Here is a 142,005-nt window from a genome sequence, read left to right as displayed (position 1 = left end):
AATGGACAACTTTTAAGGATTGTTTTTCTATATAGAGAAAAGAGAACTGGTGGGACAACTGGAAAGAATGGTTAAGAAGGAATATTTTTTTTAAGGATTGGTAATGCTACAGCCTGTTTGTAGGCCGATGAGAATGACCTGCACACTGGGAGAAACAACTGCTATGTGTGTTGTGGGTGGGAGGTGGGGATAAGGGTGGGAGTGGGAAAGGAATGTTGATTGCAGAAACCAAATCCCTGTGTAGGGAAGAACAAATGAGAGTTATCTGATGAGAAACTGAGGGAGTTGTCCTTAAAAATGAAAAGTGAAAGATGGGGCCTTGAAACAGAAGACATGGAATATGAGCATTGTTGTGGGTAAGTTGGCCCCTCTGCTGCCAGCAAGGGGATATAGTTTACTTCTAATGGAGTCATTCTATTCTGTGATAGTTATTTACGCAATAAAGTTGCTAAGGGTCCACAAAACAGACATTCTTTTTAAATTTATCATTTTAAAATTTGCCTTTGGGAATTTACGTTTCCTTATCACTCTATTGCTCTCCTGGTGTTAACAGAATTCATTGCTTACCTCACAGGGTTGTGGTTAGGAAAAAAAAAAAGGAAAAGAACAGCAAAGAGTTGTGATGGAAAAAAGAAAGAAAGAAAAAGAAAGAAGGGAGGGAAGAAAGAAAGAAAAAGAGAAGAAAAGACATTATGTGATAACACATAAAAGGATAAGACATGACACACTTCCAGATCGTGATGTTAGTGTGCATTCGCTTCCAATTCCTTACCAGGAAAGACAACATCCTCCTTATACTTACCTAGGGCTAGTTAAATTTTCCAAGCAGTTTTCCATACACTATTTTCTTTTACTGAACAGGAATCCTCGAGGTAGGCGGGGAAAGGGAGGTGTGTTACTATTTCCATTTTACAACAGATACACTGAGAGGCCAACTTCCGTGCTCCCCGACCAGCCACTGGAGGGAGGAACGCTTTGTCAGAAATCCTGGCGTTGTTCTCTGTTTGGCTATTTCACGTTTTCGGAAGCCTCCGGTTGCAATTTTTCAAAGCAGAATATATAGACAGAGAACACAGTGCAAAGAGGTTTTCAAACAGTGTGGGTAAGATAAAACAGGGCTCGTCCGGGATTTGAACCCGGGACCTCTCGCACCCTAAGCGAGAATCATACCCCTAGACCAACGAGCCACAGTAACAAGATGTTTTAATTCCGCCCCAAGGCTTATTCATGTCGCTAGGCGTTTTCCGATGAACTGTGTCTTTGAGCGCCTTCTATTGGCAGGCATACCAGAATTGTGTTTGTTTGCACAACGGGCTAAGCCTCACGCCGCAAGTCATTTATTGATTGCTGTTATGGATACAGACCAGAATGGCAGTTTTTGCCGGCAGAGGTGAATACACATAACCTGAACGACTCCTGGAGCAGCGCCGAGGGCACGGAGATCCGTTCAGTATAGCCGCATAGGCACCCTCGTCTGGCCCTGCCCGCCGGATCTCCTGAGATGGAATTGACATACGGAAGGGGTAGGGGGGAAAGAAAAAAAAAAAAAAGGAGAACCTCAGGCCCCAGCGAGATTTGAACTCGCGACCCCTGGTTTACAAGACCAGTGCTCTAACCCCTGAGCTATGGAGCCCTCACCTACCAAGTGCTTCTTTACTAACTGTCTTATAGATGCGTGTTATAAATCTGGCATTCAGAAATATTACTATCAAACAGGATTTTAGTCACAGTAAAAATCCAGGATATTCTCCTACAAAATTAGAACATTTTCGTGTCCTGTAAACCCCTCGAAAAGACTCCACTTTGAACAGAGCCATTACCAGCCACTATCTTCTCGTCCCTCACCCTGATACTCTGCTGAGATGTTGCCTCCCTTGCCTCTGCCGTGCACCGAAAGGATACAGATATAAGAATTTCAGGTATCTGGGTACATGAGAGACCCCCTGAGATATGAGGTGCGTATGGAGGGTGTCTGATGGGCAAGGAAATTATAGTGCACTCCTTCCACTTAATATGGTGCTAATTCCAGAGAAGGAGGTGAGAAGACATTTAATACGGTTTTGCCTTTTCTGAATCTAGAGCCCCAAATCTGAGTTTGCTTTTTTGGAGTTAATGCCTCTCTCTTAAAGGTCCAGGCGTAGGAACACACAGGGGAATGGGGTGTTGGGGAAGAAGAGTTTAATCTTTCCCTAAAAACATACACAGATTTATACACATCGTTGGTATGAAGATAATACGATTTTTAAGAATGAATTGTGTTTTCAATTTTTGGAAACCTGGTTTATATAATCTAGTAAACAGGAGCTAAAATTTCATTTAACTAAGAAAAGTCTTGTACATATTTCTTGCTGCAAATACAGCCCTGGATGAGAGCATTGGAAAAAAAAGCACTGATTCATGCAACTCCAAGAAGTGAACCAACACAGCTTGGTAGGATTTAGACCCTCTGCCCACAGGTCTGCTCTTGTACCCAGTATTCTATAAGGCTTTCATTTGTTCAAGATCACAAAGTTTGTAAGAAATCTGTAAGCTTATGATTCAATGTCTCCTTTAATTTTCATTATGTAAATATAAAACATAGTGCCACTGACCCTACAAATTTTTAAGGCTGAAAAGTGTTCTATTTGCCTTTAGGTAGGCAAAAGAAGGCAATTGTAACAGATATTGTTGGTTCAGTGTTGAGTAACTGAGAGAACTCACAATGTTGTCATAAGGTGAATATGTACACTGTACAGTGGGGAAAAGGTAGCAGGATCTTGTGTGGCCTGATAAGGCCTGCTCCTCCAATACTCCCAGGTGTTTAAACCTCAGTCTTTCTACACCAGCCTCAATGCCCCCAAGAGAACTACAAGACTTTGTTTTACTGACTGAATCAAGAACTGAGCCTCTATACCCCATTTGCTAACACAAGGCACTTCACTGGAGAAAACATGATCTCTTTGGGCCTAAAGACAGGCCTCATAACGTAAGGAGATGGCAGGTTGCCTGCCTTTTTTCTAGAACAGGAAAATCAAATTAAAACAAACTTTGGATCATAGATGATGTGTGAATGTTGGAGAGTGTAGACACTGAGTAGGTGGTGCAGTGGTGAGAAAAAACCCGGGTCCGATGTTTAACTCTGCCAAGTCTCAGTGTCTGTGTTTTGGAAATGAGTGTTCATTATTATTACTGTCATTATGATCTTCATTATTATTTTTGGAGAGACTGACAATAGGCAAAATCAATAAACAGTCAAAACTGTCTCTCATAAACAGCCTTCTTACCCCTTCCATCCTTGCTATTCTCCTCCTCTCTTGACTTGTCTTTTTCTGATCATAGTCTTGGCACCTCTTACCTTTTCTCCAGCCCTTCCAAGCCTACAATTCACTGGGGTTGGCCTGTCTGACTCCAGGAGATTCCAAAAGCCCCTTCCACTAGTTTTTTAAACTTACAGAGCAACATAAAATATGGTTGTATTCCAGCCCATCCTTAGTGCTTCTCCTAAGCAGCTTGAACCCCTAGTTGGGATCTTACAAATATTTCAAAATTACTTTTAAAAACTTTATCCGTAATTCTTCCATTTCCCCTCAACTTTTTATTTTGAAAATCTTTAATCCTAGTGTGGAAATAGATGAACACTAACTAAATGAGAACAAACAAAGGCTATTCAGAACTTGCTATAGCAAGGAAGTAAGCCACCACCACTCGTGTTTTGGCAGAGATTCAAAGTCAGGCAGGGGAGAAGGAAGCTTCATAGTGGACATAGGCAAGCCTTCAGGATGCCCTGATGGGAGGCTGTAGACAGATTAACTAGAAGTGGGGCATCCTGTGTTATTTGTTAGAGGTACATTATTTGGCTTTCTCTAGTTGGTCCTAAGTTGGAAGCAGAGACAAATATTAGGGAAGCTGTTAGTTATTAATCAATTCCTAGCCATTTGGGACTGATTTTTATAGAGGTTATTCTTTGGCATCTTGGGCTGGTTGCTAGAGACATTAGTCTGACTTCCTAGAAGTCTAACTTATCAATGTCAGCTGGCTTTCTGGGCTGGTCACTGTGGATTGATTTCCTGGGTTGGCTACAGAAGATTACAGGTCAGAGTTTTATTTTTATATATGGTCTGTCTATTGTCCATTTGTACATTCACACACTAAAGAAAAGTTGAAAAAACAGTACAATGAAACCTGAATACCCTTTACCTAAAACACCATTTATTAACATTTGCCGAATTTGCTTTCTCCCTACCTCCCCAAACCTCTCTTCATATATCCATCTCCCTTCACACACAAATATTTCAACATGGATCTCCTAAAAATAAGAAGAATAAGAGTAGGCCGGGCGCAGTGGCTCATGCCTGTAATCCTAGCACTCTGGGAAGCTGAGGCAGGAGGATCGCTTGAGCCCAGGAATTTGGGGTTGCTGTGAGCTAGGCTGACACCACGGCACTCTAGCCCAGGCAACAGAGTGAGACTCTGTCTCAAAAAAAAAAAAAAAAAAAAAAGATACAAAAAAAAAATGAATAAGAGCATAGTTTTAGTACCATATTACACCTAAAACAATTTATAATAATTGCATATAATCTAATGGACATATAGCCCATATTCAAATTTCCCCAATTGCTCCTCCCCCCATTTAAAAAATTTTGGACTTGAACTAAGTTTCTTTTTTCTCGTTGTATTTAGTTGTACTGTCTCTTTGGTCTTTTTTAATCTAGAAACTTCCACTCTTCTCAGTCTTTCTTTTCATGGCAATTGTCTTTTATGAAGTCTCACATTCTGAATTTGTCTAATTATTTCCTTATATTAGATTCAGTTTAACTTTTGGTTATTTCCTCATAATTAGATTCAGCTTAAATACTTTTTGTCAAGAACACTACTACAGAGACTTAATAGTCTGAAGAACTTGGCCAGGTGTGATGGCTCATGTCTGTAATCCCAGCACTCTGGGAGGCCCAGGTGGGAGGATTGCTTGAGCTCAGGAGTTTGAGGTTGCTGTGAGCTACAATGATGCCGCTGCATTCTACCTGGGGTGACAGAGGAGTGAGACTCTGTCTCAAAAAAAAAAAAAAAAAAATAAGGAAATTGAACCCTCCCCCTACTCCCCCCTTCAAAAAAAAAATAGTATGAAGAACTCAGTAATTTTCCAGGATAGATTATCTAGGTTCTAAGTAGGACTGAATTCTTAGCAACCCAAGCAGGAAGAATGAATCTAATAAGATTCTTTTATTTATTTTCATGAAAGCACACTGTTTACTATTCAGGGAGCTTTTGTTCACAAAAGGAGACCCTCGTGTCATCCTTGGGTGGAGACCTTGTAATTTTCAGCTTCATAGACTATAGAGTAACTTTAAAGTCAGAAATCTAAATCTCAGAAAAGTAGACACAATTGCCAGGGTCCAACCAATTATTCACAGTGACGACATCCAGGACCACCTGTGGTAGGCATACTGATTTCCGAGATAAATAGATTCTTTATCTTGAATATGAAAGAACACAGATTTGCAAAGCTTAAGCCAAAAAAAATGTACTTGCCTCAATTTGTGCTTTCTCAAAGTAATTTTCTTCAGATTTCCACAGACCTCTTGTCCCAAAGGACCAAAGGACCTCCTTGGCTTTCCTTTCCTGTTGACCAGGCCCTAGTTCAAGATTGCTTTTCTTCTCACCTGAAGCTTGCAGAGGTGATTGGTTCTGTAAGATTGCTCCATGAAGTCCCTGTTGTCCCATCTCTCCAGTGAAGTCCAGTGAACATTGTAAAGATAAATGCAAATTAAAAATAAGAGGCTTAAATCTCCCTGCTGAAAATAAGGAAAAAGATTTCCCTTCCCTCCTTTATCTTTGAGCATGTACTTTAGAAAACTTGAAAGTATATCACAGTACTTTGCATTGCTATGATGATCAGTGTGATAAATGTGCGATCACATAAGAGCTAAATATTTAAGTAGGGGTTCAATAAATGCTAAAAGGACTATCTTATACATTCATCAAAAAATATATTATTTACTAGTATTTAATCTTTAGCAAGATTTTATAGCACCTGCCGAAGGGTTCCTCAGTCCAATAGCTGGATGACTCTGTTGGAGCTAGGGACAGAGCTTTACATTCCAATGTTGTGTGTGTCTTCTGTGAGACTGATCTAGAAAGATTCTGGTGGGAACTTTCAAATGTTTTTAATGAGCATAGAGCACTTGATACATAGAATGGTATGTAGAGTACTTCTTAAAATTTAATTTGTACTCTAATTTTGGGGGAGCTTGTTAAGATTCTGATTCAATAGGCCTGAGAGTCTGCATTTCTAATACACTACTAGGAGATGCTGATCTGCCGATCTCTGGTCACACTTTGAGTATTAAGGCCTTAAAGTAAATATCTTGCTTGTCTATCGATTTTCATCATCTGGACTATTAACAAGGTACGGATAGCAGAAAATTCAAGGTTAAACTCTCCAGCAATATTGCAGAATGCTAGAGCCTAGAATACTAGCATTCTGAACTGAAGATTGAAGGAATAGCCATGTGCCAGACAAACACTTTGCATGTATCTGTAGCTGGCATTTTTCCAAAGGAGTGGTTACCCATTTGCTTCAGATACTGGGCAGTTATATATGCGGCAAAGTTGGCATTCTGCTGGGAAAGCTGAGACACCTGGCTTGTGGGTCTCAGGGCACTTCCTGTTTGACCTGCACAATCCAACCTGTGATCAACTTCTTGAGAGGAACAGACCAAGGCTCCTCCCTCCACTGAAGGATCCAGTGAGTGCAAGGCAGGCAATGGGTGCTCAAGCAATATGGATGATTGAATAGGAGAAGTCATTCCCACTTGTTAATAAAGAAACTTCAGCCAGGAGCATGAGAGTGTGGTACTTTCTCTCTTGATAAGAACGCGCTTTGAAATGTGTCAGTTTGGGGAACTTGAACATGCGTTATTCCAGGATCAAAAGTGAGCTCTGCTGTAATGACCAGGTTCTTTCTTGTTGACTGGTTCCTGTTATTGCCTGATTTGGCACTAAAAAAGATTAAGAAGGGCTCAGTTCACTTCTGTCTCATAAGAATCTCCATATTAAAAAAAAGTTAACACATAGTTAACAGAAACTGTGGGTTATTTAGATGAGTGTTGTCTTAGTCCATTTTGTCTTGTTAGAATACCTGATGTGGAGTGATTTATAAAGAAAAGAGGTTTATTTAGCTCACATTCTGTAGACTGGGAAGTAGGAGAAGCATGGCACCAGGATCTGCTAGGCTTCTGGTGAGGGCCACTGTACTAGATCAAAACATGGCCGAGAAGGTCAAAGGAGAAGCCAAGGGTCACCCTGGCTTCATAACAACATGCTCTCCAGGAAAGAATCCATTCCCAGAAGGACTAATGCAGTCTCCCCAGAACCAGAACTCACTCACTACCATGAGAAAAGCACCAAGCCATCCATGAAGGATCCACCCCGCAGAGCCAAACTCCTCCCTGTAGGCCCTACCTCCCAACACCGCTACATTGGAAATCAAATTTCAACTTGAGTTTTGGTGGGGACAAACTAACCATATGCAAACCATAGCAGATATGTTTATCAGATTAGCACTTACAACACAGAGAGACATAAATGTGACTAAAATCTCATTTCGAGAGCTCCTCAAGTCTGAATATGCAGCTTCTCAGGCCTTAGGCTCTGAGTCTTGTCTGGCTCAGTACTCTGCATAATACTACAGTAGATATTTTAAATATTTGCTCTCTCTCCTCCCATCCCCTCGACATGCCCTTTCAAGTAATAGAGTCTCAGTCTTTTTTTTCTCTTTCAAACTGATGCTTCCTCAACCTACACACTGAAATGGTTCGCATTTGATTTCTACGATCTTCTCCAACTTCAGAATCACACGAGTCATTCCACTTCTGGCCCTGCGAAGACGTGCATGTACTGATGGAGGCAGCAAGCTCACATCTCTTTTCTTCTCGGGATTCCTCCAAAGCGTGAAAACGCAAAGTGAAATTTCTTAGAAGTCCTACCTTCAGCCAAAAGGGCTGGCAACAGATATTTCAATTCCTCACCCTAAAGTGAGGTAGGAAGCCACATCGTTGACCGTCCGGCTAGACTCGAAACCTGCAAGGGGCTACCCACTGGCCTTGGGTGCGCTTCCCTCCTGACTCCCGTAGCTTCTAGGGAGAGGGAGAACTGGTCAGGGCGTACGGTGGACGTCCTGTGAGCTGGCAGCAGAGAGGGGATCCCAGAGGGTGAAGAGGAGCGCAGAGGAGGCGCGTCGCACGTGCTGTGTTGGGGAGGTGGGGGAAGAAGGGCACAGCCAGGATGGGGACTGGCGGCCATGGGGGCAGGGGAGGAGAGCCTGCCTCCGACCCTTGACCCCAGACCATTCCGGCCCCTTCCTGCGCTGCCCCCGCTTCCCTGCCTGGGTTCTAGAATACATTTCTATTGTATTGTATTCTGTGTTGCTCTCCGCCCCATACTCCTGGCAGCGGTGACGGTGAACTAGCAGGACCTTCGCCCAGGGGAAGATCCGGGGAAGAACACTCCGTCCCTGTCCTCCCACCCCGACCCCCTTCTCCCAATCCCTCAAGCCACTGGGGACTGGGGAGAGATTTCAGAGAGGCTTTGGCAAGGAGAGGCGAGAGAGGGTTGTGGTTTTTGGAGTGATCGAGGTGGGGGACGGAAGGAGCACTTAAAATTAGGAAACTTTAGACTCTTAGAAAAAAGTTCTGGATCCAGAGACCAAGAAACAGCCAAGCGGAAACCGCAAAGAAGAATGTAAATGTTAATAATACATAATCCAGGGCTTTGCGCCGAGTGAGGTTCGTTGGAAGGTCAGTGATTCCCACTTTGGGTGCGGGAGACCCCGGATATCACCTCCGAAACTCCTTTCTCTGTGCTCTTTTCGAAAGAAACAGTAAAAGGGAAAAGTCGATCAGGTGCTACAGCAAAGGGCGCGGGCGCGGGTCTACCCGAGTGTGCAGAGCCGCCAGAGAGCCCCGACTGCACCATTCTCCAGCGGCAGGAGGAAGCGACCAGGGACTTTCCTTTGAACGCGGTGCCAGGCTTTCCAGATCTGGAAACGAAAGGGCTCCTAATACCAGTGATCTGAACTTCGACCTCACAGCACTGTAAGCGATATTCGAATCCACAGACCAACGACCCAACAGTTCTTTATTCTTCAACCTCCTCTAGTAACTTGCAAGTCACTCATGGGATTTTTTTTCTTTCTGTGTCTTATCGTGTAGGTTAAAGAAAAGATAGAAGTCTTCCAAGGACATTCACGCTAATAATCGTCGATTAACTTATTATAGCCCACTTCTCAGGGCGTGTGAAAATGTGGATTCCCCCTTTGTCCGAATTTGCTCAGATCCCTAGGAAAGAAAAGAAATGGAATAGGTGAACCCTGCTTCAAGCAAAGAAAATTCAGAATTTTGTCCTGGTACACCGAGGCAAAATGCTCAGAAACGAAGGAATTAATCGCAAACCATCCCCATGCGTGTGGTAGTGTGGCCGAGCGGTCTAAGGCGCTGGATTTAGGCTCCAGTCTCTTCGGGGGCGTGGGTTCGAATCCCATCACTGCCAGTGGTACGTTTTAGTCCAGCCATGACTCCAAATACCAAAGATCCTGGTTAAAAGGAAATTTAAATCCTCTTTCCCTAGGATTCTTTCCAGATCGTCCAGCATCAGATTCTCTCTGAACTCTGCAGGTTACTTGTAACTCAAATTATCTCAGTTTCTACTTAAACTATTCGGATTCTGCACGGTAGTCTCATTTCTACTCTGACTTGCAATTGTACCTGACCTTCCTTGTGTACAAACTTTTGCATCATCACCCTGTGTTTCTGCAATAGGGAATGCTTTCGGTCCTCTTCTAAAACCTACGCTCACATTGAATCATTCTCATTACCCGGTTTAAGCACCTTCTTGTCAAGAAGGGGTGGAGAACCTGCGGCCTTAAGGTCACACGTGTCCCTCCAGATCCCCGAGTGCGGTCCCTCGCCGAATCCAAACTTCACAGAACAATTAAAAGGATTTGTTGTGTAAAATTTGGATTCAGTCAAAAAGCCGCACTCAAGTATCCAGAAGGCCTCATGTGGCCCCACGTAGGTTCCCCACCCCGCAGGGCGTCGCCCCCATCAACCTGCCGCCGGCATTGGTTTAGGAGCTGCAGCTCTGTGCTCGCGAAATACTCAGGGCAGATCCTATTTTGGTTCTAATCACATTACTTTTATCATTGAATGTGGTGAATGAATGAATAAACGAAAGTAGAAAGCCCAAATTTAGCAGGGTTCAAGCTCTCACTCAAGCATCAATACTTCATGGGGAGCTGGGAGAGGACAAGTAAGCAGTTACATTGATTTTGACTTTGCAGGTGGGTTTGTGATTCCAAAGCACTTCAAAAGCTGGTTGTTGCCTAACTCTGTACTTTTCTGCCCTGGGGGCAGTGATGTGAATGCTGTGGACTTACCCCCCTCCTGCCCCTTCCTGGTGAATTTAGTTACCTTGGAGACTGTCCAGGTCTCTGAGCCACCCATCTGCAATGCTTGCATAGAACCTAACCCACCGAGGGAAAGAGGGGGATGCACTCAGGGCCTATTTGATGCTGTCATCTCTGAATGGTTGTCCTACTGCATTTTTCAGCCATTACAGCCCTTGTTACCAACCTACAGTAGTTCTCATGGATTTATTCAGGTTTTATTCAGGCAATCCTCAAGGAAGTAGAGGATTTCTTTATAGTGTCAGGAGGAATGAATGAAAACCAAACCAAACCAAACCAAGAACGGAGCAGAGAACTAGGACTCTGTGCAAGAACCAAGGTCTTAAATTTTCTCATGTCACTTTTTCATTCTGGCCTTTTTTTTTTTTTTTTGAGACACAGTCTCGCTCTGTTGCCCAGGCTACAGTGAGTGCCATGGGATCATGCCTAGCTCACAGCAACCTCAGACTCCTGGGCTCAAGTGATCCTACTGCCTCAGGCTCCCGAATAGCTGGGACCCGGCTATATATATTTTTAGTTGGCCATAATTTCTTTCTATGTTTAGTAGAGACGGGGTCTCGCTCTTGCTCAGGCTGGCCTCGAACTCCTGATCTCGAGCGATCCACCCGCCTCGGTCTAGGATTACAGGCGTGAGCCACAGCGCCGGCCCTGACCTCCTTTTTATATCTTTCCTTCTCCTCATTCAAAATCCTCTTCCATGTCCTCCCAGGACACCTCCTATTTCACTTTGGTGACTCCTCCTCAGACCAGTTCCCCTCCTTTCACCCACCTCTCATCAAGAAATATCTTGGGCTCCCAAGTTCTTCACAAAAGAAGCCCTGAGAGACCAAGCTTACCTTGCTTCCAATGCCTAGTGGGACAAAAAAAAAAAGAAGAAGAAGAAGAAGAAGACCTTTGTATCTGTGGACATTTCCATAAAATTCCCTGTTTACATAATTTCCATATCACTGTCTTTTCCTTCTTCACAGGCAATTTTTCTATCTTCCAATTGTTTATTTTTCCTTCTTCCTGAAATTTAATTCTGTGTATTATCCTTAGACAGATTTAATTTTTGTTTTTCTGTTCACCTGCCTCTAATAACTCCCAGAAACCTTATCTCCCTAGTTCGATGTTTTCAGTTGCCTAGAGAATGGCTCCTATTAGGCCATCATCTCCATCACCCTTCCCTCCCCCACTCTCCCCTCCCCAGTCAGGTCCTTTTCCAGCTCCACATTAACTAATGACACTCTCAAGGGCACCACCTTGGAGTGCTTTTGTTTGGATTGTCCCTTAGTTCTAGTCAATTCCATCTCCTTGTTGATGGAAGGATGCTTGCTTGCTTGTATATCCACTCACTCTTGCCACTGATCAGCCCTGCCTTTTCCCTGCCCACATCATCTCTGCCACCACCAAAATGAACCCTAACTCCTGTCCTTCTTTCTTTCCCCTCCTCCTATTCCTCTTGACATCCCTTGCTACTCCTTCAGCTCCACTCTGCCACCTCTGTCACACCCACTACCCCTACTTCTCCCTGGCACTCTTTCAGCTACTTTTCCCACCACATATACATACCAAAAAGCTCCCTCACTCATGTAAGCATGCATCAATATTCCTGTCAAATTCTAGCTCAAAATTCAACTTTAGGAAGCTCTCTTCAGGTTAGTCCCTCCTCACCATTCTGATCACTTCATTGCCCTGAATGTGCTCCCATATCTATATTGTTTTGTAAATGCTCACTAGTGGTATCAATATATCAACACAGCATTATCTATTTTGTTCCTTCAACTAAACTGTGAATTACTTAAGTCATCTTTTCTAAAAAAAAATAGTGCACTTTACATCGAAGAGAAGTTTTATGTTTACAGAAAAATTGATTGGAAAATACAGAGAGTTCACACACACCCTCCCTCCCTACACACACACACACACACACACACACACACACACACACACACACACACTAACACACACACCTCCCTCACCATGACACTCTGCACCAGTGTGGTACATTTGTTACAACCAACATTGATACGTCATTATTAACCAAAGGACATTAGGGTTCTCCCTTCCTGTTGTACATTCTTCTGGTTTGGACAAATAAATCATGACACGTATCCATCATTATAGTACCTATACAGCGTAGTTTCATTGCCCTAAAATTTTTCTATGCTTTGCATATGCATCCCTCCCTTCCCCCTAACTCCTGGAAACTACTTCATAGTTTTGTCCTTCCCATAATATCATAAAGTTGGAATCATGCACTATGAAGCCTTGTCAGATTGGCTTCTTTCTCTTAGTAATATGCATTTAAGTTTACCTCCATGTCTTTTTATATCTTGATAGCTATAAACATTAATGTGCAGGTTATTGGGTGGACATAAGTTTTAGCTTGTTTGGGTAAGTACCCAGGAGTGTGATTGCTGGATTGTATGGGAAACATATATTTAGCTTTGTAAGAAACTGTAAAACTGTTTTTAAACTTCATTTTTATAAAATAGAAACCTGTTTTTTAATGTAATGTATACAAGTGGCACATTTTGAAAAATACATGAAAGTATAAAGAATAACAATCACCCACAGATAAACATATATTAGTATATTTCCATTTTTCGTTTTTGAATGATAAATTTCTAAAAGGGAAATAGAATACTTGATCAAATAAAATGTCTTTTTAAGGTTCTTTATAATGCCCAATTGCCCTCCAGAAAGCAGTGACATTGTATTCTTATCGCTGAATTCTTGTCCAATTTGATGATGAAATAATATCCCTGGTTTTAATTAGTATTTCTTTTTTATTAAGGAAGGAACATTTTCAATATGCATACTTGACCTTTTGCATTGCTTATTCTTTCAGCATTGTTTGTTTACATCCGTTTGAAGGGCAGTTCTTTCTAAAGTATTTCTCCTTAGGCTCTGAATTGCCTAGTATGAATTATCTAGGGTAATGAGAAAGTGAAGGGATGCGGGTGAGGTTAAGGGATGTTACCCAATATTCAGTCAGTGCTAGCTAGTCTTACAGATTAAGAGATAACAGATTCAGATCTAAAAAGAATGTCCTTAATTCATGTCTCGTGAGAAAGCAGAATCACATCTACTGCAGGATCACAAAAGAGGACACACAAAAGTAAGGTCCATGGCAAGCGAAATGTAGTTCTTTTGTTGCCTGAAAATCGAATGAAAATAAATGCTTCTCAGTCATTGGGATTAAGAGGATATAAAACCCTCTGAGCATTGAGTGGAGGACTGGAGAAAGAAGCCAGAATCGAACCTAAGGACATCAGCAGTTACAACCCCCACAGTTCCGCACCTTACCACCTGAGCTATTGAAGGGCGAGCGCTATGTGCGTTAGTGTAGGTTTTTGTGCATTTGGTAGCAGCCGGTGAGTAGCTTGACCCCTTTTGTAATCGAGCTTTGGACTCAGATTAGAGTTCAAGAAGTCTCCAGAAAGCCGAGTCCATAGCAGAGCGAATCCCGGGAGCAGTCTGGAGGCAGTAGGACGAGAGGTCTGCATCCGAGGAAGTGAGGCTAGAAGCAGGGCAGAAGCCACCTGGATTGGGGTGTGTCCGCGCAGCTTCAGGACCAGGCTGCCCCAGGTAAATCTGTGAACCGGTTCTCGTTCCCGGAGCACAGGAGCGGGCTGCCAGGGCAGGCTTGCAAGTGGGGAAGTGCTCGGGACTCCAGGGGTCACGGCTGTCACCAGGCTAAGGCTAATCTCTTCCACAAACACAGAGGTATGGACCAGCTCCGGAACTTTTCTCCCGGAGACGTGAGCGTCTGGCTCCTTCCCCCTTACTGAAGGGTACAAACACTTGTTTTCTCTGGACCAATCACAGGAGCCCCGACGCTGTGCTATTTCGTCCCAAATTTCCAGGATCTGACTTTCACAGAGAGATCATGAAGTGTTTCCTATCTTCAAAATCGGTGTGTTTCAACAGTGGATAAAAATGAAGAGAACCTCCCCTCTGTAACCTGGAAAAGAAATTTGTCACTAGGCCCCAGCGAGATTTGAACTCGCGACCCCTGGTTTACAAGACCAGTGCTCTAACCCCTGAGCTATGGAGCCGCTGTGCGGCCCATTTCTTTACATTGAATCTGTTAAATTCATAAAAATCACAGGTAAATGACATTTATGTCTAAATAAAATTTAACATATAATTAAAATTAAAAGAAATTTCTTTGGAAGGAAGTATCTCTTTACATATAAGAGAGAAATATTTTCTTCACTAAGTCCAAACTGGAGTGCAAGTCACTGGAAGGGTAGTGCCCACAGTACATCCTCCTCAGCCTCAGACCTCATAAGTCATGGAGCTCAATGACACCAGGGCCAGGGTGCATGCACAAGAGAAGTATGTAAGACATGGCATCAGCCACAGTCTCCCTAACCTGCTTGGATTCTTATGGAAGTATTATAATTGCTCCAGATCTCTTAGACTAAGATTGGGGTTGTTTGTAAAATGGAAGCACAGGACGTACTACTCAGATCTTCAGAGTTTGGGGCCAAGACAATGAGGATGTGCAGGTATCCGGTCCTCATCCCACCTTTCAGTGGAGTCAGGCTCCGTCACAGATTCCTCTAGGTTACCTGAAGCAGAAGCTGGCTAGAAGGGGACCAGCCCTAACTTTGGTCCTTTAATGCTTCTCTTCCTAACAACTTGGAGTCAGGGCCACAGCTTCTCTCTTGGCCTCCAGGCTCTTCTAAGCTGCCAACCTGAAGTCCAGAGCAAATAGAAAATGGCATTGCACAGGAAGGTTGAAGAGGGAGAGCTTCTCCTCTCCCTTTCGCTCCTTGGGACTCAGCCTCCCCAGGAGTCTGGCGCCCAGTCCAGGAGGTCCAGTCATTCATTCACATTCATTCCGGGCTCCTCCCATGTGCCAGTAACGTGCTGAGTGCAAGGTAAGCAATGTGACCAAGGCCGACACTTTTCCGCCCTGGGGAAGTTAAAACTAGAGCCCCAGAACTTCGTTCCCCAAGTAGAAGAGACTGTAGAGTAAGGACAACCCCCTCCCTTTCCGGCACACCCACCGCCTTTTGGATGATAGAGAAGTGGGCTGCTTTCTATAGAAGAGACTAATCGGAAGCGAGCGACCTTTCGCCAGCGACATCTCCTGCGCGCCCTTGAAAGACGCCTTAAATCTAGCTTATAATACATGGTTAATCAAATTAAGCTGAAAGGAAATGGCAAAAGCACACGTGTGAAGTGTGAGGTGCTGTAGCCAAGTGATCTAAGATAGTGGCTTTTAGAATTTAGCTTCTTTGGGAACATTGGTTCGAGTTCTTCCCTCTCTCAATCAGTCATCCTGGTTTTTCCTGTGTCCTCTAACCCCAGGCCACCTGAAATGATTGTGGTCCTAACCCTGCAAGTACTCAGACCTTCTGGTCCACAGACCGACTCAGCTTAGTCTGAATCCTGCAATGAACATTTCTACCTTAGGATCGCTGTTGCTCAGGTCCTGTTGAACCTGCCTCTCGACTCTCCTGTGGTCTGCAGAAAATCACTGGGCTTTTCAAAGGAATCAAAAGTGAATGCCGTACTACAACTAAAAAGATAAATGAATATTCTTAGAGAAAAACCGCATCTTGTCTTCGGCTCGTTGGTCTAGTGGTATGATTCTCGCTTTGGGTGCGAGAGGTCCCGGGTTCAAATCCCGGACGAGCCCTGCGTTAGTCCTTTTCCTCCTCCCTTGGAGCCAACAGTCGCCGCCCAAGGCTAGGTCCGCCGAAGCACCTTTCAACCTCGACCTGTTTCGAGATGAGATTGTTGAGCAAATTGGCCGCTTCTTTGGAAAGATTCAGGAGCAACGAAGACGCTACCAGGGGCCAAGGGCTTCGTCGCAATCGGGGCTCCCAGTCTGGCTCTGACAGGCTCTCTTGTTAGGAGCGGCATGCTCTGGCAGTTCTTCCCCAGGCACTTAGTGTGAAACAAATGGACGCACTTCTCAGTAGGGCACCTTGCATGGAAAAGATTGGTGCCTGGAGGTATGTTGGGGCCACCATGCCAGGACAGAACCCGCTTCCTGAGGCCCTGGTCTCCGTGGTGACCCAGCGTCTGGATGCCCCTGGCGCCTGGTCAGCAGCGCTCTCGGTTCTCCGAGACTGTCTATCCCACGGTTGCAAGCGCTGTTGCAGTCACTGGAATGCCAAGTCGCGGCCCGGGGAACCCTAGGGCTTCGAGGGCGCAGACATCCATTCCATTCAAAAGGAGCACAACGTCATTATTTCCAGGTGTTATTTTCCAGAACGCATTAAAACATAGTGATAGTCATTTTTGCCATTTCTGGCAAGAATCCACCCAGACCGTTTAGTATTCTTTGATTGCTCACCCTAAAAACCAGCGGGCTCTACTGTTTAGCCTTTACCTGTAATCCTTGAGCGTGGTTCCATTCTGGTTTGTAGGAGTTGCCCACACTATGAACTGCTGGAATGATAGGCCCTTCAAACTTGCTTGTCTTTCTAAACTGCTTGTACACAGGAATCTTTAACAAGATTTCTGTCTGACCTGATGATGTTTGTCCTTTCCAAGGTTCCTCTTTTCTTTTTTTTCCAAAATTGATACCATTGTAAAATAAAACAAATTTTGAAAATAGATGATTTAACATGCTTTATTGGCACAATATGGGGGTGATTACTTCCAGAAATGCTATAAACTGTTACATAAATTCCTCTCTTTGGCCAGTGGCTGAGATGGACTTTAGGTTTTTGTGTTCCATAAAACGAGATAGTTTTTAAGGCAATTCTTCCTCTCCTCTTTGGGCAACACCTCTAGATCACTCCAGAAGATTTTTTTTTTTTTTTTTTTTGAGACAGGGTCTTCCTCTGTCAGCTGGGCTAGAGTGCAGTGGCATCATCATTGCTCACTGCAACCTCCAACTCCTGGGCTCAAGTGATCCAGAAGGCTGTCTCAGCTTCCTGAGCAGCTGGGACTACAGGCACACACCACCATGCCTGGCTAATTTTTCTTTTTCTTTTTCTTTTTTCTTTTTTATGTAGAGATGAGGTCTCACTTTCATTCAGGCTGGTCCCCAACTCCTGACCTCAAGCAATCCTCCCTCCTCCTTGGCCTCCCCAGGTGCTAGGATTACAGGCAGCAGCCACCGCGCCCAGCCAGAAAAATTCTTTTTGCCTCTCAAATCACTGATCATCCTTGCCATTCCTTTAGTACTCAGAAATCTTTTAAAATAAAAATTTTTAGTGTGTTTGTGTGCATCACTAATAGAACTAGATGAAAGCATTACTATTTCCCATGCCCACTGAAGGTTATGGCCATCTCTTTCGATGCTAATGCTTAGTTTGCCAATTTTGCAGCACTTTTTTGAGTTTAGTATGCTGTCCATACCTTGATATTTATTTATGATTTTTTGATACATTGTCCCGATGTACATAAACACACTTCAACATGGCATTAATTCCTGTTTAGTGAATGATGGTCTCTGTGAAAACTTCTCTAACAAGAGAATACACTAGGAAGGGTAAATCAATTTTTGTATGATCTCCAATGTCCAATGTCCTCTTATCACCTCTATTCCCTTGAATTATTATTTGTCACTTAGTTTTCCCCTCTGAAGTCCAAGGTGCTTGAGGTTAGGAACCATTTCTTGTTCATCTAGCACATATTAGTATGTTACAGTATCCAACAAAGATGCTTAATAGAGTTTTGTTGAATGAATGAATAAATAAATGAATATCTGTTCCCAACATTCCCAAGGGCACTCTAAATAGGAATCCCCATTCTCTTTTCATATATCCAATGAAGTAGATAAAATTTATACGTCTGGTTCTTGGTAGGTACAACAATAGTTGGCATTCTTAACTCTGATATTAAAGCTCCTCATCCCAATCACAATTTTACTAAAAACAAAAGATTTAAGATAATAGATATAAAAATGCAAAAAGAACAAATGAAAGGAACATAATCCAATGACAAAACAAGTGATGTCTTCAACTCATTTTTGTATAATAAAGTATGAATTACATGCTATTGTTAATGAAATCGCTCATTAATTTGCTTTCCCAAAGGCAACTGGGATTGCCATACAGAAGTGATTAAGTCCCTTTATTAAATTTGTTTTAGGTTTTTTCCATCTAGTGATAAATGTAATTTTTTTTCAGGAAAATATATACAAAAACATCGGGTAATCTATTTGTTTTTATTTCTTTTTATGGTTATGAGGAAATTTTTCTTAAAATTCTTGATTTGCATAAACAATTGGAAGGTTCCACTGAGATGTTTTATCAGTTTTAACTTTTGAGGAGAGGGCATATACAGATCCAAATATTGGATTAAAGCTGTGGATCTTCCTCCCAGACAAAATGCATATGTGTTCAAACACATAAAATTAGATACCTATGGGGCTTATAAATTTTCTGAAACCCATCCTAAGATTTCCCAGGTGACCATGGACCCTAAGGTTAAGATCTCACAGGTTGGAAGGTCTTATGAAGTGATGATGATGTTTACCATGATGTATGAATAATATTAATAATATGGATTATTATTAGATATAATGTGGAATCAAGGATTTTGCCTGAAAGAGAAGAAGAGTGGATTTGATGACTTTGGAGTCCATTAGTGGTTCCAGAATTCAGTTCTTTGGTGATGTCCATGGTGACGATGGGAAGGAGAGTAACGATGGAGACTGTCTAGATGTAAGACGAGCTACTGAGTCTCTTCACTTTCATCTTACTGTGTTCTTATTGAGACTCTTATCAAGGAAAAGATTCCCTAAAAAGTCTCCTACCACTTTCCTAAACATGTCCTTCAAAGCTTCCTTGACTCGCTCGTTACGCAAGGCATAGATGAATGGATTCAGCAGTGGTGTCACAAATGTGGTTATCACTGTCACTGCCCAGTTAGTATCCACTGACCCACTCTGTGATGGCCGCACATAGAGAAAAATGGCACTTCCATAGAAGAGGGTCACCACCATCAAGTGGGAGGTACAGGTAGAGAAGGCCTTCTGACGGCCTGAAGCGGAGGGGATGTGCAGGACAGCCAGGACTATGTGGCCGTAGGATGCAGCAGTAATCATCAGTGAGGATACAATGACAAGGGAGGCCAGGACAAAGTCAGTCTCCTCCAGCTTCTTGGTGTTGGTGCATGCCAGGCGGAGCAGTGGGCCACTATCACAGAAGAAGTGCTGCACCACAGCACCCTGCTTACAGAAAGGAAGCAAGGCCACAGCCACTGTGGGACCAAGCACAGGGAAGAGTCCCCCTACCCAGCAGGCCAAAGCCACGCGAAAGCACACAGCCCCACTCATGAGCAAGGGGTAGCGCAGAGGATGACAGATGGCCAGGTAGCGATCCACAGACATGGCAGCCAACAGTAGGAACTCAGAGGCCCCAAGAAAGAAGTAGAAATAGAATTGGGCAATACATGCAGCAAAGGAAATAGTGTGCTGCCTTGAGAGGAAATTGCTCAGCATTTTAGGAATGATGACAGAAGTGAGCAGAATCTCCAGGCAGGACAGGTTACCCAGAAAGAAGTACATGGGGGTCTGTAGACGAGTATCAGCTCTTACCACACCCACAATCAACACATTGCCTGTCAGAGTCAGCAGATAGACAAGGAGGAACACAGAAAACAGTTCCATTCCGGTGCTGTTGAGATTTGGGAACCCTGCCAGGATGAACTCTGTGGCACTACTCTGGTTCCCATCAGGAGCCATTATCTTTTCCACCTGTGAAGCAATAGGAACATGATCCTGGTGACAGCAGGTCCTCTTCTTAACACTCCTGAAACTTATTTTATTGTGGTATAGCACACATATCCCTACTTTCTCCAATCACAGATCCTGTTAAGATTTGAAGCACCTGAAGTTATCATTGAATGGATTTTAGAGCTTGAGAAGATTTTCTATAAAGGGTACCTGAAACTTAGGTATGAAAATGCCAGGAGCCTCCATCTTCACATCTCCTATTCTCACATCTAAATTATGATAGCTCATTATTGTAATAACAATATCACTGAGCATCTGAAGTAGGCAAAAATACCAGAAAAATGATTTTGTGAAGAATATGATTACCATTCAACCAGGATCAGAACTTGAGCCAGACTGCCTAGCTTTGAATTCCTGCATCTCCACTTACTGGCTGAATAACTGTGGCAAGGTTATTTAACCTCTGTGCTCCTCAATTGTAAATGCTGTAAAGAGCTAATGGAATAATAGCGCAAAGGACTTAAAAGAGTTTCCAGCACTTAACTGACAAATAAGGTGGCAGAGAAAGCCCTTGGCTATAAGTTAGGACACCAGAGTCTGGTCTTGGCTTGCCATCACCGTTGGAAGACTATCAGTGAATCTAGCCCTTGTTTGTACTTTAACTACCCAGCTGTACAATGAGCCATAAGAATCTAGGCCATTAGTGTGCCTATTATATGAAATTACGCTTTTCATGGAGAATTTTCCCAGTAACCCAAAGGCCTAACTGAACTCACATTGCCACACAAAGTGCTTTCTAAAGCAAGTTATGCCATGTGAAAAATGGAGAATAGGAATAAACTACATTAATTCATTCAATCAGTCAGTCTGTCAGTTAGTTATCCACACCTACTTATTTTGTGTCAGCTTCAAGGTAAGTATTTTGGGGAATGAGTTCCTCAAGCTTTTTCAGTCCATGATGTTTACCTTATTGAATTACCGATCCAAGGCCCTTTCACAAACTTGGGCTCCATTAGATAATTTGTCAGAGACAGAATTATTAGTTTCTGGTTGTAATTATTAACGAAATAAAAAATTAAGTTCTTATTCTTTTAGTCAAGTTATTTCAGTTCTGAGGGCCACCACCAGTTAGAAAAATCAAATCAATGACATTTGGAAACCTTGTTTTAAAAATGCCTCAGGTATCAGGAAAATACTGCTTCCCTTCAGCCATGCAATGCGGAAGAATTAATCTTAAGACCCTTGGTTCTCTGTCAGCCCTATTGTTTTCTAGCATACTCCAACAGTCTTTGCTCCCAGCAAACATTAGGCTCTTTACTTACAATTTCTTACCTGTGGGTCCCACAGGTGTAAACAGGAAAAATTTTGTGCCTTTTGTCGAAGATAAAGCAGTTCTGTGGTTTCTCCCTAAGGAGTCATTCAGAGTCTCTCTCTCCAGTTTCTATAGAAATTGCTTTATTGTCAGCAAAGTCATTCAACTTTTGCTCTGTGTTTATTATATACCAGATGCTGCTTTACCTGGTTATTTAGAGATAAGGGAGACTTTGTCACTCCCCTCATGTAGCTCACTGCCTAATGAGAATGACAGAAAAATTTAAGATGTGTGACAGATGGAATGCTGCAGGTAAGAATAAGTTACCAAGGGTGGCCACAGAAAGGGAACCAAACTGAGACTTAGAGAGACAGATAGTATTCTGGAGAAAGGTGATGCCTAAAATAAATACTAGAAAATGAGTATGCCTTTGATAGGAGAGAAGACACAGAACATCGAGGGTGGAGTGCAATGAGATGGAACTGGTCACCTCAGAGGAGACTTTCTGGCACTCTGTTGCTCCCTGTGAAAACACTCTATTGAACTGAATTTAAACTATATCTTAAGTGACAGAAAAATGAGTCCCAACCCTAAATATGGAAGGAATTCCTCCTACCTACCCCTGAATGCCCCTGATGTCTCCATGAGGGTGGGGATCACCCTGAAAAAATTCTCTTTTCCTTTTTATGATTCAAGGTCCTGCTCCATCCTGGAGTCCTTCCCACACCCTGTACCATGAGGCAGACTATAGCCTTGGAGTTGCATAGGATGTGCAAAGCACTTGAGAAAACCAGGAAAAATTGGATTATCTGCTTTTTCTCTTGGGCTTTCCTCCCTGGTATATTTCCTCAGATGTTGTTGTTCTACCTTGGGAACAGGAGGCTTGGTGATCCTAAGGAGGCTGTATCATGCTGCCCCTTCATACGGTCATGAGCAAGTCAGCCATCAGGGCCCACATTTCCCTCCCTGTAGAAAGAATGTTTTGTACAATGTGATCACTGTCTTAGGCCTCAGCAGGCACACTTCAAGTGAAAGAATTATCTCAACAATGCTCCAAGATATGTTACTACAAGAACAATACATGGCTGGAAGGCAAGTGGTGAATATGGAGGGATTACACCATTCATCTCCCACCTTTGAAAAGACTTAGCACACTTACCTATTATTACCATGTCTTCACTTTTTTGCTAATAGGTTTTTTTTCTTTGCATAAAGTGTCAGTTTTCTTCTTTTAGACCCCATCCTCCCTGACTCCTGGCATTAGTCCGAGTGCAGAGTAGGAGAAGGCTGAAGAAGTCATTGGTTCTAATCAATCCCTCTATTGAAGGGTAGGATCCTTCATGTATAACTTTAATTTCCAGTGGAGATGCCTCCAGGTGGATTGATCCAGACATCAGGAGCCCAGCTAGCAGTAGCGCTTTCTGGAGACAGGTTACCTAGATGTTGAGAAAATAAGACCATAGAGACAGAAAAAATAATGATAATTCCTAAAAGACCCTGGGGAAATTTGCAACTCAATGGAAATTTCCAAGACTCTGAACCTAATAAATCTGGTTGCGGGGGGGAAGCTGACCTTTCATTCAACAAAGAGTGACTGGGAATATTTCTGCATTTGTCTGTCAATCACCTAAATCCAGGCTGCTGCAAAAGTTCAGAGGCATTAACAGTGGGAATGAGGGAAAGGATGGAGTTTGGCCAACCATGGAAGGCTGTGGCCATCATCCACCTTTCTCCTGCATGGCACTCGGGGGAAATGATTATATCCCAAGTAACACAGACATTGTATCTTCTCCTTGAGGACTTAAAATGATATTGGGAATCCTTCTCCTGGCTTCTAGGTTAGGAAAGGATGGAATCCCCAAGGGCATGATGAGATAAGGGAAAGTTCCCTGCATCATCTAGAGCTTTCTCTACTGCTTCTCCCAGCCTTGTACTTTATCCCCTAGTGATAACATATATGATTCCACACACCCAAAACTTTGTTTAAAATTCTAGACCATTGTTCACATTTTCTACTTGTGTCCATTCTATGCCCCTTACTAAAGACTTGACTACCTCCTATTTATGTCCTGAGACTGAGTTTACTCTAGTGCATATTGGTTCTTCTGAAAGCTTCCCTTACCACCCCCACCAATCTCACCACCCTACCCACTCCCCAACCTGAACCAGGTTCTTTTGACCTCAATCTCAATATTTAATCCATTGTTCTATAATTTTGCTCTCTTGTCTATATCCCCTGCTAGACTCAGAATTTCTAGGGCAGGAGTATTTTCATCTCTGCGTTTCTAGCACCAATCAAAGTGCCTGACACATACTAGGTGCTTAATAAACTGCATGTGAATGAAACTGCTTTAAATCCCAGACTTGAGGAGCAGCCGTTCTTGTGAGATGAATACCTGTTAAGTCTTGAGCTGACAGAAAGAGTACACAGGCCCCTTGGCATTCAGTTTGTCTGAAGTCCATCCTTTCTGGACATACTTTTTTTGAAAGAAAAGAAAATATCTAAATGGAAGCATGGGTGGGGCATGAGAAGTGTCATCACTAGATTCTAATGAAGGAAAGGGAACAAAGACTGGGAGAATTGGCTGAGCTAAGCCAAATAAAACTAAACTAGAAACTAGAACTCCTGTTTGTTGAGCTGAGGGAAGGAGGGGGGCTCTAAGAAAGAGAGACTATGAAGTCTGAGAACTAGTACACTTAAACTACACATATTTTTAAACCCTAATTGAAGTTTGAGGGTTAAGGCTACTGCAGAAAGAGATGACAGATCAAAGTCAGGTAATTTGTGAAAAAAACAAACAAACAAACAAACAATCACATAGCTATTTGTCCAATTGACAAGAGCTTTATATTTAGCTTATAATACTTTCAAACTGACTTTATCATAGGAATCTCTTAGTTTTTTTCATGAAAGTGAGAGCATGCTAGAAGAAAAAAAATTATTTATTTTTAAAGCACACTCACTTGGTTCAAAAATAAAAACACCAAAATGTATAGATTAAAAGATCCTAGTCCCCAGGTTGGGTGCAGTGGTGGCTCATGCCTGTAATGTCAGCACTTTGGGAGTCTGAGGCAGGAGGATCACTTGAGGCCAGGAGTTTCAGACCAGCCTGGGCAACATAGTAAGACACTGTCTCTAAAAGAAAAAAAAAAGTCCTAGTCCCCCCACCATTCCTATCCACCTCAGCCCCCTTCCCTAATAAACCATTTTCATTATTTTATTGTGCATACTTCTAGTGTTTTTTTGTGTATAAACAAAGAAATGACAAACTGTTTAGTTATTTACCTGTGACTTTCTTACACTGTTCTGCACCTTGTTTCCTGTTTTTCCCTGGAAAACTTTCTCTGTACATAGAGAACAGAAGAAAATGTTTACACTAAGAAGGTTATTAGCATGACAACTCTATTGATGAATGAATTGCAATATTCTTGAAATTATACTTCTGCTTTAATCACTCTTTGAATCTCTCTCTTTTTTTTTTTTTGAGACAGAGTCTCTCTCTGTTGCCCGGGCTAGAGTGAGTGCCGTGGCGTCAGCCTAGCTCACAGCAACCTCAAACTCCTGGGCTTAAGCGATCCTACTGCCTCAGGCTCCCGAGTAGCTGGGACTACAGGCATGCGCCACCATGCCCAGCTAATTTTTTCTATATATATTTTTAGTTGGCCAGATAATTTCTTTCTATTTTCTAGTAGAGACAGGGTCTCACTCTTGCTCAGGCTGGTCTCGAACTCCTGACCTGGAGCAATCCACCGGCCTCAGCCTCCCAGAGTGCTAGGATTACAGGCGTGAGCCACTGCGCCCGGCCTTTGAATCTCTTTTGCTTCAATTTTCCTGATCAGTAAAAATCCTATTGTGGTAGAAATTGTATTCAAAAATCTAATAATAACTTTGTAAATAAAAATGAGTTAGAACAAAATAATATGATATCTAGAATTTACTTCAAAATAAAGTGGGAGGTATATATAAAACTTACTTGGCCATGAGCTGGTAAATCACGGAGCTATATGTCAGTTACACTATGATTCATCATACTATTCTCTCTATTCTTAGTATGTTTGAAACTTTTCATAATAAAAGCCTCAGAAATATGTAGTGACAATCAGGTACATATTTAAAGATGACTCTAAATTTTCAGAAGTACAAGATTTCTTCAGTTAAAAATGAATGAATGTCAGAAATACTTCCCAGAAGATGGAAACTCTAATTCTACAAAATTAACCAACCAGGCACAGGGGAATGTCAAATATCATGCGGGCTACTCAGAGCCAGAAAATGTAAAACCATAATGAACTAACAACTCCAAGAGGAATTCAACCCTCTCAGCAACAACCTGCTTTCTGATCCAGAGGGACTGAAGGCAATATGGAAACACATATGTATACATAGAATCACAGTTCAGAATGAGGAGATTGGATTAAAATAATAGATTAAATTTAGAGCCCATCTTTTTCATATGGCAAATTTCTTAATATAAAATTTAAGGCTGGGTATGCTGGCTCTTGTCTGTAATCCCAGCACTTTGGGAGGCTAAGGAGAGAGAATTGCTTGAGGCCAGGAGTTTGAGACTGGCCTGAGCAACATAATGAGACTCCATCTCAACAAAAAACAAAAGATTTAGCTGGGTGTGGGGGCATATGCTTGTAGTCTTAGCTACTTGGAGGCTGAAGCAGGAAGCCAGGAGCCTTCCTTGAGGCCAGGAATTCGAGGTTGCAGTGAACTATGGTGACTGTACTCTAGCCCAGGCAACAGAGCAAGACCCTGTCTCAAAAAAAAAAAAAGAAAAAGAAAAGAAAAAGAAAAATCTTTTCCTACTCTATGTTTGTGTAAACACACTCTATGACACAACAATAAAATTGCCTAGTGATGCATATCTCAGAACATATCCCTGTTGCTAAGCGACACATGACTGTATATGAGGGACTTGGCTAAAGACAATCTTTTAGAACATAGACCTGAGAGATAAAATATATGAGAGAAATGTTAAGAGACATGGAAGTTAAATCCAGAATGCCCAACATATATCTAGTAGGAACTTCAGAAAATAACAAAAATGGCGGAGATAAAGAATAGAAAAAAGCCCACAATACCAAGAATTCTATTTTCAGCTTAAATAGCAGTAGAAAGAGGGTCCAAATTGAAGATGCCTGGGGGTGATCTAGGACTTAAACCTTCAGATTCATGGATTCATTCTAAAGAAATTACTCAGGGTTGTACTGCTGAAAATGGAAAATAAAATCATGAAACAGTGAGATACAAAACAGATTTATGAGCAAAGAAGTAGAATTTAGATAAAAATTTAAATAAATTGTTGAGATATTATTGTTTTAATATACCATGGATTCAATTTCTAACATTTTACTCAAACATTTCATCTAGTTTCATAAAGAATATTGGTTATAATGTCACCTAATAGCCATAAATAAATGACTTAAGAGATAAAAGTCCAGATTATATAAAAATGTGAAGATAGTAGACAGAGTGATATATTGAAAGCTAAGATTCTTACTCGCCTTATTCTGCATAAAATTAACCATAGCCATTGATAGAAACTATTAATTTATATGTGGGTTCAAAATGTAAGGAGAAATTCTACTTTTGGCCATGATGCAGTAACATCACCTGGATTTACCTTAACCCCAGATAACTTTAAAATGAACAAAATATGTGAAACAATGATTTTCAGAAATTAGACAATAGGCAGTACAGAGCTGTGATACCTAAGAGAAGAAAAATAAGGGTTACTCCTGTAAAATATTTCTCCAGTTGAAAGGCAATTTCCAGCCTGAATTGCAGAGAGGGCAATCCAAAGAGACACATCATTCTCAGTGAGTTGAAAAAACAAAATATTCGCAAAGTATGCATCCCATAAAGGGCTAATATCCAGAATCTACAAAGAACTCAATCAAATCAGCAAGAAAAAAAATAAACCACCCCCTTAAAAAGTGGGCTAACGACATGAACAGAAGTTTTTCAAAAGAAGATAGACAAATGGCCAACAGACATGAAAACAATGCTTAACATCACTAATCATCAGGGAAATGCAAATTAAAACTACAATGAGATATCACCTTACCCCATCAGAATGGTTATTATTAAAAAGTCAAAAACAATAGATGCTGACATCGATGCAGACAGAAAGGAAAACTTATACACTGTTAGTAGTACTGCAAATTAGTACAACCTCTATGGAAAACAGTATAGAGATTACTCAAAGAAATAGATTTGCCACTCAACCCAGCATTCTCACTACTGGGTATCATTGCCTTAGGCTTAGAATAGCAAACTGTTCTCAATTGCCGGGCGACATCCTTTGATCATTCTCCCTGCCTTCAGATTGCAAGCCCAGTCCATTTGCAGACATCCAGGCTGTAACCCTCAGGCTTCAAGGTGGAGTCCATTTGCAGACATCCCTGATGGGTGAAATGTTCCCCTCAAGGTTGAGCAGATTTTGCTCAGTGGACTGACATGTACACAGGTTGATCTTTGGCAAAGTCCTGTCCCACTCTTGGGGTTCTCATGTCTCGACCCTAACCCTCAACAATTCTCAAAACAACATATACAAATGTCCAATAAATACATGAAAAAATGCTCAACACCATTAGTCTTTAGGGAAACGTAAATCAAAAATCATGAGATACTGCTTCACACCCACCCATGATGGTTATAATTTTTTAAAAAACTAAAAATAACAAGTGTTGGTGAGGATGAAGAGAAAGTGTAACCCTCCTACATTGCTACTGGGAATATATAATAAAATGGTGCAGCCACTAAGAAAAACAGTTTACTAAATCCTCAAAGATTTAAACACAGATTTACTCTCTGATCTCCTAGGTATACATCCAAGACAATTGAAAACAGATATTCAAAGAAAAACTTCTACATAAATGTTCATAGTAGCATTTTTCACAATAGTTAAATGGTAGAAACAACCCAAATGTCCATCAACTGACAAATGGATAAACAAAATGTCATGTATCCATACAATGGAATATTATTCAAACTTAAAAAGGAATGAAGTATTGATACATGCTACAACATGGATGAACCTTTAACACGCTCTAACTGAAAGGAGCCAGACACAAAATGCTACATGTTATATAATTTCATTTATATGCAATATCCAGAATAGGCAATCATAGAGACAGAAACAAATTAGCGATTACCAGGGGCTGGGAGAAGGGAGAACTGGGAGTGATTGTTATGGTCTGGGATTTCTTTTTGGGATGAGGAAAATGTCCCAGAATTAGACAGTTATAATGGTATCAAGTATTGGAGAGAATTCAGAGTAACTGGAACTTTTATACAATGCTAGCAGGAATGTAACATGGTATAATCACTCTGAAAAACCATTTGCAGTTTCTTGAAAAGTTAAGCATACATCTACTCTTCAACTCTGCATTCCCACATCTAATTATATATCCAAGAGAAATGAAAGCATATGCCCATGCAAAGACTGTAGGAAAACAGTCTGTTGCATGGCAAGAGTGACGCCATCTTGAAGCAAAACTGCCACGATGACTGGTGTTTGACTCCTGTATAACAAGATGTTTTATATCCAGGTCTTTAAACAATGCCCATAGCATAGACAACCCCTCATAAAGATGTTTATCTAATCTCCCCTGGATCAAGAGTTTCATAAGAAAGTCTGTTGCATGACCAGCTGCACATGTTTTACAAAAAAAGCTTGCTATATAAAGGATATTTTCTAAAGGGTGGGTGCGGGGATCTGACATCTTACGGCTGTCCGAGACATTGCCTCTGTTTGTAAGTCCCTAATAAATGTTTCTTTCTGAGAAACTGGATTTGTCATCCTCTTTCTTTGGCCCCTCAGTTCCCTGGGCTTTTGGGAGTAGGTTTGCGTATACCCACTCACCATGGAACAAAGACTCTTACAAAAAGTTTTATACTAGCTCTATTTGTAACAGTCCCAAACTGGAAACAATACAAATATCCATAATCAGGTGACTAGATAAACAAATTGTAATATATGCATGCAATGGAATACTTCTCAGCTATAAAAGGGAACATACAAGAAAAATCTCAAAACAATTATGTTGAAGAAATAAGTCAGACAAAAAAAAGTTTATCCTTTAAAATTCCATTCATACAAATTTGTAGAAAATGCAAACTAATCTGTAGAGACAGAAGGTAGATCAATGTTTGCCTGGGGATGGGGTTTTGTAAAAAGGTGGGAGGGAGGGATTACAACAGGTCACAATAAAACGTTATGGGTGATGGATATGTTAATCATCTTAATTGTGATATATTTACAGTGTATACACAAGTAAAAACTTATCAAAATTACACTTTAGACATGGAAAGTTTATTATATTTCAATTATATCTCAATAAAGCTGTGTTTTAAAAAGAAAGTCGAAAGGAGTGTGCTACCATCAGAGAATATAGTTTCAGGCTAAAGATTATTACCAGACATAAACAAGTGGCATTTCAAAATTATAAAGTGAATAGTTAATCAAGAGGATATAACAATCCTCAAATGTGTATTCAAATAACTGACCTTAAAAATGTGTACAGCAAAAATATACAAATTTATAATTATAGTTGGGAATTTCAACACCTCTTTCAATCATTGATAGAACATGTAGACAGAAAATCAGTATTGATATAGAAGATTTAACACTTTCAACCAACTTGTCCTCATTGACATTTATAGAGTACTCCGTTCAATAACTTAGAGTAGACATTATTTTCAAGGGCGCACAAACATAAAGCAAAAGCAAATGTATTCTGGGTCATAAAACCAGTCTCAATAAAGAAAAAAGAATTAAAGTCATACAAAGTATATTCTCTGACCACAACAGAATTAAATTAGAACTCCACACAGAAAGCTATATGAAAAATCCCCATATATTTGTAAATTAAACATCACATTCCTATATAAACCATGGGCTAAAGAAGAATTCACGAGGGAAATTAGAAAACATTCTGAACTAAAATAAAATGAAAATGTAATATATCAAACTTTGGAGACTGTAGCTAAGGCATTGCTTAGGAAGGATTTTTTTTGCATTGAATGCTTCTATTAGTAAAGAAGAATGGTCTCAAATCAATTATGTAAGCTTCTATCTTAAGAAACTAGAAAAATAAGAGCAGATTAAACTCAGAAGGAATGAAATAATAGCAGATGAATAAAATCGCAAGCTCAAAAAACAATAGACAAAACTCAATGAAACAAAATTGCTTGTTCTAGAAAAGATCTATAAAATCGTTAAATTCTACCCAGGCTAAAAGAACACAATTTATAATATTAGGAATGAAAAAGGAAATATCAATACAGATTCTACTGACATTAAATGGAATGAGAAGGAGATATAGTGTACAACTTAATACTGAAAAAATTGACAACTTTAATCAAAAGATATAATCCTGGAAGGCAAACTACCAAAACTCATTCAAGAAAAAAATAGATAACCTGAATTACTGTATGGTAAACAAACTAAATTTGTGGCTAAAAATCATCCCACTAAGAAAACTTCGGGCCAAGATCACTCACTGGTGAGTTTTGTCAAATATTTAAAGAAAAAAACAATATAATATCTACACAAATTTCCCAGAAAATAGAAGCGGGAGATACACTATTTAACTCATTTTACTAGGCAAGCATTATCCTGATATCAAATTCAGATGAAGATATTACAAGAAAACTACAGACCACACATCTCTTATGAACAGAGATACAAAAAATTCCTTAACAAATATTAGTAAATAGAATCCATAAATATGTCAAAACATAATATATCATGACCAAGTGCGATTTTACCCAGTAATGCAAGATTAGTTTAACTTAAAAATGAATCTATGTAATTCGCCATGTTAACCAGATGAAAAATACGTATGATTATCTCAATAGATACAAAAAAATTAGCACAATGCAGTATCAATTTGTGATAACAAACTCTTCAGCAAACCAGAAACATAAAGGTCTTTCTCAGCCTTATAAGGAGTCTTAATAAAAAGTATACAGCTCACATACTTGATGGTATAAACTGGGTATCTTCCCCCTAAAATCAGGAAAAAAGAAAATCTGTTCTTTTCAGAGGATCTATTCTTACCATTCTACTCAACACAGCTCTGGGGCTCCTAACCAGAGTCTCTCATGAGGGTGTAATCAAACTATTGGCCTGGGCTATAGTTACCTGGTGGTGGAGGATGTTTCTAAGCTCATATATGTGATTATTGCCAGTTTTCTGTTCCTCATTTACTGGTGACTGGATCTATCAACTCCTCATCTGACCAGAAAGGCCTCTCCATAGTATTCTCATGACATGACAGCTGTCTTCCCCTAGAGCAAGTGATTCTAGAGAGAACCAGTGCCCACCAAGGAAATTACAGTCTTTTTTTTAACCTAACCTGGGAAGTGACATACCACTACTGCTGCTGTACTTACTGTGTTTATTAGAAAGGAATCAGCCTTCTAATCCAGCCCACACTCACACACAGAAAGGAGGAGAAATCTGTGTATACATTTTTAAAACCAACACATGTATCTATTAACTTCCTACCAATGAAAGATGATGAGAATTTATCTTCTAAGAATTTATCTCCACTCTCAAATACATGCACATAGAGGAGGACTTCACAAATCCTACTACACAAAATACCAATTATGTATGCTATATGGTATGTGCCAAAAATTTTTTTCTCAGATAAAAGAGAAAATGTTTTAGCCAACATTTCTTTTTAAAAACATGATTTTTCCAAAGATTCAGCTTTCTTTTGAAATCAAGATTCTTATCATTGAAATCAAAACAGTTTCTCTGAGGCTTTACAGAAAGTTGTTCAACTGATTCATGTGATGAAAAATATCTTCTACACAGGCTTGTTTCTGCAACCATTCTTTATCTTCAAATCACTCAGAAAAATATGACTTAGTATTTTCTTGACCTTGCTCTGGCAATTTATCTTTTAGTTCAAATACCCTGTTATAACTCTCCCTCCGCCCAACCACAAGATCTCACTATGTAGCAGGTGACTTAGATGCTCTTTGTCCAGGTTTTCACACAATTTTAAAAACATTCTGAAGTTAACTGATCTTTTTTTAAATAAAGTTCACCATTTTTTTAAAGCCCTACCCAAAACTTTCTACATTTCTTCCTTAGAACCTTTGATACTAGCACCTCTCTGGAAGAAAACAGCATATTATGAAATGTCAGGGTTTTTTTCTTTTGCACAAGAAAAGCAAAACCTCACATGAAACAAACCATTGAAGAGGTACCAGGAGTGCAGATATCAAGAAATTTGCCCCAAAGATGACCTTTTTATTGTAACCGTGAAGACCAACATTATTTTTTAATATATAACGCTTTCATTTATTTTTGAAGGTCTAGTTTCATTGTCCAAAGTCATTTTCTCTTTGTCTAAATAATATTTTTCTTTCTAATTTGTTAAGAAGAACATATGACAGACAATGTATGTATTTCAAGAGTATGGCAAGGGTATGGAGGCGCCTTGGTTGATGAAACTATTCATGGTGTCTGTCTCTTGTGTCATTCTTCAAAACAAGACTCTTTAGCCCTCATTCTCATAGAATCCTATTTCACTATGATCATAAGGATTCCCTCCACCTCTTTCCTATGTTGGAGTATAGATCCCTTTCTTGTTTGTATCTTTTTTTTTTTTTTGTCTAGACCATGCAGTAGTTTCAAAAGAAATTGTACAGAAAGTAAAGTGTTTGAGACTTTCAATGTCTGAAAATGTCTTTATTTTACACTACAAACTGATTGATGGTTTGGCTGGTTATAGAATTCTGTGTTAGAAAACATTTCCCTTCAATATTTAAAGCATTTTCTCCCTTGTCTTCTAGCTTTTAGGGTTGTTAGAAAGGTTATAAGCAATTATGATTCCCAATAATTTTCCTCTCTTTGGAAGTTTGCAGATCCTTTTTTCTTTTTCTTTTTTAAAATTAGTTTGTTTTTTTAATGAAAAATAAAAATTTTATATAATTATGGCATATAATGTGATATATTCACACATATTGTGGAATGATTAAATCGACCAATTAATATGCCCACCACTTCACAAATATCATTTGTTTGTGGTGAGAACATTTAAAATTTATTTCCTCAGCATTTTTCAAGTATACAATACTGTTATTAACTACAGTCACCATGCTGTACAATAGAGCTCCAGAATTTATTCCTATAGTTTAACTGAAACTTTCTACCCTTTGGTCAATATCTCATTCCCAAATTCCCCAGCCCCTGGTAACCACCATTCTACTCTCTGCTTCTTTGAGTTCAACTCTTTCAGATTTCACATATAAGTGAGATCAAGTATCATTTGTCTTTTTGTGCTTGGCATATTTCACTTAATATAATGTCCCCCAGGTTCATCAATGTTGTCACAAATGACAAAATTTCCTTCTTAAAAAAGACTGGATAGTATTCCATTATGTATATATATCACATTTTCTTTATGTATTCATCTGTTGATGTAAATTTAGGTTGATTCCATATCTTGGCTATTGTGAATAATGCTGCAGTGCATGTGGGAGTACAGATATCTCTTCAATATACTGATTTCATTTCCTTTGTATATTGACCCAGAAGTGGAACTGCTAAATCATATGGTAGTTCTATTTTTAATTTTTTGAGAAAACTTCATACTGTTTTTCAGGATGGCTGCACTAATTTACATTCCTACCAACAGTATACAAGGTTTCCCTTTTCTCTACACCCTCATCAACACATGTTATCTTTTGTCTTTTTTGATAATAGCCATTCTAACAGGTATGAGGTGATATTTCATTGTGGTTTTAACTTGCATTTCCCTGATGGTTAGTGAAACAGAGATGTCAATATCTTTCTATCTTTCGTCTTTCATCTTGGAGTTGTCAGATTCTCCAAGGAAATTTTTCATCTCCTCTCTAGCCACCAAATTTGTGGAAGCTTAGTGGGAAAAGATAGCTTAGATAAGTATCTCAGTATCCACTATACATACATTTATTTAATCCCGTGTTCCTATCTTCAACAATCCAGCAAACTTCTCTTCAACCTATTCCAGAGGCAAATCATCCAGTCATCTGCTGGAGTGGCAGAAAGACATCCTGGGTAGTAAAGAAGGCCTAGAAAGTTGCACTTAAGAATCTAGAAAACCACATGTGGCCTTAAGGCCACAGGTTCCCCACCCCTGGTCTAGAATCTAACTTGAACAATTTTCAGTTAATCCTTCCTAATTTATCCTTACATTTATCCCTCTTCCCAAAATGTAGAGGAATTTCATGGAATAAATTGAGCTTGTTCTTGATTTTTCTTGATAACCTGAATAGAATTACTCTTTCTCAGTCAATCATGCTATGTCAGTCATTGCTAAATTATCTACTCTTCAGCTTCCAAAATTTTGTTGCTATTGTTTTCTTTCCCATGCTGCAGTTTTAGTGGAATTTCAGGAGGAAATGAATATAGATGCATGTATTCGATCCACTATCTTTATCTTCATGTTTACCAACTTCTTTGTTGCCCTTTCCTTCTTATACAGCAGTCTATCTTTCTAAGCTCATTTTCTGTCTTCCTGAAGACCTGAACACCAGAAAAATGTCTTTATTTTACCCTTGCTATTGATAGCTTTTCTGCATACATGATTCTAAGAGTTATAATATATTTTATCTCATCACTGTTTTCCATCTTTCATTATTGCTACTGAGAAGTCAGATATCTTCTTAATTGTTATTCTTTTTCCTCTGGCTGCTTATAAGATTTCTTCTTTGCCCATGATATGCTGGAGTTTCACTGTAATGCATCTATGTGTGAAGTATTTTTAATCCCGCATGTTCACCTTGTGCTTGCTGCACATTATATGCTTCCTGTATCTGCAATTCAACTCTTTCATCAGTTTTCTGAATTCATCCCCTATAATATCTACCTTTTCAAGGAGCCTCTCTTCACTCTGTTTTCTTCTCTAGGACATGATTTCCTAGTTTTTATAAATCTTTTTGTTAAATTCTTTTTTTTTTAATGCTTAATATTGTACATTTTATGTGTATTTCACTGCAATTTTTTTTCTTTTCTTTTTTTTTTGAGACAGAGTCTCGCTCTGTTGCCCAGGCTAGAGTGCTGTGGCATCAGCCTAGCTCACAGCAACCTCAAACTCCTGGGCTCAAGCAATCCTCCTGCCTCAGCCTCCCGAGTAACTGGGATTATAGGCATCTGCCACCATGCCCGGATAATTTTTTTCTATATATGTTTTTAGCTGTCCAGATCATTTCTTTCTATTTTTAGTACAGACAGGGTCTCGCTCTTGTTCAGCTGGTCTTGAACTCCTGACCTTGAGCAATCCACCGGCCTCAGCCTCCCAGAGTGCTAGGATTACAGGCATGAGCCACCTCGCCAGGCCCTCTTTGTTAAATTCTTGATAAGATTTTCAAATATTTATTTACATTTACTAACTCCCTCTCGACATGTGTAATCCACTAATTCTTATTCATTAAGAATGGTGACCTCTCTGGGAGGCTGAGGGGGGAGGATTGCTTGAGCTCAGGAGTTCGAGACCAGCCTGAGCAAGAGCGAGACCCTGTCTCTACTAAAAAAATAGAAAGAAATTAGCCAAACAAGTAAAAATAGAAAAAATTAGCCAGGCATGGTGGCGCGTGCCTGTAGTCCCAGTTACCTGGGAGGCTGAGACAGGAGGGTCGCTTGAGCCTAGGAGTTTGAGGTTACTGTGAGCTAGGCTGATGCCACGGCACTCTAGCCCAGGCAAGAAAGTGAGATTCTGCCTCAAAAAAAAAAAAAAAAAAAAGAATGGTGACCTAAGGGTGGCTGCAGAACAATTCTCCACAGTCTTCTTCATTGCTAGAGATACCAGAGGGCACACAAATTGACTGTAGAACTTGTTTCTCCTTAGTCGTTAGTAAATGCCAAATGAGCCCTTTTATATTAGGTGATTAATTGGGGAAATCCAGGTTTGTGGAACTACCTGGGGAGGTAGCTGTTGTCTCCCGCCCACCCCTTTCAGGCGGGGGCAGCACGTCCTATCTTGGAAATTCTGGGAAACTTAAAGTCAATGGAATTCAACAGACGTAGAATCACCTAATAGGGAATTACAAACAAAATGTTTTGATCCCCAACCTCTTGGAGATACTTATACCTGGTTCCAGGTTATCCACAGGTGCTTTGGGAGTATCATGTTAGGACTTTGGAATTACCAGACTGTGATACTCTTCACTTCCATCAGCTGTTCTCTGCTTCAAGGATCTGCACCTGACCTGGTGAGTCTCGGTGCTGACCCAGGGCACGGAATAACGGAACCGCGGGGAAGATGCTGCGCACAACGACCTGCTTGTTGTCGTGGAAACGGGACACCATCTCCTACATCACAATCGCTGAATCTTCGGTCACGCTCGGCCCTCGCGTGGCCAACGATGGGAAGGGAGGGCAGGTCTCTCAGCGGAGGGACAGGGGTCTCAGAAGAGCTCGCTTTCTCTCGGCCGAGAGTTCAGAGCCGGGCTCATCGCCGACTTCTCCTCCCGCGCCTGGGCAGGCGTTGCTTTCGGACCTTTCAGACCGCAGCTTGTCCTTCAAATAGGGTCCTGTCCCGGGCGCACTTTTCTCTCCACGGTCCTATTTTGCCTTCTTTTCATCGTAACCGTTCTCGTCTCCACTGTGTGACTCTCCAGCCTTTCACCTTCGTCTGAAAAGCGCACAGAAACCTCGGTCTTCGCCCGCCAGGCAGGAGCTGGGCACCCTCCCCCACTCCAAACTGATGATACAAACGTGTAGAAGTAAACACTGCGATGTGATGAGGGCAACAGGTGGTAGCATGTCCCACTGGCACCATCCAACCCCTAAACCCTCATCCCCCGCACACCCCCCACCCCCATCCACCTCTCTCCCATGGGCTGGGAGATTGGCAATGGTCGTCCTCGGGGATGCCAGGCAACAGCACCCAGAGGATTTGCTCCGCCCCGAAGGGAGCGCCTTGGCGACAAGCGCGGGACTCTCATCCAAGGCGGGGTTCCAGCCACCCCAAGGCTTAGTGGACCTCTGGTGTTCCCGGGACTTGGTCCCCTTTCTTTCCAGAACAGCCAAATGACCCAGCTGTGGCAGCGCGCACCCTTCGATAGCTCAGCTGGTAGAGCGGAGGACTGTAGACTGCACAGACATCTGCCGACATCCTTAGGTCGCTGGTTCGATTCCGGCTCGAAGGAAGTGCCTGACGCTTTTGCGCGCCCGCGCGCACACCAATGCCCGCCTAGCGCCACCCCCGCCTGCTCCAGGGCCGGGTGACCACCAAGCTGCAGCCACCTTCTCAAGGACCAAACCTCGAAAACCCTTCCTACGGACTACGCCTACGCCTGTGCTGTGGCCCGGGAACTCGCCTGACCATTCTTCCCCACAGTCCGTACCCTTCAGCGCAAAGCAGTCCCCACTTCCTCTGTCTTCTGGCCCAGCCGATCGGCCGCCCGCAATCTCGCCCCCTTCCACTTTTATTCGCTACCTGATCTCTCCCACCTCCAGGTAGCCACCGTCCGGAGCTACATCGCTCTGCTCACCTTGGGCAGAACCCTGGCCACCAGTTGGGCAAAGACTTGGGCGCACAGTCAAGCATCGGGAAGTCTGGTTCCCCCTCCCCCCGCCCGGAGGCCCACAGGCCTACAGAACAGGACACCGGTCACCCATGGCGGTTCCATCCTTCCTGAAAAATCACCCTCTCCCTTCCTTCTCCTTCTCAGGGTCTCTATTCCTGCCTTCACATGAGACTAGCCTGTCTTCCTCTCCGTCTCTCTTTCTCTCTCTCTCATCCAAATTCAGCCCCGCTGTATTTTGCCTACATGTCGGAGACAGCTGCCACCTAGAGAACTTCCTAATCAACGGAACTTCCATGGGCTCGGATAGGTTGTCCTTCGCATGGAGGACAGGAGTGTGGCTCCCCCTCAGGCAAAAACACATGCCCCAAGCCTCAGCTTTCCTGAGCCTTCCACACCGCTTGGTGTGCCTGCAGCAGGGTTTTGGCTCCTGCTCGAAGAGTAAAGAAACTAACAGTCAGTTCTAAGTTGGCAAAGCCACCCATACGGATTTCCCTGCTACTTGCCAGGGAGAGGCAGCGGTGAAGAGAGGGCTAAAGCACAGAGGTGGAAAGGGCTTCCGACCCAAGATAGCTGGGGGCCGGTGTTGGGTCAAAGGCAGGGAGAAGAAGTGAAGCTTGAGTGACAGCTGTCATGGTGAGGGGGCACTCCAACTCACTTGCTGACTCAGGCCACTGTCCGGAGGGTTGAGCACGTTGGTAAGTTTCACACTGGGCCCTGGAGGGTCGGTTGGGAGGCTTCCCAGCCCTCTGCGGGCCTACCCAAGGAGGAACACTCTGGGGGCCAATGAGAGAGCCGGCAGGTGGAAACGGGCTAGGCTTTCACCAGCCAAGTGGGGCTGGAACTGTGGTGAGACGTGGGTTCATGGGGGACTGGGGGAACCAGCGGAGCGCCAGTGAGCGTCCTTTGTTCGCATGCTTCGCTCTGGGAGAAAAACCTCCAGACACTTGGTGGACAGGTGGAACCTATCAGAGAGAGCAGTCCATGTGGAACGGCGATCGGAGCAGGGTCCTTGGAAGCCCTGTGGGGACCCGGTCGCCACTCTCCCCACGCGGCTGTGGCTGCGTCCGCTAGCACTTTTTTCGAGCAGCACAATGCACACGTGTCCCTCTCCGCCAAAGCAGCTCCTGGTCTCCCCCCACACCGCCTATCCACGCCTCCTACGCCCCCTACCCTCAGCTGTTTTAACCTTTCCTACTTGCCTGTGCCAACTGAAAGGGGCCCAACGGTGAGGTCTCCACGGCTTCGAGGCCACCCCATAGCTCACAAGCCACAGACAGAACCCAGCCTCCAGTGACGCCCACTGCCGAAGTCAGCAAAGAAAAACCAAAGGGCGAACCTCGGGTCCTCATTAGACATGTCCAGGTTGGGACTTGGGTGGCCGGAGAGTGGCGCTTTGGTGATCAGCACAAGCCAGGGTGAAGCCAGCAGGCAGATTCTTCCCGACCAGGATGTGACCAAGAGTCGCAGGGGCTCCTCCTGCGAAGATGTGACTCCCACCCTCGGAGAGCTAGAGGCTCTACCAGTCGGGGGTGGGACGAGGGAGTGCGGGTGGGCAGCATGGAACATACAGTCAACTGAGGGTGGTCACTTGCCTGTGCCTTCTCGTGCCTCGGATATGTGGTTTCCTAGGTAGGCGGGTGACTGAGCGTTCTTGGCCGGTGGTAGGCACACATCACGTGGGTTCTGAAATCTTTAAAAGACTGTGAGGCCAGGCTAAGGAGTCCAAGGCGCACACCTGTGCTGTGTGTGTCCTCTAACCGGCCCCCCTCCCCCCGCCGCCCCGCCTCTCTGGGAAGCCCACAGAACCTTGCCCTGCTCCAGAAAGGGGCGGCCCAGGACAAAGGACTCCTGGTCAGCGCCCAGAGGAGGGCAGCCAAGCCTCCAGGCTGACCCCAGCGGGTATCTCTCAGGCACCCGCAAGCCCTGGGTGTGTTTTCTTCAACTAGCCCGAGTCCTTCTCTCCCGGTCACTTCTCAGGAAGCCTCAATGCTCCCCAAGGCGAGTATAGGACATCCTGGGGGGGGGGGCACATGGCGAGGAGGGGCGTGGCGGGGCGGCTGGAGAGGAGAGCCCAGACAGTTTGGAAAGGCCCCGCATTAGAGGCTTCCACCAGTCCCTGAGGCTGCGCTGCGGTTGGCAGCCGCCGGTGTCCATTCCGGTTCTCCTCCTTTTGTCCTCAATCCACCCTCCCCTACCGGACACAACCATCCACTTCGCCGACTGCCCCCATCCCCCGCCCCTCACTCTCTCACCCTGTCTCCCCCCAGGGAGAGCTGTCATTCTCACTGCCCGGGTAGAAAGGGCCATGTAGAGGGCTAAAAGTGCGACAGGTGGTGGCGTGTCCCACTGGCACCATCCAACCCCTAAACCCTCATCCCCCGCACACCCTCCCATCCACCTCTCTCCCATCGGCTGGGAGATTGGCAATGGCCGTCCTCGGGGATGCCAGGCAACCGCACCCAGAGGATTTGCTCCGCCCCGAAGGGGGCGCCTTGACGACAAGCGCGGGACTCTCATCCAAGGCGGGGTTCCAGCCACCCCAAGGCTTAGTGGACCTCTGGTGTTCCCGGGACTTGGTCCCCTTTCTTTCCAGAACAGCCAAATGACCCAGCTGTGGCAACGCGCACCCTTCGATAGCTCAGCTGGTAGAGCGGAGGACTGTAGACTGCACAGACATCTGCCGACATCCTTAGGTCGCTGGTTCGATTCCGGCTCGAAGGAAGTGCCTGACGCTTTTGCGCGCGCGCGCACACCAATGCCCGCCTAGCGCCACCCCTGCCGGCTCCAGGGCGGGGTAACCACCAAGCTGCAGCCACCAATGTCAGGGGCCAAGCTCTGGAAAGCCTTTCTGGACCACCTTCCTTCCTTTGCTGATGCCTATGGTGGGGCCCGGGCACTTGCAACTTGCCTGATCGTTCTTCCCACAGATCGCGGAGTCCTGGTACTCTACAGCACAAAACAGTCCCTAGTGCTGGAACCTTATGGCCTAACCAATTTGCCTCCCACACGCCCACCATCCCGCTCCTTTCTGCTTTTATTCGCAGTGAGTGAGATATCAACCTGGACTTATAGGCGGGGAAGATAATGGTGGTGGTTTTTGTTGATTTGGCCCAGAAAGCCTTTTGCAGAATATCCTGAGGTTTATAGCCCAGGTTTATGATAACATCTCAAGCAAGAAACGTACCCATGTCAATGACCACCCGTCGGAGCTTCTGAATTTATTATTCTTATGGGCATCCATTGGTCCTGCCGATCGCATTAGCAGCCCTTGGACCGGCAGTTTCTGTATAAAGTGATAGATGGGAAGATGTAAGTAATCAAGAAATATCAAAGAGCAAAAGAGGAGAACCAAATTAAGATATGGGGAGCTATGAAAAGGTTGTGGTAAAAAATGATCCTGAGAAAAGTAACAGAAAATGAAAGGGTATTTGACAAAAGAGGAGGCAGAGGAATCAAAGCAGAATAATCATCTTGTTATCACTTTGTAAGCCCAGGAAACATGATGTATTTGGTTGAGTCAAAGAGATTGGGTAGGGGGAGGAGTAGGGGAAATGGAATTGATTAAGCTGGTTACTTAAGAGGTACCCTTTCTGGGTCCCAAAAATTTTCAGCAAAATATTACAGTGTAAAAAGAAGAGCACACCCTGTCTTCTGTGACAGTGTTGGCCTCCCATTGACAGCGGCTCGTGCTACAAGATAGAAGCAGGAACTCACTTGCCCTTTTTGTGACTCAGATTCATGCCTTGTTATCTGACAGAAGTGAGGCTGCAAAAGTGGGAAAAGCACATGGAGAAACAAGGCGCTGTGCCTAGTAAGAAACTGCTTGTGTTTTAGGCTTTCATCCCAAGCACGCCTTCTCAGATGCTATTCTTCTGCCTTGTAAAAAAGGAGTGCGCCCTGATCCTCAACAGGCTGAGTCACATTATTTCTTGTTGCTACCAGCCTCTCTGGCCCCACCTCTCCTTTTCAGAGAGTGTTTATCTGTATAAAGTACCCAATAATTTTAACTTGAGCAGGCTCTGATGTTTAAACAAGGGAACTTTGCCTCAGAATGCTCCAAGGCATTTCAGTTGGTGTATAGTATGGGACTAGAAGGCAAAAAGTGGCCCTGACAGGATTATACATCTCAGCCTCTCAGCCTCAATCTTTAAAAGACTCTGACACTTATCCACAGTCCTTTTACCCACTACTGATTGGAAAATGCTGCAATCTGAGGTCAGGTCTTATGTTTCTTACTTACAGATTTTTTCTTACAAGCAGTCACTTTACCAGTCATGGGCCACATACTTCTTTTTTTTTTTTTTTTGAGACAGAGTCTCACTCTGTTGCCCAGGCTAGAGTGCTGTGGCATCAGCCTAGCTCACGGCAACCTCCAGCTCCTGGGCTCAAGCAATCCTCCTGCCTCAGCCTCCCGAGTAGCTGGGACTACAGGCATGTGCCACCATGCCCGGCTAATTTTTTCTATACATATTTTAGTTTTCCATATAATTTCTTTCTATTTTAGTAGAGACAGGGTCTTGCTCTTGCTCAGCCTGGTCTCGAGCTCCTGAGCTCAAATGATCCGCCCGCCTCGCCCTCCCAGAGTGTTAGGATTACAGGCGTGAGCCACTGCGCCCGGCCCACATACTTCTTGATTGCTGGTATTAGCTTGAGTGAAAAGATGGCGGAGAGTGACAAAATCCTTAGTTTCTAATGGATCCCACTATTTAAAGGTATAAAATTTTATTGATACGTTTCTTTATAACCATTTAGTTATCACTGAGGATGTTCCACATAGAGGACGGATATTGAGCCAAGCATCAGGACCTCAGCTAAAGGCAGTACTTGCTGAAAGAGGCCACCCAGTTGGTGAGGAGGTGAAATGATAAGGTTTGAGAAAGAGAGAAGACAATTTCAGGTATTTTGAATAAAGATTTCCTGATTCCACATTTCTGCCAAATCTGAAAGGAGGCAAGTCCTTCATTTGACACAAGGTTTTTCTCTTTTGGCATCAGTGATGCTTCTGCCTTCATCTGTCAGCTGACCCAAGTTAGACAGCTGCAAGTATACTCAGGAGCAATGACAATAGGAGTGGAAATTAATGGAGTGGAAGTGAATATGGAAGGACATGGATATTATATACTTTTTTCCTCATTCAACATTCTGGAGAATAAATATATATATATATATATATGTCATAGCCATGGTGCCCTGTCTGTGAAGACTCACAAGAGATGTTGGGAGATCTTCACCTTGTTTCTGGGGTGAGCAGCAATTGAAATTCCAGGGATGCGATGACATAGGATAAGATTCTATGTGTGACTTTTAAAATCTTGATATCTTGCTATTCCTGGACTTGTATGTATGTCCAGTAATATCATATATTGTTAGTTACACACACACTATCAACGCTCTGAAGGCTTCTATTCATTTGCTCAGACTTTTCTACAACCACACCACTTCCCTGTACATTGATCTATTCCTACTCGTGTTCTAAAACTCAATAGGCTCAACTTTGAGGGGTATAGGCTTTACCAGGAAACCCCCTCTATTTAATAATCTGCCTTCCACCGCCTACTGAACGAAGACTTTACAATCTACATTTGCAAGGAATTTTCCTTTATTGCAGTTTTCAGCATGTTGCAACAGTCTACTTCCATCTCTAAGTCCCCTATAGACATTAGCATATTTTAGAGGAAGACATGTATTTTAATCTCTATCTTCTAGCACCTGGAACAGGCAGGTTAGGTGCTTAGAAAATGGTATCTGAACAAAACTTACCGAATGGCAATCTTAAAAAGCAGCAGCTCTTATGAGTGAGCACACCCTGGGTTCATGAACTAAGAAGGCGATACATGATTAATGTGGCCCTTTATGGATGAAGTCCTCCTAGCAGCCATATTTGGTGAGCATATTCTTAACAGATAAAAAAGAATTGCTAAAATTGGTGGTTGAAGGATTGCCCCAGCTCAATAAAGTGATACCTAAAAATTCTAAGATAGGAAGTACTAAGGTTCCATTTTGGGTCACATTTAAAGATTTCTACATAGGATGGATGACATTCAAACCTCAGATTTCATTGCAACTAATGGGTGAAAGTAATCTCATGACGGTCAATTGTGTGTGCCCACTGGTATAACCACAGTGTGAGATCACTGCTGTCCCAACACAGTCCAAATCCTCCCAGTGGCATCCAGAAAAACTGCAGAGAAAAACAAACCTGGAGCTATCCCAAGAACCACAAAACTGTGCCAAGAATGGAAGGTAAGCTGAAAATGCCACTGGAAGTTCCCATAATGATATTCAATACAGACACACAGTAAAGCAACATTATATTAAATGCAAATGTCAAACTTAATGGAGAAAACTAGTTGTCAGAAAATGAACTTTTAAATCAGTTTAGTCCCAAATGCAGAAAAAGCACAGTAGGGAAGAGCACATTTCTCTCCATATATGCACAAAAGGACACTTGCACTGGAATGTTTATAACATCACATTCACCATTGCAAAGATGTGGAAACAACCCAGGGGCCTAGCAATACATGAGTGGATCAATAAAATGTGTTCTATGTATACCATGCAGTATTACTTATCCATAAAAAAAATGATGAACTAATACCTTTTGTAACCCCCCAGATGGAACCGGACCCCATCATTTTAAATGAAATATGACAAGAGTGAAAGAACAAAAATCACACGCACTCACTACTAACTTGAAACTTATTGATCAGCATTCATGTGCACATATAGTAGTAAAATTCAATGAAAATAAAACAGGTGTGGAGGAAGGTGGGGAAGTGTAAATACACACCTAACTGATACAATGCACACTGTATGGGCAATGGAAACGTAACTTTCACACAAACTGTACAAAAGCAATTCACCTGTGCAAAATGTTTATACCCCTGTAGTATACTGAAATAAGTTACAAATTTAAAAAAATCGCAGAGACCAAAAAAAGATACAAATAAACCGAGAAGCAAAAACAGAAAAAGAGAAAAAAGGAGACAAGAAGAGAGAGAAAGGCAAAGGAACAGAGATATACACACAAAAAGAGACACAGAGAAAAATAAACGAAGACACTGAAATGACACTGTCAGACACCACGGAAGCGACACAGACCCTGAGAAGAAGATGAGAGGGAGAGGGTGATTTTTTCAGGGAGAATGACAACATTGTCTGGGGCCAGCAGGTGTCTTGTAGGCTTGTGGGCCTTCAGGGGGACCAGACATCCCGAGGCTTCACCATGGGCAGAACTCTTTGCCCACCTGGTGGCCAGGGCTCTGTCCCAGGTAAGCAGCGCGATATAGCCCCAGGCCACGGCTAATACGAGGCGGGAGATTGGACTGCGAATAAAAGTGGGGAGGGCGGGATGGTGAGCGTGCAAGAGGCAAATTGGTTAGGCCATAAGGTTCCAGCACTAGTAACAGGACTCCGCGACCTGTGGGAAGAACGATCAGGCAAGTTAAGTTGCAAGTGCCCGGGCCACAGCATAGGCATCAGCACAGGAAGGAAGGTGGTCCAGAAAGGCTTTCCAGAGCTTGGCCCCTGACCAGGTGGCTGCAGCTTGGTGGTCACCCGGCCCTGGAGCCGGCAGGGGTGGCGCTAGGCGGGCATTGGTGTGCGCGCGCGCGCAAAAGCGTCAGGCACTTCCTTCGAGCCGGAATCGAACCAGCGACCTAAGGATGTCGGCAGATGTCTGTGCAGTCTACAGTCCTCCGCTCTACCAGCTGAGCTATCGAAGGGTGCGCGTTGCCACAGCTGGGTCATTTGGCTGTTCTGGAAAGGAAGAGGACCAAGTCCGGGAAATGCCAGAGGTCCACTAAGCCTTGGAGTGGCTGGAACCCCGCCTTGGATGAGAGTCCCGCGCTTGTCGCCAAGGCGCCCCCTTCGGGGCGGAGCAAATCCTCTGGGTGCGGTTGCCTGGCATCCCCGAGGACGGCCATTGCCAATCTCCCAGCCGATGGGAGAGAGGTGGATGGGAGGGTGTGCGGGGGATGAGGGTTTAGGGGTTGGATGGTGCCAGTGGGACACGCCACCACCTGTCGCACTTTTAGCCCTCTACATGGCCCTTTCTACCCGGGCAGTGAGAATGACAGCTCTCCCTGGGGGGAGAGAGGGTGAGAGAGTGAGGGGCGGGGGGTGGGGGCAGTTGGCGAAGTGGATGGTTGTGTCCGGTAGGGGAGGGTGGATTGAGGACAAAAGGAGGAGAACCGGAATGGACACCGGGTAGGCGGCTGCCAACCGCAGCGAAGCCTCAGGGACTGGTGGAAGCCTCTAATGCGGGGCCTTCCCAAACTGTCTGGGCTCTCCTCTCCAGCCGCCCCGCCATGCTCCTCCTCGCCGTGTGTTCCCCCCAACCCCCCCAGGATGTCCTATACTCGCCTTGGGGAGCATTGAGGCTTCCTGAGAAGTGACCGGGAGAGAAGGACTCGGGCTAGTTGAAGAAAACACACCCAGGGCTTGCGGGTGCCTGAGAGATACCCGCTGTGGCCAGCCTGGAGGCTTGGATGCCCTCCTCTGGGCGCTGACCAGGAGTCCTTTGTCCTGGGCCGCCCCTTTCTGGAGCAGGGCAAGGTTCTGTGGGCTTCCCAGAGAGGCGGGGCGGCGGGGGGAGGGGGGCCGGTTAGAGGACACACACAGCACAGGTGTGCGCCTTGGACTCCTTAGCCTGGCCTCACAGTCTTTTAAAGATTTCAGAACCCACGTGATGTGTGCCTACCACCGGCCAAGAACGCTCAGTCACCCGCCTACCTAGGAAACCACATATCCGAGGCACGAGAAGGCACAGGCAAGTGACCACCCTCAGTTGACTGTATGTTCCATGCTGCCCACCCCCACTCCCTCGTCCTACCCCCGACTAGTAGAGCCTCTAGCTCTCCGAGGGTGAGAGTCAGATCTACGCAAGAGGAGCCCCTGCGACTCTTGGTCACATCCTGGTCGGGAAGAATCTGCCTGCTGGCTTCACCCTGGCTTGTGCTGATCACCAAAGCGCCACTCTCCGGCCACCCAAGTCCCAACCTGGACATGTCTAATGAGGACCCGAGGTTCGCCCTTTGGTTCTTCTTTGCTGACTTCGACAGTGGGCGTCACTGGAGGCTGGGTTCTGTCTGTGACTTGTGAGCTATGGGATGGCCCCGAAGCCGTGGAGACCTCACCGTTGGGCCCCTTTCAGTTGGCACAGGCAAATAGGAAAGGTTAAAACAGCTGAGGGTAGGGGGCGTAGGAGGCGTGGATAGGCGGTGTGGGGGGAGACCAGGAGTTGCTTTGGCGGAGAGGGACACATGTGCATTGTGCTGCTCGAAAAAAGTGCTAGCGGACGCAGCCACAGCCGCGTGGGGAGAGTGGCGACCGGGTCCCCACAGGGCTTCCAAGGACCCTGCTCCGATCGCCGTTCCACATGGACTGCTCTCTCTGATAGGTTCCACCTGTCCACCAAGTGTCTGGAGGTTTTTCTCCCAGAGCGAAGCATGCGAACAAAGGACGCTCACTGGCGCTCCGCTGGTTCCCCCAGTCCCCCATGAACCCACGTCTCACCACAGTTCCAGCCCCACTTGGCTGGTGAAAGCCTAGCCCGTTTCCACCTGCCGGCTCTCTCATTGGCCCCCAGAGTGTTCCTCCTTGGGTAGGCCCTCAGAGGGCTGGGAAGCCTCCCAACCGACCCTCCAGGGCCCAGTGTGAAACTTACCAACGTGCTCAACCCTCCGGACAGTGGCCTGAGTCAGCAAGTGAGTTGGAGTGCCCCCTCACCATGACAGCTGTCACTCAAGCTTCACTTCTTCTCCCTGCCTTTGACCCAACACCGGCCCCCAGCTATCTTGGGTCGGAAGCCCTTTCCACCTCTGTGCTTTAGCCCTCTCTTCACCGCTGCCTCTCCCTGGCAAGTAGCAGGGAAATCCGTATGGGTGGCTTTGCCAACTTAGAACTGACTGTTAGTTTCTTTACTCTTCGAGCAGGAGCCAAAACCCTGCTGCAGGCACACCAAGCGGTGTGGAAGGCTCAGGAAAGCTGAGGCTTGGGGCATGTGTTTTTGCCTGAGGGGGAGCCACACTCCTGTCCTCCATGCGAAGGACAACCTATCCGAGCCCATGGAAGTTCCGTTGATTAGGAAGTTCTCTAGGTGGCAGCTGTCTCCGACATGTAGGCAAAATACAGCGGGGCTGAATTTGGATGAGAGAGAGAGAAAGAGAGACGGAGAGGAAGACAGGCTAGTCTCATGTGAAGGCAGGAATAGAGACCCTGAGAAGGAGAAGGAAGGGAGAGGGTGATTTTTCAGGAAGGATAGAACTGTCATTGGTGACCGGTGTCCTGTTCTGTAGGCCTGTGGGCCTCCGGGCGGGGGGGAGGGGGAACCAGACTTCCCGATGCTTGACTGTAGGCCCAAGTCTTTGCCCACCTGGTGGCCAGGGTTCCGTCCAAGGAGAGCAGAGCGATGTAGCTCCGGACGGTGGCTACCTGGAGGTGGGAGAGATCAGGTAGCGAATAAAAGTGGAAAGGGGAGGGATTGCGGGCGGCCGATCGCCTGGGCCAGAAGGCAGAGGAAGTGGGATCTGCTTTGCGCTGAAGGGTACGAGACCGCGGACTGTGGGGAAGAATGGTCAGGCGAGTTCCCGGGCCACAGCACAGGCGTAGGCGTAGTCCGTAGGAAGGAAGTTGGTCCAGGAAGGCTTTTCGAGGTTTGGCCCCTGAGAAAGTGGCTTCAGCTTGGCGGCTACCCAGCCCTGGAGCCGGCAGGGGTGGCGCTAGGCGGGCATTGGTGTGCGCGCGCGCGCGCAAAAGCATCAGGCACTTCCTTCGAGCCGGAATCGAACCAGCGACCTAAGGATGTCGGCAGATGTCTGTGCAGTCTACAGTCCTCCGCTCTACCAGCTGAGCTATCGAAGGGTGCGCGCTGCCAGAGCTGGGTCATTTGGCTGTTCTGGAAAGAAAGGGGCCAAAGTCCCAGGAACAGCAGAGGTCTACTAAACCTTGGGGTGGCTGGAATCCCGCCTTGGATGAGAGTCCCACACTTGTCGCCAAGGCGCCCCCTTCGGGGCGGAGCAAATCCTCTGGGCGTGGTTGCCTGGCATCCCCCGGGTAGCTATTGCCAAGCTCCGTGAGGATGGGAGAGTGGTGGAGTGGGGAGTCGGGGGTGAGTGTTGGGACGTGGGGGGGTCTGGTGTGGCGTACGCCCACCTGTTGCCCTCTTAGCCCTCTGCATGCCTCTTTGTACAGCCCCAGTGTGAATCACAGCTCTCACTGGGAAGAGGGAGGGTGAGAGTGTGAGAGGAGGGGGGTTGGCGAAGTGGATGGGTGGGTCCGGTGGAGGAGGGGTCGCTTGAGGACGGAAGGAGTGGAACAGGAATGGGCATTAGGTAGGCGGCTGCCAACTGCAGCCCAGCCTCAGGGGCCGGTGATGGCCCCTAATGGTGCGCTTTTCCCAAGCGCCTGGGCTCTCCTCTTCAGCCACCCCACTACTCTCCTGGCGAAGTGCCCCGACCCGCCTACCTGGGATGTCCTATGCTTGGGTTGGGGAGTACTGAGACTTCCTGAGAAATTACCAGGATAAAGGACTAGAGCTAGGTGAAGAGACCACACCCAGGGCTTGCGGGTGCTGGAGGGATGCCCGCCGGAGCCAACTTTGAGGCTGGGTTTCCCTCCTGTACTCACTGACCAGGAGTCCTTTGCACGGAGCTGCCCCTTTCTGAAGTAGGGCAAGGTTCTTCCCTGAGGGGACAAGCGGCGGGGTAGAGAACACACCAGGACAGGTGTGCGCCTTGGACTGCTTACCCTGCCTGGCCTCGCAGTCTTTTACAAAGAATTCAGACCCCATGTGATGTGTGCCTATCACCAGCCAAGAACGCTCAGTCACCTACCTATCTAAGGACCTACTCTCCGGAGGCACTAGAAGGTACACTCAAGTGACCTCTCTCAGTTGACTCCTCTGCCCCACCCCTGACGGCAGAGCCTCTGGATCTCCGAGGGTGAGGGTCAGATCCTCGCAGGAGCCCCTGCGACTCTCGGTCACATCCTACACAGGAAGAATCAGCCTGCTGGCTTCACCCTGACTTGTGCTGGTCACCAAAATGCCACTCACTGGTCCACCCGTGCTCTTCCCCGGCGTCACCAAACCTAGCTTCCAAGAGCACCGGAGCCTCCACATCTCAACGGGGACAGGTCCAAGGAGGACCTGAAGTTCGCCCTTTGGTCCTTGTTTGCTGATTTCGGCAGTGGGCGTCACTGGAGGCTGGGTTCTCTCTTTGGTCTGTGAGCTAGGGGATCACCCTGGAGCAGTGGAGACCCCACCGTTGGCCCCCTTCAGTTAATAGAGGGAGGTAGGAAAGGCTGAGACGGGCGGGGGCGGAGGTCGGGTGGGTAGGCGGTGTGGGGAGACCAAGAGCTGCTCTGGCGGAGAGGAACACATGTGCATTCTGCTGACTGAAAAAGGTTTGTTGACCCAGGACGGTGGGTAGGGCGGCAATCCGGTCCTCAAAGCCCTTCCAAGGGCTTCGGTAGCTATTCCACTTGTACTGCTTTTTGTGATGTGTTTCAGCTTACTACCAAGTGTCTCGAGATATATTTCCTATAGGGGGCGTATGACTAAGGGACGCTCATTGGTGTTCCTCTGGTGGCCCCTGATGAACCCACTTCTCACCATGGGTCCAGCCTCCCTTGGCTGGTGAAAGCCTAGCCCATTTCCACCTGCGGGCTCTCTTCTTGACCTCCAGTATCTTCCTTCTGGGGGAGGCCGGAAGGGGGCTGTGGCGCCAACCAACCGAGCCTCCAGGGCCCAGTGTGAAACTTACCAACATGCTCAGACCCTCCAGACAGTGGCGTGAGTCAGCAGGTGAGTTGGAGTGCCCCCACACCGTGACAGCCATTGCCCAAGCTTCACCTTTGCTCCCTTCTTTTGACCCAGCGCCTACCCCCCCACCACCAACCCACTAGCTCTCCCACGTCAGGAGCCCTTTCCACGTCTGTGCTTTAGCCCTCTCTTCTCTCACGCCTCCTCTCACAAGTAGCGGAGAAATCCGTATGGGTGGTTTTGTCAACTAAGAACTGTTAGGTTTCCTTACTCTTCGAGCAGGAGCCAAAACCCTGCTGCAGGCACACCAAGAGGTGTGAAAGCTCAGGAAAGCTGAGGCTCCAGGCATGTGTGTATCTGAAGGGGAGCCACACTCCTGTCCTCCACTTGAAGGACAACCTGCCTGAGCCAATGGAAGTCCCGTTGATTAGGAAGTTCTCAGGGTGGCAGTGGTCTCCAACATGCAGATAAAATACAGCAGGCTGAGCATGGATGAGAGAGAGAGAAAGAGAGAGAGCAGTGTCACATGCCAAGGCCGGTACAGAGACCCTGAGAAGGAGATGAGAGGGAGAGGGTAATTTTTCAGGGAGGATGGCACTGTTTTCTGTGACGAGTGTCCTGTTTTGCATTGTTGTGGGCCTCCGGGGAGACTAGACCTCCTGAGGCTTGACTGTGGGCCCAACTCTTTGCCCACCAAGTGGCCGGGGCTCTGTCCAAGGTGAGCAGGGCGGTGTGCCGGAGGCGCTGGCTACCCTGGGGTCGGAGATGAGGCTGTGAATAAAAGTGGGTGGGGGCAGGAGTGCAGGTGGCGGACAGGCTGGGCCAGAAGGCAGAGGCAGTGGGGTCTGCTTTGCGCTGAAGGGTACGAGACCGCGGACTGTGGGAAGAATGGGCAGGCAAGTTCCTGGGCCACAGCACAGGCTGTAGGGTGTAGGATGGAAGGTAGTCCAGAAAGGCTTTTAAAGAGCTTGACCGCTGAGAAGGTGGCTGCAGCTTGGCGGCTATCCCGCCCTGGAGCCGGCAGGGGTGGCGCTAGGCGGGCATGGGTGTGTGTGCGCGCGCGCGCAAAAGCGTCAGGCACTTCCTTCGAGCCGGAATCGAACCAGCGACCTAAGGATGTCGGCAGATGTCTGTGCAGTCTACAGTCCTCCGCTCTACCAGCTGAGCTATCGAAGGGTGCGCGCTGCCACGGCTGGGTCATTTGGCTGTTCTGGAAAGGAAGGGGACCAAGTCCCGGGAATGCCGGAGGTCCACTAAGCCTTGGGATGGCTGGAACCCCGCGCCTTGGATGAGAGTCCCGCGCTTGTCGCCAAGGCGCCCCCTTCGGGGCGGAGCAAATCCTCTGGGGGCGGTTGCCTGGCATCCCCGAGGACGGCCATTGCCAATCTCCCAGCCGATGGGAGAGAGGTGGATGGGGGTTGTGCGGGAGGGTGGGGGTGGGGGTCAGGGTTTAGGAGTTGAATGGTGCCGGTGGGACATGCTACCACCTGTTCCACTCTTAGCCCTCTGCATGCCCCTTTCTACCTGGGCACTGAGAATGGCAGCTCTCCCTGGGGGTAGGGAGGGTGAGAGGGTGAGGGGAGGGGGGTCGGCGACGTGGATGGGTGAGTCTGGTGGGGGAGGAGTGGCTTGAGGACGAAAGGAGGAGAACCGGAATGGGCACCGGGTAGGCGGCTGCCAACCGCAGCGCAGCCCCAGGGTCTGTGGAGGCGTCTAATGGGGAGCCTTCCCCAACGGCCTGGGCTCTCCTCTCCAGCCGCCCCGCCAATTCCCTCCTCGCCATGTGCCCCCACACCCTCTCCCACGATGTCCTATCCTCGCCTTGAGAAGCACTGAGGCTTCCTGAGAAGTGACCGGTAGAGAAGGACTCGGGCTAGTTGAAGAGAACACACCCAGGGGTTGCGAGTGCCTGAGAGATACCCGCTGGGGCCAGCCTGGAGGCTTGGCCGCCCTCCTCTGCAAACCGACTAGGAGTCCTCTGCTGGAGGCCGCTGCTCTCTGAAGTAGGGCAAGGTTCTGTGGGCTTCCCAGACAGGCCAGGGGGCGGGGTAGAGGACGCACACAGCACAGGTGTGCGCTTGGATTCCTTGCCCGGGCCTCACAGTCTTTTACCAAGGTTTCAGACCCTATGTGAGATGTGTGCCCACCACCGGCTGAGAACGGTCAATCACTCACCTTTCCAGAGACCCACTTCCCAGAGGCATGACAAGGAACACCCACGTGACTTCCCTCAATTGAGTATATGCTCGGCGCTGCCCACTCCCGACTGGTAGAGCCTCTGGATCTCCCAGGGTGAGGGTCAGATCCTCTCAGTTGCCCCTAGGACACTTGGTTACGTCCTACAGGGGAAGAATCTGCCCTCCGGCTTCACCCTGGCTTGTTCTGATCACCAAAGCACCACTCGCTGTCCTGCCTGTGCGTGCTCTACCCCCTAAGCACCAAACCTAGCTTTCAAGAGGAATGGCAGGCTCATGTCACGGGTACATGTCCAATGAGGACTCGAGGTTCGCCCTTTGGTCCTTGTTTGCTGATTTCGGTAGTGGGTATCACTGGAAGTTGGGTTCTCTCTGTGGTTTGTGAGCTAAGATACCTCCCTGGAGCAGTGGAGACCCCACCATTGGGCCCCTTTCAGTTGTCAGAGGGAAGCAGGAAAGGCTGAGTCAGCCGGGGGCGCAGGTAGGGTGGATAGGCGTTGGGGGGAGAACAGGAGCTGCTGTGGGGAAGGAACACGTGTGCATTCTGCTGACCAGAAAAAAGCTCTTGTGGACACAGTGGGGTAGGGGAGGCAGAGACCGGGTCCCCAGAGGGATTTCAGGGTCCCCACTCCCCTCACCGTTCCACTTGGACTGCTCTGTGTGGTACGTTCCACCTGTCCACCAAATGTCTGGAGGTGTTTCTCCCAGAGCCAAGCATGCGTACAAAGGAGCTCATTGGCGTTCCTCTGGTGCCCCCCGCCCGGCCCCAAGAACCCACTTCTCTGCCACAATTCCTGCCCTACTTGGCTGGTGAAAGCCTGGCCCATTTCCTCCTGTGGGCTCTCTCACTGGTCCTCAGCTTCTTCTTTCTAAGGGAGCCCCGCAGGGGGCTGAGGGTGCTTCCAAGAGTGCCTCCAGGGCCCAGTGTAAAACTTACCAACCTGCTCAGACCCAGAAAGAGATAATTTTTGTGTGCGATGGACATCACATTCCACCCTTCCACTCTCTTAGACCCCCATTCCACTCACACAGATCTTGGAAGTACACTGTCCTCATGGTTCTGGAGGTAAAAATGTCTAATATGAGTTTAGATTATGGGTTGAGACAATCTTGATCTCTTGAAGGGTAGGGTGTAGATGTGACAGAGAGTCGCAGGGGCTCCTGGGAGGATCTGACCCTCACCCTCGGAGATCCAGAGGCTCTGCCAGTTGCAGGTGGGGTGAGGGAGCGCGGGTGGGCAGTGCGGAACATACAGTCAATTGAGGGAGGTCACTTGAGCGTGCCTTAAGGTGTTATTGTGTCTCTGGTAAACGTGTCCCTGGGAAGGTGGGTGAGTGAGTGTTCTTCGCTGGTGGTGGGCACACATCGCATGGGGTCTTAAACCCTTGTAAAAGACTGTGAGGCCAGGGTAAGGAGTCCAAGTGAGCTAATTTTCCAAGCTGGTTGCCATAGATCCTTGACTGAATTCTGTAAGAGTTGAAACCAGGCCCTCCCATGAGCATTGTCTTCTTCCTTAGTTGCCTCTGCCCTATAGTCTTGTTCAGGTGTTCTTTTTCTTTTTCTGCTTCCCAGGAGAGAAAGACCGAGAGGGAAGGGTATTTGCTTCATCTGGAAACTAGGAACGGAGCTAGAGGGTGGGGAGGTGTAAATGTTCCATAGCAAACATGTCAGTGGGGAGCTGAAAACTCTGAGGAGTAGAGGAGTCCACTAAAGCCATGGTTTAGCTCAGGGGACAGTAGAGACCACAAAGGCTGTGCCCGGTGCTCTAGCCAAAGAAGTTATCTCTTGAAGTTTGCTCATAGACTGCTCACATAGTTTCTATGATTTTCAATTTATCAGAAAAAGATGTAAAACAAACAAACAAAAACTACTCCCTGCCCCTGGCCAGTCCTTACATCAATCCTCCTGCCATATGGAGAGCTGCTTCTTCACGGATCACACCTGAAAAATGTTTTAGTCCATCCCTAAATTCCCTGTGAACCTTGTCTTTGAAGACTCATTAACAAGTTACCATCATGCCTAAAGTCCTAGCTACTCCTGGAGACTGAGGCGGAAGATTGCTTGAGCCCAGCCGAAACCCCCTCTTTAAAAAAACAAACAAAAAAACCATTAATACTAATTGGCCAAATTGGAAATGGGCAGCTGTTGGATTTAGATGGTCTGGGTATTCAGCTACACTGGAAACTCACAATCACCCACTCATCTTGGCCCCAAACCAGTGCTTGGCCAGCACAACATATGCACAATGTTATCTATCTATTCATCATCTTTTGGGTTTTTTGTACAATTGGCAACAGTAGTGGGATTCGCATCCACATGCTGGGAGAAACTGGAACCTTAATCGAAGGCCTAGACCCCCTTGGCCACTATCAGACAATATACAACATCTTGCCTTCACTTTCTCATGGCAAATACCCTTCGTTTACATTTCTCTATTTTATAGACTGTGCTCTCGGTGTCCTAACTTCAGGCATCACCCAAGAGTACGCGGATGAAGGGTTCAGGGAACAGATAGTCCTGTGGCAAAAGATTACTATCCGTGTTGGCTTTGGATCATTTATCTTCCACCAGGGGTTTAAAGGAGAGAAATAAAAATAAAATCCTAGGGCCCCCAACCAACTGAACGGACCCCCTCTTGGCCAAAGGGACCTCAAAGATACCTAAAAAACTGAGTTCCTGGCCATGACAAGAGGAAAGATCAGACACGCCTTCCTATACTCCCTCTCTAACCGTCATTAGACTTTCTTTCCCAAGAGTTAAACAGAAACCAGCCCTTTTCAAAGATTTGCTTCACTGCTGATTTCAACCAACTGCCTGATGCTACAGCCAGACTCCTTCTCTCTCTTTGCAATTTAGACACAACTGACCAGCATTGCTTCCCGATAAAAGACCACCAACCATGGTTGTAGTTCTGGCCAGTCCACAGAGGCTACACATAGGGCATCACTGTGTCCTCTGTTTCATCTTTTGACATATAGATCCTAATTTTACTGCATTTAAATGTTAAGTCTCCACCCCAAAGTGAGCATGGGAGGTATGTAACATACATTTGCTTACTATGCATGCTCACTCCCCTTTCATAAATATTCATAGCTCCTCCTATAACCTGCTGAATATGCTTAGCCAACCCATTCAGCATAAATCCCTGCCTCACCCTTCCTCCTCCAAAGCGTCTGCTTTCAAGTTTCTGCTGAAGGCTACACTTCCCAGCCTGCAGGGTAGCCAGCCTACAGGCTACAACCCTTTATAAGAAATGAAGCTCTCCTTTTCCAACTTATGTATCTCATGATTTTAAGTCAACAAGGGGAAGGAAGGTCTTACTGAGTAAATAAATGAATACTGGGTAATGAGCGAATGAAATCTGTTCCACATGCTCAGCTGTGGGCCTCTTGCACGTGTAGACTATGTTTTATCTTGTTGGTTTCCTCTCAGAAATTGCCAAAATTTCTTAGGAAGATGAACTACATTTGAAATTAATTAAGGCTTCAAAATCTTAGTTCTGAGAGAACATGACTTATCAGAGTTTCAGGGCATTTGCAAGTTCTTGAGGTCCTACTTAGAGCTAGCATCTAATAAACTACCTAAAGATGCCAGTGGAACACTCCAGCACTCCCTTTTACCAGCGGAGGGAATCAAAGGGCACACATATGTGGTTGTGCCGAATTATTTCTTCAGAGGAGAAGCCCCTTCAAGGTTTTATACTTTGTTTCTAAGACACTTAGAGATGTCTTCATTCTGCTTTCCTACAGACAGAGCAGTTGCTTAAACCATATGAATTTTATGTCTTTAGGACATTAAGAGTCCTCCAGGTCTCAATGTTGACATTTCAGCTGTGCAAACCAATCCTCTGAGACTTCCCTTGTTGCTCTGGAACTTCTTGGGGCGAGCAGAGCACAGTGCTCAAGTTCCTTGCTGACAAACAGTGCCTCACCTTGGGTGGAATCCAACATACCCAGCAAAGCTAAACTCAGACCCCCAGAAAGAGCACTTCTAGGCCTTCCTTCTCTGGAATCTGTATCTAACCCGATGACACAGTGGGCTCATTTTTCCAAGAAAAAGTTTTGATGACAAGTGATAGGGGACATGCCAGCAGCTACACAGGGGCCTGAACGGGGGTTCCGATCTCTGCAGCAATCCTCTCCCATCAGGCAGTTTTGACTACCAGGGAATACTCTGTCCTTATTTACAGATCGCCCTTGTTGGATGGCTGATGCCTTTTTTCAAAAAAGCATTCAATCTTGTTTAGGTTTTAAACCCAACCCCTCACACTCAAAATGATAATTATAACTCTAATGCAGTAATTCTCAATCCCAGCTGTTCATTAGAATCATCTGTGGAGCTTTTAAAAATTCCAATGTGGAGGCCACACCCCTGACCAATTTTATCAGAATCTCTGTGGGTGGTAACCAAGCATTAGTATCTTATGAAGTTTCCCAAGTGCAGCCAATGTGGAGAACCAGTGCCCAAGGATACTCCAACAAGCCATTCTATTTCTATTAAGAACATCTCACTTGTCCCACCTATCATATCAAAACCTCCTTGGGCCCACAGCTATTCCTCTGGAAGCCTGCTGTGACACAGCCCAGAGAGGTCAATGCCAGTTTCAATGCCTAGATGGCAGCCACCAAATGCTGCTCCAAGACCATTACTGGGCCCCAAACCAATTCTGGAAAGGATCTGGTACCAGGAGAGGGTGCAGTTGTTCACAGATCAGGTAGGGAAAGAAAATAATTTTCTCCTCCTCTTTCACAAGTTCCTAGCTGGGAGTCCCTGTAACAAAAGACGGATTAACAAGATAAAAACAAACAGAAGTTTACTAACTTGTATACCTCATGTACACATTGCAGATAACCCAGAAAAAAGAGTAAATCTCTATAGTAGATCTCCAAGAGCTCTCTTAGACTTCAGGCTTAAATACCATCCTTCTCTGAAACCAGGAAGAAAAGTGTTGGGAAAGTCCAGGTTAAGACAGGATGATCGGAAAAAGCACCATAAACAAAAGCGAGGTTTGTTATGCAGATTTTAGTTGATGTCTTCTTCAGTAATTAAGAGTCCCCAGAGATTTAGTCGTCCCTCTCTTCCAGGTTCAGAGACTCACCCTTAACAAGTGGAGACTTTCTTCATAGATGTAAATTTCTCTTACAAAACGGTAACTTTTCAGAGCTTCTCCTATGTGTACAGTTTCTCAAAATAACCAGTTCAAAATAAACTTTATGTTAAAAAGGTATATTGTGGGGTGGCATATTCTGGTCTCCCATAGTATATTTTGTGGCGGGCATGTCTTAAACTCCATCAACCACAAGGAACCACGTATAGGAAGGGCTATTCCCTAGTCCCTCTGGGTTCCTCTGTCTTTCATTCTCATTATTTTATGTCTCTTAGATGGTCAGTTTCTCACTTGCTGATCCCACCCACATGCTGGACAGAAGTCTGCACAGGATGCCTTAGCTTTTGGAGAAAATATATTCAGGACATGACATCTGAGAATGTATCTTCCAGTTCATGGTTGTGTGGATCCTAAGTCATTGATTTTTAGCCCTTGGAGGTTGACTTGATCTACATATTCTAAAAGTATTACCTTCTTTGTGATAGAGCCCATAGAAGAGATGGGACAGAGATGCTGCTTCTAGAACCAACTGTGTTCTTTCCTTTTTTCTTTCAGATTTTCCTTTTTCTGACAAGTGTCACTGAGGAAAAATCAAGAGGAGGGTGGGTGGCAGGGTCTTCATCTAGCCAACATTTACACAGATTGTGTTTCTTGTCTGGTCTGGTCTGGGGCCTTGTCTTCCAGTATGATGACCTTGGGAGGATGAGTTGCTGAGTCAAGAGACAAATATCTTCTTCTTTTTCCTTTTGCCAATTTTGTGGGTTGTAGATCAACAAAATGAAGGTGTCTCCTAGATACCTTAAAGTAACAAGGTGTTATAACTCAACGGTTAGTGCACTAGGCTATAATTTAAAGGTATGAATTCCAGCTCTCCTGGGCTCTAAGTTGCAGCAGTTTTTTTTGCTCTGGGATGTATTTACCAGGCTCAGATAAAAACTTCACTGATTTTAACAAACATTTCAGGAATAATGCCAATTCTGCACAATATCTCCCAGAAAAACTAAAGAGGAGGTAATAATTCTTGACTTTTTGTATGAGAAGAGCATATTCTGGTATTAAAACCAGACAAAGACACTATAAGAAAACTGCAGACCAATATTTCTGAAGAATGTAGAAGCAAAAATTCTTATCAAAACTTTAGCAAGTTCCATTCAACAATACATAAAATAATGACACATCAGGATCAAGTGGGATTTATCTCAGAAAAGCAAAGTTGGTTTGATATTCAGAATCCATCAATGTAATTCATTATATTAACAAGCTAAAAAAGAAAAATCATATGATTACATCAAAAGATGCAGACAAAACATTTGACAAAATTCTACATTCATTTCTGAAATAAACTCTCAGCAAATTAGGAATAGAAGGAAACTTTCTAGGCCAGGTGCAATGGCTCACACCTGTAATCCTAGCACTTTAGAAAGCCAATGCAAGAGGATCACTTGAGGTCAGAAGTCTAAGATCAGCCTGGGCAACATATCGAGACCCCATCTCTGCAAAAAATAAGAAAAATATCTAGGTATGGTGGTGTGTGCCCATAGTCTCAGCTACTTGGGAAGCTGAGGCAAGAGGATTACTTCAGCCCAGTAAGCTATGATGGTGCCACTACACTGCAGCCTAGGCAAGACCTTGTCTTTAAAAAAAAAAGAAAGAAAGAAAAAAAAGAAATTAAAAATAGATCTATGGAATAAAAGTACAGAGATAGAACCACACATATATTGTCATTTGACTGTTGGCAAAGCTTCAAAGGCAATTCAGTGGAGAAAGGTAGGTTTTCCAACAAATGGTGTTAGAAAAATTCAACAAAAAACATTTTTTTTTTTTTTTTTGAGACAGAGTCTCACTCTGTTGCCTGGGCTAGAGTGAGTGCCCTGGTGTCAGCCTAGCTCACAGCAACCTCAAACTCCTGGGCTCAAGTGATCCTACTGCCTCAGCCTCCTGAGTAGCTGGGACTACAGACATGTGCCACCATGCCCAGCTAATTTTTTCTATATATATATTTTAGTTGGCCAGATAATTTCTTTCTATTTTTAGTAGAGACGGGATCTCACTCTTGCTCAGGCTGGTCTCGAACTCCTGACCTCGAGCGATCCACCGGCCTTGGCCTCCCAGAGTGCTAGGATTACAGGTGTGAAAAAATATTTTTAATCCCTACATCACACCATATACAAAAATTAACTTAAAATGGATCATAGACCTAACAGTAAAACCCAAAACTACATAATTTTTAGAGTAAAACCTTTGTCAGCTTGTACTGGGGAAAGATTTCTTAGATGCAACAACACTGAAAATATGACCCACAAAAGAAAAACATGATTAACTGAACTTCATCAAAATTCAGAACTTCTGACATATGAAAGACACTGCAAAAAGACAAGTCACACACTGGGAGATAAACATCTTTAGAGATGACTATCTCCTATGGGACATTTGACAATGTCTGGAGATAGTTTTGGTTGTCAAAGCTGGGGAGGCAGGGCAGTATTACTGGCATCTTTTGGGTAAAAGCCAGGGATGCTGGTAAACATCCTACAGTACCCAGGATAACCACCTCCCCCTCCCCACCCATAACAAGGAATTATCCAGTCCCTGTTACTGTGGTAGAGTTGACTACAGTAAGAGGCCACATGGACAAACTTACCACTTACCTCCTGAAGGCATGGGCCAGTCAGGTTCCATCCGCACCTACTAAAATGAACCAGCAGCTCCTTCCCAAAGCCTTGAGTAAGGAACAATGCCTGATTCAAACCTGGGTGTGATGGATGCCAAATCCTGCCCAGTGCACCTCTAGGGTAACAAAGATACCACATGGGGCAAGAAGGGCACTGCACTCAAAGGTCAGAAAGTAAGGATGTCCATTAAAGAACTCAAATTCTGACTTTGAACTCATCTTAGGACTCTTTGCAGGCTGGGTGGAGGCCAGGGTGGTCTTCCTTGGTTGGCTCAAGCCTGGAAGTTGAATTTTCTCTAACATCACCTCTCTGAGCTGGTGGACGGTTGCCCCCCTTGGTGACTTGTGTCCTGCCAGAGATTTTCTGTTGTTATTTAATGCCCTTTCTGCCCTTCCTATTCTTCTCTGTATACAGGCCACTGGAAGCTTTAAACTTGTAGTTTCCAGGCTCTCTTGCCAGCTAGTTTCAGCTAAACCTCTATCAGTGGAATTTACTGGCAGATTAGCAGGGCACCGACAATGAAGCCATTCTGCTTTGGCAGCAGCAGTGGTAGACCAGGTACCTGCAGGCTACAACAGCTTTAGCAGTTCTATGGGCAGCAGGGCACCGCTGATTTGGGAAGCAGTGATGCTTTCAACAATTCAAGGACAGTGCATCTCTAGCTTTTCCAACACCTCTGTTACCAGTTTCTCTCATTAAAGTTTTCTCTGCTTTAAATATGCAGTATGATTTCTATTTTACTGATTGGAGACTGCCTGATATAAATGAGGTTTCCACTACTGTACTCTAATGTATTTGTTCCTGGCTGTGTGGCATCCAAACTTGGTATTTTACCACTCTCAGGAAAACTGAAATCTATTTAATACATAATAATAGATACCACTCGCAATGAACTAGTTAGAATGAATTCAGGTTTCTAGGAATCTGCACTGATACAGGGGCTCTGGGGGCTAGGTAAAAAAGAGAACACATAGTTATTGCCCTCAAAGTGTGGAAGTAACTGTATACCAACGAAATAACTGAAGAACTATTCAGAACTGTGTAATTGCTTTAGGGAACAATTATAATGAGCTGAGATTTACCTCAGAGGAGGTAGTGGAGCATAAGGAGGGTCTTAAGGAAGATGTAAAATTTTTTTGGACAAGAAGTGTTTTTACAATATTGTAAGAAAGGAAGGCGTGGGAGTAAGAATATTCTGGTAAATATTTTACACTAAGTGTAAGGAGAACTGGAAGATAAGGCTGATGATAACAATAGTAGTAGTAGTAGCAGTAACAGCTAGAGAGATGATTTATTGGGTCCTTAGTAAATTGTAGGCACTATGCTAGAGATCTTATTATACATATGTTTATTCTAATTCTCATAATAAACTATGAGATAAATGGAAGAGCCTAGATTCAACTTCTGTATATATAACTCTCAAAACTCAATAATAAGAAACAGGCCGGGTGCGGTGGCTCACGCCTGTAATCCTAGCACTCTGGGAGGCCGAGGCGGGTGGATCGTTTGAGCTCAGGAGTTTGAGATCAGCCTGAGCAAGAGCGAGACCCTCTCTACTAAATATAGAAAGAAATTATTTGGACAGCTAAAAATATATATAGAAAAAAATTAGCCGGGCATGGTGGCACATGCCTGTAGGCCCAGCTACTTGGGAGGCTGAGGCAGAAGGATTGCTTAAGCCCAGGAGTTTGAGGTTGCTGTGAGCTAGGCTGATGCCATGGCACTCTAGCCAAGGCAAAAGAGTGAGACTCTGTCTCAAAAAAAAAAAAAAAGAAACAAACAAACAACCTATTTAAAAAGCGGGCAAAAGATTTGAACAGACACTTCATACATAAAAAGTATATGAATGGAAAGTCAGCACATGAAAAGATGCTCAACATCTTTATGGAAATGCAAATTAAAACCACAGTGTGATACCATTAAAAAGCTATTAGAATGGCAAAAATTTAAAAGACTGACCATTCCAAAATATATACACTGTTGGTGGAAATGTAAAATGGTATAACTACTTTGGAAAACAATTTATAAATTTCCTAAAAAGTTGCATGTACATGTAATCCAGCCATTTCACCCATAGGTATAAACCCAAGAGAAATGAAAGCACATGTCTATACAAAAACTTGTACATAACTATTCTTAACAGCTTTATTTATAAGAGCCCAAAACTGGAAACAATCCAAACATTCATCAAATGAAAGAATTAACAAATTGTGGCATATCCATACAGTGTAAGAGTGCTCAGCAGTAAAAACAAACCATTGATACATGCAACAACATAAATAAACATCAAAATTATTATGGTGAGTGATGAAAAACATCCTATGCTCATGCATTGGAAGAATCAACATCATTAAAATGTTAATGCTGCCCAAAATGATTTACAGATTCAATGCAATTACTATCAAAGTACCAATGACATCTTTCACAGATCTAGAAAAAACAACCCTAACTTTCTTATGGAATCAGAAAAAAGCCCAAATAACCAAAGCAATCTTAGGTAAAAAGAACAAATCTGGAAGCATCACATTACCTGACTTCAAATTATACTACAACGCTACTTTACCCAAAACAGCATGGTACTGGTATAAATGTAGAAATGTAGACTAGTGGGAATGGAATAGAGAATCCAGAAATAAAGCCATATAGACAAAACCAACTGATTTTAGACAAAGCAGACAAAAACACTGGGGAAAGAACATCCTACTGAATAAATGGTGCTAGGAAAATTGGACAGCCACATGCAGAAGAATGAAACTGGATTCCTATTTTTCACCATATACACAAATTAACTGAAGATGGATTAAAGACTTAGATATAAGAAACCATAAAATTTCTAGAAAAAAAACACAGGAAAAACTCTTCTAGACATTGGCCTAGGCAAAGAATTTATGACTAGGACCCTAAAGGCAAATACAGCAACAACAAAAGTAAATAAATAGGACTTAATTAAGCTAAAAAATTTCTGCACAGCAAAGGAAGTAATCAATACAATAAGTAGACAACCTATAGAATGGGAGAAAATTTTCACAAACTATACATCTGGCAAAGGACTAATATCCAGAATCTACAAAGAACTCAAATAAATCAACAACAACAACAAACAAAATCAAATAACCCCATCAAAAAGTGGGCAAAAGACAGGAATAGATTTTTTTCAAAGAAGACAAACAAATGGCCAACAAACATATGAAAATATGCTCAACATCACTAATCATCAGGGAAATGCACATTAAAACCATGATGAGAATATATTGGTACTTTAAGACGGGAGTTTTCCACCTCCTCATTTGGCAGCAAATTAATAAACTTCTCTTTCCTTCTCCTTAAAAAAAAAACAACACAACAAAATAAAAGAAAAACAAAGAAACAAAAAACTCCACAATGAGATACCACCTTACCCCTGTTAGAATGGCCATTATTAAAAAAATCAAAAAACAGTAGATGTTAGTTTAGCATGAATACAATGAAAAGAGAATACTGTTGGTGGGACTGTAAATTAGTACAACTGCTATGGAAAACAGTATGGAGATTTACCAAAGAACTAAAAGTAGACCTACCATTAGATCCAGCAATTCCACTACTGGGTGTCTACCCAAAGGTAATGAAATGCTGTTGCAAAAAGACACCTGCACTCAAATGTTTATTGCAATAGAATTCACAATAGCAAAGATGTGAAATCAACCTAAGTGCCTATCAATTCATGAGTGGATAAAGAAAATGTGGTATGTATGTATACACACACACACACACACACACACACGCACACGCCATGGAGTACTACCAGCCATAAAAAGAAATGAAATAATGTCTTTTGCAGCAACTTGGATGGAACTGGAGACCATTACCCTTAGTGAAGTATCTCAGGAATGGAAAAACAAACACTACATGTTCTCACTTATAAGTGGGAGCTAAATGATAGGTATATATGGTCATAAAGTGGTGTAATGGACATTGGTAACTAAGAAGAGGGGAGGGTGGGAGGAGGTGAGGGATAAAAACTTATCTATGCACAATGTACGTTATTATGGTGACAGATACACTGAGAGCCCTGACTTCAGCATGATACTATTCACCCATGTAACAAAAATCATTTGTACACCCTTAATCTATTGAAATAAAAACTTAAGCCAAGTAAAAGAAGTCAGACAATAAATATATTAATATCTAATATATGATTCCATCTATATGAAATTCTAGAAAGTGCCTAGGAATGAGGGAGAGGACAGGGAAGAGAGAAATTACAAAAGGGCAAGAGGAAGCTTTTGTGGTTATCTTAACTGTGGTGATGATTTCCCAGTTGTACACATATATCAAAACTATCAAATTGTACATTTTAAATCTGTTCAGTTTATTGTATACCAATTATACTTCATTGAAGCTGTTTTTTAAAGAAGGAGAGCCATCTTGGATTTGAATGGGAGTGCGGATATGGAAGGATCTCAAACCTCAAATGAGAATCATTACTTTACACCAAAGAACCAAAGGGCTACGGACTAGTTAAATCTTCTTCTTTTAAAGGACATGCATTTACACCCCTACTCACACCATGCAAATTTCTTAGGAATATTGTATGAAAGATTTGGGAATCTTCTCTCCATTTTTGATTCACTCTTACTTCAATATTGTTCAAACTTGTTTTTTGCACACTCAACACTAAACACCTAACATCTCTTTCCCTAAAATTTTGTGAGTAAGTTCAATCTTTAAGGATGAGAAACCATTACAGCCAGGCCTTGGGCAAGCAGAGCCCTCAAGAAGCTAAGATCCAAGGAACCTTTTCTTTGCCTATCCTTAGGAGCCACTCAAATTTCCTGGCTCAGAGCTGACAGAATTGGAATAAGTCCAAAATATCCCTGGACTTTGGCCAAAGAAAAGCTAATGGAAAGAAGGAATTGGTCACCTACTGAGCAGACAGAGGGGGGCTTCTGGAAAATATGTCTTCTTGAGGCTCTGGCATCATCACATGTTGGCCAGAGAAGGGGGATCAGGTATTTCTCAAAGAAACTTGCCCTAGTAGGGCTGAATACATGTGTTAGACTACTTCTAGGAGAAGTTTTGTTGAAGAACTTTGCCTTCACAGTAGGCATCTTCAATATGTAGCCATATATGTTCCCATTTTTCTGTAAGGATACTGTGTGTGTGTGTGTGTGTGAGAGAGAGAGAGAGAGAGAGAGAGAGAGAGAGAGAGAGAGAGAGAGAGACAGAGACAGAGAGAGAGACAGAGAGAGAGAGAAAGGGAGAGAGAAAGAGAGAGAGAATGTACATGCATTGGGTAAGGGCAGGGATAAGTCTTGTCTACTTTCAGTTATACCATTTAGCCAGTACACACACACACAAAATGAGAATTGGCACCTGAATTGAGATTGGTTTCCTGGAATTCATACTCATACAATATCAAATGTGGAGGGAAGTTAGAGATTACTCAGGAATTCCAGGAAGAGGGAATTGGAGTATTCCATTTCTCCATGGGTAGTAATTTCCAAACTCTGCATGTTTGTAAATTTTTTTGTTCCTGCTGTTAAGAATTTAGTGACACCCTTAAATTGTGCTGGACACCATGTTAGGTATTTTGGGCTCACAAAAGTATAAACCACACAACCATCCTAAAGGAACTGAAGACATAGTTGAGGATGCCAGACTACTGTCCATGAATCTGATAACAGAGCAAAAGAATCTGTAATTAAGTACTTTCTCTTCTTTTCCTCCTCATTCAGCACTTTTTTTGTGTACCTGAAAAATTTTAAAGACGGTAAACATTGAGATAGATGAGGAACCACGACTCAGAAGTAGTCCTGGGGTATTTAAAATATCATACATTTGTTTTCTGACATCTTTTCACACATGGTAAAGATATGTAGGACATTAAATAGGACAATTTGGTGAATTTGTGACTAGAAAAAATATGTATGCAAAGACTGATGTTGAAGAAATTTTATTAGTCTGAGGCCTTCTTGGTGTCATGAATACCACCTTCCTGTGTCTTGTTCAGTGTTTTGAGAGTAAGGGTGAGATAGGAAACTGATAGGAATTGCTTAACTAAGTCAGGAACTATTCTTATCAAAATAAGATAGGGTCAGGACAAGTTCCAATCAGTTAGAACCAAGATGCCTGAGAAATCCACTCCTTCTTGACTTTGCAGCTTTATTATACCCTCATTACCATAAAAGATTCTGAGGAAAACTCTCACTCCCATCATGCACCTGATGCCATGACAATTCTGGTTTGACCATATTTAGTCAAAAGGAGGGCATCACTCTAATTCCAGGAAAACACTTTCCCTTTCCAAGAAATAATATGAACATTCCTCCCTTTGTTTAGCCTATAATTAAGCCATTGCTTAAATAGAGAGACTAAAGGAACCATGAGGGCGGCTCTCTGCAGAGAGAACTAGCCTCTACTCTATGGAGTAGATTTTCTATACTTTCTAAATGAAACTTGCTGTCACTTTATACTGTTAGCTCCCTCCTGAATTTTTTCTTGTGTGAAGCCAAGGACCCACTTGGATTTCAAGTGATTCCCGGCATAGGGAATTACTTTCCTGGTCACTGGTCAGGGGCAAATCAAGGAAGAAGGCATTGGCCTGAGGAAGGAGGTCAGACATTTTTCAGAGAAAACCTGCCTTAGCAGGGCTGAATACATACACATATTAAACTAATCTGCCTAGTGTTTTGTTGAAGATATTAGAGATTCACATTATCAATAACTAATCCTATGTTTATTTACAGGTATCTTTCTCCTTTTTCTGTAAAGATGCTCTGCATGTGTTTTGGGTGAGTGGGACAGTCATCTCTGTACTGACGTAAGGTACACCATTTAGTGACCACATAAATCTAAGAATTGGCACTGGAATTCAGACTGGTTTCCTAGAATTTATACTTAAACTGTATAAAAGCTGGAAGGCACTTCGAGATTTTTTAGTGCCTGTTTTACCAAGAATTCCAAGAGGAAATTAAAGGTTTTCATTGTGTTTCAGATTTCTGTGGAAACCAACTTCCTTTTTTCTCCATACATGTCTGTTCTCTATTTCAAGTATTTATTAATATCCTGATATGTGATGGTCACTTTGCTAGGTGTATTGGAGACCCAGAAGTATGAACCATATAACCTGCCCCTCAAGAATCTGAGGTTATAACTGAGACTGTTGTACTAATGCATATGATTCTAAAACCAAATACAGCAATCTCTAACCAAGTGCAGTAAAGTCTCCTTCCTTTCTTCTTTGCCTTCTCGTTCAGTTCTTTCTTTGTATCTTTTGTAGCATTTTCAAAAGGATGGACTTATGAATAGATGGAAAACCACAATTCAGAAGTAGTTCCGGAAAAATTTAAAAAATTAAAATGTGCATTATCTTTTGACAATCTTTTCATTTCATAAAATGAAGAAGTATGGGAAGGAGAACAATTTGATGATTTCATAATTGATTGAATATATATGCAGAAAATGTGGTATTGAATGGTTAATGTCAGTCTGGTTGCTTACTTCTGGGAACCATGGGTCACCTCCATTGCATGTGTCCTGTTCAGTACCTTGAGAGTGGTACTGAAGAGGAAAGGATAATAAAGATAAAAAGGTGTCATGGGCTTATAGGAGAGAAGAGATGAGTAAAGGGAATTGTGAATTAGAACACTGAAATGGTCTTTCTAGGATAAGTAGTGTTTTAATAGGTGTAGAGAAATGGGTAATCATTGTAGTTGAAGGAATAATAAGCAATGATAAGAACTGAAAAGGTATGAGTTATATTTGGGAAATTATAAGTAGACCAAGTTGACAGGAACAAAAATCTGTACAGGGGTATAGGGCAATCTGTCATTTGATAAATGTTGACCCAAATATTAGAAGATAAAGGCAATAATGTAGAGTGTTAACTGACACTGAGAGTAAATTAGTGTTAGGTAAGAGCCTTTAAGTTGAAAACAGTTTTGCTAAAATAAAAAGGCAGAATTTCTGTACTGAGTCAGGGAAGTCTCATAGAATCTAGGAGTGAGATTCAGCCAGGCCTCTGGAGCGGACTGGAACTAGGGATTTAGGAGGTGTCCAGGCTCCCTTTCTAACTGTCACTGCTCCTCCCTTTTGTCCCTGGGTGCTCTTTCTCTTATCTTGTCTCTATAGTAATGCTCTGTGTCAGTCCACGTGGTGCAATATGATTGCTGTTATGGCTCCCACACTTGCAATTTCCTTTCTGGTAATGGTGGGCTAATTAATTTGGACCAAACCTCCTTAAAGAAAAATTATTAAAAATGCCGGATAAGACTTTACCAAATCTCCTTAAAAGCATCAAAGTGCTGATATAGTAGTAAGCAACGAATAGGCCAGAATCTAAGGGAAAGGTGCATCCAGGAAGTTGAGGGAAGTGTCTGGGTATTGACCTTTGTAGCCCTAAACACATTTGCTAATTCCTGCAAAGGTGGGCTATGGTTTTGGCAGGCTATTTGGGTAGGAGAAACAAGAGGGTCATATGTCAAGACCCAGCAGTACCAAAGGTGGGAAGTCTAGTAAGACATCCTCCCAATATTAAGTTGGGACTCCAAAGAGCTATTCCTATGAGGTAAGGGTGCAGAAGAAGTAGACCTATGTCAATTCTCCCACTTCCAGGAATTGCTGTGGAATTCAGCAGAAATAAGTTGAGCATAACAAGGGCGTAGGTGTTCCTGATTTGCAGCCTGGGTTTACATATCTTGGAGGTCCAGAGAATGCCTAGCCATGAACTTTGTTTAGGGTCCTCTTGGACTGATAGAGCTCCAGGTGCCTGGGAGAAACAAAAGTAATATTTTTTTAAAGTAATATTTTTTTAAAAAAGAAGTATAACCTTCATGTTGGCCTCAAAAATTCACTACACATAATTTTGCAAACACATTGAGCAGTACGCAAAGATGACCAATTACACAAGGAAACAAAACAACATGAGTAAGAATTAAAAACAACAGACAGCATAAAATTCAGATATTAGAATTATCAGTTATAGATATTAAAACATCTATGATTACTACGTTTAAAGAAATAAAAGACAAGCTGGGAAATATCTGCAAGAAACAGGAAATCACAAAATTTGACCAAGCAGTTTTGAAAAAAATCAGCTAAAACTTCTAGAACTGGAAATTACAATTTAACCAAAATAAATGATTATTCGGCATATTTAATAGCTGATTAAACAAAGCTGTAGACAGAATGACTGAATAATATTATAGGTAAGAAATGTTATCCAGAAAGCAACATGGAGACAAAAAGACAACAACAACAACAAAAAAAGGAAGAGCGTTGAAAGGAATGGAGGACAGAGTGTGAAGTGCTAATATATGTTTAATTTCAGTTCCAAGAAGAGAGAAAAAATAGAGCAAAAACAACATATGACAAGATAATGGATATTATGGGCTAAAATATGTCCTCCCACAAATTCGTATGTTGAAGCCCTAACCCCTAGTACCTCAGAATGTGACTGTATTTAGAAATAAGACTTTTAAAGAGGTGATTAAGTTAAAATGAGGCCGTTATGTCCTTGTAAGAGGAGGAAATTCAGACACAAAGAGAGACACTAGGGGTTTGTAAGCACAGAGAGACAGCCATGTGAAGAGAGAGCAGGAGGGTGGCTGTCTGCAAGCAAAGGAGAGAGGCCTCAGAAGAAACCAAACCTGCTGACACCTTGATCTTGAATTCCTGACCTCCAGAACTCTGAGAAAATAAATTTCAGTTGTTTAAGCCACCCAAACTGTGGCATTCTGTTGTGACAGCCCTAGCAAACTAATACAATGGCTGAGAATCTTCCTGAACTAAGGAAAAATAATAGTCTATGGATTTACGAAAACCCACACCCCAAAACCTAACACCTCCACCATATTTGGAAAAACATGGGTTTTCCTTATGGGATCATCCACTCCTGTTTTACACTTCTAAATTGAAACCATCCCTGGATGAATCTGATTGGTGGAACCCAGGTCACATGCCCACTCCCAGCTGCAAGCCGGGAAAGCAAGTTTTCTAGGACAGACTTACTTATAATATGTGAAATTACCAAATGTAAGGAGAGTGTTTAAAAGATGTTGGACAGACATTAATATAATAAATACCTACAATAGGGCTATTCAAAGCTCATGCTCAGGCCTCTGATGTTTTCTCTTTGTTTTCTTTCTTCAAGGCTCATAATTCTTAGATGCTCTAACTCAATGGATGAATTGTATAATTTGATGTAACTTTGACCTATTGATCCATGAAACCCTAGAAACAAGCATATTCTGGCTATTGTAAAATTCCTATGAACTGCTCCATCCTCAACTCCAATTCAGCTTACCTAAATCCTAGCACTTCTTCAACACGCTGCCCTCTCCAGATGCCCTGAAGAGGGTAGACTTCCGTTTTTTCTTTCTCTGTTAGACTGTGTCATATTGCTTCTTCAAGGTACCTTTGAGAGTTCTCTCTCTTTCCTCTCTATTATACGACATATCTAAGTTCAGCAGAGTCTCCCTTCCCTATCTCTCTCTCATTCCTTCTTTCCTTTCCAGGCCCATAATATTACCTTTTGCAGCTTTGTGTTTGAGCATCTGCACCATTGCCAATCTCTGGTGTTCCCCACTGTGATTTCTCCTCCCTTCAGTTCATTCTGCAATCCATGCTGGGTGAGTTTCCATTTTCCGTTTTTAAAAGGACCTAACTTAATCCCTGTCTCCTATTACCCTGTCTTTTCACCCACCCTCCCTTCCAGGAGCGGGAGAATCTGCCCCAGCCAGTGTTCTACTGTGGGCCCTTGAATGCCTCAGTCTTTCTCTTTGATTTTGCCCATAATTTTCTTCTAGCAGGGATCACGCTGCCTCCAAACTTGTCTCGGTCTTAACCTCCCTTCATAATACAGCTCAAGCCCTCCTGAAGGCCCTGCTGAATGGCTCACTTTGGTGGGCCTTAGTATGGCCACTGTCCCTTCACACCAGATACAGCTACTTCTCTTTGTTCTATTTCATGAAAACTAAGGTCCTTTTGTTCCACAAGGCTATGACAGTGACTTCAGGGTAAAGATCATACCTGGATCCCTAGTTCCTAGTGCAGAGCCTAGCACAGAATGGGAATTCAGTGTTTGTTGAATCAAGGAATGAATTAAATAGCAATTAACGAATGCCTCCTTGGCGCTGAGACTCCGACCTGCAAGAAATGTCCCTACGTCTAAGGAAGTTGGAAGAGGCAGGCGGCTGGAGAAGTCCTGAGTAAAGGAGAAACCCAAATGCAGATGTCAGCAGATCAGTTGAGAGGTGTGGTAGGCTCTTTCTTCCTCTGTGCTGAGTTTCCCTTCTTAATTTTCACAATCTGAAGAGGGGAGGGAAAAAAAAATCTTCCTCTGTGTTAGACTGTGTCAGGTTGGGCATATTTCTCCAATCTTAGGATACCGGTTGTCCCTGTTACTGGCCTCCACGTTGCTTCATCCCCAGCAAGATCACAAAGAGCCTGTAGACTGAATTCCAGTAGTTGGGAAGTGGATTGGAATAACGTTCGGATTTTGTTTAATTTCTACGCTCAGATACTTTAGTAAAGGCCCAGCAAAAACTTTCCCTTTCTGAGAAACAAAGAAAGCCACTTCACAGAACTAAAAAGCGCCACTTCTCGCGCGGCCCTATAGCTCAGGGGTTAGAGCACTGGTCTTGTAAACCAGGGGTCGCGAGTTCAAATCTCGCTGGGGCCTGCTAAATACCTTTCCGTGTTTTTAAAATTTTTCCTTTACTCTTAACTAAACTTGAGGAAATTTGGCTAATTACAGCCTGTCGCCGCAGTCCACAGCTCGCAAATACACAATTGCTGAGCAGAACCGGCTTCCTTTTAGGTTCCTGTACTAGTGCGCAAGTGCGGCTTTGCTCCCTGGCCTGAGGCGGAGTCCATTACACAACGGGTGGGAACCGGGCGCCCCGGCTGTGCTGACCCGCGGCGAGAGCCCTGCTGGGAGCCGGAACCCGGGCCCAGAACCTACTGCGCTCGAGCGTGGAATGGGGGCGGCCAGGCAGAGAAACACCATCAAACCCTCAAGCGCCCGTTCTGGGCAGATCTGGAGTCGAGAACAAGGTCTCCGTCTCCAAAGGGGAAAAGCCGGCTGCATCCGTTCCGGTTAGGCATCCGGAGATGTAAGCTGTGCGGCCAGGTTTCGCGTGTCCGTGGGGTTTGGACACTTAAATATCTCAGCAGGGAAAATTAAGGGCCCGCACTTTGGAGACGATACCTGGGTCACTAAATTTGATACTGACTCAAAGAAATTGTGGCCTCGGTTTTGAATAACCTAAAAATATTTTCCCCAAAAGCGAACTCTCCCCAGAAACACTGGGTTTACCCATTTTGTGTTCTATTCCACACTCTCTCCCTCCCCAAGTCTGTGGACTTGTACGCGGAAGAGCAGCTCGCTGTGCAGACGGCCCTGGAGTGGGAGGCGAGCACAGGGAGTGAGGAAACCGCGGCAGCCCCAGGCCTGAGCCGGGAGGCCCTCCCTGCTGCCCAGCTCGCAGGGGCGCGGTCAGAATTGTGTGTCCCAACGCCTCAGGCCCAGTTCTCGGATGCCCGGATGCCCGCCCCCAACCTTACACACCACACACACACACACACACACACACACCCATGCCGGGATGCCGGCCCCCAACCTTACACACCACACACACACACACACACACCCATGCCCGGATGCCCGCCCCCAACCTTACACACACACACACACACACACACACACACACTATGCCTGCGAGGCAACAGCCCCCGGGCGAGCAGAGGACGTGCGGCCTCGGGATGCGTGTGCTGTAGAGTGGGCTCTGCTTGGAGGGTCCTCAGTGAAACACGAGAATCCAGTTCTAGAAGGGTTGTACCCAGAACTGCGAATGCAACGGTATCTCACAAGCTGGCTTTGCAGCTCGGCGGGGTTCACTTTCCAGGGGCGGGAGCAGGAAAACTTTGTCACCCACCTCTGGTTATCTATTTTCTGAATAGGGATTTCTTGGTGACTTTCTTGCGTGCTTCCTTCGATAGCTCAGCTGGTAGAGCGGAGGACTGTAGCACCTACTGTGTAGTCATCCTTAGGTCGCTGGTTCGATTCCGGCTCGAAGGAGTAGCTGCTGTTTTGGGCTTCAGACTTGCACTGACCTTTCTTCGTTTGTTCTTCCATAGACTGATCTGAAATCACTCTTCCCCCGGCCTTACTCCCGTCCAAAGGAAATACTTGACTTATTCTCGAGTTAAACTTCCTTCATAATGCTTTGAAAAACTGATCCTGTGGGGGACCTTTCTGGAACAGCTACCTTACCGAAGGTGTATTTTGGGGGGGCTCTAGTTGTTCCTAGGTTGTTGCCTGAAGTCCAAAGGATACTCGTTAGTACAGCACATTGTGTGTGTGTGTGTGTGTGTGTGTGTGTGTGTGTGTGTGTGTGTGTGTGTGTGCGTGTGTGCATGTATGCGCCCTGCGGCCTGAGGGACTCTGATTTGCGGAACAAACCCCTAAACCGTGACCTTCGGCCTGGGTGTCTGTCCCCGCTCTACACACAGATATCCATTTTAATTTATTCAAGTATTTATATATTTATATAATTCGAAAAAATTACTTCCGAAGCAGGAAGTAAGAATAGAATTCGATGTGAGTTGGGATGAGACGGGAGAGTGAATTCCAGATGGAGGAAACAACGTAAGCGAAGATGGGGAGACAGAAAGCTTGGTAACTATTCAGGGAAACTATGAGGGGTCTACAATATCCGAACACGCGCCCAACTGGTTCACCTCCAACCTGTTTGTTCACCCCCAACCTACCTCGGCTTCCTGCGAGATAGCGCCAGGTCGGCAGATAAGCGGCCCACGCGTCTGTCCTGGGGCTTGGGACCCGCGGCCTTGCATCTGAGCTCCGCTCTGGCCCTTGAGCTCTAACTCGGCTCCCTCCGGTCTCCGCCGGGCCGCTAGACCCGCCCTGACCTGGCTCTGTGGAACTCCAGCTTGTGGCCTTAAGTCTGAAAAGCTGCCTTCCCTCAGCCCATCCTGCTTCTGGAGGGGTCCAGGACGTGGATGGGGGAGAATAAAAGAGTCTTGGGCCCGAGTCAGACGTGAAACTTGACAGAGATGGAAGAAATAACGAAACAAGGCAAAAAAGAAGTGTCACAACAAAAACAAAACTGAGCAGTTAAAGCTACAATTCATAGGGAACGAAAGCGCACCCGAGCCATCGCGGCTCGTTGGTCTAGGGGTATGATTCTCGCTTTGGGTGCGAGAGGTCCCGGGTTCAAATCCCGGACGAGCCCTCGTTATTTTTCCCTTTCTCAACTACATCATAAAGTTCCGTACAAACTTTCGTCTTCGGACTGTCCTGCTAAAGAGCAGCATTGAACGAGCACGTGGCAGATGGGTCTAGTAACCAGTCTCGGCACTAAATTCCTTCGGTTCCTAGATGTTCCGCCAGGGGTCGCCTCCGAGGGGCCGCCTCGCTCTTGGGAGCCGAGGCCAGTTTCCCGCCGTCTCCTCGCCGCCGCTGCCCGTTGGGTTTCGCTGGGGCAGCCGCGCGGCGCCCAGGCTCCTTTTCTGCCCGGGCGGGGATCTGCCAGCCGCGCGTGGGGCGGGGGCGGCTGCAGCGCCGGCTCCGGAGGCGGATCCAGGCGGGAGGGGCCTCCCCCGGGAAATGGGGCGCGGTCCCAAGCCCCACAGGCTCGCCCGCCGGCCCTCCTCTCCTCACTGCACCTCCGTCCTGTCCGGGTGCACAGACACGCGCACGCCGACCCCACGCAGATCCAAAGCAAGATTCCAAAGAGCATCTCTGCGTTTCCTACCAGCTCCCCATCGTCGTGCTAGGGAGGAGGAAGCGGGTGAGAAACAAAACTCTCCACTGCTCTGCCCGTTTCTGCCGCCTTGTTCCGAAGCCGAGGCGCGTTCCCACTCTTGCTCCTCTTCCCTCTTGGTAGCTCCGTCGGGAGCGTTCTGGCCCGGGAGTCCCGCGCTGGCAGACGCGGCACGGGGCTCCTCGGGGAGGCGTCTGCGGGGCCGCACTCGGGGAGCGGGGGTGGGGAGGGGAGTAAAAGTCCCGTTCGCGTGCGAGTTAGCGATTGCATTCCCACCCCGGTTCTTACTTTCCGCAGCTGGGCGGAGACGCCAGCGCGATGCCCTGGTGGCTAGAACCCAGGCTCGGAGGGGCACCACGCGATCGGCGAACCGAAGGGAGGTCGGGAGGCCTGCCCTTGTCCACGGCTAAGGAAATTTCGCTGGGTACCCGGGTTGATCACCAGATTTGTGAAGTAGGCCTTATCCGGTTTTTGCAAGCCTAACTAACATTCGAGGACCGGTGTTTTCGTTTTCTGTTCACTCTCTTCTGTCTCCCCACCCTTAACCAGTCAGCCAGTGTTGTGAAATTCTTGGAGACACTTGCAACACCCTCTTCTCTAAGCCTTCTTACTGCAAGATTGGGATTCTCAGTTTTTTGGCTCTGAGACAGCACGTCCAATGATATAACAGTACATGGGTAAGCCCATGAGTAGCTTTCATCTTTATTTAGGAAGGCCAGTAAAAACAATTTCGGCACGACTCCGGGGCTAGGGAAATCTCAGATGAACCAAGACCGTCCCTCTGTGACAGTAAGAAGCTTATAATCAAGTCTTCAATGTAAGCACTTAGAAACCCAAGTGACATTATCTGAACGGCACATGGCCAACTTCCCAGAAGCAGCCTCAGGTATTCAAAGAGCTACCACAGAGCTACTAACTAGTTAGTGAAGGATAAGTTTGTTACAGACACTTCTGAAAGGATGGCTTTGTTAATGAATTATCTAACACAGAAAATAACTGGTTTTCTGTCTCCAAGATTGACCTCAAGGGACCTTCACTCTATCGCTGTCTTTTAAGGCTTTTTATAACCTGTAAAGATGTTTATTACACAGCAGTTGAAAGGAGCTGAGCAGACAAAAGGATTTTTCTTCATACTCTCCAGAACAAGAAATAAGCAAGTCTCCAAGAACAGAAAACAAACAAACAAATAAAAACAGTCGCTTCTGTTATCAAGTAGCAGCAATCACTATTTTTTTTTTTTTCCTTTCTCTTGGTTGCCATAAAAGTGGCAAGCTGCTTGGCTTCAGCGCTGACACTTTCCCCTACTTTTTTTTCAGTGCTGTGCCATATCCCTTCTTTCTCTCTTTCTCTGTCTTCCTCTTTCTTTGTCTTTCCTTTCTCTTTCCTTTCTTTCTCTCTCTCTCCCCCCTTTCTCTCTCTCTCCCTATCTCTTTCTTTCTAAGAAAACAAAATAAACTTTTTACTTCTTTACATCCTAATCTCTGTGTTAGAAATCTTTCTCACAGGCTGAGATGCACACCCTAACAACTTCAATTCAAGCAACTCTTTTACCAGTGAAAAGGGGAGTAAAATATTTTTGGAATTTGTGGAAATATTCAGTGTAGGTTTCCTTTAAACAGCAACTTTCTGTGGCACCTTTAAAATTAGCTTTGATTTTCTCGAAATTACTAATATCGAATATAAAAGTTGTGTGGTGCATTGGAAAGCCTCTAGTCCCAGAACACCATATGTTCCGTAGGCAATGCATGTCTCTTTCTCTGTTCCTCAGTTATCTCATCTGTAAAATGCGGGGTCTTCAGTTGGTGGCAGAGGTCCCTCCCTCTCTTATTCTATGACCCCATGGAGTAGTGAGGAGTTAGCAACATGACTCATATAAAAGAGGCACTCTAGCAGTGTGGAGAAAAACTATAGTCTGGCAGAGAGGGTGGGAAAAATCATTCCAGGAAAAAAGGAATGGCTTCAGCTATCATTGAGAGAGCAGATGTCAGGTTATAAGCAGGCGAGAGTAAGAGGTTTGTCAAGTTATTGTTGGAAGCATTTGCCAATGTGACTCAAATTAAAGTAGTTGGATGAAAAAGTAGACCAATGCAGGCCCATGAAACTCCTTTTTAGGAGTTTTTATTTAATCTGCATTCTAGCAAAGAGCAATCTTCTGTAAACAGTTATTCTCAGAACACCTTGAAATACCTGGGAAAGAGGGAATGGGCAAAAAGCTCAGAGTTTGTTGAAAAGTGAATGTTTAAATTTTGTCTTTGTTTGGAAGTCTAGACATATCGGCAGGACTTTGTCCCCATTCTCCCTCAGTCAATAGTGTCCCTGCTTCCTGAAAGCGTGACCCTTCTTTTCATGTGAGCTTTTCCTCCTTTAACTGTTACTTCTCTTACAGAATAAGTTTCATGCGTATAGACCTAAAAAATGTTAGAGTTATAAAGGAATTTAGAAATTATCTAGTCCATTCCTTCCATCACTTAATCTTATAATTAGTCCAAAGGACAGAATTAAACATATATACTGTTTATAAAGGAAGAAAGTACTTCAACGCTAGAGTCTTTGGAAGGAGAACCCATGCTTCCCATATCTATGTTAAGGGACGCTATTGGCTCGAAGGAGAGACAAAAGAAATTCCAGGAAAAGGGAAAGACTTTCAAGTTCAAGCTATCAAAACACTTTTCAAATATGTGAATATTTTTTTCAATTGGCAATTGCTTCGCACATATTAAAATTACTGACAAAGATACAAAGACAAATGTTCATTAATCATAATAATTTCTTGCTGTAACTATTTTGAAACACAAACGAGTAACTAGATGCATTTTAATGAAATAGTAAAAACTTTTTTTTTCAAAACCCTATTTTCTGTTTCAATATAATCTCCTTGTGCCAATTTGAAAAGAAAAAAAAAAACTGGCTTTTTGCACTGTCAACTATGTGGGCAGGTTGTGAATCCTTCAAAGGTTGTTAGGTGAACGCCCAGAGCAGAGAAGGGACCTGTCTGTGTTCTGAGGCTTCAGGCCGCCCCTCAGCATAATGCTAAAATCAGAGGCTGCTCTGTTTGTGCAACTTGCTTGAATTGGTGTTTCAGGCCATGACACTGAGTGTGCGTGCGTGTGTGTGTGTGTGTGTGTGTGTGTGTGTGTGTGTGTGTTAGGGTAGAGTACCTTATCTCTGCTTTTGGGTGATTTATCAGAGAAGGACCGTGTTGATCAAGTCCTCTCAGGCTGTGGGAGTTAGTTTGGCTGCTGCATCCATCAGGGACTGCTGAGGCAATCGGGGTGTTGCAATGAACCTGGCAGCTCTCCTCCCTAACAAATGAGTGGGTGATAACTTTTTAGAACCCAGTTCTTCAGTGTCTGTTTAAAAAGTGATGTGTGATTAATTTAAATGGTACCTATTTGCCCATGAAAGGAAATTAAGGATTTGAGTACTCTATCAGATGCCAGTAGAGGCCCCTCTCTGTGGGCCCCACATCCCATTACATTACTTCTCTTTGTTCCTAAAACACTTAGAACTTTGAGCATTTGGCAGAAGAAACTTTAGCATTTGGCGGTACTGGTCAGAGGCGTCCCTGTCCCTTTCTTCCCGGAGACACATGGTACTGAGTGAAAGCAGTTGATGGCAGTTTGCTTAGTTCCCTTCTCACTACTCCCAACCTTTGTCGTTTTAGCTCAGGATTTGGTTGAGGGTACAGATAGAAAGGAAGAGAAAAGGAAAAAAATGAAGATCAGACAGGGCTGTGACCCAACAAAGCTAAAAAGCAGATGAAGTTTGTCCTTCTCCAGGCTCCCCATGTTGCCCACTCTTCCTCCTCCTAAAGTCCTCAGTCCCTTCCAGTTACCAAATTTGTTCTTAAGAGAGGCGCTAAGAACAGCACATGCCCAGCGATGTGTGAATTACTGACAGCTGTTTAAAGAGTTTACTCTCCTAGGGACTTTTGCATTGGAGTGCGAACCAATACCTCAAAAATGAAGGTATTATCAGAGACATTTCAGGAATTATCAGTAAACTAGAAGCAGGGCCGCCCTGGGAACCTTGGAAGCCTTCCTGCTCTGCCTGGGAATGAGGCCTGCCTTATTTGGTAATTACTACCAAACCCAGTCATGTCTATAAACCTTTAAGAGAAGCCATAAGACTTCATGGGTGGGATCCCCAAAGTGAGATCAGATGGTGCATTCTAGAAGCAATGAGCGATAACAAAAAGAATTTGGTACCTAAGCGGCAGTCACTGTTTTAGTTTTAGATACTAACAATATAGAAATGATATGACAATTATTCTCTCAAAGTGTTCCATCCACTAGAGAGACAATCAGATCAATTAACTATTGAAGGAGTGATGATTAATGGCCTGTTTTGCTGCTAGCACCAACCTGAAGTCAAACCAGATTCATCTCAGCCATGTTATAAGAATTCCAAATCAGCTCGTATTCTTCTCTGAGCATTCCTGAAGTTCCTGGGCGGTGTAAACATGCCTGCACATTAGCCCTGTTGACCCACACAGTGAGGCCGCCTTTAGACTCCTTTCCTGCTTCCACTCCCCATGTGCAGTCTGTCCCAGCTGTGGAGAATGTCTGAAGATACCAACACACAGTGTCCTCTTCCTTTCTGGTAGAGTGGATGGTTTGGCCTGATGCTCTAGCTCTTGTGTCCAGACTTGCCTCAAATTTGCCCCAACAGGATCCTCATGTGGGGGAAGGTACTTTGCCCCTGTCTGTACCCTCCAGCCGCTCCCTGTCAACCTTGCAGTCAACTTCTTTACACTAATCTGCAATGTACTTCCTGAATCTTAGACAGATTTCACAAAACAACCTTTATTTTATTTAAGTTTTTATTGCTGTGTCCTCTCCTTGGACCTAGGAAGCAAGATCAGAAGGGGATGTGAATGGCACACCCTGTACGCCTCCCCCAGCGCTGCTCCATGATCTTTGTTTCTTTCCCTTGCCCCACATCATGTTCTGTTAGGATGAATCCTTTCCCAGGGGCATCACAGACTCTTGCACAAACAGGCTTCCCTTGGCGGACTCACCATCTTTTCAGACATGCCTGGACATATCTGAAGTCCATGCAACTTAAGCCATCACCTTGGGGCCCCTGCTCCCCACTTGCCTCATTTGGGGTATGTGTTGGGTACAGGGAATACAAACAGAAAGAAGTGAGCAACTCCTCCGGAGTCTGGATAGGATTGAAGAAAGTCAGTTGGAATTCAGAGGAGGCGTTGCTTGAGCTAGCTCTGAAAAAATGAGTAGATTTTCTCCCTGAAGATGGAGAGTATGAAGTCTGACTCCACCATTCATTTGCTGTTTGATCTTGGAGTTTCCTCATAAGCAAAACAGACTCACATAATACCTAACTCACACAGTACTGGTGACGGTTAAATGGAATCATGTGTATGAGAGCTTCATAAAATGAAAGGTAACACTGATTATTATAATTATTGTGATGAGTTCAAGTGCAGTTGTTTTACTGGCAGACAGCCTGGTTTTAGTTGATACTTTCTGAAATGCAGGCAGGCTGAATACCTGGTGGTGGATGGATGACAATAGATGGTTGAGGATTTTTAAAAAGATAACACTATTCTAGATCCAATACTGGGGGTCTGTGAAACAGTTAGTATCCTGCTGCTGCCTGATGTTTGAAACTGTAGATCTATAAAGTGATCTTGGTGACTTTGGCCCACTGTTTCTACGCAAGCTGAAAATCTACTTTGTGAGTGGATACAATATCAGCACTGCATTAACGGTGAAGATAATCTATAATATTTTGCAACTGTGTTACAAGGAATGGAAGATTGAGTGTTCAGGGTTAGTTTCTTGGAGACAGGTAAAGATGAAAGGAAGGAGAAGTCCAGAAAACATGGCAAGGATATTTCTGGGGGTTAGTAGCTGGGAGGTTGAGGTAGGGGGATGGGTACTAATAGCTGTCACATAACCTCTCGAAGTGCTTTTTTGGTTTTGTGAAATCTATGGAATAAGCTGATTAGCATCTTTCATGAAACCAAATTATGTGGAGAAATAGAAAAAAGAGTGGAAAAGCATCTTACTAGAAGACTGTTGATTATTCTGCCACTTCTTCCAAGGCAGCTCTTGGAGTTGACCTGTAAGATCCGAGATGGTAACTTACGGATCCAGACTACCGCCTGAGAACAACAAAACCGCAGTCCTGTCATTGGCAAGAGTAAGAACCACAGACAACAGAAGAGGGCAGCTTTGGGACAAAAGGCCATGTTTATCAAACTTTGCCTCCCAGAACAAATCCCTAATCTATTTAGGTGGGTTACTATTTAACCCAATCATACCCAGGGAAAAGGTGAGTGACTCTCCTCTTTGTTTGTTCAAGAGCAGTGTCCTTGGCTTTCATATCTTTGCCAGGATAGGGGATCCTTAGATCTATTCACTCCACCCCCTTTATGTAAACACTATATAATCAAAACCAGGAGGGGCCTCCAGGTTCATACAGCTGGAACCCATCTCCAGTTGAAGGGAAACTGCCAGATTTTTGTAAGATTCTTCCTCCTGGGTAATCTTTTCCTCTATTTGTTTATATATATATTATTTCTAGCCATCCATCCATTTCAATGAAACTATTTCCCCCCCCCCCCCCTTTAAACCCTCCGGGCTCAAGCTTGTGAATTAAAAAGAAAACAGGTCAGCTTCTAAAGTTTAAAATGAAAACAAGTTTCTTTTGGGATAGGCTATATGTGGATAAAGAAAAATTAGTAACACTGGAGGCAAGTAGAGGTTTAGGAGGGATTTCCAGATTATGATGAAATTCCCAAAGATCTGGGGAAGGTATTTGCGGAGGGGCATCTGGAGGTCCCCCTGCCCCCATTACAGGCATTTTATGTGGCTTAACAAGGAAAGAAACAGAAAGTATGTTTTTAGCACCTTCTAACCTTCACTGCTAATTTCTTTCCCTGGAAATTTTGGATGCTCTTTGAAAATAAAGTGGAACACATCCCAAGATCAAAAGAAGGCACACTGGCAGGATGAAGGGAGGAAAGAAGGAAAGGAAATAAAGGGAGGAATATGCATTGGGTGTTATGCTTTCACTTTGGGGGATTTTGCCCTAGAATATGTAAAAGTGTGAAGCCATAGTTATGAAAATAGTAACCGTAGTTACTCATCAGAAACTGTCCAGTTAACCCCCTGGTGTGTAAAAGTTGATGGATCCCTTGAATACAGAACATTGCCTGTGAGGAGAAGAAGAGAATATTAATTCTTGTGAAGACTAATTAGTTTCAAACAGAAAATAAAGTTAGTCTAAAGAACAGTTGGGACAAATTCCACTGAAAAAAGCTGACTGACAGTTATGTGTTTGGATATGTCTATATGACTTTTACCACCAGATGTGAGGATTGGCACTCTTGGTTTAGGCAGATTCACTTCTGCACCACAAATAATCTGTCTCTTGCTGGTTTTCTCCCTAATCTACTTTACCTTGCTTTTTGGGAAATTTAGAATTGAATATATGAGTGAGAAAGTTGTGAGTGAGGGAGCAGAGGTTAGATATTGGTGGTCATGGTGTGTGCTTGCTGGGATTTGGTTTCCGGATGTCTTAGGGAGTCAAGATTACAGTAAATCTGCGCAAACCTTAGCTGAGTTGTTACAAAATGAATGTGCAAATTCTTCAAATCGGAAACAAGAATACCCTTCTACCTCTCCAGACTGGGATGTGAGGGACTTCAAATTCCAAAAAGCAAGTGGCTTTTTAGGAGGCAAAGCCCCTATATAGTATGAGTCTAGTGCCTTACCTGGGGGTGATATGTGAGCTTGGCTTACACACTGAGCCTTAAAGGGATGATGCATCTCAGTGAGATTGCGCCACAGGTCACCCTGACATCTATTTGTTTTAGCTGGTGCCTTGTGCCACCAATTAAACTTAAAATTTGTCTCTGTAATTCCAGGGTCACTGGACTGTTGCTAGTGAAACTAGCAAAGGCTCTATTATGTTTAAGGAGAACCATGGAATTTCAGACTTTTAGAATTAGCAACTCTCTCATTTTATAGATGGACAAACTTAGGCCTGGAGAAGAAAATGAAATCAATCACTTAAAAAATATTGAGGGTTTATTATGAAGCAAGCACTGTGGTTCAAGGTGAATAATATGGGCCCTACACCAGTAGGAAACACTGCCAAGTAAATAGTCATCTGTTTGTCCAAGATCACATGGGTAACGGCATGCTTGAAAATGGCATCCGTGAAACCTGACAACAGGTAAGTCTTTATTTTGTGATATCCTTACGGGCAAATCCTGAGCTTTGTGGCTTTTGCTTTGACACCTGAATCTAGTGAGGTGTCCTTGGTCTTAATATCTAAATCAGAGAGTTTGGACAGAGACTGTAAGTAGGCTCACACTCCCTTCTGTGAACAGCAGTATGTCCACAACCTGTACAGCAGTGGCACCTCGTGCAAGGACTGTCTCCTCTGCAACAGAAGGCATTAGCAACATTCCTATCCACCACTGCCACCTAATGTCTCTTCTGGGTACTACCAGCTCTGGTTCTACTTAACTGATTTTTGAAATCTGGAATGCTGGCACCAGGCAGAGGGGTGTTGATTAATCGCAGCGAGAACCTGCGATTCTAAAATTGCTTTTGACATTAGAAGTAAATATTTGCTCATTACAGAGCAAGAGACGTAGTTGATCGCAAATCAATAAAACTTTAATAAGATTAGACAGAGGAAACACACCCAGGAGACTGAAAAGCACAATGGAAATGTAAAGAATTTTGGCAAGTGGGTAGCACGGCAGCCCAGCAGCCACAGCTGCCATGTGTGAATACTTATTCCTTTACAAGTGGGTCTCCCTTCTGCAATTGTATACCACTTTCTTGGTAAACTCCCCTGAATATACCTTCACCATGGAATTTCAGAATTTTCGAGCCAGCAGTTCTCTCAAATGTGGACAAGTGTCAGTGTAGACAAATTTGGTACACTGCTGAAGAATACCAAATTATATGCTAAGGAATTTTTTGGTCATTTCACAATACTGAAATAAATAGCAGCTGAAAAGTTTCCGTTAAGTACATAGATTATAATTGGTAGTAGTATCAATGCCAAATGCTGGTTAGAAAGAGAGCTCCCTTTGCTCACCCAGTCACATGCCTTCTCCCGTAACTGGTAGAACTCGGATTCCCTTGTCTTTCTGGATTCACAGTCATACCGTTAGCCACACTACAGCCCTACTGCTAGGACCCATGGCCTTCGTAAGGGCTACAAAAATATTTGATATGAAAATGTTCATTAACTTACAGGAGAAGATCAAAATAAAAATTAATAATTAATTTAATGTCTATGAAAATATACCATTTATTTTTAAAGTTAGGGTTCATAAGAAATATATTGCATTTAAGAGCAATTTGCAGATCATATTTTTCTACGATTGTAAGACTTTCTCAGTATATATGATGACTACCAAGAAATCTTAGTCAATCAGAAATTAAATGAGTTATTCATAGATAATTTAAAAACCAAAATTGTAAAAATAAGTTAAAATTTTATAATGAAAAGTCACTTTTATTTTCAAATATAGGGACATTCACGTATATTTGATATAATGTGGGCTAGATCGATGATTTGGGGTTTTTTTCTGAAGACAGTTGTGGTTTTAAAAGGCTTTGAATGGTCTTTATGGTCTTTAACATTTTTTCCAAAGAACTAAAGGTATAGTCAGAAACTACCTGCTCCAAATACCAAATCCCTTTCAATACTCAAAATCTTCAAATTTCATTAAAAAACATCTAAAAGTTCACAAGAAACTTATTTTCTATTTTGTTTAGTTCTATTTTCAATTATCTGTCATTGAGTTAAAATCATGTTCTAGGAAGAAGGAACATATTTACCTAAAGGTGTGTTTGAGTGTTTGTGATGCACCCCCTCTGGGCTATGTGAGTTCTACAGTTTGAGATTGATAGCTCTTGAGAGATGATGGCAGGAATCCTCTTATTCTCTCTTTCTCTCTTTTTTTCTGTTTTTAGACATGGGGTCTTGCTCTGTCACCCATCCTGGAGTGCAGATCATAGCTCACTGTAACCTCGAACTCCTGGGCTCAAGGGATCCTCCTGCTGCAGCCTCCTAAGTAGCTGGGACTACAGGTGTGCATCACCACACCTGGCTAATTTTTAAACTTTTGTAGAGACAGGATCTCTCTTTGTTGCCCAGGCTGGTCTCAAACTGCTGGCCTTAAGCGATCCTCCCGCCTCAGCCTCCCAAAGTGCTGGGATTACAAGTGTGAGCCACCACACCCAACTCTTTCTTCTTCTTTCGAGGAAGGTGTTAAGAGGTCATTACAGAAAATTGTAAGGCTTTTGATTTGAGGAAAAACTCCTAAGGAGGTTTTTTTTTTTTTTACCGTATGATAACACCATTTGCCTGTCATGTAACAGTTTATGTACATATGCAGGAGGACCTAGAAAATAGTCTGTAGAGTAATCCAAATTGTTTCCAATGTGAAAAGCTCCTACAAATAAGAGTGAATTCCTTTGTCTCCTCTGTAGGAGTTAATGCCAGACCCACTTTCAAGCATTGCATGGCTTCTTCCCTGTTCCTCCCTGTTCTTTCTAAATAGTACATAACAAGTCCACCTTTGGCAATGAGCCACCTAATTCTTGGGGAAATAGGTCTCTTTTCACCCCAGGGTGAAACTACTCTCAAATGCTCTCCTCACAGCTAGTTGACTAGTAAACTTGAATACCTAGAATTTTGTCTTCAACAATCCTCTGATTGACTGTTCCCTGGGTTTAGGGTTCCCTGAAAGTTTCTCTTCCTGGCTCTCATCTCCTCTGTTACTATCTCATCTCAGTAAATTGGGACTCCCATCCCTTCCCTATGGATGCCACATCTCCTTTTAGGGAGGCATTTGGTGTGTCTTAATGGTCTTTGTGTCCCAGGACCTAGCACAGTCCCTACCTAATACCGGTAGGGGCTTATGTAATGCTTGTTATTAAATTAATTAATAAATGAATTAAAGAGTAAAAATGGATTTTATAATGCTACAACCTACAGAAAGATAAATACTCAGTGATCCTAAGGAATAGGAAAGAATGGCAGGGGCTGGGAATTGTCATCAGGAAACTGTTAAATAAACTTTCCAAACCGGTGGGTTGAGGCCAGGCATAGTGGTTCACACCTGTAATCCCAGCACTTTGGAAGGCTGAAGCAGGGAGGATCACTTGAGCCCAGGAGTTCAAGACTGGCCTTGGACAACATAGTGAGACCCCATCTCTACAAAAAATTAAAAGATTAGCCAAGTGTGGCAGTGTGCACCTGTAATCCCAGCTACTTGGGAGGCTGAAGCAGGAGTATTGCTTGAGCCCAGGGGTTTGAGGCTGCAGTGGGCTACGATTGTACCACCGCACTCCAGCCTAGGTGACAGAGAGAGAGACCCTGTCTCAAAAAAAAAAAAAGAGTGAAGTATCAACAAGAAGTGTGAGATTAATTAGGAAGAGAAAAGAAAAGATGGAATTTGGTGACTGAGTAGACCTGATTTATGCTGTCCTGTCAGAGAGAAAAGTCCCTTCTCTTATAGCCTGATTTGGCAACGCTGTTCTATGCTCCTACCATACCTCCTTTTGCCCTCGGCAGGAGCCTCTGTTGGAAGAGATGGTGATGGGCCTGGGCCCCTTGTTGTTGGTCTTCATGCTGGGTCTTGGTCTGACCCCACTGAACCTGGCTCAGGATGACTCCAGGTACAAACACTTCCTGACCCAGCACTATGATGCCAAACCAAAGGGCCGGAATGACAGATACTGTGAAAGCATGATGGAGAGACGAGGCCTGACCTCACCCTGCAAAGACACCAACACCTTTATTCATGGCAACAAGGGTAACATCAAGGCCATCTGTGGAAATAAGAACGGAAGCCCTCACGGAGAAAACTTAAGAATAAGCAAGTCTCCTTTCCAGATCACCACTTGCAGACACGTAGGAGGGTCCCCCCGGCCTCCATGCCGGTACCGAGCCACCCCAGGGTTCAGACACATTGTCGTTGCCTGTGAAAGTGGCTTACCTGTCCACTTTGATGAGTCCTTCCTCCGTCTGTGAGCAGCAGGCCCCGCCCAGAGCTGGCTCCGCTCTCCTTTCCTGGGGTTTCTCCTCTGGACCCCAGGACAGTGTTGGCAACATCCATTGCCGGGGCCCAGAGAATGAGCTACCTGGATCTTTTGTTTTCTGTTTTACAACATGTTTAATAAATAAAAATGTCTCTGAAATCAGTAAGAATCAGAGTCTTCTCACTGATTCTTGGCATATTGATCTTTCCCCATTTTCTCTACTTAGCTGCCCCCTGAGAGGATTGGGTGGAATAGAAATGCCTTTTTCCTGACCGATCAATTTCTTAGCAGTCATTAGGGGGTAGACTTGACCCCTCTGTGAAGGTGAGGATGATAAATTGATTTGCAGAGAGATCTGGAAAAATTCCAGGGCTCATAGCCACTAAGCAGAATTTTCAAGAAAGGCAAATTGTTTTTTCTGTCAAATAATAAGCTAATATTACTTTTACAAATATGAGACCTTGGGGTGAACAGTTTAGAACTGAGTAGAGACATATCAACAGATTAATTATACTCTGTCTGTCACTGACAAACACACACACACACACACACACGTAATCCAGCATGAATAACAAAATCAAAATTCATTCAAGAAGTAATTTTTATGTTGATTTGAATGGAATGCTCCCAGGATATTTTCTTGTCATGTTTACTTAATATAAAATTTAAAAAAAGAATACATTATTTTCTCTATAATCTTTTACTTTATCAAATAATGTCTGACAATCATGATGTCTTAGGGAAGTTATAGAAAGATTCCAAATTAATCCCTTATTCTTCTTCAGCATTTGTTTCCAAGTAAAAATAACTTAGGTTAACAGACACTCTGTTTATCAAATACTCTAATCAATCTGCAGGTTCCTTGCTTAGCTTCCTGTTACCTAATTTCTATCCACAGGTGCTTGGATATTTTATTTAGAAAGTAGTTGTTAATAAATGAAAGTTATAAATCACTAGTTTCGCTGCCTTGTGAACACAATTATTGTGGTCGTGGTATTCCCTACGGTGGTCTCTCCTGTTGCCTGCATTGCCCTGAAATGGGCCAAAAGCCCTGGCTCCCCAATACCCAGATTATAGACCAGTGTCCAGCTACCTCCCTGGAGAGCCCAGCCTCACTGAAAGTATTCACATTTAGGAAGCGGTTTGAGAAGTAGGTTGCTGGTGCATACTCAGCACGGGAATCTTTCCACCTTGAGTTAGTCTATTTCAAAATGGAAAACACTGTCACTTCCTAATAGGAAAAAGTTTTCCACACCTCTCTTATTAGAAAAGTTGCCTTATTATAAAACCTCAAAAACTCCTCCAGAAGTGAGAAAGTCCCAGTTTTTGGTAGAATGTTTGGCCCCTTTTCTCAAGTTCTCTAACTAGTGCTCCCTGAGGTGAGGCAAAGTCACTCAAGATCATTGCCCCACTCAAGACCTTGATGGGGAAAGTCAAAGGCATGGGCCATTATTATGCTGATCATGCCACAGCTGTGAAAACTCACATCTTCTCCAGATATCTGCTTGGAGGATGTTGTTGCATGCCCTGCTCTGGTGTTAGGGGAAATGACTATCTCATAGGAAATCACGCAGCAGGAGAATGGGGGTGCTCCCTGACCTGCTGATGGTGCTAGCAGCTGGGTAGGCAGTCCTACCACTTTTTGCTCTGGGTCTCTTGTTCTATCACAACCAAAAGCTGTTTAGAATAAAATGTCAAATCACAGGCAGGCCATTTTATCTTAAGTGAATCATTCGGGGAATTGAAGACTTGGTCAGCTGTCATTATTGACTTTGCATGGGAAAGAGAAGGAAAAATTCCAAAACATCAAGATTTTTAAGAATGGTGACATGCAAGGAAGACAATTCCATGCAATTTGGAGAGCAAATGTTTCTCTAGGGACCCAGTAGCTGAGATATTTTATAGTTTAAAAACAGACTTCTAATTTCATAACAATACAGTTAACTCTACCAAATAAAGAGGGGTCAATAATATTTGTAACTCAGGGTAGCCATTCATTATTTTATCCAGATTGGAGGAAGCAGAGGAAAGCAAGAGAAATGGAAACGGTAAAAATAATACAGTAAGTGCCAGCTTTTCCTGAGCACTTATGTGCTAGGCTTTGTGATAAGCACTTGCTTTGATTTTCTTATTTTTTCTTTGTAATATCCCTAAGAGTAGGCATTATTAGCTCATTTTACTTATAGGGAAACATGCTGAGAGAGATTACATAATTTCCCCAAGGTCACAGCCTAGGTCTTTGGGACCACAGTGTCAAAAGAAATTCCCATTGAGAGTCAGGGTGGTGCGGTAGAGAAAGCATTTGGGGCAAGTCCTGACCAAAAAGTATGTGTTGAGATGATTCGGAGATATTCCATTTTGTCTTGCAGCTAGAGCTTTGAGATACCTATTGGTGTCTACATTGGACTGCTGTCCTCAAATATTTTTCTGTCTTGCTTACTTAGTTGGTTAGGGTAGCTGAGGTCCTGGATTTGCTCTCACATGAATAGCTTAGGTCTTCTCTGTAGCCAGTTATCTTGCTAAACCATATTCTTGGTCACAAAGCGTCAGGATGAAAGGAAGTAGATAAAACCATGTAAGACTGGAGGTGCCATTGGAAAAACAATCCAAAGTACATTGTCCTGCTGAAGCTGTAGCCCAAGTACTGTGTCTACCTTCAGAAGTTGTATCCATTGGTCTTGGAGTGAGGAGTAAATCAAGCATCATCTCTCCCTGCCACCCTGCCTCCCACAGCCCCTTCACTTCCCTCTCTTCCTAACACCACATCTCCAATCTACAGCTGCAAGCTCAGGAATATGACAAAGAGCTTTATTATCTTTCTGTGCAAAGGCGAAAAGTGGCTGTGAACATAGTAGGTAGCATTTAAAAGAACATTAGCTATGTTTGATACTGCTTTCGTTATCACTAATTAAAGGATATACTTTAGGTGGAATGAAGTGCGGGTCCTTCATAAGCCATTTCTGTCCTCACACAGTGTGATCTGCCACCAGGCTCTTTGAAAAGGAAGGACAGTAGAACCCATATACGTAAAACCAGGCATTCAGCTGGGGCCACCTCTTGGGCTGCCCATATAGAGGAGTCTGACTCTTAAAGATGTTGCCCTTGCTACTGTGGGTTGTTTGCTTCCTGTTGAATCCGGGATGATTTTTCTTTGCTCTGGTGAATCAGCCCTGCCTCACTGCAAGAGTCAAATGGATTCACACTCCATGTCAATCCCAGGAGTGACGCCAGATGGCAGCATCTGGTTAGTAAGTGTTGGTGAGTGACCCACTTCCATTCCTGATTAAACTCTGTTGCTGAAGGGTAGCAACTCTGAGCATAAATGTCTCTAATATCCTGAATATCTGGGAAGTGGGATGTGAGAGGCAGTAGAGAATGATGGAAAGAGCATAGAGGTTAGAGTCAGATAGGCCTGGATTTGTTTTTTTAATCAGTCAACAAAAGCAATGAACGTTCTGAAACTACATGGCCATACTTTCTTTATTGTTGCTCTGGATATATATCTCTCTTAATGTTATAAAATATGTGTTATATGTGTTTATTTTCTGCTGCCAAGAGGTGACAACACAATGATTCTGTAATTAGAGAAGACAGACAACTACCAACAACTATTGACAAGACAGGAAGAACATTAAGGAGAGATCCATGACAGTGCACGGCATCGCCAGGGCCTATATTTTTAGGTTATACATAGAAACAGCAAGATTAAAAAAAAAAAAAAGGCAACCCAAGTCCTCTTTTGTGGATATTGTGCTATTTAGATTTATTTTTTAATGTTTCTTATCTTTTCTTATCAGTCAATTCCACAAGCCTGGGAAACACCTTCACTCTCTATACCCATTTAGTTTCACTTGTTCATTAGCTCATCCATTGCATTTATTAGTTCATCGAAACAGTAGTTGTTATCTACTATCTTAAAATCACTGTGTCTGTCTCCTGTCAGGTTCAAATCAACTTATTTGTGCTAACTCCAACTGGAGGCCAGGAGTTTTCAGGATGACTCAGTGGCCAATTAAATGCTTACAAATTCATGGTTTCATATACTGTGAGGCTTTCACATAAATATATTTGTCATCATGCAGAGATATCCAGTACACACAGGCAGTAATAAGAGAGAGGAGGAACAAATCACAGGAAGTAGCTCAGGAGACCAGCGTGCCCACTGACGAACCCACAGGTCGGGTTTTGCTTGGAAGGCTGACCAAGGCGGGGTGGGGTCACTGCTCTTCTCCCAGCAGGGCTTCCAGCAGCACAGCCACTGAGGATGAAAAGGAAGCCTCAGAGTTCTCATGGGTGGAGCTTCTGCAGGCATCCAGGCCATGCCATGGGCAGTTATTATGGTCCTCTGCAGGAATGTTCATAGCCATCATCTCAGCTGCATTTTGGCTTCACTTTCTTGTCCCGTCTAGGGGGTGTCTGGCCACAGCAGGTGTCATCTTCTCATTTCAGTCCACCATACCCATGCTTATCACTCCGAGGGATCAGCAGTTTCACTGTGGGCTGAGTCACTTGTCGTCGTAAGTGACTCCATTTTGAGACATTTAGGATCACAAAACATTATTATATATCAGTCTAGGTACTCTTTCTTTTTGTTCTTAATGTCATTAAAAGGATTTCCAAAAGGACCTGATTTTACACTATTAGAAGACTAGCCACATGATACAAAAAAAAAAAAGAAAGAAAGAAAGAAAAAAAAGAAGGAAAAGGAAAAAATAATAAAAATTTTTAAAAAAGAAGAGTAGCCCCATGAGAGGAAAAGTTAAGCCTAAACGTTACTGTATTCTCTTTTCTCCACCTACCTTGATTCCTAGATGTAAGGTATTAAAATCGGTTCATAAACTTTCTTTGACATATCCTGAGTCCATCCAAACTGTCAAGAATTGGAACCTCCAGGGAACCATCCACTCCCCAAAGATCATACAACTAGGGAATTACCTCAAGAGACACAACTGCAGTTTCATGTAGATTGACCACACACACAGTCCCTGCCCTGCATCATTGTACTGGCTACAGCAGCTTCTCTCTATAAAAAAGAAAAGACCATGTTTGCAAACTATTCACTCTTAGGGAAGAAAGTGTGGGAGAAGTTGTGAGCTGAGAAGAGTGGGAAGATGATTCATATAACAGTAAAGAGGAAACGGTGGGGTCAAGGAAGTATCAGCTTGCCATCCTCACTACCTCTCTCCAGTGCCCAAATTCTTACCTTTGTTTCTCCTGCCCCTTTCTTTTCCAGGCACCTCTAAGGTACTGATGGCTCTACAGAGGACCCGTTCATTGCTTCTGCTCTTGCTGCTGACCCTGCTGGGGCTGGGGCTGGTACAGCCCTCCTATGGCCAGGATCGCATGTACCAACGATTCCTGCGGCAACATGTGGACCCTGAGGAGACAGGTGGCAATGACAGATACTGCAACTTGATGATGCAAAGACGGAAGATGACTACGCATCAGTGCAAGCGCTTCAACACCTTCATCCACGAAGACATCTGGAACATTCGTAGTATCTGCAGCACCACCAACATCCAGTGCAAGAATGGCAAGATGAACTGTCATGAGGGTGTAGTGAAGGTCACAGACTGCAAGGAGACAGGAAGTTCCAGGGCCCCCAACTGCAGATATCGAGCCATGGCAAGCACTCGGCGTGTCATCATTGCCTGTGAGGGTAACCCAGAGGTGCCTGTGCACTTTGACAAATAGATACTACCCTGCTGGGGTTATGGCCAGTGTTTGGCCTTTAACTTACTCCTTAAATAGCAATGAGTAATCCATTTGAACTGTCCCAGGCTCTGTCTCCTCTGATCATTTCTTATTCTTTTTCTCTTTATAACCCATTCTACTAAATATTAATACATTGCATTAAAGATAAATGGAGATATATGCCTATAAAGAGTCTGGGCTTCTCTATAATAAGCTTCCTTTTATAATACTGGTCAGCTTAGCTCTCTCAGATCCTATCCTCTGTAATTGTCATTATGTGTATTTATATAGCATTTCAAGCATTTCAAAGTACTTTGATTTAAGCTATCTCATTTGTAGCACCCTCATATTGTAGCACCCCTGATGATATTGTTATATATAGAAGCTTGGAGTTAAAGAATCTGCTGAAGACCATAAAGTTAGTGGAAGAGCTGAGACAAAACTTCAGTTTAACTAGCTACTCATCCAGGGATTTTTCTACTTAGTCACAAGGACTGTTTTGAGTGTCTGCTTTTTGTTATGCCCAAAAGTCAGCTGTTGGGAGAAGCATTAAAAATTTGAAAATAAGTACCAGCAAAATCAAAGCTCTGTGTTATTTGTCATTGTTGTTATGTTTGGGTCTGATAAGATTAAGAAAATGATGTTAGGAATTTTCTCTTCCTTTTCCCAAACTTTTAAATCACGCTAGTAAGTTAGAGTATTAAAAATGTGCTAGATCATTAAGACTCATTAATTCTTCCTGAATGAAAGATTTTTTTATGTTTCCCTTTATTAAAGGACTTAAACTGCAGATATCTGAGAAGACTGTGCTGTGGGATTATTTCTTTTTCTTCCATCCACTTTTAATTCTTCTGTAGTCTATAAACATTCATGCACCTTAATAACCTCATAAACTCTGGTCAAAAACTAATGCCCATCACATCCATGACCACAACACAGAAAATTTGTCTCATTTACTGCAGAAGAAATGGTTCCTCTCAAAGACAATTCTCATACCCCTCCCTTCTCTCTTTGGATATTTAGAAACAAATTAGGGAGCAGAGATATATGAAGAAGCTAGCTTCTAAACAAGGGAAGAGTCTGTGTGTGTGTGTGTATGTGTGTGTGCATGCACGCATGTAAGGACTAAACTGAAAACATTTGAATTACGGCAGATACAGAAAGAAATGGGTTTTTTTGTTTGTTTGAAACAGTCTCACTGTGTTGCCCAGGCTAGAGTGCCATGGCATCAGCCTAGTTCTCAGCAACCTCAAACTCTTGGGCTCAAGCAATCTTTCTGCCTCAGCCTCCAGAGTAGCTGGGACTACCGGCATGCGCCACCATGCCCGGTTAATTTTTTCTATATATTTTTAGTTGTCTATATAATTTCTTTCTATTTTTTAGTAGAGATGGGGTCTCGCTCTTGCTCAGGCTGGTCTCGAACTCCTGACCTCAAGTGATCCTTACCTTGGCCTCCCAGAGTGCTAGGATTACAGGCGTGAGCCACAGCGCCCGGCCCAGAAAGAAATCTTATCTGGACTTCCCTCATCTGACTAAAGCAGAGCCTCTGGAAAATACAGCCACCATTAATCTCCCTCCAAGGGAGTCTCCAGGTAACAGATAGTCCAAGAAAATTGTGTAAACAAACTTTATCGGAACCTTTCAGTTGTCTTCCCTAAAAGTCTATTTGTTTTCCTATAGAAACCCTCTCCCTCCTCCCTCTCCCCTATTAAGCTGGTATATAAACCCCTATCTCTAGCTGTTCGTGAAGCCTCTTCATCTGAAGGCTTCTCTAAATTGTGAATAAAACATTTCTTTTCTTCTGTTAATCTGTCTATTGGTAATTTACAAGCTCCTGGCCACTGAACCTAAATTGGTAGAGGGGATGTTTTCCTCCTAACAGTGTGTCTCTATATGTACATTTAGATTTAGGGAGGAAAGAGAAATCTATTCTTGCCACCAGCCATGGGAGTTGGCAATTGTGGTATAATATGAAATATATTTGGTCTTTGTATCTGGTTCCTGTCACAGAACTCCAAATCACTTGGAATTTCTTGAGTGATGGAGTGTCTTTTCTTATTCAAAACAAGCCTCTTAGGCCCAGCGCCTGTAATCCTAGCACTCTGGGAGGCCGAGGCAGGCGGATTGTTTGAGGTCAGGAGTTCGAGACCAGCCTGAGCCAGAGCGAGACCCCCGTCTCTACTAAAAAAAATAGAAATTAGCCAAACAACTAAAAATAGAAAAAATTAGCCGGACATAGTGGCGCGTGCCTGTAGTCCCAGCTACTTGGGAGGCTGAGGCAGGAGGATCACTTGAGCTCAGGAGTTTGAGGTTGCTGTGAGCTAGGCTGACACCAGGGCACCCTAGCCAGGGCAACAGAGTGAGACTCCGACCTAAAAAAAAAAAAAAAAAAAAGCCCCTTTTGATTAGGCCTGAGATTATGCTAATCAGGTGACTTAGGGTGAGGCCCCTAGATGGCCTGAGGATGGGGCTGGTCAACAGAAAGACCAAGTGATTAGAGAGTTGGAACTTTCAGCCCCTCTCCCCTATGACCTCCAGGAAGGGGGCAGGAGGCTAGAGACCAAGCTCCATAAGAACTCTTCAACATCAAGATTTGATGAGCTTCCAGATTGCTGAGTACATAGAGATGTTGGGAAGGTGGCATGCCCAGAGAGGACATGGATGCTCCACACCCTACCCCCCATACCTAGCGTCTCATCCATCTGTCTATTCCTGAGTTATATGCATTGCAATAAACCAGTAAACAGATAAGTAAAGTGTTTCCCTGAGCTCTGTGAACCATTCTAGCAAATTATTGAACCCAGAGAGGGGGTGCCAGGAACCCCCAGTTTATAGCTAGTTGGTCAGAAGTACTGGAGGCTCAAACTTGCCATTGGCATCTAAACTAGGGGCAGTCTTCTGGGACTGATCTCTTAACTTGTGGGATCTAATGCTAACTCCAAGTAGATAAAGTCAGAATTGAATTAAATGGTAGGACACGCAGCTGGTGTTCGGAGAGCTGGAGAATTGCTTGCTGTGGAAAAAACCCACACATCTGGTGTCAGAAGTGTTGTATGAGAGTGTAGAGAAATGATTTGTTTTCCTAGAGTAATTAAAAGAAGCAATTCATGCTGGGCACATTATCTCACTTATGGTAGAATTTATCTTCTATTCGTGTCTCTATGTCCTCTGCCCATATTCTACTAAACTTTTTATCCCTCACTGTGTCCCAGACCCTATATTACTGTCCCTCTTAAACAGGTCACCCTTTTCATTCTCAGTTTAATTGTAACATAGCCGAGACTTGTATATAGTTTCCTAATTGAATCTGAAAAGGATATTTGAACATTTTCACTGGGTTCTTTCAGTTCTGACTTGTAAGGTTGCCGAATGATCAGATACACGTGTGTTTATTACACCTGATCCATTCAGGTGAGCTGTGTTATTCCTCATAATTCCTACAATGATCATTCTTGGCATCCTCTGAATATTTTACAGAGGAAATCTGGGGTCATGTCCTTTCCTTAACACTTCTTCCCAACCTTCTGACCTCCTGAGAGAAAGAGTGAGAGTGAGAGCAAAGGGAGAGAGAGTAAGAATGAGAGCAAGAGTGAGAGAGAGATGGCAGGGGGCGGGGGGGGGGGGGAGCAGGGGGCCATGTGTTACAGCTATGTAAACTAAAAATAAAATCCTAAGCCCCCCACCCCACTGACTGAATGGATCCCCTCCTGGCCAAGGGACCCCAGAAAAACCTTAAAATTGAGTTCTCAGCATGAAGGAAAGGGCAGTCGGACACATCTCCTTGCACCCCCTCCCTTTTGGAGTCTATACTAATTCCAAACAAGATCTTAGGCCGTGCAAGACAAAAGTTAAGTCATAGCTGTAGGACATCAGTTTGCTTAACAGATCACTTTGAGTTGGTATACTGTAGCTTGCTCTCTCATTAACAGACTTCCTTATCTTAACTTAAAACATTCCTTTTTACTGATTCCACATCTTTAGATAAAACTTTATTTCTTTAACCAATTACAAATCAAGGAATCTCTAAACCTATCTATAACCCGTAAGCCCCCACTTTGAGATGTCTTGCTTTTTGGGGCCAAACCAGTGTGTACCTTCCATGTATGTATTTATGATTTTACCTGTAATTCCTGTCTCCCTAAAATGTATAAAACCAAACTGTAACTAACCACCTGGGAACCACTTACTCAAGGGTTTTTGGAGTTGTGGATTCCCCAGGCCATGGTCCCTAATACTAGCTCAGAATAAACCTCTTTGAATTATTTTACAGAGTTTGTTTTTTGTTCTTTTAATCTTGACACCCAATGTGGGGCTCAGAGAAGACTCAGAACCCCCTGAAAGAGTAACCCAGACTTGGTGCTAGGTATTAGCACAGTCGCCCCCTTGAGCCCACCAATTCTGAGCTTCTCCTTAAGTGGAACTGGTAAGTCCCCCTGAGCCCCAGACCTCCTGCTCTTGGTTGACTGTCCTTGTTTATTCTGTTCTTTTCCTAGGAAGTTGTTGTTTGGGATCCTAATTTTGACTTGTAGGTGTACTCTAAAGGGTCTTCTTCATTTCCTCTTCTCAAAATTAATCTCAATTGGCTTGTCTGTGCATTTGGGTGAGAAATTGAATTGAACTGTCATTTTTATAGATGAATGAGACTGAGCTTCTCAGCTCCACTTCACTAAACCCTAGACTACAATTTAGTTCCTCTTTAAAAAAAAAAAAAAGAATAAGAATATAAAAGGGGGAAACAAATCCTCTAAAAATGAGGAAAGATAAGGAAAACAAACCCCTTCAGGCATCATCTCTCTTGGTTTATGTCACCTCTACTTGCAAGTATTTGTGTAAACAGAAAGATCCAAAGGCATGCCAGGTTTTCCAGGACTCCAATTGGTTACATATTATGGCCTGTTCTTGTGTACAGTTTTAAACTGATGGGCAAATTACCTCAAGGAAAATTCAGAGCTCAAATGGTCAACCTGCAACTATAGAGTTAAAACGTCAGGTCAAGTCTTTTATTTGTCTCTCTATTTTCTTTTCTGCCTTCCCCACATCTGCTGATTTTTTCTACTGGTGTTGAGACAAAACTCACCAATTCAAGGCTACTTGGAGATCTTGTTTTATACAGTTCAGCCAGTTCTAGTTAAAATGTGAACATTAAAAAGTTGTCTGAAACTGAAGGAAGAAAAAGAGTGTAAAAGGTTTATTTAATCAAACTACCAAATTACTGAAAATTTTGGTTCACAGCCTTCATTACTTTACCTATGGGGGCAAATAAAGTTGAGTCATGTGAACAAGTTCCAATTTTGTTGGAAATAATTTGGATCTAGTGTCTTTTGCAAACTGGGGACTTCATATTGCTATCTCATGGCTAGAGTTCCAAGGTAAAAACTATTGGATCTTTATCTGTGTGTATGTATGTGTCTAAATGTGTTTTGTGTAGGTACAGGTATTACGTTATATGTTGTATCTACATCATACTAAGTTGCCTTATAAATGAGCACTCATAACTAAATAAGCCTAAATGTTTTTCAAATTTCCTTGAATTTATTAATATTTGTAAATAAGTTGGTTTAAAAAATTATTGGTAAAGTAAAAATAAAAATATCTTCAAAATTGTCAACATACAATTTTGCCTGGGTTTACTGGTTAGTTTTATATTTGTCTCTGCTAGATATTTTAAAGTGTCAAAGGTTATAAAATTATAAACCCAGCCAGAAACAAAATGATCTTTGTATGATTTTTGATAAGACTAATTTAATATTTTTGGTTTGAGGAAAACAGCTGAATCTTCTGAGTTATCAGCAAAAATACCCATGTGTTTAACTTTAAGTTTCTTACTTAGATGAGCATCTGATATTCACAGGCTATAAAAATGGTTAATAAGAAAATAACTTAAAATGATGGCTAATGTCTAATATCTCAGTTTTCTTAAGTAATCTAGGGAAATTGCTAAAATAAATAAATTAGGCAAATGTAAATGCATAAATGCTTATGAGTAAAATTTTCATGTAACTTGAAATCTTGAAGTTATGTTAAATTAAATAGTAGATACTCCTTAAATGTCTGGGTCATTTCCATTTAATAAAATGATTATGTTATAGGGAAACATGTCTAAAAATAATAAAATGGTTCTCATCTACAAAATACTGATATGTCACAGACAATTCAAGATTTCTTACTTCCTAGGTTTCCACCAAAATTTCAGGTTACTAAGAGTTAAAATTCTAATTAATATAAATAATTCCATATATAAAATGTGCCAAACAAAATAATAAAATGTGTGCTTGATTTTTTCAAAAAAGTATAGCAATGTGTTCTTACTAAGAAAAAAATAAGGCCGGGCGCAGTGGCTCACACCTGTAATCCTAGCACTCTGGGAGGCCGAGGCAGGTGGATCGCTCGAGCTCAGGAGTTCGAGACCAGCCTGAGCAAGAGCGAGACCCCGTCTCTACTAAAAATAAAAAGAAATTATTATCTGGCCAACTAAAAATATATATAGAAAAAATTAGCCGGGCATGGTGGCACATGCCTGTAGTCCCAGCTACTCGGGAGGCTGAGGCAGTAGGATCCCTTAAACCCAGGAGTTTGGGGTTGCTGTGAGCTAGGCTGACACCATGGCACTCATTGTAGCCTGGGCAACAGAGCGAGACTCTGTCTCAAAAAAAAATAATAATAATAATAATTTTGTCTAATTCAGGAGTTAATTAAAGGTTACTTCAAAATATGGATTTAGAAAGGAAATAAAACAAGATAAAAGGAACAAGTAAGAGAGATATGAAGAAAGTTATGCATATGAAAATATACTTTTGGTAAGAAAAAGTTAAGAAAAAAAATTTTTTTTTTGTTTGTATGAGAAAGGATCTTGTATGGAAAATTTTTGTGCTAAAGTAAAATGACTGGGTTTTTTTTTTTTTTTTGGTTTTTTTTTTTTTTTGAGACAGAGTCTCACTCTGTTGCCCAGTGTCAGCCTACCTCACAGCAACCTCCATCTCTTGGGCTCAAGCGATCCTTCTGCCTCAGCCTCCTGAGTAGCTGGGACTACAGGTGTGCACCACCATGCTCGGCTAATTTTTTATATATATATTTTTAGTTGTCCAGCTAATTTCTTTCTATTTTTAGTAGAGATGGGGTCTCGCTCTTGCTCAGGCTGGTCTCGAACTCCTGAGCTCAAACGATCCACCTGCCTCGGCCTCCCAGAGTGCTAGGATTACAAGCATGAGCCACTACGCCTGGCCCAAATGACTGGTTATTTAGAAAAATGAAATTTAGGACAAAACAGAAAGCCCAAGCATGTTGTAGATGATCTGTGCAAGTCATGATAAAGTTCATGAGAAGGAATTTAGAGAAAGAAATTTTGTATGTGAAAAGGCCTGGGCTGATAATTCTCACCTTCAACTTTTTGTTGGCTCCTGCAAACTTTTCTCTCCTCCAGTTCTAAGTGTGTTATTATGGACTGATGCCAAAATGTTTCATCTTAAAGACTTAAAAAAGCAATGTTTTCCTCCAGTATAACTGGATTCTATACTCTTGGCTTTTCTTGATATCTCTGAATTATTCAATATGATCAAAAAAACATCTCATGCTATTGCTAAGAATAATTTCTTCCCCTATTCAAGGTATTAGTTTTTCTTATTACTTTCCTCTATAGTATAATGTATACTCATGACCATGGATACACTCTTCCTGTGTCTAATTAATTCAAGTACACTTTTTATCAGGTTTGGCTTCCAAGTTGTCTAAGTGGGTTTTCTATAAGAAGAAATAATCACACTGCAAAAGGTTTTTATCTGCCTTTTGAGTAGCTGGCCTAAAAGAAACAGAGCCTTTATGCTTTATCAAGATAATTTCTGTGTTGTCTTTGCTAGGTTTTTGTTTAGGAAAACTAAAATTTAAAAGTCGGGATTTTTACATCCATGTAACATTCTGTTGCCTTTGAAATCTTTTAACACCTTTTACTCTTGGTTGAAAGAATGACTGTTGTTTTACAATGACCTGCGATCCCATGTTGATCTAGTGTTTTGAGCCCTTTAACATCTTTGATGAACATCCTCAAAATCAAACCCTAAACTAAATCTCTAACTTAAACCTATTGATGGGGGCTTACAAAAGCTATAAAAACTAATCACTACAAGGTTGCAGAATCTTTTTATAGCTTCCACTTAGGTCATAAACCTCAACATGACCACCTCCAGCCTGATGATTACCTACACTAGAAGGGACATCAGTTAAAAGACTCCCCCAATCCCACTGAAAGGGTCTTTATCAAGTATTAACTACCCCTTGTGCTGTTAAGTTAGAGGACTTTGACTCCTGAGTACACATATATCATCTGAAAAAGGCATCAACTCCTGCTGAATCTTAAACACCAATACTGGTATCCGACACCAAACTCAAGTTAACGAATGTTAACCTTCAAACCCAGAAGAAGGTGACAATCAAAATAAGCTGCTTTCATGAGATATGAGCCCAGGCCTGTATTCAAAGATATTGACTCATTTAATAATTTTGCCTCTATCTAAATTGATATAATTTGTTCTGTGCTTTGATACTAGATAATTTAAAATTTTGCTACCTTGTGAGCAAGTACTTTTTTTGTGTCATGCAGCTGTTACAGCCCAGTCAGGTTCATGGCCTGCTGCTCAAGAGGAAGCCAATACACTGAGACAGCAGGGTTGCAGCAGATAAAATGTACAATATCACAGGGTGCCAGGTGAGGAGATGGGAGAAATTTCTCAAATCTATCTCCCCAAGAATTTTCAGGCCAGAGTTTTTAAAGATAGTTTGGTGGGCAAAGGGCTAGGGAATTGTGTCTGCTGATTGGCGGGGGATGAACTCATAGGGTTGGGAAGCGTAAATCATCTTCTTGCACTAAGTCAGTTCCCAGGTAGAGGGTCTCAAGACTAGTTGAGTCAGTTCCTTGGTATAGGCCACTGGTCTGGGTGCGCCAGCCATTCCACTGGAATACAGGATCTGGAAGATATCTCAAAGACCAGCCTTCGGTTTCACAAGGGTGATGTTATCTGTGGGAGCAATGAAGAAAGCTAAGAATCTTTATGACCATCAGCTATCTGACTCCTGAGTAGTAAGCAATTATAGGAGAGCTAGCTAGGGAAAAATGACTGGAGATTATAAATATATATATAATATATATATATATATATTTTTTTTTTAACTATGCCCATACCTTTGCAGAGTTCAAGCCCCTACCACAGTTCCCACCTTATGGCCTCTTATTAATTTTATAAACAGTGGCTTCATACCCCTTTGACATTCCAGTGAAGCCAAAGAATAATTGAGAACAATAATAACAACTGAGAAAAAGTGAATGAAAGGAAATCAAAATATTTTACCCCAAAATATATTTCTTTGACATATTTTGAAGTGGCTCTGCAAAGCTGTCTTTTGTGGGGGAGATTTGCATCTAGAGAATCTGCATTGATACAGCCAGGCTTTCCCTTGTCCAGATCTAGGAAAGATTAACTGAGAGTCTGATACTTTCAAAGTTCTGAAAGAAACATTTACCATCTGTCCTCTCTAGGGGGCTGCTGTTTGCAAGGTTTTATCTACATAACAAGACCACATTTGTTAGCCAAGCTTCCTCTTACACCCTTCCCATAACGTGTCTTGCCACTACAACCTGATTTACCGCCATGATCTGGCTTTGGTTATGCTCTGAGCCCATATTTTTTCTGTAACCTCAAGATGGTATATAAGCTTCTGTACTTCACTGGGAGGTTGGGTCTTCATTCTGAAGGATCCTGCGTATGCATGTTAAAAAAAAATTGTGCATGCCTTTGCTCCTATTAATCACTATGCTTCATGTCAGATTTTCAATGAATCTTCAGGAGGTCAAGTGTCTTGGCCCCTACAAGAAAAATAATAATTGTTCTCAGAAAAATATTATGAAATGCACAAAATAAAATACTTTGGATTACAAAGGAAATCAAGTTTCAAACATTTAAAGTTTGTGATATAGTAATATCTGTGTTTATTAATGCAACAAAAAATAAATCTGAATTTGGGTTTAATTACTACTATAATTTTGAAATTGTGATCAATGTAAAATAATATGATATTTTGAGATATTTGTAATGAATATAAACTGATATAAAAATATCCTTGATTTCTATTTTTTTCTACATTTATAATTGGAGAAATTGCTTAATTTCAGTTGTGGGTTAGTGAAAATAAAGACATAATTCTTTTCACCACATCAGTTCATGGATCCTATGAATTCCATTGATGGAGCCCTTAGAAGCCCATGGATCACAGGTTAAGACACCCTGAAACGTTGTCATCATCTGCATGAGGAAACCTATGTCACTATACGATTTTGAGAAACAATTGTCTGAAAAAAAAATTTAAGAATTGAATAGTGGCTAACAAAAGGAAATATCAAGGAATTAATAGAAAAGAGTTAAAAATTGAAGAAACTTTAAAAAAGAATATGATTAATAAGCGATGTAAAATTTATATTCAAAGGGTAATATCTCTTTAAGAACTCAAATCAGAAGTCACCACTCAAGAAGCTTTTGTTACATGAGCTGGCAGAAAGAGCTCTAGGAAGTAAGAAGTAGACCCACCAAGCAGTTTCTAGAAATAATGGTTAACTTACCCTCCCAGGATGCTTTGGTAGTTGCTAATTTCTGCAGATATGAGGATACCATTCCCCACAATTTAATTTAGGCTGCTTCATAATTGGCTTTATATCCAAAAGGTCTTAGGACTTTTGGCTTATCTCATAGTAGGGTTCTGGATACGTGCTAAGGGTCCACAATAAATTCTTTTCCACACTGAAAGTAGAATATTACTTATTTGAGAAAATAGCTGAGGGAGAACAGCCCTATAATAATATTTTCAACAATAGATACCAGCATAACACTTTATTGTTTAAAAATTACTTTCACATGCATTGCTTCTTAAAATTCTCAAAATCACTCATTGCTCTCCTATAATATACCATAAAATACGATGCCTTGAAAAACCATAGATCCCTTTCTTCTTCACACATTGGCTCAGGTGGCTTCTCCTCCCACTTCTCTCTAAATTCATTGAGTCACTACTTGAATTCAAGTCTTTAGTAGACGATGCAAACTTGTTAGAAAGAGCTCCGGATGTACAGGCACATGATCGCCAGCTTATTATTCCTCAAAACCACCTCTCAAGTCATTCAAATCCAGATGCCCAGAATTCTTCCCTTTTTGCTCTCCCCTGCCACCCAAAGCACTAGGGAGTGAAAGGATGTACAGAATGTTCTCTGAAATAACACCCCCGTCCAGTCTAACGGCACGTGATTCTCCATTATTCAAGGATTGCCTGACATGAGCTGGGATTTGAAGACAAGTTCTGGATATAAATGGAACATCCTGACATGCTAATAAGGAGGTGGCCCAGTGAGAAACTCAAGCAAGGTGGCTTAGCAAGGAGCAAGCATTGAAGGTGTTGATAGAAAACACGTTCAAGTATCTTATTTTATCCATAAATTGCACCTTTAACTAGTGTTACTGAAACCAGTATCGGTTACATGTGCCAATTTGAGGCGTGACGGTATGAAACATGCGGTGGAAATCTGAACTGTGAAGTCCAAAGTCACCCATCAGACACTTTTACAAACTCAGTTGAAAGGTCAGTCATCTCAACCAGTTTGGGCGGAGTTCAAGACTGAGTCTTGAATTCCTGAAAACAACTTAGCTAATATCTTCCATACGTCAGAGCGAGGTGTTTTCTATAGGAACATTGTGGAAACTATAGTTAGGCTACGTGACATTTGAAGAGTAATCAGTATAGTTTAAGCAAATAGCTAAAGGTTATAGTTATAGTTAATAACTGCCTAAAGAAACTTCAGATAACAGTTACCTAATCAGTAATGCCTATTTGGCTGCTGGTTTCACTAGATACTCTTTTACTTCTCAATGAAGGTCCACAGTTCACAACTTTAAAGGTGGTTTTCCTCACTGAAGTTCCTATAGAGCATAGCCTAGCCATCCAGGGACTTCCCCAGAAGTTTTTCAGAAAATGAATTTAGCTCCAGATAATCCCTTTCTGGGGTCGCCTCACTCTAGGGCCTTGCAATTTTTTTATGCCCAGAGTCAGTCTTTGATGTTTGTAACTTTTGCTCGAGGCTACTGTCTGAGTGAATTCAAGTGTTCTAGATGAGAAGATAAAGGAACAGGTTCATATAATAAAGCTGTTTGTTCCCCACTACCCCCTCCACTACCAATCAGCTGCAGCACTGCACCTCCCACTGCTATTCCTTTCTCCACTGCTGCAGACGTCTGGGCTCTCAGTAAAGGAAGAGGACACAGGCTCTGCTTTTCAGATCCACGTGCTGATTCCCCCTAACAACCAGAGACCCAAATGCTGAATTGAATAGGGTAAGAAGGGTTCGTGCCGAGGATGCTTAGGGGAAAGGCCCAGGAAAACTAGCAGGAGGTTGATTGAACTTTTAGATATAAAGAATGGAAAATTAATTAATCCCACTGATATAGCCTTTTCCTTGCCTCTCCCTCCCTTTATCCCCAGTCTTCCCAAGTGTATTAAAGCAGCTTGAATCCTGGTCTTCTCATTCTGGTTAGGCCTTTATGACCAGGACAGGGTTCCACAAATGAGAAAGTACCTACCCCTTGTTCTGTGTCTGATGTAGGCATTTGATATCCTTAGAAGTGCTCTCACGTGTATGTATCTCATCAGACTCTCACAGGTCTGTGAGGGAGCTATTACTAGGCCTGTTTGAGGGTACTGATGCTCAGAGTTGTGAATCAGGTTAGAGGGTCAGTAGGGCCAGGTGTACTCCTCATAGTAAGTGAGGACAGAGGGCTGGTTTAAAGAGGAAATTTTTTAAAACAACTCTTTACCCTATGCTGTGATGAGAACAGTCCCTGTGAGGACAGTTTTAGTTTTGGTACTTGATTGATTAGATAAATATTTCAAAACTGGGGCTCCTTTATGATGGCATTCTCAACAAGCAGCTCCAACAATTTAGGATTATTTGTAATAATTAGGGAAATGGCCCCTAAGAAGGGCTGTAGGTAGTTAGTAGTGATGATCTGTTTCACTCCTTTGGGGAAGTGTTGTAAGGAAATCAAGGTTGGAGAAACATCATTAAGCAGATCAGTGTAATTGCAGCTTGGGCTGCAATTTCAAGGAATAAACACCTTCCTACCTAGGAAATACCTCCAAAGTAGTTACTCAACTTTTATATTATCTTAAAAGGTGACAACCCTTTCCACCTTGCAGACATAAAGCTTTAAATACCATTCTCTTTTGGACACATGATTTCCTGAGAGCTGATTTAGCAAAAAGGAGCTAGATAAAGGGCTATTGGCATCTCAGGATGGGTAAAAGAGAGGGAAGACAGGAGATGTTTGGAACTCTCAAAATAAATCTCATCTATTTTTTCCAATTTTGTGTTTTACTCACTCAGGCTGAAGCATATTTTTAGTTCTTGGAAACTTTATTATCTAATCAGAGTTATCATCTTCTAATATGGGAACCCAATATTAAGAGTAAAATTGTGTCCAAGTGCCTGCATTGGCAGGGAAAGAAATTTTATGGTGGAGCTCAGCTCTCCTGGCAGTATCTGGGTAATGCGTTTCTCTCTCTTCCCTGTGGACATGCAGGTGGCCCTGGTGACTGAGATGGCATCTTCTTTAAAGATCTGGGGCACTCTCTTGGTCCTGCTTTGCATCCTGTGCAGGCTGCTTGTACACAGAAAGGATGCTTCCTGGAGAGAATTCATGAAACAGCACCACATAAGTCCAACCCGAGAATTCAGTGAGTACAAATGTAATGTCCTCATGAGGGAGCAAGAAGCTCTGAAAGACAAGAGCTCTCACATGTTTATCTATGTCTCATGGTACAACATTGAGCATATATGCAATAATGGCAACTGGAAGGGCCGCTACAGAAATACATACATATGGGCCCAGAATGCCCTCAAAGTACTCAAGTGTCACCAGGAGAATGACAACAATGGCTACACAGAGAGCAGAAGCTTCAATTACATTGAATTCCACTGTGGCACGGATGGTTATGTTGATAGCATAGAGGATCTGAAGATGGTCCAGGCTATCAGCGACTAGAAGGTCTATTCACATCCCTGGTTTTGGTAGTGTACTCAGTACTTCCCAGGTGGTGGTCTCTGCCTACGTCAATAGCCCCTGCCATTCCCCACTTTGCATTTGTGTGTCAATGTTTTCCAACTATTTAGAGTTATGTATCACATGGTTTCTTCATACTGCAACTTTGCCTATGTTGTTTCTCTGCCTAGAATATACTTCTGTCCTCATTTACCTAATTTATTCCTACTTTTTTTCAAGATTCAGCTCATATGGCATCTCTTCTTGGCTAACTCAAGAATTTTCCTGATACTGACTCTTCTTATACCTACCCAAGCTGAATGATCTTCCCTTCCCTAAATAAACTGTATTATTCCAATGTGTGTGACATTTATGTATGTTATGTGTGCAGAGTATATGTTGTGTGATTGGTGTGGGTGTGTATAATATCGATTATGCTTGGATGTGATTCATGCTATGCATAGGGTTAAAGGTATATTTTGTGTGTGTGTCTAATGTATGTGATATGATTATGTGTATGATGAGGGTGTAAATGTTTATGTGCTAGGCTGGAGACAAGTTGTGACCTAGGCATTGCTTGTGGTGTCAACTTGCAATAATCAAAAGGGTCAGAATCCAGTTTTAAAGAATTTATTCAAGTGGAAAACTGGGAATGGCCATTCCTTGACACACAGACTCCAGAGAAATGGGATCAGTACTCCAAATTTAAAAGTTAAATTCTTGCTTTTATAGGAAAAAGACAAATAAATTTACAAGATTAGAACATTTTCTATGCAAGCCTAGTTTAAGAGTTACAGCAAATTAGTTATGGTTTCATCCCCCCTCCCAACCCCTTGCAGATTATTTTCTTTTCTTTATAGCTGGTTTTCATTTCCTTTCTAATTTAACAGAGAGCATTTAACATTACATCTTAAGACAACATGATAGCCATGAAGTCTTTATGTGAGAAAGGTAAGAGGGAGGTTAATCTACAATGAAGATCAACAGTGGGGAGGAAAGGGGTCTTCCCTTGATTCATTTACAACGTTTTACAAAACGATGCAGGTAAGAAAGAAGCCTTACTCTATAACAGGAGAAACACCCTTTACAGCTGACTTGGTTACAGGTGCCTATCACGTGACTTGGGCCCCATAACCACATTCCTTTAAGGTTCAAAATAATAAGTTCCAAAATAATAGAGTTCCAACAGCTTAGATTTTGAAATATTTTCACAGTGGTGACATGCTTATCTCCACCCAGATTCGGGGGCATGGGCAGACTGACGAGGTCCAAAACATGTAGCATAGTTCCTGGCTCATAGTAAGTGCTCCATAAACACTGGTTCTTTTCCTTTCTCATTTGGCTTGGTACTTTAATTTTGACTTTGAGAAAATAAGCGTGACAAATCATCTGCTCCCCCTATTTCTAGACATGGGGACTTCTAATATAAAAATATAGTAGGCTGTCACCTATGTGGAAGCTGTACATGCCCAGGACCAAAAAGACTCCCTTCTTCATCAACCACAGACCTCCAGATACCCCTAGTAGACTCAATTCTTCTAAGAAGACCAATGCATTTTAAATGGGTTAAGGCATTACACTTCCTTTTTTTTTTTCTTTTCTTCTTTCACACACAAAGCCCCTCAGCAAAGGCATTACACTTCCCTACACATCAAGCAGAAGATATTAGCACAAGTGATTTTATATCATAATAATTATTTTTACTTGGCAGAGAAATAGAAATAGGGTTGGAGGACTTTAAAATGCAATATTCCTCAATAAAGGGGGTTAAGATTTAAATTCTGCTGGAAGGAAGAGGAAGTAAATGGGAGAAATAAATATTGGGTTCATAAGCTGGTAGAGTCCACAAGAAACTCTGTTTGCTAAGTGTGGGGAAGAGACACAGAGTACAGGAAATGTTTGCCTCGCATAATTTTGCCTAGGGCAGATATGAGGAGGAAAAATACCAAACATTAAGTACCTTGTGTTCTTCAGCCTCCTGTAATGTTGAAAGACTCTGGCTTTGAAACAATTAGAGAAAAGACCAAAGTATCAACATTTTTAATTAGGTGACTGCACACCTTCCTAGAACTCTAGTCTCAATAAATAGCCAGTGTATCTAGATTGGCCATCATGTTCCAAGGGCAGTTGTTCAGCAGACACGTATACCAACCAAACTCACAAGAGATTAATATTAAACCAGTAGTTCATCATCATTGATCAATTTACATATGGAAAAAATACTGATTATTTTTCTCACTTGATAAATGTTCTTCAAAATATAGTATAGGGGAGGAAAAATATTTTCCTTCTACCCTTTTAGCTTCTTGGCTGAGGCCACATAACAAAGGTCAGATTAACAAGAGCAAAACAAACAAAAGTTTATTAACATGTGCATCTCATATATACATGGGAGAAACTCAGGGAGTAACTCAAAGAGGTGGCTAGAACTTGGGCTTAAATACCATCTTCAGCTAAAACAAAGGAGGAAGAGTGTAGGGAGGCAAGTTATAGGGAGATGACCAGGAAAAGTACTGTAAACAAGGGAAAGGTTTGTTGTGCAGATTTAAGTTAGTACCTTCTCCATCGATAAGAGTCTCCCGTGATTTAGAGTCTTCCTTCTCTTCCTGATACAGAGAGGGACATATCCTTATAAATGGAGATTTCCTTTATAAATGTAAAGTTCCCTTAAAAGGGGGTAGTTTATATTCTATTTTCAGAGCTTCTCCTGGGTATAGTGTTTTTCGCAAAATAGGCAGTCCAAAATAATCTGTGTTAGGTTTGTTCCAGGTGGGAACCCGAAAAGTATGTATAGGATGGAATGTGGTTAATGGAAAACTTGGGCTTGTAAAACAATAGCCACAGGAGTCTGGAGAGTCCCCAGACATTGTAAATCTAACAGACAGCTGCAGCCAGCGTTCCTATCCCCCTCCCCATAGGAGCAAAGTTTATCCCTCCTCATCTCTCCTGATAAGGAGAGGCTGGAGCTGAAGGATGGATGTAACTGGGGCAGGGGTCCTTAGGAGCTGGTTGTTTGAAAACGAATTTATTACAAGTGGCTGTTCTAGCCTATTTACTTACTGTCCCTGGAGAAACCCTCTATAAAGCCCAAGGCTCTCCCCTTTTCTCTTGTGGACGCTTTTCGCCTCCACTCATCTGCACTCAGATGCTCAAAATAAACAGCATTTTGCTACGCATGAGGCTTAGTGTGTCTCTCTCAGCTCCAGGACCTAACAATCTTGATGCCACAGAAGCATACTTTAAGGTGACATATTCTGGTCTCCTACAGTAGGTTCTCATAAATACCTGATGTTAGAAACTCTTTAAACGTTGCTTTTATTAAAAGATTGGCAGATAGTGGTTCAAAACAGTTGCCTATGGAAAAACCAAACTCTGCCAAAATATTTAAGGAGGCTTTTATTTGAGCCAATATGAGTTACTATGGCCTGGGGAAACACAGTCTCAAGAGGTCCTGAGAAAGTGTGCCCAAGGTGGTTGGGTAACAGTTCGGTTTTATACATTTCAGGGATCCATGAATTGCAGGCAAAATCATAAATCAGTACATGGGAGGTATTCATTGGTTTGGCCCAAAAAGGTGAGATATTGAAAAGAAGGGGGAGCTTACAAATTGTGAACTAAATAAAATCCTAAGCCCCCGCACCAACTGAATGGTCCCCCTCTAGGCAAAGGGTGTAACGGGCTCTATGAACAAATTTCAATAACCTTTATGTGTTTTTTGATAATCCTCTCCCTTAGCTACTTGACCTTTGGAGTTGTTTCCCAGAAATGGTGAATTTTCTATAAGGCAAAGGAGCTGAGATTCTGAAGGCCCCTGGGCAGACTTCCTTAAGCCAAGACTCACCATAACCCACAGCCTGTCCTCGGTGCAGGTAGCTCTTTGTTAGTTACACCATGACCTGCCCGAAGGCATGTGGCCCTTCCTTTAATAGCCTATGATCTCTGTTAGTTGGAGACAGATTTGAGGCAACTTCTCCTATTCTGTCTACAAGATGTCTTACATGTTAAAAAAATTTCTTTCTTCCTTGGCAATCTTTGTTGTCTCAATAATTGGTTCTTTGTTCAACAAGCACCTGGACCTAGACCAACCCCCCCCCCCCTTGCAGTTTGGACAACACAGGGATCCCAGAAAAACCTCAAAACTGAGTCCCAGTCATGAAGGGACAAGAGGTCAAACATGCCTCAGACAATAAGATATTAAATTATTAATAGGACCTATGGCCATGCAGAGCAAAGCTTAAATCACCTGCAGGCCATTGAAACTCCCTATACTGAAGTAATGTAGGGACCAGGTGTGGTGCCTAATGCCTATAAGTCCAGCACTTTGAGAGGCCAAGGCCAAGGTGGGAGGATTGTGTGAGGCAAGGAGTTCCAGATCAATTTGAGCAACATAATGAGATCTCTATCTCTTAAAAAAAAAAAAAAATAGAAAAATTAGCCAGGTGCAGTGGCATGCACCTGTAGTCCAGCTACTCAGGAGCCTGAAACAGAAGGATAGCCTGAGCTCAGGAGTTTCAGGTTGCAGTGAGCTATCATGACACTATAGCCTAGGCCTACAACTCTAGCCTAGGCAATAGAGTAAGGACCTGCGGGGAGTTAGCTACGCTCCCCGCAAAGAGGTTTTTTCTCTTTCTTCGGATCAGGTCTCTAAGTTGACCACGCCAGTTTGCGGGGAGTTAGCTACACTCCCAGCAAAGAGGTTTTTTCTTCCGATCGGGTCTCTCAGGCAGGGGGTCATCACAAAGGATGAAAAAATAGTAGGAAACAGAAATAGTAATAATAATACACAGAGCCAAAGATATAGTTTATAAAGTAAAGGTTTATGAAAATAGATAAAAGGAGGGTATCCGGATAGATATATTTCTTCCCGCCAAAAATATATCCCAAACTGAAAATCCACACAGGTATTATATAGGGCAGATACAAGCTCCCGTTGCCCTACACACTAACAGGCAGTTTGCTTTAGGGTCAAAGTCTTCTAAAAGGCTACTACAGATCCTTTAACTAACTCTAACTACGGGAACAATGAGTTGTAAAATCTTCTTGGGGCAAACTTCTAAGTTTTCTGATAAGGCTATTACTTCAAAAAACAGAGACATCTTGGCTCCGGTGATTGTGTTCTTGGAGACAGAGATGATTTCAGAAGTCAACATGAGCTGTGCTTTGTGTTAACTACTTTAACCCATGGCTTCTTCTGGGCCAGCCTTGGGCATTAGCATATCTCTCTGATCAGCTCTCATCTCCGGGGGTCCTTGTCGCTCCAGCAACTCATGGCTCCAGGAAGAGGCCTGTCTTGTCTTTCAAAACAGGTGAGACCCATAGGCCCAGTTTACAGCTGTCTCTTTGAAGTGCAGCTATTACTGACCAAGGAGACGCCGTTCTGAGACGAGGCAGCTTTTGAACCAACACATTTCTTTTTTCTTTAAGGCAAAGCCTTATTTGATTTCTGAAATCAAATCTTGTCTCCAGAAATACAGGGGGCATTTCTATAACTCAGTATTCTTAGGCTCAACAAGGACCCATAAGGCAAGAACTATGGTAGAAGTCTGATTTCTACGGAAGTATAGCCATAGCTAAAAGTTAACCAGCCATTATTTTACCACTTGCCTTCCTGTAGTTGCTTACTGCTTAGAAGTCATGTACCCCTGACTGTCATAAGACGTGTAACTTCCCAAATTACTTCATAGATAACATCACTGTTATAAAACCTAAGCCTAGTCTCTGAGATGTTTTCCAAACTCTGCATTTAGGAGGACCAATAACAACAACCAGACCAGTGGCCATACGTGGGAACTGACTCAGGGAGTCCTGTGTTCCTCTACTCAGAAACTGTCTTAGCACACAAGAAGACAATTTCTGCTTCCCAACTCTACGAGTTCATTGTTAGCCAATTAGCAGACCCAATTACCTAGCCCTTTGTCTGCCAAACTACCTTTAAAAACCCTGGTCCCAAAATTCTTGGGGAAATGGATTTGAGAAATCCTTCCCATCTCTGCACTCAGAACCCTGTGATATTAAACTCTTTCTCCACTGCAACCCCTGTTGTCTCAGTGTATTGGCTTCCTTCTGTGCAGTGGGGAATAGAACCCAGTAGAGCGATAACTCCATCTGTTTGCTTAACAGATTATTTGAGTTGGTATATTGTGGATTGTCTTGATTAACAGACTTTCTTATTTTAATTTAAAACATTCCAAGACTTTATTTTTACTTTTTAGAGACAAGGGCTCACTCTCTCACCCAGACTGGAGTACAGTGATGCAATCATAGCTCACTGCAGCCTCCTGGGCTCAAACTTTGGCCTCAGCCGCCCGAGTAGCCAGGATTACAAGCACATGCCACCATGCCAAGCTAATTTTTAAAATTTTTTTGTAGTGACAGGGTCTTGCTATGTTGCCCAGGCTGGTCTCAAACTTCTGGCCTCAAGTGATCCTCCTGCCTGCCTCCCAAGGTGCTGGGATTACAGGCATGAGCCACTGTGCCTGGCCTCCAAACTTTTAGACAAAGCTTTATTTCTTTAACAGATTCCAAATCAAAGAAACTTTGAACCCGCCTATAACCTGTAAGCTCCCACTTCTGATGCCTTGCCTTTTCAGGCTAAACCAATGGACACTTTCCAACTATTGATTTATGATTTTACCTGAAATTTCTGTCTCTCTAAAATGTATAAAACCAAACAGTAACCCAATCGCCTCTGGATCACTTGCTCAAGACTTCTTGGACATGGCTGCCTGGGCCATGGTTGCATGCATTGGCTCAGAGTAAACCTCTTTAAATTATTTTACAGAATTTGGGTTTTTTTCCCATTAACAAAATCATAGGTAAGTTTAGTGATTCTTTAGTTGGCAATTGGTTGAAAGAGTTAAGCTTTGTCTAAAAACATAGTCACTAGAAAGGAATGTTAAGTTAAGATAAGGGGTTGTGTTATCTGTCATGTGATGCCATACCAGTGTCAGGTTGGAAAATAAGCCACAGTATGCTGGGTCAAAAAGACCTGTTTAACAAGATTTTATGGCTTATAAAGCATGACTTTCTCCATTCCCCTTAGAAAGGAATTTGAGCAAGGAAAAAATGTCAGAGCTCAGTCTTCACAGTATGGAAGGAAAATGGATTTAAGAGCAATTAGTATAGTAACTTAAGTTATTGTCTTAGCTAAAGATGGGATTGATTAGAACCTTTAAAGCTCTGTAATTCTGCTCAGAAGCAGGACATTGGTACTTTGATATGGCAGTCTGCCTACCTCCTCATTTGCTGGCAAATTATTAATAAACTTCTCTTTCCTTTTCCTCAAACCACTTTTCCTCATTCTTCTGATGCAGCCTCGGGGACAAGTGCTGAACCTTCTGTAATACAATCTCTCTCTCACCACCTTTCAAACCTAAAATGATAGAGGAAACATTTTCCTCCCAACAATATGATGCTGAGCATCTTTTCATATGCTTATTTGCCATCTCTATATCTTCTTTGGTGAAGTGTCTGTTGATGGGGAACAGAGAATGATACCACAATGATGCTTTGGCATGCTGAGCACTTTTGAATGAAAGAAAATTGGAAGTTCTTAGATGCTGCCTCAGAACCAAGGACTTTCTAGTTTCTTGTTCCTCCCCCCACCCCCAAGCACAGACAGTGGCTTTCTCTGGAAGTTACCTTATCTGACTGAGAAAAACTTCCAAGAAATGCAATTGTCTTAAGACCTTCCTCGCTAGGAATCTCATCAAATAACCAGGAAAGATTAACCACCAGAAAAGAGACTAAAAGTCCACACAATGCCCAGACAGACAGAAGAACAGAGGGCAGCTTCATGAGATTACCTAAGGGACTTTACCTGCATAATAAGACAACCTTTGTTCACAGTGCAGTTCTACCCTTGATCTTCCTATAATTTGTCACCTTTCCATTCAGGTTTCAAAGAGAATCATTTACAAACTACTGTCTTCTCTGTGGGCCCATTCCAATTCCCATAAAAACCATTTACAATTCCTCAAAATTGCCTATACTTCCCCTTCACCCAGTTCCCCTCTTCATAGGGGCTTCCATCCTCTGGCCTTTCTGTTTTTCAGGTTTTTTTTTTTTCAATTTCTTTGTATTTACTTATTTATTTCATTTCAGCATATTATGGGGTACAAATGTTTAGGTTACGTATGTTGCCCTTGCCTTCCCTCCCCCCAAGTCAGAGCTTCAAGCGTGTCCATCCCCCAGATGGTGTTCATTGCGCTCATTATGTATGTATATACCCATCCCCTCCTCCCCCCTCCCATCTGCCCAACGCCCAGTGAATGTTATTCCGATATGTGCACTTAGGTGTTGGTCAGTTAAAACCAATTTGATGGTGAGTACATGTTGTGCTTATTTTTCCATTCTTGGGATACTTTACTTAGTAGAATGGGTTCCAGCTCTATCCAGGAAAATACAAAAGGTGCTATATCACCATTGTTTCTTATAGCTGAATAGTACTCCATGGTATACATTATACCACATTTTATTAATCCACTTCTGTATTGATGGGCACTTGAGTTGTTTCCACATCTTTGCAATTGTGAATTGTGCTGCTATAAACATTCAAGTGCAGATGTCTTTTTTATAGAATGTCTTTTGTTCTTTTGAGTAGATGCCCAGTAATGGGATTGCTGGATCAAATGGTAGATCTACTTGTATCTCTTTGAGGTATCTCCATATTGCTTTCCACAGAGGTTGCACTAGTTTGCAGTCCCACCAGCAGTGTATGAGTGTTCCTATCTCTCCGCATCCACGCCAACATTGGCCTTTCTTTATTATTATTGTTTAGAGACAGGATCTCGCTCTGTTGTTCAGGCTGGAGTGCAGTGGCATGATCACAGCTCACTGCAGCCTCAAACTCCTGCGCTCAACGGATCCTCCTGCCTCAGCCTCCTGACCAGCTGGGACTATGGGCATGTGCCACCATGCCTGGCTAATTTTTAAAAAATATTTTTAGAAATGGGGTCTCACTATTTTGCCCAGGCTGGTCTCAAACTCCTGGGCTCAAGTGACCCTCCTGCCTCAGTCTCCTGAATTGCTGAGATTATAGGCATGAGCCACCATGCCCTGCCATCTGGCCTTTCTTTCAGTCTCATAATTTGTATGGCTTCCATGCTTATGCACATAAATAAATTTGTATGCCTTTTCTCCTGTCAATCTGTTTATTATCAGTTCATTTCAGCAGATTTGAACCTTCAGAGGGAGAGAGAAAATTCTCTTTGCTCCTATACTATTTAGATCTTTTACCCATTTTCTGACTGGGTTGTTTGTTTTCTTATGGTTGAATTTTTTTAAGAGTTCTTCATATATTTTAGGTAACAGTCCTTTATCAGACATATCTTTTCAAATATTTTCTCCCAGTCTCCAGCTTGTCTTATTCTCTTTTTTTTTTTTTTTTTTTTTTTTTTGAGACAGAGTCTCGCTTTGTTGCCCAGGCTAGAGTGAGTGCCCTGGCGTCAGCCTAGCTCACAGCAACCTCAAACTCCGGGGCTCAAGTGATCCTCCTGCCTCAGCCTCCTGAGTAGCTAGGAGTATAGCATGTGCCATCATGCCCGGCTAATATTTTCTATATATTTTTAGTTGTCCAGATAATTTCTTTCTATTTTTAGTAGAGACGGGGTCTCACTCTTGCTCAGGCTGGTCTCGAACTCCTGACCTCCAGCGATCCTCCCACCTCAGCCTTCCAGAGTGCTAGGATTATAGGTGTGAGCCACTGTCCCTGGCACTGTCTTATTCTCTTTATTTTTTTATTTTTAATTATTTATTTATTTATTTATTTTTTGAGACAGAGTCTCACTCTGTTGCCCAGGCTAGAGTGCCGTGGTGTCAGCCTAGCTCACAGCAACCTCAGACTCCTGGGCTCAAGCAATCCTTCTGCCTCAGCCTCCCAAGTAGCTGGGACTACAGGCATGCACCACCATGCCCGGCTAATTTGTCTTATTCTCTTAACAGTGTCTTTTGAAGAGCAGAAGTTTGTAATTTTAATAAAGTTCAAGTTATCAATTTTTTTCTTTCATGAATTCTGCTTTTACTGTATATCTAAAAAGTCATTACCAAACCCAAGGTTGCTTAAATTTTTGCCTATGTTATCTTCTAGAATTTTTATGGTTTTAAATTTTGCATTTAAGTCTATGGTCCATTTTGAGTTAACTCTTATGAAATGTGTAATGTCTAGGTCTATGAAAGGTGTATAGTCTAGTCCTAGAGAAATGTTTTTTTTTGGATGTGGATGTCCAGTTCTACTACTATTTGTCGAAAGGATTATTTTTCCTCAGTTGTATTGCCTTTGATTCTTTGGCAAAGATCAGTTCTCTATATTTGTGTGGGTCTATTTCTGGGCTTTCTATTCTGTTCCATTGACCTATTTGTTTACTTTTCACCAATACCACACTGTCTTAATTATTGGAGCTTTATAGTAAACCTTCGAATTTGGGAAGTGTCAGTTCTCTGAATTTGTTCTTCCTTTTCAGCATTGTCTTAAGTAACCTGAATCTTTTACCTTTATATAAACTTCAGAATCAGTCTGTGAATATCCATAAAACAATGTGCTGGGATATTGGTTGGAATTGTGCTTAATCTGTAGATCAAATTGAGAGGAACTGACATCTTAACATATTGAGTTTTCCTATCCATGTACATGGACTATCTAGGCATTTATTTAGTTCTTCTTCAATTTCTTCCATTACAGTTCTATATTTTTCCTCATATCAATCTTTATATAATTTGTTAGATTTATACCTAAGTATTTCATTTTTCTTTGGCGCAATGTAAATGGCATTGTGTTTTTAATTTCAAACTCCATTATTCATTGCTGGTATATAAGAAAGTAATTGTCTTTTGCATAATATATTAATCTTGTGTCCTGGAACCTTGCTATAAACAGATGTCATGTTTATCGTGTAGCTATTTGGAGCCCTTAAAAGCATGGGGCAAGACTGTTGTACTATTCTATCTATGTTCAAGGAAGACTAAACTGGAAGTAATATGCAGAATAGATTGCAAAGAAAAGAAATTAGAGGTAGGGAATCCATGTGGAAGGCTTTTATGTGAGCCCTCCATGAGACAATGAGGTTCTGAATAAGAGTATTACAGCACCAAAGGAAAGGTAAGAACAGATTCAGGAGGCAAATACCCTAATTTGCCCTTCTTCTCCATGCTTATGAGTCTTTTCATACACAGTTCCCTCTTTGGGAGGCCCTCACAATTCCCTTCACTTAACTTTTAATGATTCCTCAAAATTCAGTTCAGGTGTTGTGGCCTCCAATAAACCTTCCCCTCTACTATCTCCCCACAGTCTCCTGCAGCGTCCTCCATCACACTGTGAGTGCTATTTATATTTATTAATATAGAACGTATTTGCCTATTTACTTACCTGTTTGTCTCTTGTTTTTTTCATTAGATCATGAGCTCCTGAATTTGTGTATCCCAGTTACCTGGCCCAGTAAATATACACATAAATGCATAATTCATTCGCATCTGCTGTTGAAACTCACAACATTACCAAGTATGTGGTAGAGCTATTATAACAGATTTACATGGTATATTCTCTCTTAAGGAACTGAAATCATAGAGCTTCAAAAAAACTGAAGCCTCAGAGCAGGAAGGAAGCATACAACCCATATGAGGAAGGGATCAGTTCCTCAAAACTGTGAGTTTTGAGTCATCCGGTTTCTTTAAGAGCGCTTACTCTTCCTGTATATACAATGAGAATAAGACTGTTCGAAAGAGCAGGTTTAAAAGTCTGGAGTCTAATCCGCACTCTGCACAGCCCTAGTTTCCTAGAACTCGGGATGCTGCTTCCTCTGCCTTACACAGGCAGCACGGGAAGACTTGGAGGAAAAAAAGCAGACAAAAGCCTGTGAACCTGAAACTAACCACAGCCTCTGTTCTCAGTGGGAGCCCCAACACTGAGACCAGGTAAGGACCCTCAGTGCTGGGGTGAAGGACCAGGTAAGGACCCTCAGGGCAGTAAAGATGGCTGGGAAGTAGTGGTCAAATAGATAGAGGGTAAATATTTCAGGAGAAAAGAGGGAAAAACCAGGTTTCTGACATGAGAGTCATCAAATGCATGAGCACAGGTCAAAGGGAATGCATTGCTAGTGCGTCCCTCATATTTCTTGTCATGGGGCTTCAAGTTCTTCATAGAACCTTCATAGAACCAGATTCTCACACAAACTCTGTGAGAAAGAAGATTTTTTTTTTAAAAAAAGGACTATGAAATCTTAAAAGGCAGAATAAAAATCTAAATCATTATGATTAATAATTTTGCTCTTATTGTTTCTTCTACTATAATTCTCTTCCCTCTTTCTACACAGAAAAGATGATGCTATGCTTTCCTCTCCTCCTATTGCTGCTGGAACTGTGGGGACCAGTGTGTCCGCTTCGTGTTCAGCCTAAGGATCTCACCAAGGCTCATTGGTTTGAAATTCAGCATCTACAGCCAAATCCTCTTCAATGCAACAGGGCAATGAGTGGCATCAATAATTATACTCACCACTGTAAGCCTCAAAACACCTTTCTGCACGACTCTTTCCAGAACGTGGCTGCTGTCTGTAATTTGCTCAACATTGTCTGCAAAAATGGTCGGAACAACTGCCACAAGAGCTCCAAGCCTGTCAACATGACTGACTGCAGACTCACTTCAGGAAGGTATCCTCAGTGCCGCTACAGGGACGCTGCCCAATACAAATTCTTCATTGTTGCCTGTGACCCCCCGCAGAAGAGCGACCCTCCCTATCATTTGGTTCCTGTACACTTAGATAGTATTGTCTAAGGTCTCCATGACTTTTTCTCTTATTTGACACAGGTTGTCTTGCAATTTCTTCTGCTTTTTCTTTTGTTAATTTCCTTATTCTCACAGAAGAAGGAAGGAAGGTGTTGGGAGAATGAGAATGCCTAGGATACCAGACCAGAGTTGGGACAAAAAGAAATAGGATTCTTTTCTGCTTTGGAGCTCTGTGTGTTTTGAGGGAAGGCAATGGGGAAGAGGACAAGGAAGAGTTCAGACCTCCAGATTTCTAACCTCGCAACATTTGCCAAGCTTTATTGCACTGTGTTCACAGCAATAAAACCACTTCCTGCTGCATTCTGATGAGTATGAGTGTGTTTGAGATCCCCTTCCAAATTACTGCCTACTAGTTTTCAAAGGAGAACTATTTTGGCCTTATGTCCCTACGAGCCCTCCCTGAGGCCTCTGCCACTTCCATGCCTCCTAGGGAAGGGAACATCCCTTCAAACTCTGCTCATGACTTTATATATTTCCCTGGAAACCATTGTCTTTGTTTATTTGGAGATAGTACTGATATCTCATAGACGGTTGATGATACTTTCACACATAGATTCTAATATTGGTAACTGAGGGGTCCTAGATCTTTCCTATTTGATTCTGTTTTTAATCACATAATGTTTTAAACATAAGAGAATAGTAGTAGGGATAATAATCCACTGAACCCTAGAGTTAATCCTCCCATTATCTATTGGATATTTCATGAACATTTAATGAACAGTTAAATGAATTTCTAGGGGTGGGGCCTGGGCACTACTGGATGTTTTGTTTGCTTATTTTGAGACTGTATCTCACTCTGTTGCCTATGCTGGAGTGCAGGGACATCAAAATAGCTCACTGCAACCTCCAGCTGCTGGGTTCAAGCGATCCTTCTGCCTCAGTCTCCTGAGTAGCTGGGACTACAGGTGCATGTCACCACGCCTGGCTAAAACTGGATGTTTTTTAAAGATCCCCATGTAATTGTAATGGGCAGCAAAGATTGGGAAACACTGTCAATCCAGGGGTAGGCAAACTACAGCTGCAGACCATCTGCCTTTTGTACTACCTGGAGCACTAGGGTTTTTACTATTTTAAGAGGAGAAGAAGAAAAAGAGGAAGAGGAGTGGGAGGAGGAGGAGGAAGAGGAAAAAGAAGAAGTGATAGAAAACCTGTGTCTCACAAAAGTAAAATATACACTATCTGGCTCTTTACAGAAAAATTTTGCTGACTCCTGGTCTGCTGGACTAGTCAGTGGATCTTGCCCTCTGGCTGTGGCTGACGGGTGGCCGGAATTCAGTGGCCAGAATTCAGTAGGAGGAAAGGCACCTGTCGGGCTGAGACTTTTAAACTGGGGCCTTGGGGAAGTAATGGAATCAGGACTGGAAAAATGTTTGGCCTTTCTTTGTCTCTCATTAATGTTCCTTTTCGTGCACTGTTTCAGGCTTTTCCTGTGGTGTACTCATTTCCTTTGCTTTTCTGTTTCACATGGTAAGTAGACAGTCAGCCCTTTCCATCTTCTTTTCTAATTTCCTCTTAAATATAATTTATTGGTGAAGGGATTTGGATTGACTACCTGGATCAGACAGTCATGACCACTGAGACACAGTCACATTGCACAAAATAGCTACCAGGAGCCTGTATTGGGGACCATGCAGAAGAAAGGGTCAGAGAGCATTGCCCTTAGGACTGGGCAAGTGGGATCTCTGTCCCAGCCTATGCCTCAGGGGCCCCCTTGCACCTTGGAATACCCATTTTAACATTTTCTAAGTCTCCCTGCAGAGGCTGGAGTCAGCCCAGGCTGGCAGTGCCTGGCCTGAGACCCACAGAGGCTCTCATTCTGTTTCTCCCTTTTGGGACTTTTGCCCACGTTCTACCCTCCCTCCGAGTGGATGAAGCCCTGAGGAGCTTCAGGATTCATGTCTGTAATGTTATCCTGGGGCCAGGCCTGGTTCCAGGAGGGTTACCCCTGGCTAGAGATGTCCTGGTTCCCATCTAGTCTATGATATTTTTGTTATAGCAGACTGAACTTTCTAAGACATCTACAAAAACCCTACAGCTAACATCATATTCAACTTTTTGTCCCTTATCACCTCCCTAAGGAGCTGTCTTAGTCCATTTGGTGCTGCTCTAACAGAATACCACAGACTGAATAATTACTAATGAATAGAAATTTATTGGCTTGTGGGTCTGGATGCTGGAAATTCTAATATCAAAGTGCTGCCATCTGACAAGGGCCTTCTTGCTGTGTCGTCACATGGCAGAACGGCAAAGAGAGGGCAAGAGAGACAAAAGATGGCCAAACTTAACGTTTTATAAGGAACCCATTCCTATAATAACAGCATTAATCCACTCATGAGGGCAGAGCTTTCATGCCTTTCTCAACTCTTAAAGGTCCCATCTCTTAATACTGTTACAATGACAAATTTCAACATGAGTTTGGGAGAGAACAAATATTCAAACCATAGTAGGAGGCTTTTCAATATTTTTTCCCTAACTACTCACCAACCCCATGAAATTAAATACTAAGGAATACATTTTGCTGAGTAGTGTTGAGTTTGAAGAACCACAAACCATTATAACATCTCAGATTTTGGGGACGTGTGGTGGTTCATGCCTTATAATCCTAGTACTTTAGGAGGCTGAGACAGGAGGATTGCTTGAGGCCAGGAGTTTTAGACCAGCCTGGGCAACATAGTGAGACCCCATCTCTACAAAAATAAAAAAATATAGAGCTAAGCACGGTGGCACACTCCTCTAGTCCAAGCTATTCAGGAGGCTGAGGCTGGAAGATTGCTTGAGTCCATAAGTTTGAGGCTGCTGTGAGCTATGATTGCAACACCACATTCCAGCTTGGGCAACAGAGAAAGACGCTGTCTCAAAAAAAAAAAAAAAAAAAACAACTAAATGAATTTTTGCCCCTTTAGGTGTACTGTCACGTCCATGGAGCAAGTCTGTACTAAATCATCTTCAAATATCACCTTCAAGGAGATTTCCTTCCTACTACAAATTCTCTCTGCACAATAGTCAACTACTAGAATTTCTGAATGCCCGGGCCTAATCATTATTGATGCTATTTGAAAGAGAATTTGTCTTAAAAATACATCAATTACATTTTACAATTAAGGCCAATTAATTCTCCACAAAGCTACTGCCAGTCCTATAAAAGCCTAGGATATATAATTGTGTACAGTACATAATACTTGATAATAAATGACTATGTTACTGGTTTGTGTATTTACTATACTACAGTTCTTATTATTTTAGAGTGTATTTCGTATATATATTTCACATATATAAAATATATGAAAAATTATATGAAAATACCTATAAAATATAAAATTTCATATATATTTTTATGTATATATTAAAAAGTTAACTGAAACACAGGCTTACGCAGGTCCTCCAGGAGGTATTCCAGAAGAAGGCATTGTTGTCAGAGGAGATGACAGCTCCATGTGTTGTTCCCCCTGAAGATCTTCCAGTGGGACAAGATGTGGAGGTGAGAGACAGTGATACTGATGATTCTGACCATGTGTAGGCTTAGGCTAATGTGTGTGTTTTTGTCTTAGATTTTTTTTTTTAATACAGACAGGGTCTTACTCTGTCACCTAGGGTGGAGTGCAATGGCTCCAACTCCTGGGCTCATGCAATCCTTCTGCCTCAGCCTCCCAAGTAGCTGGTACTACTTGTGTGTGCCACCATGCCTGGCTAATTTTTAAATTTTTTTTGTAGAGATAATATCTCATTATGTTGCTGAGGTGGGTGTTGAACTCCTGGGCTCAAGAGATCCTCCCACCTCAGCTTCCCAAAGCACTGGGTATGAGCAACCACACTCAGCCTATATCTTAGTTTTCAACAAAAAAGTTTAAAAAAGAAAATAAAATAAAAATATTAAAAACAGAAAAAAGCTGATGGAGGAAGCACACAAAGAAACAAAATATTTTCACATAGCTATACAATGTGTTTGTGTTTTAAGCTAAGTGTTATTACAAAAGAGTCATTTTAAAAAAGATTAAAAGTTTATGAAGTAAAAAAGTTCCAATAAGCTAAGGTTAATTTACTATGGAAGAAAGAACATTTAAAACATAAGTTTAGTGTAGCCTAAGTGTACAGTTTTTATAAAGGCTACGGTAGGGTACAATAATGTCTTGGGTCTTCATAGTCACTCATCACTCACTCACTGATTCACCCGGAGCAACTTCTAGTCCTTCAAGCTTCATTTCATAGTAAATACCCTATAAACGTGTACCTTTTCTTTTCTTTCATTATTTTTTTCTTTTTGTTTGTTTGTTTGTTTGGAGATAGGGTCTTGGTACGATGCCCAGGCTGGTCTTGAGGTGGGATCTTCCTGCCTCAGCCTCCTGAGTAGCTGGGACTGCAGGCACATGCCACTGCGCCTGGCTCCATTTTTTACCTTTTATACCATACTTTTACTGTACCTTTTCTATGTTTAGGTATGTTGAGGCACACAAATACTCATCATTATGATACAGTCGCCTACAGTATTCAGCACAGTAACAGGCCGTACAGGTTTGCAGCCTAGGAGCAACAGGCTACACCATACAGCCTAGGTGTGTAGTGGGCTCCACCATCTAGGTTTGTGCACGTGCACTCTATGTTGTCCGCACAGCGACGACACATTGTATCCCCGTTAAGTGACGCAGAACTGTACTTGGTCTATACTCTGATTTTATACTCACTCTTTTGAGAGTCTGTTCTTGAATCAAGCTTAGGCCTCTCCACAGTCTCTACGTGCTCCCCTGTGCTGTCTGGTTATGCTCTCTCTTGGGCTGACAGAACTCACACTCCCCTGAGCTCTGTTCTAATGTTCCTGGCCCCTCTCACACATGTGGCCCTCAGGAGAACTAAGATCGTATGTTGGTACCTTGAATTACAAACACAGAAAACGGCAGTGATGCACTGTCAATTTTGCTCCCTTTAATTACAATCTTGACTGGATGCGTGTAAATGACAGAATGGGATGCATGACTCTTGATTCTAAAGGCAATAGTTTTTATTATGCACACACATTGTCCTACATATTTCATATATATATGACCTCAACTAATCCTCAACAAGTCCCTGAAGTCAGTACCATGATTATCAGCATTTTTTATATGAGGAAGTTGATGTTAAGAAAACTTAAGTTCTCTGCCTGAAGTCACACTACTCATAAGTGGCAGGTGTGGAGTGTGAACCGAGTCTGCTTCACGCCAGAGCCAACGCTCTCAATCCCTGTGCCACAGTGCCTTTGTGACAGCGGCTGACTTTCTCTGAGTGTCCACCAAATGCTGAACACTGCGCTCTGCCTGAATGTCGTATTCGCCGTGGTACTTTTAGTTAAGTGCTGTGATTATCACCCCTTTACAGAAGGACAACAGACACTTGGAGCTGTTGCCCCGTCTCAAGGTTTTGAGTCCAGGCTAGACCCATAAAGAATGACCCAATCTTTTTAGCTCTTGTGCTCCCTGTACCCTCTGTACTCACTCATCCATTTCTTCCTTCACAAATGCTAGATAAATGTTCCTTTGACTTAAGAATTTGTACGTTCAGACATTCTCTGGATTTAAAAAGGGCAGATGTTTTTGGTAGAACAATACGTTACTCTCTCTCTGTTCATTAATAATTCACTGAGAATTTCTGCACTGAATCATATCCCAAGAGTATAACGGAGAACACGAACACATCAGAGCTCAGCTGATGGTGGGGGAGAAGTTGCAGAGGAAGAGTGAGGACTGTTGGACACGGCAGCTAGCTGGGGGCGCACAACGTGGCCAAGTGCACACTGAGGTTGCCTTACTTCACATCTTGCCAAGGGCTTTCATGCCCTTCTTTTTTTCCCCCCCCATAGCAACCTCAGAAGGGAGGCAGGGCCAGCTTCCTTAGACCTGTTTACAGTTTGTAAAGTCTCCCACTCTGTCCAGCTGTCCCAGGGAGTGACAGCTGCCCATTTGTCCACACAGACACTCCTATTCACCCCAGAACCTCCCTGTCCCCATCACTGTGCATCCAATTTAGATCAGCCCTCCACAGGGATGTGCCCGTGCAGCTACAGACTCAGAATTCTGCCAAAATCTTCTCTCAGCCTTCGGAAGGCCAAAAAGCTTATTAAGCCAGAGGGAGACATAGCTGCTGGTTTGTGAGTATAGACCAGCCTTTGTGGGACCAAGAGGCAAAGACGGCAGCCCTGCTATTAGAGAGACCATTTCCCCTCTCCTCCTCCCTTTCCTCCCATCGATTGCACACTCCTACCCCCAGTTCCAGAAGGTACCATTAGAGACCTTACCTCTCCTCAGGATGCCTCTGCTATGTGCCTGGGAACCCCAGAAATAAGCTCACTATCAATCACATTTCAGTCAGCCCTAACACAGCCATTGACCGTGGGAATGTAAGGAACCCACTGCCTTGAATTAATCTGGGTCTGAAGGTTTCCACCTTTTAAATTTAGCTTCTTTATTTTTTGAGACAGGGTTTCACTCTTTGCCAGGACTAGAGTGCAGTGGCGCAGTCACAGCTCACTGCAACCTCAAACTCCTGGGCTTGCCCTCCCGAGTAGCTTGGACTACAGGAGCATGCCACTGCACTCAGCTAATTTTTCTACTTTTTTGTAGAGACAAGATCTAGATATTGTGCTCAGGCTGGTCTTGAACTGGCCTCAAGCAATCCTCCCACCTCGGCCTCCCGAAGTGCTAGGATTACTGGCTTGAGCCACTTTGCCCAGCCTAATTTCCCTCCCCCGCATCCTGCCTGGCTATGCAGGTCTTCACTTACCACTTTATTCCCCAGATGGGGACTGCCCCGGGTCCTGCGGCAGGGAAGGTGGGGGGAGCCAGAAGCCAGAGCTGGTGACTATGCATATACGGATGCAGCAAAACTCCAAGTGACTGTCCTTAAAAACTCTGCTAAAGTTCCGCTGAGGTGTTTTCTTAGGACTAGCAGGAGGGAAAATGAGAAGCTTTGGGATTGGGAACAAGGGTGAGATAAACTTAAGGAAAAAATTGATTAAAGGAGATACACTTAGAAACTCGAAGTTTCCTTTTCTTCTCCTCCATTTTCACTTCCTGGAAGGAGTGAGATCCCCATTGCCACAGGAATGTGGGGATGGTCCCCCCTCACCTGCAGGTCTTCCTCATGCAGAGCCCCCAGGGCCCAGCATTCACTCTACATAAGAAAATCACAGTCACTCCCAACACCTATAAATGTAGTTTATAAAGACAATGAAAAAACTGGTCACACTGGTCAGGTGTAAGGCCTTTCTCTGGTTCTATGACCTTGTCTAGAGCCAGATGCAGCCATAAACAGAGATTAAATGTAATACCAAGGTGATGACAGAGGCCGAGTCTAGTCTGTCAGTGGCTCTCGGGAAGGGTTGCCAAGAACTGAGCCCACTGGCAGGACAAGGACACTGAGAACCCATGAGAGTGCACCAGCAAGCCCTGGGAGAGAGCCACCAGTCCACGGCACTTAGTGATGGAGAGGGATTTCCTTCCTGACTTACGCTCCAATGGCAGAAAGAACAATGACTGGAAGCCAAGAGACCTGGATTCTAGTCCCAGCTGTGCCACAGCTGTGCCATTAACTAGCAGCAGGCCATGTGCAAGTCACTCAAAAGGTGTTGGTTACATTAGGTCAGGGATGGCAAATGTGTGGCCCATACACCCTTTCCCCTCTCATGCCTTCAGCACAGGCTATTGTTCACCATGTCACTGTGCAGAATTGTTTTCTACAGCATTCCAGGCAGGCACTTGTGATTAGAGTTGGCACGCAGACTGAAATCTACTTGCTGCCTTTCAATACCATGATCTCTATAGTCACTTCTAGCTCTAAAACCTAAGGTTCTGACTTTCCAAGTAATAGGTGCCCATTTTGCTGACTTAGTAATAGCTCACTCAAAAAAAAAAAAAAAGGAAAATGGAAAATGGAAATTTAGGATCATAATTTCATAGACTCCTCCTCCCCACCCTGAGACTAAACAGGGCCTTTCTGAGGTCATGCTTGCCTCCCTGCTATGCCAGAGAATTATAGTATTTGAGCTTACCCTCTGTCAGTTCACCCCAAATGACAGTGTCCCAGGCTGTAGTTCCCTTTTGTCTAAAACAGCCCACACTTAACAGCTTTATACTTGGCATCAAGGAATCTACAAGGAAAGGAATTTTTTCAAGCCACTAAAATCCAAGTCAGAAGGGAAGGCATTTTAATTACTCCATTCATTGCTCACCAACACTAATCAGATCTACAGTTCTTACCCCTTGCTGGAGGGAAATAAAGAAATATTAATAGTAACTGGATGGGACAGCTTCAGGAACTAGGTGTTTGCAACTGTTTTATTGAAAGAAGCAGTGAAACATGAAGCCCACCTCACAACCCACTCCTCACCCCCAAAAGCATGCAGGAGCCAGACTCAGGAGAGGGAAGCATATGTGTGTTGAATAGGAGCCCTAACTGGAGTTATTTCTTTCCGGGCAAGGAAGGAATTGGGGAGAGGCGGGTGTCGAAATGATGAGGTGGGGGTGCATCTCGCTGCTCTGACCTTAGGTGGAGTCCCCCACAGAAGCATCGAAGTGGACTGGCACATATGGGCTCCCCTCGCAAGCCACAATGATGCGTCTCTCCTTCTGGCTGGTCCGGTATGCACAGTTGGGGTACTTGGAGCTGCCCGTCAGGCGGCAGTCTGTGATGTGCATGGTCGAGTTGCTCTTATAGCAGTTGGTCTGCCCATTCTTGCAGGTGACGTTTTCCTGGAAGCAGATGGCCTGGACATCTACCAGGGGTTCATGCACAAAGGTGTTCACCGGCTTGCACCATCCGTTTGTCATATTCCGGCGCCTCATCATTTGGTTGCAGTAGGTGGAGCTGCTGCTGGAGGAACTGCCTGGGTCCATGTGCTGCCGCTGGAACTTCATGGCCCGGGATTCCTTGCCCAGGGAAGGCTGGATCCACCCCAGCACCAGCAGCGCCAGAACTAGCAGTGGCAACAGGACCAGGGACTTCTCCAGAGCCATGGTGGCCTCACTTTCCTGGAAAAGCCTAACTGGGAAAGGGAGAAAGAAGAAAAAGCGTCCCCTTAGAAAGAGAACTCCAGCTCCCACCTGTGGCTTCCCTGGTTTATTTGAGGTCAGCCGGAGAGATATCCCTCTTCCTGAGATTTTTCAAGTGAAGAGACACTCACATATACCCTTCTCCAGGAGCGTTTTACCCCCACTAGCGAGAGAGACCTTCTTCCCCTCTAGATGGTAACCTACAAAGTCACCTAAAATCCTGGCAGTACTGTCATTGAATACCAGAGCTCCTTAGGTCTAAAATTCATTTGTACCCCGTGCTCAAATGGCTCATCAGAAGATCATTTTGAATAAACCATGAGCCAAATTGTATCCCTGACATCTAGGACCGTGGCTGACAGGACTGATTGTCTTGCAACATAAGGGAAACTCAGTCCAGTGCCTGACACTGGCATCATAAAGGATTCCATTGTATTCCAAAGAGAAATGACAGCCTGCTCCAACTTGGGGGCTCCTTCTCCAGCCCCACGGATTCTCTGCAGCCTGCATGTCCCATCCCCGACTTCTCTGCCCTCAGCTGATGCTGGCCTGGCCCAAGATTTTCCAGCACGAGTGTCAGACTAAGCCTTCTCTGTGCTAGCAGACTCTCCCTGGCTCCCTCCAGTCCAACCCTCCAGCAGAAGCAGCTCCTCAGACCACCTCTTAGACTGCTTACCTGGGTCTCCAGCGTGGTGTCCCAGAAAGACAGAAGGTCAGTTTCTGCAATCACTCAGTCCTTGGGGCGTGGACCTTATACAGCTTATGAAGTGGTTTGGCTTCCAAGGGGATAAAGTGGGAGGAGCATCTTGGGGCAGTCCAGATATAAACAATGACATTGTGAGGGAGAAGTGGGGAATCACCCAGGCCACCCCCTCTTCAGGGACACTGGAGAAAGAGTGAGTGTTTGCCTGTAGGATTCTTTCTCACCATGTGAACCACATCTGCCGGTTCACAAGGAGCAGCAGAGAAAGCCCCTGCAGTACTGGCATCCAAACCTGGCACACCTGGGCAAAGTCCTGTTTACCTCTTTGCACCATTGTCACCAAATAGACTTGAAGGTTCACAAAGGACACACAAGATGATCATGGGAGAGGGAGGCCCTCTCTCCCCAGCAGTCTTGGAACAGCTTTGGCCAGAATTCCAGATCTCACAGCAGTACCTCTCCTGGGGGTGTGGGGGAGGGGGTGTCCTGCTGCCCCCAGCTGGAAGGCTTCCCGGATCTGAAGAAAGGGGGAGAGTACCTGAACAGAAAGGAGGAGAAGGAGGTCTCCAGGGTGAACTCAGCCAGTTCTGGCCACTTCCCGCCCCCCTCCACCCTTGCTCTGAGGACGCTGAGGGTGCAGGGCAGTTCTTATCTACCATAACCACTGATCCTGTGGGTCAAAGTTGAGCAGAGGAACTAAAGATAAATCAAAATCTCAAATCCTTTTGTAGAAAAAAATAGAAAGAACATCATATTTCTTAGCAGCAGAGAATGCCCTCCTAGAAAGAAACCTGTTTTTGCTGGGGTGACAATTTTGATACCTCAGGACTAAGAATTCTCAAAATATCCCTCCGTGCTCTAGATTCGGACTATTTCTTTTCAAATTCTGATTCAACACCTTAAGAGCTGAGCAAGTTATAGAACTTAATTTCCTTGTTCCTCAGTTTTTCTCATCTCTAAAATGGGAATAATAATATGTACTGCTTAGATTTGTTGTTAGGTTGAAATAAGGTTAGATGTGCAGAGGGCATAGAGGAGTGGCTGGCATAAAGAAAGCTTCTGTGTGTGTCAGCTCTTGGGATAGTTCATCTAGGGTAGGGTTGAGACCCCTCAAGGAGTATGTTCCAACAACACTGTGTGATCTTTGAATTGCTTTTTGAAGTGGGTGAAGTGTCTGCCAGGCTTTTGTTTTGCTAAAAGGCTGAGCTGAAAACAGCCCTATTTGAAGTCCAGCAGAGAAAAGAAAAGGGAAGATGAGAGTAAAGAGGGAATGTGGTAGGAAGAACAAAATTCTTTAAAGGGGAATTTTAATATTGTTTTGCCATGTGTTCAAATAAAATCAACATTACTTGCTAATGTGTGTGAATTTGGATGTGGAAGTGGGGTAAGGAAGACATGATGTGGCATGAGTTTTCAGTTTCATGTTTTGTTAGTTCTGTGGGGTTCAGAAAATGATACCCCAAAATGAAGGCCCTAGAAGTAGCTCAGAAGCAAGCTTCTCTCTGTCTCCCGCCCTTCTGTCGCTGGCCTTTCATTCTTCCCTGAGGGTAGCCGTAAAAACTAGAATTCTTTCCCAAGGTAGGTCATAGAAACCAGAGCCCCTTTTCTCCAAAGCTGGCCACAAAACTTTGAACTAAAATAAAATTTTAAGCCCCCCTGGCTGACTGAACAGACCCCCTCTTGACCAAGGGGACCCCAGAAATACCCTAAAGCTGAGTTGAAGACCATCAGAAGGGAGATCAGACTTGTCTTGTCTTGTCCCCGCTCCCTTCTTGGAGATATCCTTTGTATTATAACTTATTAATAGGCCGAAGGCTATGCAAGGCAAATCTTAAATCATACCTGTGTCAACAGAAAAGAAGGCAAACTCTGTAAAATAATTTAAGGAGGTTTATTCTGAGCCAAATTTGAGGACCATGACCTGGAGCCACACACAAGAAGCCTTGAACAAGTGGACTTGCTGTGGCTGGGTTACAGTTTGGTTTTATGCATTTTGGGGAGATGGGAATTGCAGGTAAAGTCATAAATCAATACATGGAAGGCATACATTGGTTTGGCCCAAAAAGGTGGGCCATCTCACAGCGGGGGTTACAAGTCACAGGTAGGTTTAGGGATCCTTTAGTTGACAATTGGCTGAAAAAGTTAGGCTTTGTCCAAAAGACTAGGAATCAATGGAAAGGAATGCTTGAGTTTAGATAAGGGTCTTCTATTTTTTATATGATGCTATACTGGAATCAGGCTGGGAAGTAAACCACATCATAAAAACCTGTTTACTGAGATTTTATTATTTGTAGGTGTGACTCCCCAGGCCCCCTTAGAAAGGAAATTTTGGACAAAAAAACAAGATCAGTGTTCAGTCCTCACCTGCAGGTCATCAATTTACTGAACAGATCACTTGAGTCTGGGTATATGTCCACGGGCTTTTCTCTGATTAACAGACTTCTTTATCTTAACTTAAAACATTCCAAACCTTTAGAGAAAGTTTTGTTTCTTTAACCAAGCACAAATCAAAGAATCTTTAGACCCACCTATAACCTGTGATCCTCTGCTTCAAGATGTTCTGCCTTTTCAGACCAAACCAATGTACACCTTCCATGACTTGAGGTGTAATTTCTGTGTCCCTGAAATGTATAAAACCAAACTATAACCCAACCACGGTAAGATCACTTGTTAAAGGCTTGTTGGGTGTGGCTCTCCAGACCATGGGTGCACATATTCAGCTCAGAATAAACCTCTTTAAATTATTTTACAGAGCTTGGGTTCTTTTCTGTTGACAAAACCTAAAAATATTACTCTAATTACCCCCCAACTCCTGGCATTCTGTGTAAAAACTGGCCATAACAAAATTATCTGACCTATCTTGTTTGGTTATACGTCAAAAGACCTCCGTTCCAGAGAGGGCCCTGCCCCTTTCCCAGAAGGAAGGAATGCTGCTCACAGAGGCAAAAAAGAATCTAGACAGATGAGCCTTGATGGGTTTCCCCACTTAGCCTGTTAGCGTCAGATCATACCCTTTTGTGCAATCATATTTCTACACAGCTGTCCATAATTTGTTGAACTTAAGCATAAAAAGGAATAATTTCCCCCGTATCTTTAGGTTTTTATTCTAAAGGCTTCCATTTCAGGTAAACTATGATCAAATAAATCTGTATGCCTTTTCTCCTATTAATCTGCTTTTTGTCAGTTGGTTTTCAGTGCACCTTCAGAGGGAAAAGGGGAAGTTTTCCCTTGGTCCCTACAGTTTTCTCATTCTCCCAGCCCCCACTCTGGTTTTCTTTGTCTCAGAGTCCTTAGATAGTACTTATATTCTCTTGAGTAGTCAAGTTATATTTTGTTCATTCATTCATTAAACTGTGAGGTACAGAAATAAATAGGCACAGGGCTTACCTGAAAGGTGCCTGGTGGGATGGTTTAGATTAGGTTAAGTGGACCCCACCAAGGCACTGGGCATGGCTGTACAAAAGTGGCTACTTTCTTTTTGGCACCTTCCCAGTGCCAGAAGAATTTCAGGGAGTTGGTCCAGCAAGATGATTTCAGAACCACAGTTCAGATATGAACAGGTCTTCTGTAACTCAAATAAGGTTCTCAACAGCCTCCTTCCCTCGGCATCCCTAAACTACAAGAAGCCATTTGTCTGTCTGTGCATGGCAATCTGGGCAAGCCCTTGGAGTTTTAGTTCCACATCATGGGGAACCATCAGAAGCCCTTACTACAGCCTTACCCTCGACCGGGTTGCAAAGGCACAGCCGCCTCATCTTAGGGCAGTAGATGCTTCTGCTGAACTAGTTCTAGGCTCCCTACCTGACCTCCTGGTTCCTAATGCAGCACACACATTACACCTGAGACCTCACAGCACATTTCATGCAGCCAATAGACTCATATAAGAATCTATTACTCTCTCCCTCTCACATTACTATCTACCTCTGCAACAGACTGAATTCTACCACCCTCCTGCCCCTTCCAGAAGGAGAGCCTCATGATCATCTTACCTCAGGTAGGGAACATCCTGTCTCACTCAGATTTATTAGAGACTCCTATTGAGAATCCTGACCTAATATTATTTGTTGATGGATCACACCTCAAAACTGAAACTTGAGGTTACTATAGGGAGGGGAAAAAAACACAACTTTTTCTTTACCCTCCTAGATTCTAGGGCTGGGGCCCTATAAATTAAACTGACAAAAGACAGATTTAACAGGAGAAAAGGCATATAAATTTTACTTGATATTAATATTTTTACATGAACATGGGAATCTTCATAAGAAAAGAAAGGAAGACTCAAAGAAGCAATTAAACAGAGTTTATATGCCATTTTAACAAAAAAATTGTGCAGAAGTGACAAGACATAGTGTTCCATGGAAGGATCGTGTATACAAAGGAGCCCCCAAATGTCAAAGGAGCCAAAAAACCAAAGAATGAGGCAGACAAATCCAGTTTGCCAATAAAGTGTGTTTCACTGGGGAATTTACAGACAGAAGCATGGTCTTGGATGGCATCAAGACAGGTATATCTCTGCACTATTACTCCCTAGACGCAGGGCTTAGGGGAAATGGGTACATGCTCTATAGAGATAGCTAAAAGCAACTCTCCAGAACAGGCAAGAATGCTGTATGTGTCACAACCTATATTTGTGCGATCACATCAAGGTTGCTTTGATCCAAAGGAAGGATTTATAGTGAGTATATGTTCTTACACTAAGGACAGCAAATTAAGTAGGAATCAGGAGGCATACCTGGGATGGGGTTGATCAGAAGTCAATGTTGTGGATTAACATCCAAGATGGAGTCACTTTTGTCTTCACACATAGGAAAAGTGTTCTCTGCTTCTAGGTAGTATGGGAACCTGACTAGGTTATAGTTCAATTGGTTCATTGGTTATAGAGCCTCCTGCAATTAACTAAAGCTTAGCTACTGTAGTTAAACTCCACAATGGTTTGGTCTGTTAGGCTTAGTGCAGTTAGGCCAGTCCAAATCAATGGCCTCTCATAAATTGTATTTAATAAGACACTTAACCAGCTTTTCACCCTCCATGGGATTTGAACATGTTTTACGTATTGTATGCCCATTTGCAGGGTGAGTGGAAGAATTTCCTTGCCAAAAAGCTACATTCCTTACAGCCAATAAAAAGCTGCTTGATTTTGTGTTTTCAACCTGGGGCATCCCAACACTTATATCAATTGATAGAGGCACACACTTTAAGGAAACCATTATAAAAGAACGTTTACTCAAAAACTACACTGTCCTTACCACCCACAATTTCCTAGAAAGGCTGAAAGGACCAATGACATCTTTATATTAAATTAGCAAAAATTTCAGAAGCACTAGCTCTCCCTTGCCTGAAGGCACACCCACTATCCTTTAGAGCCAGGCAGGCTACTCTCTTGGGGACATAGAGGTTATCCTCCTATGAGTTGATACCTGGAAAGTCCATGCATTTAGAGATTTCACCTATAATACTAGACTCTTCCTATTCTGTGCAGACATGGCAAAATATCGCAAGGGACTCCTGTACTATGCCCAGTCCTACCACCAACAGGTTAAGGCCACCCTCCCACAACATCTTTCTAAACAACCTTTTTATGACCTTCAACCAGGGGGATTGTCTATTGGAAGAAAAATCAGGGAAAAACTGCTTTCGAACTTCACTGGAAGAGACCTTATCAGAAACTGCTAACAACAAATACAGCAGTGAAACTCCAGGGAGTCAATTCTTGAGTTCGTGTTTCATAACTAAAGAAGCAATTCAGAATTCCACCCAATTGGAAGGCCACTCCCATTGTGTCTGTGCCGCTGCTAATACATCTTGTGATACTTAGATCAAGGACACAGGCAAGGCAAAAGAGGCTATATGTTGCCTTAAAGAAAAAGCTACTTGGATAACTAAAGTTGATCCTCATGGCCTATGGGATTTGTTTTCTTGGCCTGGGTTAAGCAATTGGAGTTCCTGCTTTCAAAGCATCTCAGAGGCACTATCAATTGTTCTTGTTTTTATGACAGTGGTCATGATGCTGGTTCATTGCATTTTATCCAGACTTTTAAATGTTTCTATGCAACCACTCTCTCATCAGATGTTTGCATAATGATACAACAGAAAGATCAAGATCTTGCAATACAGTTGACTATGAAAATGACTGAACAATTTCTGCGCTATAAAGATCTGGAATTCTAGCTTTCCTTGAATTGAGTAGGTCAACTTCTCAGATCAGAAAATGACCAAAAGGGAGGACTGACTATACAAATGGACAATGACCAGACAATATATAAAGATAGAACTCTCATCCACAATCTCCAACAGTAAGTCTGAGAAGCCAACCCACTATATACAGCAAACAATCCAAGAAGCCAAACAACAACTCCTGTAGCAATTGGCCCAAAACAGTTAGGACTTGATTGATAATTAAAAACTTCCCTTGTGTCCACTTCCCCAGATTAGGACCAACCAGGCAAAGCCAAATACGCACCCCTAACCTATTGCATGGCATAAGATGCCCCGCTTCTAGTTAACCTGCCTACAGCTTCCCCACGCCACAGCCCCCCATCAGGACATCCCAAAGCCTTCCTCGTGTCCACACTAAAGCTTCCCACTCCCCCACCTGCCTTTGAGCCCTGCCAAACACAAGTGGTGGTGGATGCCTCTCTTCCATAGCCAACTCTGAATAAATGGACTTTGCTTATTCTCATTTGTGTGGTTTTGTTCATTTCCATAAGATCTTTAAAAGAACAAGGAAAAGGGTATGTACAAGGTAAGGATGTTTTTACAAGAAAAGCTCAGAAAATCTCAAGGATGTCCCATCATCAGCCTGGCTCCCAAGCCTCAGCGCAGTGCCTAAATACACATGTGTGTATGCACACGCACAACAGACAGTGTTCCAGGGCTCCTGTGAAACCCCAAAAGTGAAAATTAAAACAGGAAAAATTAAAACAGGCAAAGACGGAAAGGTAGGGGCAGGCAAAGGGAGGGGACCAGTATTTGACAGGGAAGGGAAGTGAGGAGAATGGATGGAAGAAACAGACAAAAGCGATCCAAAGCCAGTGCTGCCCGACTCCTCCTGCCCTTGTTCCCTAAAACCCAGATGTCCATAAAGATAAAATAGGGTAACGTCATAGCTCACTGTAACCTCCAACTCCTGGGCTCAAAGGATCCTCTCGCCTCGGCCTCCCACATAATAGGCACGTGCTACACCTGGCTAATTTTTAAAAAATTTTTTGCAGAGATGGATTCTCACTATGTTGGACAGGCTGGTCTCAGACTCCTGGCCTCAAGAGATCCTCCCCACTCAGCCTCGCAAAGCACTGGGACTACAGACATGAGCACCCAGTTCCAGATGATCCTAAATCCAAGATGTAAGATTGGTGTTTAAAGATTAACTACATGGGGACTGGAAGGGACCAAGTGGGGGTTAAGCTGAGACAATGAACAGTACTTCTTCCCCCACCTCTAGCTCTTCCTCTTTTGTAGAAAGTGCAGTCCTGGCCTGCAGGGTCCTCTTCATTGCTTCTTCAGCACTCAGGCTGCTCCCTGGCTAATGTGACCTATGACAGGTCAAGGAGCAGAACTGGGCCAGCAGCTACAGGGGAGGGGGCAGAGCCAGAGATCTCTATTTTAAGGTGCCCGTGTCTGGGAGCTCTTCCTCTTCCCTCTCTCTCATTGGCCTCAGATATTAAAAGAATTTGGGGCAGATACTTTAAGAGTTGATTCTCAGTCACGTGTGAGAAAGCATGTCTGTGTCTGGGGGCACTGGAGGACATGGGAGGGGCAGGAACGCAGCTTCAGCAAAGCTGTGCTTCCTCTTCAGGTCTCAGCCTCTGCTCTCTGAGGCAATCAGGGAAGGTTTCAGAACAAAGGTCACCTTGGGGAGGACCTTTAAGGATAAATAGATTTTTTGTTTTATTGGGGGTGAGAGAGGGTAATTCAGACAGAAGAAAGGCCAGAAAGAGAAACAGACTTCTCTATTTCCAGCGCTGTATGTGCGGAAAGCAGCAAGTTTCTCTGTGTTACTGGGATAATGCAGGGATGACAAAGAAAAAAGAAAATTTAAGCCAGAGTATTAATAGAAGTGTCTTGAATGCCATGCAAAAAGACTTCAAACTCAACATGTAAAAGAGATGGATATTTACCTTTGAACTCAAACAACGGAAGAACACAAGCAATGGAAGGCCACTTCCTCCAGTCCTCCCACTGTACACCGGAGGAGACTGAGGGCCAGAGCAGTCCCGCGGTCAGGCAGTGCCTTGGCAGCAGAGCCAGACAGCAGCCTTGGGTCATCAACTTCCCCACTCCTTGTGTGCAGTGTTCTCACTAAGCTATAGGTGGGGAGCCCGCCTCTAGGATACGCACCGGAAAGGCTGCACTTCTCATGGTGAAATTGATCTCTTCTTGTGGGTCTGGATTTCCCCCCAGAAAAATAAAAGATCAGGAAAAAGAGTGTGATTTTTTCCCCCCCAGGAAACTTGGTGAGATTTTTCAATAAATCCCTTTGGAAGATTTTAAAAACTACTGGTCGGACGCGGTGGCTCACGCCTGTAATCCTAGCACTCTGGGAGGCCGAGGCAGGTGGATGGATCGCTTCAGGTCAGGAGTTCGAGACCAGCCTGAGCAAGAGCGAGACCCCCCGTCTCTACTAAAAATAGAAAGAAATGATCTGGCCAACTAAAAATATATATAGAAAAAATTAGCTGGGCATGGTGTCGCATGCCTGTAGTCCCAGCTACTTGGGAGGCTGAGGCAGTAGGATTGCTTAAACCCAGGAGTTTGAGGTTGCTGTGAGCTAGGCTGATGCCACAGCACTCACTCCAGCCCGGGCAACAGAGCAAGACTCTGTCTCAAAAAAAAAAAAAAAAAAAAAAAACTACTGATGTTTCGATCCTACCACCACAGATTCCTGAGTTAGCTGGTTTGCGGTAGACTTGATAATTATTATGTTCAAATTTCTCGTAGTAATTCAAATGTTCAGCCAGGATTGAAAAACTTCATTACCAATTTACTTCACCTCATGCATAAAATGAGAGACGGAATAAAAGAATTTATAAAATGAGGATGTTAGTATGGGTTATCTCTAAATTCTCTTAAACTCATTTGTTCAATATTTCTCTAAACCTAAATGAGAAAAGACCAGCAAATTCCCCAGATTCACAGAGCTGTCTGGGTGCTGGGGTTGAGAAAAAGATCTGATCAATGTTCTAGCTACCAAAGAGTCCTCCACTGAGGGGAAGGTGAGCTCACTTCTTTATTGTGTTCTATCCCAGACCAGGATTCTGAATTTCTTGCCAGAACCATACAAGACTCTGTGAAACTGGAAATAAAGGCTACATGCTTAATGGGAGAAAAGATTGAAAATGGCTTTCAGTACACAAAGATCTTTCATAACGAATGATCAGTGGCCAGTGAGAACAAGACAAAAATAAATGTTTTCTAATACATTTGTCTTATTTCAAGGTTCTGAGTGGGCATAATTTCTTGAATTTAAAATAAATTTTTACTCCCATTTGACATATAACTAATTGCCTTGCAATTGAATAAAAGCATTGAGTCTTACACCAAATTATGTATTTCCCACATGGGTCAAACGGAACAGAGTAGGTAACAAATTTTTCTCAAATTAAATTGGAGTTTACTTGTAAGTGCAACAGTATAGATCAGAAGTCCAAGGTAAATGATGAACTGGACAATTAAACATGGCAATAGCTATAGTTTAGATCAGTCTAGATTTTCATTGTCTCTCTCTCTTGGAACAATAGCATTGTGATGGTGTCTGAACTTGTATTCTGGGTAGGTCTAGGTTGAGTTGATGATACAGTGTGAGTTACATTCTCTGAGGTCCCCCTTTCATAAAAATACTACAAGTAGCACCAGACTGACAGATTTTATTGCCCAATTCTTTAAAGAGATTATGGAGTCCCAGGAACACATCATTCTCTGAAAAACGCAAACCCATCCTTAAAGTTCTACATTTGGTCCTGGTTTGTGTAAAAATCCCTCCTCTCAAAATGTACAGCAAAAGGAGGGTTTTTAATGTCTGTCTTTTCCTGGGACCTTATCTTTCTTTTTATCTTTTTTTTAGTAGCCATTGTTTGTATCATGGCCAGGTAGAATCCCAGATGTTTCTGACCACTTCAGACCCAGAGTTCTGTTATGAGTTTGGCATCTCACTTTGAAGAGCTCAGTATATTTAAATACCAAATAAGAAAATGCCAGGGGGCTCTGGGTTTCTATAGAGGGCCACATATACATCTAGGCAAAAAAGAGGTTATTGATTATTAGAGGAATTCTAAAACAATTAGCTGGAAAAACTAGGTGGAGGAGGAAGTTTTTATGTAGAGCCTTGTGAGAATGAGTCACTGCTGGGAGGAGAAAGGGCACGCAGTAGCAGAGGTGACCAAAACCACCACCACCTCCATCTCAATTGTTTTCCTTCTCATGGAAAGAACAGAGTAAACCCTAGGGATCCAGAAAGTCTGGATAATCAGAAATTCTTTGAAAGCACAATCACTTCAATAGACAAAAAAAAAAAAAGTAAAAAGATTTGATAAGATAAAACATACATAATATGTTGACCTGTAATCCAAGAACTTAGGGAGGCTGAGGCAAGAGGATCACTTGAGCCCTGGAATGCCACTGCACTCCAGCCTGGGCAACAGAGCAAGACCCCATCTCTGAAAAATAAAAATAAATAAATAAATGAAGCTAGAAAGATGTTTTCTTACTACTATAAGGGTGTTCAGATCTACGTGACTAGCGGGTTTCACTTGGTGGATCAAATCTAATCAGCTGGAGCCATTGTCCTTAGTGTTTTGTAATCAACTAGCCAAATTGACTATTAAAAAGAATCAGAAAGAACATCTAGTGCTTACCAACATTTATATATCTAGACATATTATAACTGTAATAGGTTCATTGCCTGATGCGTGCCACAAGTCAATACACTGAGACACCAGGTTGCAGCAGAGAAAGAGGTTTAATTGTAGGGCCACCAAATGAGGAGACAGGAGGAAACTTCAAATCCACCTCCCTGAGAAGTTTGGGGCTAGGGATTTTAAGGGTTTTAAATGGGCCAAATCGTGTGGATTATTGATTGGTCAAAGAGCGCAGGGTGAAGTCATGGGCAGAGGAGATGAAGAAACCGCATTCCCATACAGATTTAGTTACTCTGTGGGGGTTTTCAAACTGGTTGTCAGCTGTTCTGTTATAACTCAAGATCTGAAAAACTTCTTAAGCAATTCTTAAACAAAAGCCATGCTAAAGTCAGAGATCCTAGCTATAGGAACAATGGGAATGCAAATTAATTCTTAACAGATGCCTTATGATTCTAATGTCAGAGATCATATCTACAGAAAAATGGGAATGCATATGGTCAGCATCTAGTGCTATGTGACTTTCAGTTACAAGAAAGTGGCTGAAGTGTAGCCTGATCAATGCTTAATTGTAACTATTAATATATTTCCGCCCAGGATTCTTGTTAATCCTGTAAGGAAGACTTCAATATCCTCCTAAAATTAGAAGCAGATAATGATACCTGTAATACTTATTATGAACTGATGTTGTTTTGGAAGTCCTGCCAAATCAATAAGATATAAAAGGAAATGGTGGTTAGGGAATTTCGAAAGAAAGAAACTAATATAGCGTTATCTGTAAGTGATTAAGTAGAAAAAAACATGAATTGATTTAAAATTTCTAGAGTTATAGCAAGAGTTTAGAAATGCCCATATATAAATGTGTGTATATGATTATCTTTTTTAAAATAGCTTTATATTTGAAGTAGTTATATCTCAAGTAGACAATTGTGCTATGAGGGAAAGGAGAGTGAATACATGCACACACACATACACACACATATACACAAACTAAATGTGACCTATGTTATAAAAATAACACTTTATTTGGAAATTGCTAATATTTGAAAGCAGGCAAAATCAGTAGAGCAATAGAATATGCCTGCCGACCTAGTGTGATAATATAATATAGCATTGACCTTGGTGAATTAATTAGTTCATCACATAGCATAGTCCCCAGGTTTGTGGGCTCAAATCATGATTTTGTTTTCAGCAAAAAAAAAAACACGTAGGTTTAACCAAATTCATAGATCACTCAGATATAACCTACAATAATAATTTTTAATATGCAAAGGATAATATAACTGTCACTCTTCCTGAAATGCAAATGTCAACATGACCACTGCAACCTAAGAAGCCAGATTTTAATTAGATGGTTGCTTGGTAAGCATAGAATTAAAGGAGTTGACTGAATAGTTGAAATGTTTATTGGCATCAGGTAATAA

The 142,005-nt window shown here is 43.0% G+C and overlaps 6 protein-coding genes and 13 non-coding genes across 24 annotated transcripts; 11 read left to right on the top strand and 8 right to left on the bottom strand.

The window, feature by feature from the left end:
• Nucleotides 1-1,115: 1,115 nt before the first annotated feature.
• On the bottom strand, nt 1,116-1,187 carry TRNAP-AGG. Its single transcript has one exon. It is a non-coding gene; the product is annotated as a tRNA-Pro (tRNA).
• Nucleotides 1,188-1,560: 373 nt separating this feature from the next.
• TRNAT-UGU lies at nt 1,561-1,633 on the bottom strand. The gene has a single exon. It is a non-coding gene; the product is annotated as a tRNA-Thr (tRNA).
• Nucleotides 1,634-9,443: 7,810 nt separating this feature from the next.
• Nucleotides 9,444-9,525, top strand: TRNAL-UAG. Its single transcript has one exon. It is a non-coding gene; the product is annotated as a tRNA-Leu (tRNA).
• A 4,886-nt stretch (nt 9,526-14,411) lies between these two features.
• Nucleotides 14,412-14,484, bottom strand: TRNAT-UGU. Its single transcript has one exon. It is a non-coding gene; the product is annotated as a tRNA-Thr (tRNA).
• Nucleotides 14,485-16,007: 1,523 nt separating this feature from the next.
• Nucleotides 16,008-16,079, top strand: TRNAP-UGG. The gene has a single exon. It is a non-coding gene; the product is annotated as a tRNA-Pro (tRNA).
• A 3,015-nt stretch (nt 16,080-19,094) lies between these two features.
• LOC123621430 (olfactory receptor 6S1) lies at nt 19,095-20,087 on the bottom strand. Its single transcript, XM_045527182.1, has one exon. The coding sequence runs from the start codon at nt 20,085-20,087 to the stop codon at nt 19,095-19,097; it is 993 nt and encodes a 330-aa protein (XP_045383138.1).
• Nucleotides 20,088-37,458: 17,371 nt separating this feature from the next.
• On the top strand, nt 37,459-37,552 carry TRNAY-GUA. Its single transcript has 2 exons — nt 37,459-37,495; nt 37,517-37,552. It is a non-coding gene; the product is annotated as a tRNA-Tyr (tRNA).
• Nucleotides 37,553-40,560: 3,008 nt separating this feature from the next.
• Nucleotides 40,561-40,654, top strand: TRNAY-GUA. Its single transcript has 2 exons — nt 40,561-40,597; nt 40,619-40,654. It is a non-coding gene; the product is annotated as a tRNA-Tyr (tRNA).
• Nucleotides 40,655-45,563: 4,909 nt separating this feature from the next.
• TRNAY-GUA lies at nt 45,564-45,657 on the bottom strand. The gene is made up of 2 exons: nt 45,621-45,657; nt 45,564-45,599 (listed from the first exon to the last, which is right to left on the bottom strand). It is a non-coding gene; the product is annotated as a tRNA-Tyr (tRNA).
• A 3,045-nt stretch (nt 45,658-48,702) lies between these two features.
• TRNAY-GUA lies at nt 48,703-48,796 on the bottom strand. Its single transcript has 2 exons — nt 48,760-48,796; nt 48,703-48,738 (listed from the first exon to the last, which is right to left on the bottom strand). It is a non-coding gene; the product is annotated as a tRNA-Tyr (tRNA).
• A 2,982-nt stretch (nt 48,797-51,778) lies between these two features.
• TRNAY-GUA lies at nt 51,779-51,872 on the bottom strand. The gene is made up of 2 exons: nt 51,836-51,872; nt 51,779-51,814 (listed from the first exon to the last, which is right to left on the bottom strand). It is a non-coding gene; the product is annotated as a tRNA-Tyr (tRNA).
• Nucleotides 51,873-72,256: 20,384 nt separating this feature from the next.
• Nucleotides 72,257-72,329, top strand: TRNAT-UGU. The gene has a single exon. It is a non-coding gene; the product is annotated as a tRNA-Thr (tRNA).
• Nucleotides 72,330-73,638: 1,309 nt separating this feature from the next.
• On the top strand, nt 73,639-73,727 carry TRNAY-GUA. The gene is given in 2 exon segments: nt 73,639-73,675; nt 73,692-73,727. It is a non-coding gene; the product is annotated as a tRNA-Tyr (tRNA).
• A 551-nt stretch (nt 73,728-74,278) lies between these two features.
• Nucleotides 74,279-93,960, top strand: RNASE4 (ribonuclease A family member 4). Of its 3 annotated transcripts, none has more exons than XM_045527179.1 (2): nt 74,279-74,297; nt 92,710-93,960. In XM_045527179.1, exon 2 carries the CDS (start codon nt 92,727-92,729, stop codon nt 93,168-93,170), a length of 444 nt encoding a protein of 147 aa, XP_045383135.1. In that variant the 5' UTR covers nt 74,279-74,297; nt 92,710-92,726; the 3' UTR covers nt 93,171-93,960. The 3 variants fall into 3 exon arrangements, with proteins under 3 accessions (XP_045383135.1, XP_045383134.1, XP_045383136.1); XM_045527178.1 differs by lacking the exon at nt 74,279-74,297 and adding an exon at nt 75,136-75,459; XM_045527180.1 differs by lacking the exon at nt 74,279-74,297 and adding an exon at nt 81,866-81,942.
• TRNAP-UGG lies at nt 74,830-74,901 on the top strand. Its single transcript has one exon. It is a non-coding gene; the product is annotated as a tRNA-Pro (tRNA).
• Nucleotides 75,380-87,645, top strand: ANG (angiogenin). Its single transcript, XM_045527181.1, has 2 exons — nt 75,380-75,459; nt 87,010-87,645. Exon 2 carries the CDS (start codon nt 87,028-87,030, stop codon nt 87,466-87,468), a length of 441 nt encoding a protein of 146 aa, XP_045383137.1. The 5' UTR covers nt 75,380-75,459; nt 87,010-87,027; the 3' UTR covers nt 87,469-87,645.
• Nucleotides 93,961-105,377: 11,417 nt separating the features above from the next.
• Nucleotides 105,378-107,594, top strand: EDDM3B (epididymal protein 3B). Its single transcript, XM_045527177.1, has 2 exons — nt 105,378-105,532; nt 106,778-107,594. Exon 2 carries the CDS (start codon nt 106,796-106,798, stop codon nt 107,237-107,239), a length of 444 nt encoding a protein of 147 aa, XP_045383133.1. The 5' UTR covers nt 105,378-105,532; nt 106,778-106,795; the 3' UTR covers nt 107,240-107,594.
• On the top strand, nt 106,861-120,311 carry RNASE6 (ribonuclease A family member k6). Of its 3 annotated transcripts, none has more exons than XM_045527176.1 (3): nt 106,861-106,931; nt 118,626-119,143; nt 119,542-120,311. In XM_045527176.1, exon 3 carries the CDS (start codon nt 119,547-119,549, stop codon nt 119,997-119,999), a length of 453 nt encoding a protein of 150 aa, XP_045383132.1. In that variant the 5' UTR covers nt 106,861-106,931; nt 118,626-119,143; nt 119,542-119,546; the 3' UTR covers nt 120,000-120,311. The 3 variants fall into 3 exon arrangements, with proteins under 3 accessions (XP_045383132.1, XP_045383131.1, XP_045383130.1); XM_045527175.1 differs by having other exon boundaries at nt 118,626-119,176; XM_045527174.1 differs by having other exon boundaries at nt 118,626-120,311.
• A 7,986-nt stretch (nt 120,312-128,297) lies between these two features.
• RNASE1 (ribonuclease A family member 1, pancreatic) lies at nt 128,298-130,286 on the bottom strand. Of its 2 annotated transcripts, none has more exons than XM_045527173.1 (2): nt 129,705-130,286; nt 128,298-129,021 (listed from the first exon to the last, which is right to left on the bottom strand). In XM_045527173.1, exon 2 carries the CDS (start codon nt 128,990-128,992, stop codon nt 128,522-128,524), a length of 471 nt encoding a protein of 156 aa, XP_045383129.1. In that variant the 5' UTR covers nt 128,993-129,021; nt 129,705-130,286; the 3' UTR covers nt 128,298-128,521. The 2 variants fall into 2 exon arrangements, with proteins under 2 accessions (XP_045383129.1, XP_045383128.1); XM_045527172.1 differs by having other exon boundaries at nt 128,298-129,017.
• Nucleotides 130,287-142,005: the final 11,719 nt, after the last annotated feature.

This window comes from Lemur catta, chromosome 1 (genome assembly GCF_020740605.2).
Source record: "Lemur catta isolate mLemCat1 chromosome 1, mLemCat1.pri, whole genome shotgun sequence".
In the NCBI taxonomy this organism is placed as follows: Eukaryota; Metazoa; Chordata; class Mammalia; order Primates; family Lemuridae; genus Lemur; species Lemur catta.
Note: the sequence above shows the minus strand (reverse complement) of the source record. Positions and strands in the feature narration are given on the sequence as shown.

Bases quoted from the DNA above. Each gene is read 5' to 3' on its own strand.
- RNASE4 (XM_045527178.1), top strand. From the start codon at position 75,276: ATGGGGCGCGGTCCCAAGCCCCACAGGCTCGCCCGCCGGCCCTCCTCT. The intron at 75,460-92,709 runs GTGAGAAACAAA...TTTCTTTTCCAG, and splicing joins TGCTAGGGAGGAGGAAGCGG to GCACCTCTAAGGTACTGATG.
- LOC123621430 (XM_045527182.1), bottom strand. From the start codon at position 20,087: ATGGCTCCTGATGGGAACCAGAGTAGTGCCACAGAGTTCATCCTGGCA.
- RNASE6 (XM_045527176.1), top strand. From the start codon at position 119,547: ATGATGCTATGCTTTCCTCTCCTCCTATTGCTGCTGGAACTGTGGGGA.
- RNASE1 (XM_045527173.1), bottom strand. From the start codon at position 128,992: ATGGCTCTGGAGAAGTCCCTGGTCCTGTTGCCACTGCTAGTTCTGGCG.
- EDDM3B (XM_045527177.1), top strand. From the start codon at position 106,796: ATGGCATCTTCTTTAAAGATCTGGGGCACTCTCTTGGTCCTGCTTTGC.
- ANG (XM_045527181.1), top strand. From the start codon at position 87,028: ATGGTGATGGGCCTGGGCCCCTTGTTGTTGGTCTTCATGCTGGGTCTT.